The following is a 144,179-nucleotide window of genomic DNA, read 5'->3' as shown; positions in this document are numbered from 1 at the left end:
GTCGCGATGGACCATCGCGACCATCATCATGGACGCTCGCATAAGCTGTGGGTGGTCACCCACAGCTATGCGAGCGTCCAGGAGGACACTCCATTTTAATGGAGGCGGGCCCTGATTCAGAGCGAGCGCTCTGGTCAGAGCTTTCGGCTCTGAATCAGGCCCACACTTCACTAATGTGTTACAGCAGAATAGACTAGCAGGGAAGCTGGGAGCAAACCTCTTACCTCTTACCGTTACATGAAAGTGGTAAAAAAAACAAAAAAACAACAACCTTAAGAAGAAGTGGGAAAAAACAACTTAAATTATAATTAACATCGTCTCATGCTGAAGGTAGCAGCGTCACTTTTTATGATCTTGTTTCTTATAATTAGCTGAGTTCTATTTTTAAGTGCTCAATGGTGTAAAGCATTACCTGTAAGAATGAAAAAAAAACATATGCTCTACACATACTCGCCTACTCTTCCGCAATGGCAGGAAGGTTCCCGAAAATCGTGTGGTGCTCCCCACCGCCCGTTACAGTGGGCACATATCCCTGAGCTGGCCGTCACTCTTTTTTTCAGTGTTTTTTTTCCTAAGGGGCCATGGCAACGCCTCCCGCGATTAGGGCATGCCACCTGTCACCCGGGCCCGCTGTGTCTCTTGGCAGCCCTGCCTGTACCACCCCCTATGTAGTGCCACAAACCACACACCACCCCAGCACCGATCCCGCTGTGCCAACCTGGCTGCCCCCTCCCGAAACACATTATATTAAGAGACTAATGACTCAGGGCCTGATTCAGAGCCGCTCGCTCACGCTGTGCATTCGCAAGCGGCCGGATGTTCTGCATATGCGCACGCTTCGTTGTGTGCGAACCACACACTGCGATCACAACCCTCTCGATCGCCCAGCAAAGGCAGCCCAGGGTAATGAGTGACAGGAGAGGCCGTTTGTGGGTGGTAGCAGGGGCAGGACACTAATAACGGGGGGTTGGAGATGCGAACGCAGGCGTGCCGGAGTATTTCAGCGCCGTTTAGAGGCATGCATAATTAACAGGCAGCATCATAGTACATGTCACATGCCTTTTTTTTACACTGATTTCCTCGCAATGCTTGCGGTAGGGTAAAGCAACCACAAGCACTGCTTTAGCATCCGATTGTGCTCGATGTACCAATGTTTTAATACACCTCCTGGAGATGACGTGTGCTGGTGGGCGGCTCTGCCTGTGCGATTTGGCGTACGCTCAGACAAAGTGGCCGCTCGCTAAGACATGGTGGGCGTGCTTATGCTTTGGCGAGCGTTTGCTTCCTGTGACGTCACTTTGACAAATTTGCATACACATCCAGCGAGCGTACGCAGATAGTGAGCGGGTCTGAATCGGGCCCTCAATCCTTTTTAGCTTATACTGTCGGGTACAAATTGGTTGTCCACAAAGTGGACAAGTGGGACTCATCCTTAGTACTTTAGAGGTATATGTAGAGGATGTCCCACTAATCCTTAACGCTGAATGGGTTAAAGGCATGTACTCCAGAGCAATAGCAGCTTTTAGGACTTGATTCAGTATGGATCGCAATTGTGTTCGCAGCTGCAATTTTTACCGAAACGCAGCGGCGAAAATATGCTAATGCTTTCCACAGCTCAGCCGCGATAAAGACGCCCACTGCTGCTTTCTCACAACTGTCCAATGTCGCTCTTCTGTGTAAGCATTGGTACCATTGACGCACATCGCACAGGTACGCAGCATTTACGCCAGGTCGGACCAGCTATAGACACTGCACGTCTCCTCGCATGCAGTGGGCTCTCATGTTGCGTATGCAATCGCTGTGGCTAATTTTTGCATGCCCAAGCAACGGGGTTCACACGGACAGGCACGCCTGCGTTTTTCTGACCACTCTCCCGTCACCACCCCCAAGCGCTCACTGTCACTCACATTGTGATGGATTCCTCTGTGCGTATATAATCGCAGTGCGATCGCAGCCCACGTGCAGTGCGCTTATACGCATGCGTACGTAGCTGCATTTGTGATCGCTGCTGAATTAGGCCCTTAGACACCTAGGAAATCACTGACACCAGTTGGATAGGGAGAGGAACTACAATAAGGATTAGGAGGCATATTTATTAAAGTAACTTGGTGGGAAATTCCCAGAAAACGGCCAATTATGGTGAGATACCTGCAAAATAAAGTATTTATGTAGGGGTACCCTGCTGTGTTTCCCCCTTTCTGGTCGCAATAGCAGCCCCTATAGGTTTGCTATAGGGGCTGCTATAGTGTGAGATTTACCTATAGACTACACACCGCAAACGTTACTGGGGCCAGGATGTACTAAGCATCTCATCCGCAATGCAGTACTTACCGTGGTTACCGTAGTCAGACCCTGATGGGAATTGACGTTATTAGCTGATCCTTTAGCTGTATACACATATTCCACAACTGTAGTGCGTGTACATTAACAACTAGCCTCCTTTTATAGTCATTCACACAGGACACAACCTCTATTATCAATCCAGGGTGATCCACTTATTAGTCCATCAGGGCCAGTCTGGAAAACTGATCTAATCTACAATCATCTTAGAAATATTCGCACTGCATTGAACCGTATCCTCCCAGAGGTCTGTCTTCTCACCGACTCCCAGAGAATTACTACGAAGGTAGAACATATTACACAGTTGCTATGGGACACCGTGTTATGTGTCCAGCTCGGCCCCTTCCACTACACCATAGGACACATGAAGCTATCTCAGGTCCGTTTCACCGCAGTGATTGTAGCCCTTAGGGCACAGACTCAAATCACTGAACAAGGACGGTGATTAGTACATTTCCCATAGGACGACCATTATTTCCAATAATCCATTTGTTTTTCTCTGTCATTTAAAAGGGTCTAAAATACATTAGAAATGCAGTCATCAAAATGAAAAAGCAGTCACGTCCAATACAAGTCATCAATAGGCATCCTGAATACAACAAGAACATCAAATTACACACACGCACACACACACACCTTCACACCAGGGCCGGATTAAAGGGGGCTGCAGGGGCGTTTGCCCCGGGGCCCACACACACAGTGGGGCCCTCACAACAGGGTCAGTGTGAACCTGCCAAGAACAGGTGTCTAAACCCTACCCCGCTGCAAGCACTGCTATCACTGCAGGCTGAAATACAACCAAGTGCCGTGTACAATGACGCCTCCATGCTAATTATGGACGCCCATTAAACTCCATTTTGACGCCCAGACACGCCTGCGTTCTCAGCACCACTCCCCCGTTCACAAGCACCTTCCCCTGTTACCACCCACAAACGGCGCTATCTGTCACTCAAAGTAGCGCTCAGTCTGTGTACAACGAGCGCACGATTCCCGAACGCAGTGACTGGCTTGCGCACGTGCACTGTGATGCATGCGCAGATGGGCGACAATCGCCCATAGCGAGCGAACGCGGCTTAGCGTCCGGATCCGAATTGGCCCCTGAGTTCCTGCAGAAAAATAGCACTGATTATAAGTATTATAACCTGAGCCCTGCTTAATTGTGTACAATACATTGATCAAATAAAGTCTTCATGTAACAGAATTTTCATTTGGCCAAAAGACAAGCAGACCTGCAGCGGTTTAGGCTTTAATACATTTGGGGGGGGGGATGGAACCTTTGATGCTGTATTTCTGTACTGACTTGTAGTGGATTCCAGTTGCCTGGTAACCAAACCCCATTCATATTTTCAAAGATCACGCAAATGTCAGAAAACAGATTTAGCAGGCCTGGGAGCACGGAGCAAGAAAACAGGTGAATGACAATCAGCTGTCTGATATTTAAACTGTGACTAAGAGGCTTTAAATGCAGTTATATCTGCACATATGCAGAACTGCAATCAGCTATGATCGTGCTACTGTACCCTGCTGTCTGCAGCAGTGACTCAGGAAAAAGCTATTATAAGGTGAACCATTAATATATAAATAAAGAAGGTTAATACCACTGCCCATAAACCACAAGTCACATCATATAGAAAGTCTACTAATAGTATTCATGTATATATATATATACACATATATATATATATATACGTAATACCCCATGGGTAAGAGTGGAAAGTTGGCGTTATATTAGGCGTCTTTCAAGTCCACGTGCATACGGGACTTGAAAGAAAGTCATTTGTCTTGAAAAAGGCGCCAGTGCACTGCCAAAATGCATTGATTAAGTGATAGGGGCAGTATATCCTGAAATACGTACCTTCACACATACCCCATGCTGAACACCCGGGTTCCATTCTATATGTGGTAATGTGGAAAGGGTCCTAACATCTGGTATGGATATGCTTTCCCATATTTTATAAGTTTTTTATAATAAAGTATGATCATTTGGAATACACATTGCGAGTTTCTTTCTGCTTATACCTGCATGCTCAAATGTGAAAAGGAAAAAGTCACAAGGAAGATAAAGATACCTTTATGTGTCTCTACTGTGATAGAAGCACTGGTAAAGTAGTCAATGGCAGGTACATTTGTCCTAGGTTTTTGGCCTATGTGTTCTAAAACCCCCCAGGAGAAGTCTGTTTTGTAAGCAGACCAGAGTATCGGCTTTTGGAAAAGTCGGTTTGGGTCCTGGGGGTGTGGATGTGAGGAGAAGGAGGGCTCCATCCACAGGCCACTCAGCCTTGTAACAGACTCATTAGGGCTTGCAGCTGGAGATGGCTAATTTAAGCATGGTGTCTCACACCTAGGAAAGCAGGCAGACTAGCCTGTTCAGAGACACTTGGTGATAATCCTTGTAAGTACTGTGCACGTGTTTTGTTGATGGTGAGGGCAATAGGACCTACCATTATTATAGAGAGGGAATCTGCTGTGTAGCTAGTGCCCAGCCGGGCTAGGACTTATGTTTATGTTTTGTTTATGTTTATTCATTCATTTCAATAAAGACTGGCGCCAACCAGTTTGTACGAGAACCCCTGACTTGTATCCTGTTTCTACGGCTGCTGTGTGTGTAAAGTGGGAGTCCGTCTACTCCAGGAGAGGGACCCCTATCCCGACTGTGTTACACTACATAGTCTTTCTGATGTAAGCATACAAATAAGAAGACTGACATCTGCCTTCATACTTTTTACACTGAAGGGTGTTGCCTTTTTAAGGGATACACTGGTGTCTACAAGGGACTATTTCTATCATAGAAATTTCCGATTTTGGAACTTTTCTAAATCATGAAATAATTATATGATCATCGGTATTGAGTTGGGTACACTGTCTGTTTTATTTCACATATACGAATATTTGGAGTACAATGGGAGAAAAAGAGATCTGTTGAAGAAGTACCTATGAGGGACCACTCCTAAACGCAATTTCTGGCTCTCTCATTGTTTTATAATAATAAGAGGTGCTACCATGCTGAGACTTGTAGTACAATGCAGGAAAAAGAAAATACAGACGCACACCCTAATGCTAAGAATACTGATAGCCAGAGCCGTAACTAGATTTTTTGTCACCCTGTACCAGAGAGAGTATGGCGCCATTTTTTAAATAGGGACACAAGATAAGTGCACCTGAAAAAGGGCCATGGCCTCATGGGGAAGGGCCAGGGAAGAGATAGGGGAGGCCAGGAGATGCTGGGGATAAAAGAAGAGGAAGCTACAAGTGAGAATGATATTAAACAGGAAAATGGTCAGGCCCAAACCGCGCCCCTGCCATGTGGTGCCCTGTGCCATGGCATCGGTCGCACTACTCTAGTTACAGCCCTGCTGATAGCCATAATAATTTTGATAAACTCTACAATTAAGTGAGGTTCTTAGGCCCGTATTCAATATGGGGTGAAAAGTCAGAGGTCGGACTTTTCGCCCTCATCTTTGTTTTGCCCGCTTATCCCAGTATTCAATTAGGATCCGGCAAAAATGAGACCCAGCGAAGAGGTAAGTATTGCAAACTCCTGGGAATTTTTGGGAAATCATCCTGCCCCCCCCTAAAGATGGTCTGACATGGGGGATCACTATGGGTACCCCAGATTTTGCCTGCTGAAGGTAGGCAGGGTGCTGCGGCCGGTGCATAAATGCGGCTTTGCTAAAGTGGTGAAGAATAGCACGCAGGTTGTTTTTTTTGGAAAAAATAAGTATGCCCATCAAATTTGGGGTACATGAAAATGGGTGCAAGCTAATTTTTAAGTCCCTAAAGTAATTTTTTTTAATTCTTCAAAAATGCACCTGCCGCTACCACCCGCATTCTAGAAAACACCTCCGCATACAAGGGAACCCCCCTAGAATCAATTTTACTAGTTTAGAACTTTGTTCCCCTAAAAAAAATCATTTTACCCCCAAAATGAAAGTACATTTTTTGTCCTGAGCATTTGTTTTATTTTATTTTTTGACACAGATTACTATGTTTTTTTTTTTTTAAGCCTGCACCCCTAAACTCCAATTCTGCTCATTTTTCTTTTACATGGTGAAAACTTATCCCCGTTTTTTAACAAAGACTTTTCGCACCGGCGAAAAGTCTTTGAAATTGAATATGGGGATAATTGAAATAGGCAAAAATGACGTCATCGGCGATAAATTATCGCCGATAACGGACTTTTCGCCTCTAATTGAATATGGCCCTTAGTATATGTTTGGCCAAAAATAAGTGCCATCCACCACACCATGGTGAACCCCATCAGGTCTCAGGAACGACAGGTGCGACTGGAAGGGCCACGGATGGGGATGACATGGTAAAGACCTACAAGGGTATATTGAGGCAATGCTCAACAAATTTGGTACGGCGGATGACAAACCAGTCAGCACACCAACTGACAAAATGACAATAATAACAAAAGCGATGTATCCCATGTATACAAGTGTTGGCACACATCTAGTCATCACACATACAGTCAGTCGTGTTAGTCATACATCGCGTGGACTGACCTCCGTCACACACTGCTGGCACCTATATAAATACCTATAGGATCTGCCATATCAGTGTTATACAATAATAGGTTTGGTTCAATAGACAATAAGCACAATAAATCACTTAAATTACAATATGCTATTACCCTTTTTCTAAATTTAATACAACTCCTCAGACTCCTGCAGATATTTTAAGAATATACAAATTTCAACTAGATTACTTTAAACAGCGAGAATTGTGTATTTCTCATTCAAATTGGCTATTCCCTATACTAAATTAGTAATGTCCTTTAAATATTGCTAAAATGTCCCAATAACCTAATACAGACAACATATGGTCGATGACCCGGATTGTGGGTAGCTCTTTGTGCACGCGTCCGGGCCCTTCAAGTATATTCACAACTGAAGGTCAAATACTAGCAATGTTGCAGAGCTGATATATAAAGTATAGAAGCAATGTCTCTATATCACACATAGGGCTCTATTTAGTACAATCCGCATTGGTAATGCAGATTGTAGTGTGATATTACCGAGTGAATTCGCATTGCGAATTCAGGCAATATCACAGGGATTTACTACAAATCCCTTGCAGGGACAGAGCTTGCGATAAAGCTCTGTCCCTGCTAATCCCCTTCGGAGCCTTATCATGGTATTTTCACAAAAAATACCACGATTAAGTGCCCGCGCATGCGCCGACCGGTCGCCGCTGCTACCGCCTCTCCGGCGCTAAGCCCCGCTCCCGGCGCTAAGCCCCGCCCCTGCGATCGCGGACCCCCCCCGCAACCCTCCCTCTCCCTCCCGCGAGCCCCCTCTCCCTTACTTACACTTACCTGCATGCTGCAGGCCTCCGGTGATGTTCTCCATTCCTCTGGTCAGGTGATCTCCCATACTGCACTGGGGCCTGATCACCTGATGACCGGGCAGCAGTGCACTGTGGGAGATCAGCTGACCGGAGGGGAGTCATCACCGGAGGCCCGATCACCGGTCCCTGGAGTCAGGTAAGTAAATTTTTTTTTTACTATTTTTTTTTTTTTTTACAGTAATCAGCTTGCGGTCTGTTTAGACCACACAGCTGATTACTGGGACCGACTCCCGGCTCTGCTCTCCCCGTTAGAGCAGGGCAGGAGGCCGGTAACCGGGGGAGACCCTGGATAACGCCACCTCCAGGTGGCAGTATTATCACAGGGCTTTCCCCGGTATTTTTTTCACATTTATTTTTAGTAACTATGGTCAGATCACATTTCCCATTACAGTTATGGGAAATGCGATCTGCTTTACTAAAAATAAGTGATACTTAGGGCTTGGAGTAGAATTTTACGAATTCTACTCCAATTGCCCTGTAATAACTGTAGGTGATACTAAAATAATGTGAAAAGGGTGTGAAAACACACTTTTTCACATTATTTTAGTAAAAATAGAGCCCATAGAACTTGTGTGTCCTCTCACCAACAGGGAGATGTATCATAGGTTGGAGAGAGATCAGCTTCTAACTGTCATTTTTCAAACGCAGCCTGTAATATGGCAGTTATTAGCTGTCTGGTTGGTACTTTATCTCTCTCCACTTTAATTCTCTTCAAGGTTTGATACGTCTCCCTCCAAATCAGAGGACCTACTTGAAAAACAGGATGCGACTTCCCTCCAGAACTAAGCCGATGCAAAGACGCAGTCGCTGGATCCGACACGCCTATAAAACGGCAGCGGCATGCCCCCTGTTGCCACCCACAAAGCACCCTAACTATCAATCACTGCGTGTAAATCCTCGAGCGGCATCGCACGGGCGCTGGGACACATGCACATGTGTCTGTAGTAAAAACATCGGCATAGGCAAACGCATGGGGGGGTTTCCGTCTGCCTGGAAACCCCCCTCCCCTGCCTGGAAACCCCCCTCCTCCTATACCATTATCACAATAGCAATAGTAATATAATAGAATTTTAATAGTTAATGGAATGGAGCCCACATCTAAAATAAAAACATTCAGCTCAGGCAGGAGGGACCTACTGCCGCAACTAATGGATTATTGTGATCACTGGTCCTCTATATGCAGTAATTATGACACGCAATACACTTTGTATGACACATTTTAAAGCTGTTTAAGTGCTAATTCTACCCTCTTCATGGACTGGCCACACTGACTCTAAAATCAAGCATTTGGAAACCCCCCTCTAGAAATCCTGCGTTTGCCACTGATCGGCCACCTGTGGAAATATTGGTATAGTGTACAACTCTGAGGGGCAGATGTGGAGAGTGATAAACTGCCAACGAATCAGCTGCTAACTGTCATTTATCAAACACAACCACCAACATGACAGTTAGGAGCTGTGGCTGGTCGTTTATCACTCTCCAATTTATCACTTTCCAGAGCATAGTACATCTCCCCCTGAATCAGGCCCACAGTTCCCACTGACACCAATATCAGATAACATGCCGGCTTTACCACCACCCTGGGAGAGAGATGGGGAAAGAGAGAGCGAGAGACAGGATAAGAGAGTTGGAGAGAGTAAGAGAGAGAGAGAGATGATTTTTTTTTTTTTTTTTTTGGGGGGGGGAGTGATGACTTAAATAAATCAAGAAGGCAAGAATGATTTGTGCACTGCTGACCATAGCATGAGTGTGGGCAGGGAAAGCGCAATGAGTATGTGAGCACTGCTGGCATTGGATTGAGTGTGGGCAGGGAAGGGCACAATGAGTATGTGAACCCTGCTGACCATAGCATGAGTGTGGGCAGGGAAAGCGCAATGAGTATGTGAGCACTGCTGGCATTGGATTGAGTGTGGGCAGGGAAGGGCACAATGAGCAGGGCCGTAGCTAGGGTAGTGCGGCCGGTGCCATCGCACAGGGCACCACAGGTCAGGGGGCGCTGTTTGGGCCTGTCAAATTTCTGTTTATTATCATTCTTGCTTGTAGCTTCCTCTTATTTCATCCCCAGCATCTCCTGGCCTCCCCTATCTCTTCCCTGGCCCTTCCCCATGAGGAAATGGCCCTTTTTTGGGTGCATTATGTCCCTTTGAAAAATGAGGGGGGCACCAATGCTCTTTCTGGCACAGGGCACCAAAAAGTCTAGTTACAGCTCTGACAATGAGTATGTGAGCCCTGCTGTGCATAGCATGAGTGTGGGCAGGGAAAGCACAATGAGTATGTGAGCACTGCTGGCCATAGCATGAGTGTGGACAGGGAAGGGCACAATGAGTACGTGAACCCTGCTGGCCATAGCATGAGTGTGGGCAGGGAAGGGTACAATGAGTATGTGAGCCCTGCTGGCCATAGCATGAGTGTGGTCAAGGAAGGGCACAATGAGTATGTGAGCCCTGCTGGCCATAGTATGAGTGTGGGCAGGGAAGGGTACAATGAGTATGTGAGCCCTGCTGGCCATAGCATGAGTGTGGTCAAGGAAGGGCACAATGAGCATGTGAGCCCTGTTGGCCATAGCATGAGTGTGGGCAGGGAAGGGCACAATTAGTATGTGAGCACTGCTGGACATAGCATGAGTGTGGGCAGGGAAGGGCACAATGAGTACGTGAGCCCTGCTGGACATAGCATGAGTGTGGGCAGGGAAGGGCACAATGAGTACATGAGCCCTGATGGACATAGCATGAGTGTGGGCAGGGAAGGGCACAAAGAGTACGTGAGCCCTGCTGGCCATAGCATGAGTGTGGACAGGGAAGGGTACAATGAGTATGTGAGCCCTGCTGGACATAGTATGAGTGTGGGCAGGGAAGGGCACAATTAGTATGTGAGCCCTGCTGGACATAGCATAAGTGTGGGCAGGGAAGGGTACAATGAGTACGTGATCCCTGCTGGACAGAGCATGAGTGTGCGCAGGGAAGGGCACAATGAGTACGTGAGCCCTGTTGGACATAGCATGAGTGTGGGCAGGGAAGGGCACAATGAGTACGTGAGCCCTGCTGCTGGATATAGCATGAGTGTGGGCAGGGAAGGGCACAATGAGTATGTGAGCCATGTTGTGCATAGCATGAGTGTGGGCAGGGAAGGGAACGATGAGTATTTGAGCCCTGCTGGACATAGCATGAGTGTGGGCAGGGAAGGGCACAATGAGTATGTGAGCCCTGCTGGCCATAGCATGAGTGTGGTCAAGGAAGGGCACAATGAGTATGTGAGCCCTGTTGGCCATAGCCTGAGTGTGGGCAGGGAAGGGCACAATTTGTATGTGAGTACTGCTGGACATAGCATGAGTGTGGGCAGGGAAGGGCACAATGAGTACGTGAGCCCTGCTGGACATAGCATGAGTGTGGGCAGGGAAGGGCACAATGAGTACATGAGCCCTGATGGACATAGCATGAGTGTGGGCAGGGAAGGGCACAAAGAGTACGTGAGCCCTGCTGGCCATAGCATGAGTGTGGACAGGGAAGGGCACAATGAGTACGTGATCCCTGCTGGACAGAGCATGAGTGTGCGCAGGGAAGGGCACAATGAGTACGTGAGCCCTGCTGGCCATAGCATGAGTGTGGGCAGGGAAGGGCACAATGAGTATGTGAGCCCTGCTGGACATAGCATGAGTGTGGGCAGGGAAGGGCACAATGAGTATGTGAGCCCTGCTGTGCATAGCATGTGTGTGGGCAGGGAAGGGCACAATGAGTATGTGAGCCCTGCTAGACATAGCCTGAGTGTGGGCAGGGAAGGGCACAATGAGTATGTGAGCCCTGCTGGACATAGCCTGAGTGTGGGCAGGGAAGGTTACAATGAGTACGTGAGCCCTGCTGGACATAGTATGAGTGTGGGCAGGGAAGAAAACAATGAGCATGTGAGCCCTGCTGGACATAGTATGAGTGTGGGCAGGGAAGGGCACAATGAGTATGTGAGCACTGCTGGACATAGTATGAGTGTGGGCAGGGAAGGGCACAATGAGTATGTGAGCCCTGCTGGACATAGATTGAGAGTGTGGGCAGGGAAGGGCACAATGAGTACCTGAGCACAGCTGTGGCTACAATGTGTGACTGGGTTCCAGGTGCAGAGCTCAGCTTGCCATACAGTATATGCAGTATGAATGTACGTCCAGTTCAGCAAGGATAGTATGTGCACCTGGTGTAAGCCTGGAGGTGTGACTTAGTAACTGAAGTACACACAGGGCCGGCAACAGAAATCTTGGGGCCAGATATTTTCGGGGGCCCCATCCCGGTAGGTGTACAGAGTTAAAATAAACATGGTTTAAAATGGTTCTAGAGAGGTGGTGGGGAAAAGAATAGAATAGGAATGAACTGGAAACAGAAATGAGGGAAGCATAACAGGGGTGAAGTCCATGTACACACTCAGTATTGTGGAATGGAAATTTTAAGTGATGGTTGATGCCCAGGAAACTTTATGGACGTTTAAAAAAAAAAAAAACCTCCTGTCACCAAGGAACGCAGTTGCTTATACGCACGCAATCGGTCGATTGTTGCATACTGCGCATGTGAAAGCATAGCAGTGCGCGTGCACGAACCAGCCACTGCGTTCGGGACAGCGATCGCAGAGGATACGCAGACCTATGGCAGAGTGATTGACAGGAAGTGCCGTTTGTGGGTGGTGACCGAGGGGTGGTTGGGTGAACGCAGGCGTGCCAGTGCGTTTCAACACTGTTGCATGGGCGTGCATAAATTAGCCACTGCGATACCAGCTGCCACTTAAGGCCTCATAGCGTGCGCTGAAGTAAGCAATTCCTGAGTAAGGTCTGGGCTACATTAACTGTCTGATGTTACTCGATGTTACCGATTGTTTCTCTATGTTGGCCAAGTATACGGATGTGAGTAAGGGGAAGTGGGCCCCTTATGTCAGGCTGCGAACACAATGCGAATGCAAAGATTTACATATCACCGCTGATTTTAGCAACTGCGCTGCGTGCGTATAAGCAGAATAGCGAACCGTAGTGAATGAGGCCGTGAAATGTTAGACCCCGTAAAAAAATTTACTTTACGCCACATAGAGCCCCCAATTCACATCATATGCCACAGAGTGCCCTCGATTCACATTATATGCCACAGAGTGCCCTCAATTCACATCATATGTCACACTGCGCCATTCACATCATATGTCACAGAGTGCCCTCAATTCACATCATATGTCACAGAGTGCCCTCAATTCACATCATATGCCACAGAGTGCTCTCAATTCACATTATATGCCACAGAGTGCCCTCAATTCACATCATATGTCACACTGCGCCATTCACATTATATGTCACAGAGTGCCCTCAATTCACATCATATGTCACAGAGTGCCCTCAATTCACATCATATGTCACAGAGTGCTCTCAATTCACATTATATGCCACAGAGTGCCCTCAATTCACATCATATGTCACACTGCGCCATTCACATCATATGTCACAGAGTGCCCTCAATTCACATTATATGTCACAGAGTGCCCTCAATTCACATCATATGTCACAGAGTGCCCTCAATTCAGATTATATGTCACAGAGTGCCCTCAATTCACATCATATGTCACAGAGTGCCCTCAATTCACATCATATGTCACGGAGTGCCCTCAATTCACATTATATGTCACAGAGTGCCCTCAATTCACATCATATGTTACAGAGTGCCCTCAATTCACATCATATGTCACAGAGTGCCCTCAATTCACATCATATGTCACAGAGTGCCCTCAATTCACATCATATGTCACAGAGTGCCCTCAGTTCACATTATATGTCACACTGCGCCATTCACATCATATGTCACAGAGTGCCCTCATTTCACATTATATGTCACAGAGTGCCCTCAATTCACATCATATGTCACAGAGTGCCCTCAATTCACATCATATGTCACAGAGTGCCCTCAATTCACATTATATGTCACACTGCGCCATTCACATATGTCACAGAGTGCCCTCAATTCACAACATATGTCAGAGTGCCGTCAATTCACATCATATGTCACAGAGTGCCCTCAATTCACATTATATGTCACAGAGTGCCCTTAATTCACATTATATGTCACACTGCGCCATTCACATCATATGTCACAGAGTGCCCTCAATTCACATTATATGTCACAGAGTGCCCTCAATTCACATCATATGTCACACTGCGCCATTCACATCATATGTCACAGAGTGCCCTCAATTCACATTATATGTCACAGAGTGCCCTCAATTCACATCATATGTCACAGAGTGCCCTCAATTCAGATTATATGTCACAGAGTGCCCTCAATTCACATCATATGTCACAGAGTGCCCTCAATTCACATCATATGTCACGGAGTGCCCTCAATTCACATTATATGTCACAGAGTGCCCTCAATTCACATCATATGTTACAGAGTGCCCTCAATTCACATCATATGTCACAGAGTGCCCTCAATTCACATCATATGTCACAGAGTGCCCTCAATTCACATCATATGTCACAGAGTGCCCTCAGTTCACATTATATGTCACACTGCGCCACTCACATCATATGTCACAGAGTGCCCTCATTTCACATTATATGTCACAGAGTGCCCTCAATTCACATCATATGTCACAGAGTGCCCTCAATTCACATCATATGTCACAGAGTGCCCTCAATTCACATTATATGTCACACTGCGCCATTCACATATGTCACAGAGTGCCCTCAATTCACAACATATGTCAGAGTGCCGTCAATTCACATCATATGTCACAGAGTGCCCTCAATTCACATTATATGTCACAGAGTGCCCTTAATTCACATTATATGTCACACTGCGCCATTCACATCATATGTCACAGAGTGCCCTCAATTCACATTATATGTCACAGAGTGCCCTCAATTCACATCATATGTCACAGAGTGCCCTCAATTCACATCATATGTCACAGAGTGCCCTCAATTCACATCATATGTCACAGAGTGCCCTCAATTCACATTATATGTCACAGAGTGCCCTCAATTCACATTATATGTCACAGAGTGCCCTCAATTCACATCATATGTCACAGAGTGCCCTCAATTCACATCATATGTCACAGAGTGCCCTCAATTCACATTATATGTCACACTGCGCCATTCACATATGTCACAGAGTGCCCTCAATTCACATCATATGTCAGAGTGCCCTCAATTCACATCATATGTCACAGAGTGCCCTCAATTCACATTATATGTCACACTGCGCCATTCACATCATATGTCACAGAGTGCCCTCAATTCACATTATATGTCACAGAGTGCTCTCAATTCACATCATATGTCACAGAGTGCCCTCAATTCACATTATATGTCACAGAGTGCCCTCAATTCACATTATATGTCACAGAGTGCCCTCAATTCACATCATATGTCACAGAGTGCCCTCAATTCACATTATATGTCACAGAGTGCCCTCAATTCACATCATATGTCACAGAGTGCCCTCAATTCACATCATATGTCACAGAGTGCCCTCAATTCACATCATATGTCACACTGCGCCACTAATTCCAAACTTGCCTACCCTCCTGGGACCTGCGGGTGGCTCCTGATTTTTTTGGTAACCCCTGGGAAAGTAGACACTTCTCCCACATTCTACCCACTTCCGAGTGGGGAGAACTTTCTCGCGGATCGGCGAGTCTGTGAGTAGGGGGCGTGGCCTAATGGAGTGATTCTATGAGAATTGCATCATTTGGCCCCACCCTCTAGTCAAATATGCATAATTTTACCGTGAGGGGACAGGGCTTAATGATGCTGATCATCTGGCTCTGCCCCCACCGCCACCCACCAGCGTCTCCTCTCCGGGCAACTCCCGGAGAGTTAAATGCGAATATCTGCAAGTATGACTAATTCACATCATGTACCACCGTGTGCTACCAATATACAATATGTGCCACAGTGTAACCCCAAATTATAGTTGTACATGTAACCATGAGTCTTGTAGATCACATAACCAGGGGCACCGAGAGTGGGGGGGGAAGGGGGCGTGTACTAATTACCCGGGCCCAGGCTTGCTGGAGGGGCCCGGCAAGGTCCAGCACCGCTCCCCTGGGCTGCACTGGGAGACTGTCCGTGGTTGCTAAGAAGCAGCCACAGCAGTCTCATATGCCTGTGGGGGGAGCGATCAAGCTGATCGCACCCCCCACTGGTTATGTGCGACACCGCAAAACTTTTTTTTCTCTAGAAGGGGGCGTGGCCACTCTCCCGCGATTAGGCCACGCTCCCTTTTACCCGGGCCCGCCACGGCTCTTGGCGGGCCTGCACATAACACATGGCTAACCCTAGGGGGCAGAAGAGCTTGATAGTTCTATTTAGAATTGATTAAACAACTTGCAGCTGATAATTTTTTGGTTGATTCGGACAAAAACAAAAACAATGAAGGTTTGAATTTTACAGGGAGCAGCGCTAGTTACCTTTATATAAATCAATTTTAAAAAGTACCAGGTGATCCAGATAGCTGGCATATAATAAAAGCTATTTTATTATATCTGCAGATCAGATGTTAAGGGGTAAATTTACTAAAGTGAGAGTTTTTAGAAGTGAGGCCCTGATTCAGAGCCGGACGCTCTGACCAGAGCGCTCGCTCTGAATCAGGGCCCCATTGGACTTGCGAGGGAAACCCTGCGGTCGGGTTTCCCAGCCGCAAGGCCAGGAGTGATTTTGGCTCTATCAGAGCCAAAATCACTCCCACTGACATCACTAGTGATGTCAGTGGGGCCGGCTTCAGACGGTAGGCGTTCCCATGGGAACGCCTCCGTCTGGCAGGCACGCCCCCGGCACGCCCACCAAAGGGGGCGTGCTGTCAATCAACATCGACAGCACGCCCCCTTTGGTGCAAGACCCCGAGCGATTGAAAGCCCGTCGCTCGCCGGGTCTCGTGCATGCGCACGACGGAGCTCCCTCCGTCGTGCGCATGAGCAGTGGGGACCATCGGCCCACTTGCGAGCGTACTTCCGCTCGCGAGTGGGTCTGAATGACCCCCTGAGTTTTAAAAGTGATGTTGCCCATAGCAACCAATCAGATTCTACTTAACATTTAACTAGCACCTTCTAGAAGATAATAGTTAGAATCTGATTGGTTGCTATGGGCAACGTCACTTTTAAAACTCACTTCTAAAAACTCTCACTTTAGTAAATTTACCCCTAGGTCTGTGGTTTAGGAGATCTCTCCCAGTGCATGAGAACAAGTGATCTCCAGCTTGCTATAACCTCTGTTTCACTGTCTCAATAGTGCTCTGTGGGCCTGATTCAGGTTGGTTTGCAGCTGCGACTACGCATGCAGTATCACTGCGATGATATGCTAATCCACTGCGACTGCTGTGCCGTCGTGGCACAACATAAGGATGCCCATCTTACCTTACACACATCCGTAATACTTTGGTAGACTGGGAAACCATCGGTAACATCGAGTACAATCGGAGCCTCACTCACACTTACTCAAGGTCAGTACTTACTCAGAAATGTATAGCCTTCCGGTAAGCAGTGCGAGCTCAGGCTGCCATTGCAGTGGCCAATTTATGTACGCCTCTACAACAGCGTTCAAACGCACTGGTACGCCTGCGTTTCGCTGACCAACCCTCCCTCGTCACCTGCCACAAACAGTACTTCCGGTCAATCACTCTGCGTTGAGCCTGCGTAGCAACTGCGATTGCAGTGATTGGTTCGCACGTCCGCACTGCGATGCATAGGCATGCGCAGAACGCAACCACCGGCCGTCTGCGTATGCTGTTGCAGTTGCAATCCAACCTGAATCAGGCCCTGTACGTGGTTTGTGTTTGGCAAACCGTGGCGAGACCTGCCGAGGTAGTCGCATCCAGTGGCGGCTCCAGAGGTGGGGCTGCGGCATAGTTCAGAATTCAAATAGGGGAGCTACACCAACTGCCAGTGAGTCCTGGCCGGCGATGTTTGGCAGCATTTGGTGTGGCAGTTGGTGTGGCTCCCCTATTTGAATTTTGGACTGGGCTGCAGCCCCACCTCTGGAGCTGTCGCATCACAGTATGGGGTGTAGTGTCTTTATCAGCGGCATGATGACATTCTTGCTCCCCATCACTACCAGGGGCGGCCCCTGCGGAGGAGGAGTCGAGCTGCATTTGATATTTGGGCAGGAGGAGGAGTAGTAGGTGGTACAGGTCAGCCATTGACTGATCCTCTGTCTTGGCCGAGCTGAACATGGCCATGCTGTAAGGGGAGGAGCCTGCCACAAGGAAGTATAGCACTGCTGTATATGTATGTCGAGGCCAGCCATTTCAACACTGGAGCAGGTCCCGACAGCCATAAGCCCTGGCTGCATAATATACAGTAACAAACACTACAGTACATCAAGCAGTCCCTTGTGCCATCCGCCCCACTCAGGTCTTTCCTGTCACTGTGAAGGCAGACCTGCATACCTCCCAACATGACCCTCTCCAGAGGGACACAGGACCACATTCAGAGTCGGTTGTAAGCGGCCACTCGGTCGTACGCCTAACGATTGTGAAACTGAAAAAAAAAGCAATCGTACGGCCGGTCGGTCACAACCAAAGTGACGCCCATACATGAACAAAGCACCTCGTCTAGCTAACAACTGATAGCTGCTGGCGATCGAGTCAATCGGTGTCAGTCGTAGTCAGTCACTGTATGTTAATTTTCTTCTGATGGTTGCGGCCGCTTGTGTTGTGTGCAAATTACTCCAAAAATTACCAAAAAACCACATAAAGCCATCCCCCTAAAATATATTTATTCTTATTATTCGCTAATGCAAACGCAGCTGAATCAATTACAAGCCAATTAGCAGTGTTATTAGCTACAACAAACGATTATTAGTTGCTTGCATTATGTGGCTCAAAATAGAAACATCACTCTGCACATCAGTAACATTCGATAGTATCGATTGTACTCTGGGGCTTGAGAGAGCACATACCCAACCTCAAGCTGTACGATCAGCCCGGCCTCTAACCTGCTCACAGAGTGACGTTTTACTACTTCCGGCCTTCTATGTCGGTCGTAGCAGATAATTTATGTACACCCCTAAAACGCCCTGAAAACGGTGAGGCACGCCTGCGTTTTCAGACCACCACCCCCGTCAACACCCACAAACGGCTTTTCATGTCAATCAACTCTCGGAAGCCACTTCATGCTCGTAAGCCGTACGATCGACAGCATTTTGGATCGCAAGGTCTCGTACGCACATGCGCACAACTAACCGTACGCATGCGTGGTTTGGAAACATCGGATGCATACGACCGAGCGGCCGCTTACGACCGACTCTGAATGAGGTCCACAATGCTCTGGTCCTGGACTTCCCTGGTAAGAGGTGGGGCTGTAGCGCAGTTCAAAATTCAAATAGGGGAGTCACACCAACTGTCATGTCACACACTGCCAAACATCACTGGTAGTTGGTATGACTCCTCTATTTGAATTTTGGACTGTGCTGCATCCCCCACCTCTAGAGCCTCCACCAATCATAAATTACCAGGGAAGTCCAGGACCAGAGCATTGTGTCCCTCCTGGAGAGGGTCATGTTGGGAGGTATGGACCTGGGATTGTGCCGAAGCCCCTTGAAAGCTCGGGGCCCAGTACATTAGCCTTGCTAGTGCCTCCCTGTCACCGGGCCTGTGTACACACAATATGTTAATGACTACTACAGCCGCATTTACCATGTAAAAGGAAATTTGATGATGACAAATCAGTACACACACACCTGTCGGCGATCTCTTTACTAGATCAGATGGAAATCTTGCTTTATTGCCAGAGCCGAAACTAGGAGTGTGTGAGCGGTGCCACTGCAAAGAGCTCCGTGGGTGGCACCTCCGCTGCCCCCGCGGGCCCTGCATATGACTAGCAGGGTGCTTGGAACAGTACCCTGCAGCTGCTGAGTCGTCATGCACTCAAGGATCATGGCTGGCACAGGGCACAATAAAGCCCTGTGACGGCGCTGTTTACTGCCTCGGATAAATTTCTAACATTACTGTAACTAATAATATAAATAGACTGGAGCATCCACTTCACCATAGTATTTGAATGAGTGGGAGATGTTCACATGCATTCAGACAATTCTTGTGGTCAGCATGAGAAATGATTCGTATATGCGGAGGGCCCATGGCAAGTTTCCATGGATGGTCCAACAAGTTCACGCTGACAATAGTTTTATGGGGACCTGCGCTACGACACTGGAGCGTCTGCCACGTCCCTGCTTAACCAAGCCACCTTTCTGACCAATCAGTTGGCTTCACCATAATCCCAGCCCTGCTAAAGACAAAGGTGGTTGATTCTGGGAGCTAATACTTCTATACTATTTATACGACATAACACAAGTGTCACATTCATCAGGCTTACTTGGAATGCTTTGGATGGGATGGGGTGTAGTAGGTATTACTGCCGGCCACAGGGCCGGCATTTCAAATCCCGACAGCGGAAGCCCGGCAGGGTTGAAGAACCCGAACGTCAAAAGGTAAGTATTAACTAACCCTATTCTACCCCCTAACCCTCCTTTAGGGGTGCCTAACCCTAACCTCCCACTCAAGTGCCTAACCCTAATCCCCCTCTAAGTGCCTAAACCTAAACCCCCTCTAAGTGCCTAAACCTAACCCCCCCTTCCCCGCAGCCTAACCCTAAGTCCCCCCCGGGAACCTCTAACCAAACCCCCCCACCCGTGGCTGTCCGCGCCCAGCTTACCTTTGATCGGTAAGCCAGGTGTCGGGCTCCTGGCATTGGTCTGATAACATGCATTGGGATTTCGACGCCTGTCATTAGTACCTTGCCGGGATTAGAAAGTCAAGAAGCCAGTGGTCGGGATTTAGACCATCGGCTTCCTAACTACATCCCTTTTGGATGATATCAGACTATTGAGAATCAATGTACCTTTTTTTCTATTTAACTAAGGATAGCTTAGAGAATATTACATTTAAAGAGGCGTCGTTGCTAATGAGAATTTATTTTCACTTTTACTTGGAAATGATTGAGTTATATTAGAGGCTAGATAATGCATATACAGTGTACAAATTGCATTAATAATCCAAGGTGTTATTTGCTAGTGTTTGATTGAGCAGTTTTTTCTCTATTTTTGTCCATTTCCTGTACAGCAAGTAACATGCAGCTTAATTATCATCACTCGGTCCGTACTGCATGTTACTTCACGGTTGCCAGGGCAACCCTGGCCGGTCCAGCAGCTGACACGAATACCAGGCCTTTGTGTGTGGGTCATTAAACATCCACGCTGTTCTTCTGGAAGGGCGCTCCCTCTATGAATCCACCATTTGCATCATCAAGACCTGTCTACCTCAATAACACAGAGATTAGGTGATTTCTTATTCAGTTATGTACTGGAAAATTAGAATGGATAGTGTGTCTAATGTGACACAACTGCTACCCTCAATGTAGGTAAAAATAAAAACGCCAATTTATTATAGCGCCTCTACCTTGTAAACAATTGGGCCCAGTGAGTGCTCCCTATGAGAAAAGCCTGCTCTATTGGGAGTCTTAATTTGGGGAGAATAGGCAAAAATAGACTCATGGAAATTATTCAGCCCTACCGAAATCGATAGTTAAATATTTATATGTATAAAATAAATTATACGTATAAAAAATAAAATTAAAAGCACTGATATCTCGCATGAGCAGTGCGTTATGTAGCAAAGATGGCAATCGGTAGGTCAACTATCGATGGTGTCATAGGGGGTCAACCTTGATGGTATGAAACTATCATTAGGGAACCATCGATGGTTTTCCCCACCGATGGTCATCCCTGCTCTACTACTCACCAGACAGTGGGCCAATCAGACGTGGGGATGGGGCTGCGTGAGATGCATAGGGGAGTGGAGCTAGGCTTTATGTCCCTGAGCCAAATAGAAAGAAAATAAAAACCATTGTGGGGGCTCTGGGCCTGATTCAGACCCGCTCGCGAGTGTGTATGCGCTCGCAAGCGGGTCGATGGTGGCCCAGTGCGCATGCGCACGATGGAGCCGGCTCCTTCGTGCGCATGCGCGAGACCCGGATAGCGAGGGGCAAACTGTCGCTCCGGGTCTCGTACCAAAGGGGGCGTGCTGTTGATGTTGAGTGACAGCTTGCCCCCTTTGGTTGGCGGGCCAGGGGCGTGGCTGCCCAGACGAAGGGGTTCCCATGGGAACGCCTACCGTCTGGGGTCGGCCCCACTGACATCACAAATGATGTCAGTGGGAGAGCTTTCAGCTCTGTTTGAGCCGAAAGCTCTCTGGGGCTTGCGGCAACGAGACCCTACCACAAGAGTCTCGTCGCAAGCCCGATGGTAGCGATAGTCTTGACCATCGCGACCATCTTCCTGGCCGCTCGCTATAGCTGTGGGTGGTCACCCACAGCTATGCGAGCGGCCATGAGGCCGCTCTAAAAAAACAGAAGGCCAGCCCTGATTCAGAGCGAGCGCTCTGTCAGAGCGTCCGGCTCTGAATCAGGCCCTCTGTACCATAGATGGTGGAGGACCATTGGATATGCGCCATTGATGGCAAAACCATCTACCATCAGTTAACCATCGATGGTTAGTGGCTATCCGTATTATGTGGTAAAAGTGCACTAGTAAGGAGTACATGGGGGTTGTGTTTATCCAACGGGAGAGATGGATAAAGGACCCCTTTAATGGACCACAAGATTGTTAAATAAAAGTTGCATTATATTAAAGAGCTATAGTATCACACCAAACACTTCTTGTCTGTATGTCTGCTGGGGACTCTTGTGGGCAGTCCCTTATTAGGTGCCCTGTGTGCAGTCTCTGTGCGCCCTTCCTTCTCACCGGCGCAGTTGACAAACAGACTCTGGCATTGTGCCTAATTTACTGCACAGGTCTCCGGGATTGTGGCGCCCGGAATTCTCTATTGCACAAATCACCAGGAAAATGGCGGCAATTTTCCTGGTGATTTCAGCAGCGCCAATGCCGGACTTCGCAGAGGTAAGCATAATGTATGGGTGAAGGGTGGCTGGGTGTGCCACGGACCTGTGTGTGCACCGCACACTCTGCACACGTTATACATACGCCCAAGCAGTTTACAGCCTACAATGATATTATATGGCAAAATGCTTGATCTAAGCTATATAACAAAACTATGCACAATGGGCCTGATTCAGCAAGGACCGCAATTGCAAAGCTGCACGCAGGCTATAGATATATGATGTATGCACGCAGGCTATAGATATATGATGTATGCACTCAGGCTATAGATATATGATGTATACACTCAGGCTATAGATATATGATGTATGTACTCAGGCTATAGATATATGATGTATGCACTCAGGCTATAGATATATGATGTATGCACGCAGGCTATAGATATATGATGTATGCACTCAGGCTATAGATATATGATGTATGCATGCAGGCTATAGATATATGATGTATGCATGCAGGCTATAGATATATGATGTATGCACTCAGGCTATAGATATATGATGTATGCATGCAGGCTATAGATATATGATGTATGCATGCAGGCTATAGATATATGATGTATGCACGGAGGCTATAGATATATGATGTATGCCCTCAGGCTATAGATAAATGATGTATGCACGGAGCCTATAGATATATGATGTATGCACTCAGGCTATAGATATATGATGTATGCATGCAGGCTATAGATATATGATGTATGCACGCAGGCTATAGATATATGATGTATGCACTCAGGCTATTTATGTATGATGTATGCATGTAGGCTATAGATATATGATGTATGCATGCAGGCTATAGATATATGATGTATGCACGGAGGCTATAGATATATGATGTATGCACTCAGGCTATAAATATATGATGTATTAATGCAGGCTATAGATATATGATGTATGCACGGAGGCTATAGATATATGATGTATGCACGCAGGCTATAGATATATGATGTATACAGGCAGGCTATAGATATATGATGTATACATGCAGGCTATAGATATTTGATGTATACACGCAGGCTATAGATATATGATGTATGCACGCAGGCTGTAGATATATGATGTATGCACTCAGGCTATAGATATATGATGTATGCACGTAGGCTATAGATATATGATGTATGCACGGAGGCTATAGTTATATGATGTATGCACGCAGGCTATAGATATATGATGTATGCACGGAGGCTATAGATATATGAGGTATGCACGCAGGCTATAGTATATGATGTATACACGCAGGCTATAGATATATGATGTATGCACTCAGGCTATAGATATATGATGTATGCGCGCAGGCTATAGATATATGATGTATGCACGCAGGCTATAGATATATGATGTATGCACGCAGGCTATAGATATATGATGTATACACGCAGGCTATAGATATATGATGTATGCATGGAGGCTATAGATATATGATGTATGCGCGCAGGCTATAGATATATGATGTATGCACGCAGGCTATAGATATATGATGTATATACGCAGGCTATAGATATATGATGTATGCACGCAGGCTATAGATATATGATGTAGAAATAAATGTGGGGGCGCTCAAATAAAAAATAATAAATCATAAAATGTGTAATAATTGATAATAATAAGTGATACTTCTCATGTGAATAAATGAGTGGCTGCTAATTGCACAGTACAAACATGTGCTGGTGTACACATCAAAGAACGAAATAGACAACGTGGAGTGTAACATAAGCGCCTAACTGTATCAAATTAATTAGTGGTATGGTAACACGTGCAGTATTAGAGAAAAGATCGACACTACTTATCTGGTAGTGAAAGTGGTGACGGTCTGGTAAATTTAGCAAAACTGGACTCAAATCACCTTGTGTGGGGATCAAAAGGATTGTTCAGAAAGAGGCAAAACGTCATCTTGCATGGACAAACATCATCATTCCTGGACTTGTGTTTGTCCATGCAAATTGACGTTTTGCCTCTTTCTGAGTCCCGTTTTTTGGAGAGAAAAATCCAAACTCGGCGTGCAAAATCGAACCTATCCGAGCCTGCACATCCTAATGCAGGCAATAGATATATGATGTATGCATGCAGGCTATAGATATGATGTATGCATGCAGGCTATAGATATGATGTATGCAGGCAGGCTATAGATATGATGTATGCAGGCAGCTTTGCAATTGCGATCCTTGCAATAATGCAAATGCAGCAGGAGGTGTATGACACCCCTGCTCCATTTGCGATCCCAGCACTGCGACGGAGGTTTCAGGCTGGGATCACCATCGCGATCATTTGTGGTCAATGGTCGTGATGGTGGATGGCGCCACACACTGGGCGATATTACTGAGCGACTGCACGATTACGACATCGTAATCGTGCAATCGCTCAGTAATCGTGCACAAATCGTGCACATTTATGTTGGAAACGACCAGCGATGCGCACTCCCGCTGGTCATTTCCGACATTGTCCATCGCCTGAACATGCAGCACAATCTGACGACCTCGTCAGGTTGCTGCATGTTGGGGAATGGGGGAGAGAACCCGGCGCTGAACGATATCGTTAATGATATCGTTCAGCGGCTGTGCTCAATGTCATGAACGACATTGAGCACAGCTTGCCGGGGCCACACTACACGATATCGCTCAGGGAGCATATCGTGTAGTGTGTACGCACCTTAAGCCTCAGCTTACTCAGGCTGGCCTGCTTGCGAGCCCAACAGACTGGGTACATCTATGCAGCTGGCCACTACTGGAAAACCGGGCTGACATGCCCTGTTCCCGAGATTGCCTCTGCCTGTCAATCAGTGCGATAAAGCAAGACCCATTCTGCACACTTGCGGAATGGGTCCTGCGTACGTGCAGATTCCAGATAGCTGGGAATCTGCTTTATTCTACGATCAGTCATGTTATGGGAAACTTCATACAAATATGAATCAATCAAGCTGGTTGCGTACTGGAGGAACAAGTGGGCAGCATAGTAGCATAGTGGTTAGCATCATTGCCTCATAGCACTGAGGTTGTGAGCCCAATTCCCGGCCGGGGCCTTTTCTGTGTAGCGTTTGTACCTTCTCCCCATGTTTGCATGGTTTTCCACGGGTGTTTCCACGTGTGAGTGAGTGTGTGTCTTTGTGTGTCTCTGTGTGTGTGTGTGTGTGTGTGTGTGTGTCAGCCACGCAGCTTCTGAGTAAGGGCCTGATTCAGAGCCGGACGCTATTTGCGCTCGCTCGTTCATTAAAAAGGGGGTGGCTATTCAAATGAACTGTTCGCACTTTGCGGTCCATTCACGCCTCTATGTCTGAACGAGCGAACAAAACTTGCATTCGTAATTTTGAAAAAGACGCCCCCTGACTGCTTGCACCATACGTCATGTCCGCTATTTAATAGATTAATCGAGTACATCGAACAGCGTATGAACTGCTCGCTATTCTTGTGTTGGTTTTTCCTACCACAATCTTGCGAGCAGTTCTGACTATAAATCAACCAAGTGACGTGGTCAGTGAAGCTCCTGTATTAATTATGCACACCCATAAAACGCCCGTTTTGACCTTTAAGCACGCCTGCGTTCTGATCTCCACTCCCCGTTTTCAAGCACCTTCCCCTGTTACCACCCACATACGCCTCCTCCTGTCACTCAAAATAGCAGGTATTCGCTATTTAGCGTACAAACGATTTTCGGCCGCACTGACTGGTTCGTGCATGCGTATTAAAATCCGTACGCATGCGCAGTTGTGCGAACATCGGTCGGAACGAACGAGCGGCCGCTTACGAGCGGCTCTGAATCAGGCCCTAAGTCTGACCTGTCTCACACACTGCATCTCTCCTCACACACAGAGAACTCTCATGCTGCGATGGAGCTCGCAATAGCTAATTCAAGCACGACCATGAATCGGCATTTAAACGGTCAGACACATCTGCGCTTTTCTAACCACACCCCATTAACTCCCCCAAACGCTGACTACCTGTCACTCATGAATCCTCTGTGCGAGTATGATTGCAATACAATCGCTGCGAGTACGCAGTGTGGCATTAGCGCATGCGCAGTGGAAAACAATTGTTTGATCTGCGTAAATATCGGCATTACGTACATCTCGGAATCAGGCTCGTTGTAAGTATTACTATTGCCATTTTAAACTCAGCAATCAAAGGCACAGAGAATCAACTGTATAGTATATATGACAGTCTAAAAAATGATGTAAGTGAACAAGTATGTACAAACAGACATTCGGACAAGAATGAACCCTTAATGTACAATACTGCAGAGGAGCTTTGAAGTACGTTAATAAATGTACTTTGGACGCAGTGCCAATGAGAGAACATAGAAGGTTTTGGCTAATGCTGATTTCCAATGCACCTAATATTATGTAGCTGTATGCTTGACAAGGAAAACGAAAGCCTCTAATTTTGATTGTATAGCGCCCTCTGCTGTGAGCACACTGGGTATTGCACTCACAAATATCAGCTGTTTGTTACATGTATATTTAAAAAAATATTATTTGAACCATTATATACATTAAATAACACGTAACACATGGTAACATAATAAAACACAAATTAACAAATTATTTATCATTATTATTATTTTCTCGCTTATTAAAATTCAAACTGATTAGGGTATCTGATTGGTGGATGTATTTAGTTTGAATTGCTAGGCAATTGGTCACAGCAATCTATAATGATGTTACTATACCTGCAAATCGATTCAATTTAGGTGAGGCAGTGGCAATTATAATGGACCCAGAGGCACTGGTAAGGGGGGTGTGGGTACAAATTACCCGGGCTTCTTTGGGGGACTGGTAGTGCAGGGAAGTGTAACCTTGCCCTCAGTGATGACAAGACTACGCCCCTCATTGCTGCACATACAAATGTACATTATAATGGGATGTAGCTGAACCCTCTGCAGTGGGCACACCTCCCAGTACCCAGGCCAGCACAAAGTCTTGGTGGCCCTGAAAGGACAGCCATTCATAGGTGCACACGGGCACATATTTGGGAAGGGGAGAAGGTGATCTAGTGCTTCAGAAGTGATTGGCTCACCCCCAGGGCACATGCACAAAGTGATATGACCGTGCCCCCTTATGGAAGAGGGCATTGTCAGGTTTTGATTCAAAAACATTGAGGGAGGGATGCATGACGCTTCGCATTTGGAGTGCGGTGCATCTTGCCGCTGTTCATATGCCTAATGGCGTTCATTACGCTAGTACGCATGAAAGAATGCGCAAAGGACAGTTCTCTCGGTAAGATCAGTCCTTTGTGAATGAGGGACTTTCGGGTCTATGACCCAGCACTCTGCAGAAAGAAGCCCATAGGCTTCTATAGAGTAATACCCACCGCATTTCTACCTTTGCTGCATCGCCCACAACGTTGGGAGGTATGATGTTACTGTAGCAGCTACAGCAAATTGGAGACATAAAATAGCTGGCATCACACCCTCAAACAATCTTACCAAGGAACGCCTGGTCTGCCCGGATGCTGCCATCAGAAGATGCAAAACCCTGCGCCCTCTGCCAGCCACCATTTTTATGTGTAACATCTATGGGGCAGCACAGATGGTGTAATGGTTAGCATTACTGCCTCACAGCACTGATGTCATGGGTTCGATTCCCACTATGGCCCTAACTGTGTGGAGTTTGTATATTCTCCCTGTGATTGCGTGGGTTTCCTTCGGGTGCTCCGGTTTCCTCCCACACTCCAAAAATATTGTGGTAGGTTAGTTGGCTCCCAACAAAAAAATTAACCCTAGTGTGTATGTGTGTGAGTATGTTATAGGGAATATAGGGCCTGATTCAGACCCACTCGCGAGCGGCTGTCCGCTCGCAAGTGGGTCGATGGTCTGCACTGAGCATGCGCACGACGGAGGGAGCTCCGTCGTGCGCATGCGCCAGACACGACGAGCGAAGGACTTTCCTTCGCTCGTTGTGTCCGATCAAAGGGGGCGTGCTGTCAATGTTGATTGACAGCACGCCCCCTTTGGTGGGCGTGCCTCCCTGACGGGGGCGTTCCCACGGGAACGCCTCCCGTCAGAAGCCGGCCCACTGACATCACTAGTGATGTCAGTGGGAGTGATTTTGGCTCTGATAGAGCCAAAATCACTCCGGAGCTTGCGGTTGAAAACCTCAACCGCAGGCTCCGGCTCGCAATTTCGATGGTCGCGATGGTCACGACCATCGCGGCCATCAAAATGCACGCTCGTATAGCCTGTGGGTGGTGACCCACAGCTATACGAGCGTCCAGGAGGACGCTCCATGAAAATGGAGCCCGGCCCTCATTCAGAGCGTGCGCTCTGCTCAGAGCGTACGGCTCTGAATGAGGGCCATAGAGTGTAAGCTCCACTGGGGCAGGGACTGATGTGAATGGCCAAATATTATCTGTAAAGTGATGCGGAATATATGTGCGCTATACAAATAACTGGTAATAAATACTGTTACATAAAGTCAGTAGCATAATTTACCCAAAAACAAGCTCTAATGGCATTTGTAGAACATAAGGCACAGCTTTACCTGTTTATAAATGAACTGTATTGTGAGTAAGTTTTGTGATACCTATGCACGGTGTCAAATATACTATTGACCTCACCAGATCTATGTGTTCCTGAACTAACAAGCCCTGATTCCAATACTGAGAATCAGCTTATGTTTTGTCTACATCGGTTTGAGACTATAACTAGACTTTATATGTGTCATAAGCTGAAACATTATTGCTGAATTATTGCCACATGAGCACTCGAAAGGATAGAACTGATTCTCTACATGTTTTTAGTGAACGCTGCTACATATGACTTTTTTCATTGTCCTCTACTAACCTACTGGTGACTCCGTTTTTTATATATATATTTTTTTTATTGTTTTCCTATATTCCTTTTATTTGAATATTCATTTAATTCTATTATATTGTATTTTATTTGATGTTGTGATTTTTGGGATTCCCTATATACAGTATATGAGAAAATTGTTATTCTGTGTTTATACGGAACTTCTTATATATAGATTTTTATATATATTGATTAATTTCAATTAAAACATGTATTTTTTTTATAAATCTGTTAGACTTGCTGGCTCTAAATATCTTTTGAGTGCGCAGTCTGTAATCTTTCCTTTCTTCCTAAATAGTCATGAAAAAAACATTCCTTATTGCTGCAATATGTGGCAATGCACAGTGATAATCTTCGGTACTATAACAGGAATTTTTATAAATAGGCCCCTGTGTGTAGAGTACTGACCTCTGGATGGGTTGGGTACTTGATGCCAGTGCTTGGAATGCTGACAGTCAGAATCCTGATGGTGGCATCCCAACAGGGATAGGATACCGACACCTGTCGGTAATTATACTAACCCTACACCTAACCCTCTCCCCAATGCCTAAACCTACCCCCTTCGTAAACCTAACCCTCCCCACAGTGCCTGACCCTAACTCTCCCCCTAGTGTCTAACCCTAACCCTTCCACTAGTGCCTAACATAACCCTCCCCCTAGTGCCTAACAATAACCCTCCCCCTAGTGTCTAACCCTCCCCTTAGTGCCTAACCCTAACCCGCCCCCTAGTGTCTAACCATAACCCTCCCCATAGTGCCTAACCCTAACCTTCCCCCTAGTGCCAAACCCTAACCCTCCCCCCAGTGTCTAACCCTCCCCCTAGTGTCTAACCCTAACCCTCCCCTAGTGACTAACCCTAACCCTCCCCCTAGTGCCTAACCCTAACCCTCCCCCTAGTGCCTAACCCTAACCCTCCCTCTAGTGCCTAACTCTAACCCTCCCCCTAGTGCCTAACCCTAACCCTCCCCCTAGTGCCTAACCCTAACCCTCCCTCTAGTGCCTAACCCTAACACTCCCCCTAGTGTCTATCCCTAACCCTCCCCCTAGTGACTAACCATAATCCTCCCCCTAGTGCTAACCCTCCCCCTAGTGCCTAACCCTAACCCTCCCCCCTAGTGCCCAACCCTCCCCCTAGTGCCTAACCCTAACCCTCCCCTTAGTGACTAACCCTAACCATCCCCCCTACTGTCTAACCCTCCACCTAGTGCCTAACCCTCCCCCTAGTGCCTAACCATCCCCCTAGTGCCAAACCCTAACCCTCCCCCTAGTGCCGAAGCCTAACCCTCCCCCTAGTGTCTAACCATAACCCTCTCCCCTAGTGCCTAACCCTAACACTTCCCCTAGTTCCTAACACTCCCCCTAGTGCCTAACTCTAACCCCCTCCCCTATATTGCCTAACCCTTCCCCTAACCCCACTCCTTACGGTTGCGATGCCAGAGGTCGGGATGCCGGTGGCAGGATTCTGACTGGTGTGGGGATTCCGGTGCCGGCATTCTGAGTGCCAGCATCCCGATTGCTGGATTAAAACTACATCCCTCCTGGACATTTCGGGAGAGTAGACTAGGAAGCCATTATTGTGCAGCGTACTCACCTATTCAACAACTTTCTGAATACGGCTCATTTTACACTTTTACACTTTACAAGAGAGAAAAAAAATCAACCAAATGAAAAAAACATCATACGCCATACGCCATGTGACTGTGATTGCCAAGGCAGCCACATGTGCAAACTCTGCAGCATTATCAGTCGTTAATAGCAGTCTGAAGTAATAAACCAATGGAAAAGGTACTTACCTAACGCCTTCTGTCACACACTTTGATTAGAACATGGTGCATTTCTCATTACAATGGTTTTTTTTTTTAACAATTTCTAACCCAGTTTTTCATGTCCTTTTTATAAAAGATAAGCGGGTCCATCCTGGGGCAGGGGCTGCTGTATCCATCCAGGGGCTGCTGAGTCCATCCAGGGGCAGCGGTTGCTGTGTCCATCCAGGGGCAGCGGTTGCTGTGTCCATCCAGGGGCTGCTGAGTCCATCCAGGGGCAGGGGCTGCTGTGTCCATCCAGGGGCTGCTGTGTCCATTTAGGGGCCGCTGTGTCCATCTACTGCAGCGGTTGCTGTGTCCATCCAGGGGCTGCTGTGTTCATCCAAGGGTTTCTGTGTCCATCCAGGGGCAGGGGTTTCTGTGTCCATCCAGGGGCAGGGGCTACTGTGTCCATCCAGGGGGTGTTGTGTCCATCCAGGGGCTGCTGGGTCCACTCAGGGGCTGCTGGGTCCATCCAGGGGCAGGGGCTGCTGTGTCCATCCAGGGGCTGCTGTGTCCTCCAGAGGTTGTTGTGTCCATCCAAGGGCTGCTGTGTCCATCCAGGGGCAGGAAGTGCTGTATCCATCCTGGGGCTGCTGTGTCCATCCAGAGGCAGGGGCTGCTGTGTCCACCCAGAGGCAGGGGCTGCTGTGTCCACCCAGAGGCAGGGGCTGCTGTGTCCATCCAGAGGCTGCTGTGTCCACCCAGAGGCTGCTGCTCCAGTGTAAAAAATAAAAAAAAGTTAAAAATATAAGTACTGTACCTCAGTATTGAGACGATGTAGGTCATACCGCAGTGTAATATTCATACAAGTATTGAGACGCTGCAGGCCATACCACAGTGTAATATTTATACAAGTATTATGACGCTGCAGGCCACACTCAAGTGTAATATTAATACTGTGACACTGCAGGCTGTATCCCAGTGTATCCCTATAAGCATTGTGATGCTGCAGGCCATACCCCAGTGTATGTTTTCGAAACCCCAGTCTATCCATATAATCACTGTGACACTGCAGGCCATACCCCAGTGTAACCATATAAGCACAGTGCGTTTGAGACGCTGCTCTGACGCTTACTTTTTTTTTGTTTCATACTGTATTTATTTCAACTAAAATCACAAATAGGCATACTTGCAAAATACTCTTATGCCGTTTTTCAAGCTTGATTTGTAGATACCAAGCTGGTGGGCTTGGCTTTCCTTGATCATAACAGCCATGTTTGGTCAGATGCAACTCAAGCACCAAATGGAGAAGCTATTTTGTGATGGTATCTGGAGATGTTCCCCCTCCTCCCCTCCCAGCCTTCCCATATATAATCCCAGAAGCACAATCATAACAGATGTTTAGTACCAGATTTTAAATCCCTCTGCCCCCTTCCTGTTCTGAGCTTCCGTTTTCTGTGCTGCCACATTAATAGTTCATCCACACGTTCAAGAATTGAAACAGGCAGGTGTGACACCGGCATTACTCTGTCGGTGGGAGGGCCAAGGACATTTAATCTTGCACCTCTTTTCTTTGCATTATGCACTGTTTGGGGCATTGCTGACTGTCTTTTTGTGTAGATGACAAACATTATTGTTATAGTTTATTAAACTGGCATCCTGTCTGCCACTGCAATGCCATTCTCTTTCCTAGATATGCCATGTTGGTTATTGAACTGCCAAAGCTGCTGAGATCTTCGACAAGCGATTGCTGAATGACAAAAATTTCCAGAAATTTTTATGGCCACAGACAGCATCTCCTGCATGCCCCTTTCATTTAAAAAAAATGCAGAACCACCAAAGAGATCAATTGGGGCAAGGACTGATGTGAATGATTAAAATATTGTTTGTAAATGCCTCCCCTCCTCCCTCATAAATTTGCTTCGGAATCCAAAGCTTAAATTACATTTACTATGAATCAACCTTTCCTTTCCCTGCCTTCAACTATATGCCTACTCCAACTCCCTCAGGCCTCTTGATTAATAAAAGCATTTGCTTCCTGATGTGCCACGTTGAAAGTTGAACTGCCACAGCCACTGAAATCTTCGACATGCGGTTGCTGAATGCTGAAAATGTCCAGGAATGTTTATGGAAACAGACAGCATGTCCTGCATGTCCCTTTAATTTTAAAAAATATTCTGAACCACCAAGTTGATTTTGTGTACAATACATGAGACATATTGTTCACTCAGGCTCTCCCCTTCTCCCTCATAAATTTACTTCGGAATAAAAAAATGTAATTACATTTACTACGAATCATCCCTTCTTTCCCCTGCCTTCAACTACATACAGTACATACTCCAACTCCCTCAGGCCTCGTGATTAATGTAAACATTTGTTTCCTGATGTGCCATGTTGGAAGTCACAAATTTTTTACATGCGGTCAAAAATTGTTATGGCCACAGACAGCATCTCCTGTATGCCCCTTTCATTTTTTTAAAAAAATTGTGAAACACCAAGTTGATTAAGTGATCAAAACATGGTAGGTTTTCAAATGTACCCAGTTTTTTTAATCCGCCCCCAACCGCAAACGGTTGCTCCAGGTCCATGGTGAATTGATAGGCTGTTATAAATAATGGTTCAGCTCAATAAATGCCTGCCTCCTTTGTATGTAGGTCACTCCAAGTGGAAGTACTGGATAATGTAGATGGTGGGTGTCATGTGAGAGACCAGAAATATGAGCAGCAGCACAGAGCATCTTCCTGCCAGGATGTGTGCAATAAAGTGCAAATACATTTAGTACAAAATGAGTTGTGTATATTGGTCACATTACATACATATTTACATGGTACATACCATTCGTAAAGCAGGCTGAGGTAACCTGAAGCACGCCACCTGTTGTTGACAATCAACTTCCAGCAGGCCCGGCAAACAGCATGGATGCTGAGAGTTGTAGTTGAGCCTGAGAGCTACAGGCTGATTTCCTCTGATGTAAACAGCAAGTATTGGTCTCATTATCACTAACAACCTCCCTGAGCACAAAGTAAATGTCTATTCACAGTGTGTACTATTTAGCAGCACCTCCACAAGCAAGGCCACCGCATTTCTATTAGATGTATAAAGAAAACCTCCACCAGCTCAAAGATGTCTTTCAGGAACTGAAGAACTTGATCCTACATTGATCCTCCCTCATAATTTTCCTTCAGGATCAAAACATTAAAATAAATTTACAAACTAATCAATCCTTCCGTCTTTCCCCTTTCTTTCATCCATAAACATATTCCAACTCCCTCAGGCCTCTGACCTACAGTAGTTCTTGATTAATTAAAACATTCTTGGTTTTTAAACTTCCTATTGGGTCATATAGTTTATTAAACTGCCATCCTGTCTACCACTGCAGTGCCACTCTGTGCCATGTTGGAAGCTGAACCGCCACGTTAGTGCCACCCACTGCTGTCGCTTAGCTTAGTCAGCCAGCTAGCTTGATGCAACCTTTTGGCCTAAAGTGGATGAAATCAATATTGTGAGCTGTGAGGTGGTCGCAAAGGGAGGTTTTGGCAAAACATAATCCAGATCCAAAACACAAAGGAGATACAGATCCAAAACCAAAACACGGGGGTCGCTACTTTTTATAAAATCACCTGTTGACTATCAAGAACCCCAATAATTTTTTTGCATGTTGTCCTGGTGCATTACTATTAGCTATATCAGGATATGAGGATGTGGCTCATAATCAATGTGTAATATTTATATCCAGCCACAGTAAATAGACATTTCCAGAAATAATTGCCTATTGGTGATGATTCCCACTCTTGTATAAAGCAATTATCAGCAATTACAATCAGGGGCATCCTGACAACTGTCAGGCCTAGTACTTTTAAAGGCTGTGGCCACGGTGTGGGTCTTGGCCATGGCCCCACAGCGATCAGTGCTTTGTTGCCAAAAAGCGGCGTCGAGCTGCTGGAAGGGGTGTAGCCACATCACCTTGGGGGCGGGGCTGCACCTCCTATGCACAACAGGGTGTATGGCGGTGGCGACCACAGGGATACAGAACATAAGGCGCCAGAGCTGCCAACAGAGCTGATTTTTTTGAAGGAAAGTTCCTGTTCCCAGCAGGATAATGGGGGTGTGATCTTGCTGTAAATGTGTGCCGTGGTTATACTATTAATATGGCTGCAAGAGAAACACTTACCAGGGTGTAGCCAAAAAAATCACTATTATAGGTTGAGTCTCCCATATCCAAATATTCCAAAATGCGGAATGTTTTTCGAAATATGGAATTTGAACTGAGATAGTGACACCTTTTGCTTTCTGATGTTTCAATATACAAAAACTTTATTCGATACACGAAATTATTAAATATATTGTATAAAATTACCTGCAGGCTGTGCGTATACGGGGACTGATTCATTACGGATCGCAACGGCGATTACGCACGCAGTCTCACTGCGAAGGTATGCTAATCTCTGCAATGGCAATGCAGTGTTAGGAAAACATAAGGACGCCCACCTTACCTTACACACATCCGTAATGTTTAGCAAGACTGCGAAACCATCGGTAATATGGAGTACCATCGCAGCCTCACGCACACTTGCACAAGCTCTGACCTTGCTCAGGAATTGCTAACCTCTTCGTACGCTATGAGTGCTCAGGCTGCGTAGGGCATCACAGTGCATAATTTATGCACGCCCATGCAACATTGTTCGAACGCACTGACACGCCTGCATTTCGCCGACCACCTTCCCGTTACCACTTACAAATGGCACTTACTGTCAATAACTCTGCGATGGGTCTGCGTAGTCACTGCGATCGCAGTCCCGATCGCAGTGGCTAGTGCACTGTGTTGCAACAATCGGCCGATTGCGTGCGTAATTGCAGTTGCGATCAGTAGTGAACCAGGCCCCGTACTTAATTTATATCAATGAATAAATATTCATTTAAGAACCATAGTAATTATGAGTGACAGATCTGTGATGTCATTGTCAGCAGAAAGCTAAGGAATGTGACTGGAGTCCTGCAGCCATTCAGACAAGAAAAGGATATTATTCTCTTTGAAGACGGGCAGAACACAGTTCTCTTTAAAGTAGAAGCTAATTAGACGTGTTGTGTTCGTTTCTAGAGGTCAGTGCAGACTCTGAGCTCCACCAAGGACAAGGAAAATCAAACCGTATAAATGCACGCATGTAATTCTCAGCCGCCGAGAGACCGGAATCAGCCGGACCTGGCAAGTGGCCCTGTCATCAGCTGGACTTTAAAATAAAGGAAGATTTTTTTGCTGTCACAATTTGCTGTCACATTTTGAACAAATAAACGTATTATTGGGAAGTTACCAGCGATTTATAGCTTATTTTGGCACATCGCTGTAGTGTTTCCATTACCGGCCTAGTCACACAGGTAATCGTACAGGACTCAGTAGCTGAGTATTTTGGGGGGGGCTCCTACGAGACTGGGGCTCATCTCTGCTGTATTAGGGTTTTGTAGTATAGTTGATACCTAATAGAGAATGCATTTGTTGCATAGAAGATAAATTATTTACAACATGGGTGCAATGCAGACAGAAATGCAATATTTTTGCGTGTGTGACTTATCAAACATAAATTACACTCATTTTGCAGCTGATACTGCACCAGTCCCAAAATATTACCCATACTTGCCTACTTTTTATTTTTCCTCCCCGGGAGAAGCCCAGGAAGGAGAAGCAGGTGGGTGGAGATGGGGGCGGGACCTGATGTTCCACATAATTAAGCCCCGCCCCTCACAGTAAACTGCAGCGAATAGCGCATATTTATATAGGGGGCGGGGCAAATGAATTGTATCATTAAGCACCGCCCCTGCTCGGGGACCCCTGATCTCCATTAAAATTCTCTCCATTCTGCCCACTTCACTAGGAAGAGGGCAGGAATGTGAGAGAAGTGCCTACTCTACCGTGGGTGCCGGGGGGTACCTGAAAAATCAGGAGTGTAGGCATGTACAGTATAATATTACCTGAACAGAACACAAAATGGCTTCTTGATCTTCACTTGCAGAAATGTATCACTTCACCAGCCACACTATGGAGATTACTTAGTAACCTGAGAGACAGGGCCAGATTAACAAGGGGGCGGATGGAGCTACAGCTCCAGGCCTTCACATAAAAGTAGGCTCATCATCATGACAGCATGATGTTGACTGTCCATCTGCTGTCCACAAGGTCAGCCATAAATCATAAGTAGTAAAAAAAAATTCTAGTTCCCTCACAAAATGAAGCTTTTTTTTTTTCTTTTACCTATTTAGGGAGACATTGGGGCTGATAGTGTAGGGTGTGTACACACCCACATGGCACTGGCCACACAGTAATGGTTACACCTCCTCGGCTTCTCATAATAGGCCCTTGATCATTTTAAGCTCCAAGCCCATGTGACCCTCAATCCGGCCCTGCTGAGACATGCATGTTCTGGCGAGATTCCAGTAAGCCTGTCCATATTTTTAAAGCGGCAGTCATTTAAAAGGCAAAACCAGGTTGGTGTTAACTATTAAATGGTTTCCGCTTTAAAAATATGAGCAGGCTATTACATAAACCCCAATGTCATATGTAAGTGCTATGTAACTAGTAAACTACTCCATATCATACTTGCCTACTCGGATGGCCAGTAGACTCCCAAAAATTGGGTGCCACTCCCGGCCACCCGCCAGAGTAGGCAAGTTTCCCGGAATGGCTGCCACAACCCCGTACCCCCCTTCACCCACTTAGCGGAGACTGTGTTCCACCACCACTGGGTAGTAACCATATACTGTAACTACCACTGTCACCACTGGTTAGACGGAATATCTGTTAACCCTGTATATACCCTATACGCTCCTGGCTACATCTTTATATGCCTGCCTTATACATCTGTTATATACCTGCATTAACCCTGTGTTATCCTGCAAACCTTATTTGCTCGTTAATAAACCCATAAGTCTGGTTAAGTTGTCTGCTGTCAGAGCCCGATTAAGGTCTGTGGGGGCCCCTATTAAATATGGACGTTATAGTAATGCCCCCAGTAGTAATGCCCCCTGTAGCAGTGCCCCCAGAAGTAGTGCCCCTGTAGTAGTGCCCCAATAGTAATTCCCCAGTAGTAGTGCCCCCAGCAGTAGTGCCCACAGTAGCAGTGCCCCAAGTAGCAATGCCCCCAGATGTAGTGCCCCCCGTAGCAATGGCCCCAGAAGTAATGCCCCCTGTAGCAATGCCCTCAGATGTAGTGACCCCTGTAGCAATGCCCCCAGTAGCAATGCCCCCAGATGTAGTGCCCGCAGTAGTAGTGGCCGCAGTAGCAATGCACCCAGAAGTAGTGCCCCCTGTAGCGATACCCCCAGATCTAATGACCCTTGTAGCAATGCCCCCAGTAGAAATGCCCCCTGTAGCAGTGCCCCCAGAAGTAGTGCCCCTGTAGTAGTGCCCCAAAAGTAATGCCCCAGTAGTAGTGCCACCAGCAGTAGTGCCCACAGTAGCATGCCCCAAGTAGCAATACCCCCAGATGTAGTGCCCCCCGTAGCAATGGCCCCAGAAGTAATGCCCCCTGTAGCAATGCCCTCAGATGTAGTGACCCCTGTAGCAATGGCCCCATTAGCAATGCCCCCATATGTAGTGGCCGTAGTAGCAATGCCCCCAGAGGTAGTGCCCCTAGTAGTGAAGCCGCTTACACCGAAAAAAAACAAGAAAAAAAACCACTTACCTTAAGCCCCGCTCCCATGTCTGCGTCCGTCTGGCTGGCCGCTCCACGGAACTATTGGAAAGACGTCATGATGTCTCTCCCATAGTGCACTGCGGGAGCTGGAGCTCAGCTGTTAACAAAATCTCAGTTGGCGTCCAGCTAATGGAGCCTCCCTGCAGCACTGGGGTTAGGTGGGCCGGAGGAGGTGGAACTGGTTCCATCTCTCATTCCGGCCCATTTTAACACCTGGTGGGTGTGGGGGTCCTTGATGTGTGGGGGCCCAGGGACGACCACCCCTGTCGCTCCCCCTTTTATCCGGCCCTGTCTGCTGTGTGGACTGACCTCCATCGCACACCGCTGACACCATAGGTTCTGCCAAAAGCTTATGGCCCAGGAGAATAACAACACAAGGAGAAAACAGCTGCAGCAACATGGAATAAACGGATCTGTGTGAGTAACAGACAATAGTCCTATATGCATATTAAGGGTGAAAATGTACAGTGCAAGGGCTAGTATGAGCTTCACCAAGTTAACAAGCTCAGAGAACTAAGTTACCTGAAAATGTGCCATGGAGATGCAGTTAAAGCGTAAACAGCTGAGGGAGGTTACCAGTGACCATGGGGAGCACACCAACCCAGATGAAGTAGATAGAGCAATGTGGACAATAGGTTTAGCTGTAGAGCAGCATGTGTATTCCATCATTTATGGTAAGGTGACAGCACATGATATGTGGGTGGCTTTGCAGACCTCTTATGAAGACAAAGGCTTAATGAGAAGAATCAACTTGAGGCACACTCGGCACCCGCACTGAGGGCCTGATTAATATAAGAAGTCGGTAGCAGTGAGAACTGCCTTTGGTGATGAGTGACTGGAACTGGAAACTAGCAACGTTGGAGTGAGACCAGAAAGAACTTGGAGGGACCGGACTGGGACCGGCAGGTAGGCTGACTGAGCTGGTCGGGGTACCAGTAGATGAGCTTGCAGATGGATGGTAGCACGGAAGCTACTTGGTGCAGCTAATGAGCAGTGAGGTGAGTGGACTTGGAGGAACCAGACTGGGACCGGCAGGAAGGCTAACTGAGCTAGTCGGGTTACTAGTAGATGGGCTTGCAGACGGATGGTAGCGTGGAAGCTACTTGTTGTGGCTTGGGAAGCCATGGGTGGACGTTGGTAGCTGGGTGGCTACGTGGAGCGGCTGGATAGCCGTGGGTAGACGCTGGTAGCTGGGTGGCTACGTGGAGCGGCTGGATAGCCGTGGGTAGATGCTGGTAGCTGGTAGCTACATGGAGCAGCTGGAAAGCCGTGGGTAGATGCTGGTAGCTGGGTGGCTACGTGGAGTGGCCGGATAGCCGTGGGTAGATGCTGGTAGCTGGGTAGCTACGTGGAGCGGCTGGATAGCCGTGGGTAGACGCTGGTAGCTGGGTGGCTATGTGGAGTGGCTGGATAGCCGTGGGTGGATGCTGGTATCTGGGTGGCTACGTGGAGCGGCCGGATAGCCGTGGGTAGACGCTGGTAGCTAGGTGGCTACGTGGAGCGGCTGGATAGCCGTGGGTAGACGCTGGTAGCTGGGTGGCTAGGTGGAGTGGCCGGATAGCCGTGGGTAGACGCTGGTAGCGTGGAAGCTACTTGGTGCAGCCTGGGAGCCGTGTAGAGAAGCTGGTAGCGTGGAAGCTACTTGGAGTGGCCTGGGAGCCGTAGGTGAGAGATGGTAGCGTGGAAACTACTTGGTGCGGCATGGGAGCCGTGTGGAGAAGCTGGTAGCGTGGAAGCTACTTGGAGTGGCCTGGGAGCCGTAGGTGAGAGATGGTAGTGTGGAAGCTACTTAGTGCGGCTTGGGAGCCGTGTGGAGAAGCTGGTAGCGTGGATGCTACTTGGAGCGGCCTGGGAGCCGTAGGTGAGAGATGGTAGTGTGGAAGCTACTTGGTGCGGCTTGGGAGCCATGTGGAGAAGCTGGTAGCGTGGAAGCTACTTGGAGCTGCCTGGGAGCTGTAGGTGAGAGATGGTAGCGTGGAAGCTACTTGGTGTGGCCTGGGAGCCGTGTGGAGAAGCTGGTAGCGTGGAAGCTACTTGGAGTGGCCTGGGAGCCGTAGGTGAGAGACTGGTAGCGTGGATAGCTGAACGCAGCAGGCTTACGGATAGCACTGGTCTAGGAACCAGCAGGAGCCTGGGACATACTGGTGCTCAGAGGTACAGCTATAGCATAAGTTGTACACCACGGAATGTAACAATATGTTCAAGCACTGAATGCTATTAGAGGAGGATCTATATACCTAGAGTCTGGCAGCGATTGGTGGATACAGACAGGGGGTCTGGCAGTGGCATTCTGAGTGGAGCAAGGCATAACATGCAGAGGGAGTAATCATCTCTGCAGCCCTTGAGAATCAGGACCACACCTGTGATTCCAATTAAGACTAGCAATGCTCAGACAGAGCAGGGTCCAGGTGTTTAATCAGTGTGGGGGAAGAGCAGTCTGCACACACAGAGATGTTACAGCCAGCATGATTCAGCCAGAGCAGATGTCCCAGGAGAATTACAAACACAGATCCATGGAGCAGCTGGCAGAGGTTAGTCACAAAAGGTAAAAACAAGCCAGGATTGTGACAGTACCCCCCTCTTCAAGGGTGGACTCCGTACACCCAAATAAATACATAGGAGAACATGAAAAAATGAGACACCGATGAAACTGAAAAACTTTCTTCCAAACATGACATTACAGGAGCTTCAAACATAGGGACACCATCACTCTAGAAACATCTCTTTAGACATCCTCTTAATTCTTACATTTATTGGGATACCAGGAGTGGAAATTCTTCAAAGGAGATGTTTCAAGACCTTCGTCGATTCTTCTTTCTGCTGCGAGAACGTTTTGTGCCAACCAATGGACATGGGATCTCTGGTAACTCCTGTGGAAATACGTGACTGGAAAGGACAGGGTCAAATGGCAGATGGTTTTCAGGGAATGGAGAATTATCATATGCAGGATCGAGTTCAGATTCCGAGTCAGTATCTAAAGGTAAAGTCAAAGGTTTAGTAGGACTTGAACATTGATAGGACTCCTGGGAGGAACTAAGCGAAATATAACCAATTTTGATGGTGTTTTGGGAGTTACCGCAGTATGAAGAGGACAAGGAGGTGGGCGCACATCTCATGTTCAGGGAAGTGGAGGACTCAGCATAGGATGATTCTTTAGTAGGACCGACAGACTGCTTGGACCGATTTTCAGAACTGAGAATTTCACTAGAATTTCGTTTGACAGGTTTGAGACCAAATTCTTTAATAACAGCTTCACTGAAAGTCTTTATTTTTAGAAGCACAGGATCTTTAGACTCGATGAGAGGATTGGCCCAGTCCAACGCCTTACCTCTAAAGGAAGAGAGAAGGTACTTAGTAAAGTTGGTAGGAGTGATACCACAAGCTGGATCTGCTTCCATGACTGCAGCATATTGCTCCAGTAATGCAAAGTATTGCGATAAGTCCCCATCAAAATATATGCATCCTGGAGTATGCGATGAAGTTTGTGTGTTCGAGGATTGTGGAGCACATTCAGGTGCAGGGCTGGAAGAGACTTGAGGATGCTCCGATTGATGAGGAGTCAAAACAACTGAAGTTGACAGCTGTTCGGTACTTGGACCAACTAAAGGAACTGGAAGGAGTCCTGAGGAGCCAGAGACAGCAGCTTCAACAATCGAGGCTGAGAACAGACTACAGAAACGGTCATCCTCTGGAACGATATTAGCAGGAGACGTTGAATAGGAACCATGATCAGATTTTGTAGTACAAGACAGTTCTCCCTGGTAACTGGAACTTGAAACCCCCTCCTGAGGCATGAGACTTGAGACCCCCTCCTGGGGTGCACGACTTGAGACCCCCTCCTGGGGTGCGAAACTTGAGACCCCCTCCTGGGGTGCGAGACTTGAGATCCCCTTCTGGAATGAGGCACTTGAATTCTCCTCCTGGGGAATAGCACTAGAAACCCCATCCTGGGGTATGAGACTTGAGACTCCCTCCTGGGGTGCAAGACTTGAGGCCCCTTCCTGGGGTGCAAGACTGGAGGCCCCTTCCTGGGGTGCAAGACTTGAGACCCCCTCCTGGGGCATAATTCTTGTAACCCTCTCCTGGGGTGAGAGACTTAAGGTCCCCTCCTGGAGTACAGAACTTGACACTCCCTGTTGGAGTATGGGACCCAAAATCCCCTTCTGGGGAAGCTAACTCGACTTTTCCTTTTGGGGTATGGAACATGAACACCCCTTTTGGGATGCGAGGGCAGAGACTTCCTCCTGGGGTGAGTTACTCAAAACCCCTTCTTGGGTTACGAGACTTGAGGACCCTCCTGGGGTTGAGACTCTGGAGACCCCTCCTGGGGTTGCCAACTGGAGTCCCCTACCAGAGCAGGCAGAATCCGGGCTGGGACCGGAACAGGCAGAATCCGGACTGGGACCGGAACAGGCAGAATCTGGGCTGGGACCGGAATAGGCAGAATCCGGGATGGGACCGGAACAGGCAGAATCCGGGCTGGGACCGGAACAGGCAGAAACCGGGCTGGGACCGGAACAGGCAGAATCCGGGCTGGGACCGGAACAGGCAGAATCCGGGCTGGGACCGGAACAGGCAGAATCTGAGTAGGGACCGGAACAGGCAGAATCCGGGACGGGACCGGAACAGGCAGAATCTGGGACGGGACCGGAACAGGCAGAATCCGGGCTGGGACCGGAACAGGCAGAATCTGGGACAGGACCGGGAACAGGCATTGAGACATTGACACATTGTTATACTGCTGGAATTGCAAAGGGGACAGCCTTTGATAAAGTGGTCAGAAGCTCCACAATAGCGACAGAGATGTAAATCTTTACGCCGCTGGCGTTTAGCCACAGAGAGCTTGGAGCACGGGTAACTTCGATGTCTCACTTTACTTGGCATGGAAGAATCTTTGGTTCTTAGAGATTCCAAGACAGAGTTTTTAGTTGAGACAGAGGTAGCTCTAAGAAATTCAGGAATGAGCTGAAAGATTTTGCTGAGTAGAGCCTGTAGCTGTTCCAGCAGTTGATGGAAAATAGTTAGGGGTTCAGGTAAGATTTGGGTATCATCTAGCCGGTTAGTCAGAATTTGCAGAAGCTGTAGTACTCAATGCTGTACCGCCTCCTGTGAATCCAAACGAGTGATTAGGTTACGGAAAGCACTTGATCCAGGATTAGGTGCGTGATCCGCCACCATCGTTAGGCTTGAACATACTGTCACAGTTGGTGCTAGTGAGTTACCTGTATCAGGTGATGAACTGGAATCACTGGAGGCCGGCTGGACTGGAACCATGGGTAACATGAATAGCTCTTTTAATATAAGAAGTGGGTAGCAGTGAGAACTGCCTTTGGTGATGAGTGACTGGAACTGGAAACTAGCAACGTTGGAGTGAGACCAGAAGGAACTTGGAGGGACCGGACTGGGACCGACAGGTAGGCTGACTGAGCTGGTCGGGGTACCAGTAGATGAGCTTGCAGATGGATGGTAGCATGGAAGCTACTTGGTGCAGCTAATGAGCAGTGAGGTGAGTGGACTTGGAGGAACCGGACTGGGACTGGCAGGAAGGCTAACTGAGCTGGTCGGGTTACTAGTAGATGGGCTTGCAGATGGATGGTAGGGTGGAAGCTACTTGTTGTGGCTTGGGAAGCTGTGGGTGGACGTTGGTAGCTGGGTGGCTACGTGGAGCGGCTGGATAGCCGTGGGTAGACGCTGGTAGCTGGGTGGCTATGTGGAGCGGCTGGATAGCCGTGGGTAGACGCTGGTAGCTGGGTAGCTACGTGGAGTGGCTGGATAGCCGTGGGTGGACGCTGGTAGCTGGGTGGCTACGTGGAGTGGCCGGTTAGCCGTGGGTAGACGCTGGTAGCTGGGTAGCTACGTGGAGCAGCCGGATAGCCGTGGGTAGATGCTGGTAGCTGGGTGGCTATGTGGAGCGGCCGGATAGCCGTGGGTAGGCACTGGTAGCTGGGTGGCTACGTGGAGTGGCCAGATAGCCGTGGGTAGACGCTGGTAGCTGGGTGGCTACGTGGAGCGGCTGGATAGCTGTGGGTAGACGCTGGTAGCTAGGTGGCTACGTGGAGCGGCCAGATAGCCGTGGGTAGATGCTGGTAGCGTGGAAGCTACTTGGTGCGGCCTGGGAGCCGTGTGGAGAAGCTGGTAGCGTGGAAGCTACTTGGAGTGGCCTGGGAGCCGTAGGTGAGAGATGGTAGCGTGGAAGCTACTTGGTGCGGCCTGGGAGCTGTGTGGAGAAGCTGGTAGCGTGGAAGCTACTTGGAGCAGCCTGGGAGCCATAGGTGAGAGGCTGGTAGCGTGGATAGCTGAACACAGCAGGCTTACGGATAGCACAGGAGCCTGGGACATACTGGTACTCAGAGGTACAGCTATAGCATAAGTTGTACACCACAGAATGTAACAAGATGTTCAAGCACTGAGTGCTATTAGAGGAGGATCTATATACCTTGAGTCTGGCAGCGATTGGTGGATACAGACAGGTGGTCTGGCAGTGGCATTCTGAGAGGAGCAAGGCACAACATGCAGAGGGAGTAATCATCTCTGCACCCTTGAGAATCAGGACCACACCTGTGATTCCAATTAAGACTAGCAATGCTCAGACAGAGCACGGTCCAGGTGTTTACTCAGTGTGGGGGAAGAGCAGTCTGCACACACAGAGATGTTACAGCCAGCATGATTCAGCCAGAGCAGATGTCCCAGGAGAATTACAAACACAGATCCATGGAGCAGCTGGCAGAGGTTAGTCACAAAAGGTAAAAACTAGCCAGGATTGTGACAAATATATAGATAGGATGCTGTCTATCTCTCAGCAATTGACATCTGTAGGCGTCCAAGTAGACTACGAGAAGGTTGCAATGGCAATGCTGCAAAATCTAACACCAGAGTATGATTTTCTAGTAGTAGTTTTGGAGTCTTGCGCTGCCAAGCCATCAATGGAGATTGTACATGCCAAGCTGCTGCCATTTCAATAACACTTTCCTATTGAGAGCAATGCTAAGAACTCTATCTTGCTATCAAATGGCTCTAATGTGCTCCTGTAAACTTCAGGGCAATAGGAATCTTAAATGCCACTTACAATTTCTGTGCACTTGAGGAGCAATGGCAAAACTATTGTTACAGACATTGAAGATGTGCATTTTGTGCCAGATCTAGGAACCAATCAGGTTGCCATTAGTGTACTGTAAAAGGAGCAATACAAGGTCCAATTTCCAGAGGGACAGTGTTATTGTGTATAATAAAAGAGAAAATGTAATTGCAATGGCAACAGGGTGCCAACAACTGTACACCCTTGAGACTGAGGAGTGTTGTGCGATGGTAACTTCAGATTCAAACCAGTCCATGGAACGATGGCATAGAATACTGGGGGCCTGATTCAGTATAGGTTGCAACTGCAATTGCAGCTGTGTAATCGCATACAATGAAGCTGCGAAAATATGCTAATGTCTGCAACCGGTCAGCCAGCATAGAGACACTCACTACTACATTCTCACATCTGTAACACCTCGCACTGGTGTATACATCGGTAACATCGAAGCACATCAGCCCGTCATGCACAATTACAGCAGGTCTGACCCGTTGCAGAAATTGCAAATCTTGATGCATGCAGTGAGTACTCAAGCAGATACTGGATCTGAGGTACTCGGATACACTGTGAGTTGGATACAGTGCGGGTCGGATAAGGTGCATTTTTCATGCAGTGTTGGATACAGGGCTTCATTCAGAGGCGGCCGTATGGTCTACGACAATGTTTGTCCAGTGCGCATGCGCACGAGGGAGCCGGCTCCTTCGTGCTCATGCGTGAGACCCGCTACGATCGACAGCGCCGGTCGTAGCGGGTCTCTTTCCAAAGGGGGCGAGCTGTTGATGTTGATTGACAGCTCGCCCCGTTTGGAAGGCGGGCCGGGGGGGTGGCAGCCCAAATGGAGGCGTTCCCATGGGAACGCTTGCCGTTTGGGGGAGGCCCCACTGACATCACTAGTGATGTCAGTGGAGAGCTTCTGGCTCTGACAGAGCCAGAAGCTCTCTGGGGCTTACGACAAGTGAGACCCAACCCTAGGGTCTCGTCGTAAGCCCAGATGGTCGTGATGGTCTATGACCATCTCGACCATCACCCTAGCGGTCGTTAGAGCTGTGGGTGTAAACCCACAGCCTAACGACCGAAACAGAGGCTTCCGGTCAGGATGCAAGCGGCCGCCCAGTTTTTGAGCGACCTCTTGCATCCTCCGACCGCCTCTGAATGAGGGCCACAGTGTGGGTTGGATAAAGTGCGGGTCGGATACAGTGTGGGTCGGTCAGATACAGTAAGGGTCGGATACAGCATGGGTCGGATACAGTGTTGGTCGGATACAGTATGGGTCGGACACACTGTGGGTTGGATACAGTGTGGGTTGGATACAGTGCAGGTTTCATGCAGTGCGGGATACAGTGTGGGTTGGATAAAGTGCGGGTCGTATACAGTGCAGGTTGGAATAAAGTGTGGGTCGGACGAATAAAGGGCCTCATTCAGACCCACTCGCAAGTGGGCCAATGGTGGGGCACTGCGCACGCACAGCTTAGCGAGCGGCATGGAGGCCGGCCCCCCAAAAAAACAGGCCACCCAGATTCAGAGCGAGCGCTCACAAAGAGCGTCCGGCACTGAATCGGCCACAGTGCGGGTCGGATACAGCATGGGTCAGATACAGCGTGGGTCGGATACAGCACGGTCGGATACAGCGTGGGTCAAATACAGTGTGGGTTGGATACAGTGCAAGTTGGATACACCAATGGTGCACTTACTGTGACAGATGGTGCCAAAATTGTGCCGGTGATGTTAGCAGTGTGGGGGTGGTGGCGGTGTCCTCAGTGCGGGAGTGCTGGTGGTGTTGGCAGTGCAGGAGTGCCGACAGTGTTCACAGTGTGGGGGTGCTATCAGTGTTGGCAGTGCAGGAGTGCCAGCAGTGTGGGGGTGCCGGTGGTGTCCTCAGTGCAGGGTTGCTGTCAGTGTCGGCAGTTCTGGGGTGGCGGCGGTGGCATCAGTGCGGGGGTGGTGGCAGTGTCCTCAGTGCAGGAGTGCTGGCGGTGTCGGCAGTGCACAATTGCCGGCAGTTTTCTCAGTGCAGGGGTGCCAGCAATGTTGGCAGTGCAGGAGTGCCAGCAATTTTCTGAGTGTGGAAGTGCCGGCAGTATCAACAGTGCAGGGACACCGGCGGTGTCCTCAGTGTGGGGTTCCTGGCAGTGTTGGCTAGTGCTGGGGTGTGGTGGTGTCGGCACTGCAGGGGATGCCGGCATTGTTGGCACTGCAGATGACCGTGTCTTCAGTCGCGTGGTGGCCACCATCTTGTGTTCCGTATGCCCCATTGAAGTCTATGGGGAAGTGCTGATTGGTTGACAGCCATGACAGATGGCTCTCTCACCCAATCAGCTGTCAGCCCATTGACTTGAGCTTTTGGCTTGGGTAGGGATCCGAGGCAGATAGAGAGATCCGAGCTGTGGCTCAGATCACCTCGGATCCCGGAAGTTCGGGTGTGTTCAGATTCCACAGAATCTGAACAGCTCATCTCTGCTAAAAAATTAAAGTGCTAAGGTCTGACAATGGTGAAGAATATGAGAACAGAGATCTAGCTATCTTTCTAAAGAAGAGTGGCATCCACAACCAATTAACGATTACCTGCACCTGAATGGAATGGCATGAGTGAAAGGTCAAACAGAATGATTGTTGAAAGAACACGGACTATGCCAAGTGATGCGGGTCTGGATAACAGATTCTAGGCAGAGGTAGGCCTACCTACAGCGTAACTCAAGAATCGAGCACCTACAGTGGCAGTCAAATGGGAAACACCACTGGAGTCATGGTCCAGTAAAAAGCCAATCCCAGTCATCTCTGTGACTTTGGGTATAAAACTTAAGCCCATATCCTTAAAGAAAAGAGTTGCAAGTGAGATCCCAAGTCCATCTCATGTATTAGGCTTGGATATTGCAAAGACAGCTAAGGATACAGATTGTGGGACATTAACAGCCAAAAGCTTATTGTTAGAACATGTGGGAAGGGCCACATTATTCAGGAAACTGCGGCCCAGAGACAGTCTTCATGTTTACATGCTATGCAGCCCTTTGGGCATTACATGTAATTTTGTGCAGCTGATTTTGTGAGTCATGGGAGTGAGCCAGATAAGTCAATCAAGCACCTTTATGGCCTGGTCTCACTGACTCCTCAGTGCTGATGATAGTCTAACCTTGTATGTAATACATCTGCAGTTCCAGGACGTTTGCTGTGTCCTAGTCTTTAGTCTGTTTTTGTACCTAGTCTGTCATTTGGATTACCTTGGCCTCAGATCACAGACTACTGCATGTTTACTGGATCTCCTGTCTGCTATCATTCATCTTAGCAAGTCACAACAGTTACTTTCATCTAAAACCACACAGACCATTGCATGTTTACCAGATATCCTGTCAGTTACCATTCATCTCTTCAAGTGAAAGCAAGTACTCTCATCTACTGTACAATCACAGACAATTGCATGCTTACCAGATCTCCTGTCTGCTAACATTCATCTTTGCAAGTGAAAACAGGTTCCTTAAGCTTCAGTCACAGACCTGAATACGTTTAATAGATATCATTGTCAGTTCCCACTTATCACAGCAAGGACTATAGTTTGCCTGGTTCTCTATTACAAATCTCTGCATATTAACTGTATTCCCTTGGACTGTCTCATCTCCCTGTCACTGACTCCTGGGGGTAAATTTACTAAGATTGATGTTGATCCGAGATTGCTATCTCAGGTGAAAAAAAATCACTTTTTTTCAGTTCGGGAATTTACTATCATTAAAGTCGGGTGATTTATTCATCTTTTGGGGTTGAAATCGGGTGATTTAATGCCACAAATTCTGCCATTTTTTTCAATAGAAATAAATTCACCATCGGCTCAAATCGGAAGTACTTTTCATTCATTTCTGCCTAAATCGGGAATTTTCCACTTTCGTTTTGCTATTATACTACCAAATCGGGGGGTCAATAAAAGTTTCAAATGCACCACCTCCTGATCTGCGAGTTGCCATCCAACATACACAAATCAGTGTGATTTGTGTATGTTTACGAATGATATGTGTGTTTTTAGGGTTAATTTTTCTGAAAAATTTACGGGGGTACCCCCCCAAAAGGCTAACCAGCCTTGGACTGGTCAGCCAGTCCTGGTTCCTAAAATTACGGGGAACAAAATGAGTAGGGTTCCACCGCAATTTAAGAACCAGCACCTGGCTGCAGGGCCAGTGTTGGTTTTAAATATAGGGGGAAAGAAATGCGTAGTGGTCCCCCTATATTTAAAACATGCTCTGGACTCAAACCGACTGGTGTGTAATACCACAGCCTGGACACCCTATTACCGTGTCTCCAGGGCCAAAGCATTCACACCCCAAGCTGTCCAGGCCAATCCGGCGATCTCAGGGGAGGTGGGGACCCCCCAAAAAGTGGTCCCCCCTCTCCCAAACCCCAGGCTTGGTCTGAACCCTGGGGCTCTTTCCCACACCCCTGGAGCGGTGGGTACGGGGTTAATAAAGTGTTAAAAAGTATTAAACTATTGAACTTTACAGTGGAACTAAAGGTGCCAGCATACCTGCCCTTTGGCACTTGTGGAACTACAGTGCCCCCACTGTTAAATAAAGACAGAACACACACCGTATACAGTACAAGTTTAATACAAACACTTATCCCATTCACACATATAGTCAGGTGCAGTGGTCGAAGTGGAAATTTTGAAGTGGGGGTATGGAAAAAAAACACATACAAACACACACACACAGGCCCCCACAGGAAAAACACACACACACACACAGGCCCCCATAGGAAAAACACACACACACACCCAGGCCCCCATAGGAAAAACACACACACACAGGCCCCCACAGGAAAAGCACGCACACACCCAGGCCTCCATAGGAAAAACACACACACACACAGGTCCCCATAGGAAAAACACACACAGGCCCCCATAGGAAAAACACACACACACACAGGTCCCCATAGGAAAAACACACACACACACACAGGCCCCCATAGGAAAAAAACACACACACACACAGGTCCCCATAGGAAAAACACACACACAGGTCCCCATAGGAAAAACACACACACACAGGCCCCCATAGGAAAAACACACACACACACACACACACACACACACACACACACACACAGGCCCCCATAGGAAAAACACACACACACACACACACACACACACACACACACACACACACACACACACACACAGGCCCCCATAGGAAAAACACACACACACACACACACACACAGGCCCCCATAGGAAAAAACACACATACACACACAGGCCCCCATAGGAAAAAACACACATACACACAGACCCCATAGGAAAAAAACACACACACACACACAGGCCCCCATACGAAAAAAACACACATACACAGGCCCCCATAGGAAAAAAAACACACACACACACAGGCCCCCATAGGAAAAAACGCACACACAGATAGGCACCCTGGATGGGCCTGCTTCCACTGAATTCTCTTCACCAGCAAACTTTAATGTCTCCCTGTTGCCAGCATAACCACCAATGCCTTTCCCCTCAACCAAATCACTTTATATTTTTACAATTTCTCTATCTTTCAAGTATCTTTCATCTGACCATTTCACCTACCCTTGCTTAAAATTCTTCCCTCTCGGTCTCTCCAACAGTAGTAGAACAGGTCTATACATAGTTTCTGCAAAAAACAGAAATAAGTTTAGTCCTCTGTCAAAATACCTTAAATATGTGCACAGTGCATTGAAGGATTTCTGCACTGGACTAAGGGCCTGATTCAGAGCCGGACGCTCTGACAAGAGTGCTCGCTCTGAATCAGGGCCGTCCTAGCTGAAATTGGAGCAGCCTTCTGGCCGCTCGCATAGCTGTGGGTGACCACCCACAGCTTATGCGAGCGTCCAAAAAGATGGTCGCGATGGTCAAGACCATCGCGACCATCGGGCTTGCGACGAGACCCTTGCGGTAGGGTCTCGTCTGCCGCAAGCCCGGAGTGCTTTTGGCTCTATCAGAGCCAAAAACACTCTTGATGTCAGTGGGGCCGGACCCAGACGGTAGGCGTTCCCATGGGAATGCCTCCGTCTGGACAGCCACGCCCCCAGCACGCCTACCAAAGGGGGCGTGCTGTCACTCACCATCGACAGCACGCCCGCTTTGGTGCAAGACCCATAGCGATGGCTTGGCTGTCGTTATTCGGGTCTCGCGCATGTGCACGACGGAGCTCCCTCCGTCGTGCACATGCGCACTTGGGCACCATCGACCCGCTTGCGAGCACTCAGCGCTCGCGAGCGGGTCTGAATTAGGCCCTAAGGGCCAGCTTGAGTGCGGGCTGACAGTACAGTCGCCCAGTGTGATGTAGCCTTGGCTAGCACAGCTTGTCACCTCTGTCCACCCATGGCATGCCTCTGTTGTATCCAGCTGATGCCCCTGGCCCTTCTCTATTACTGACCTTGCTGCCTGCCACTGATACGGTGCAGCAGCTGTCACCAATCTCCTTCTCAGGGGCATGGCAGCAGTCAGGTTAGTAGGAAGGGGGTGCACAGAGGGAGTGGAGAATAGATGAGGAATGGAGTGAGGAGCAGGGACCGGAGTTCACCCCATCAGTAACTCGCAACCCTATGAGAGCGAGAAAGGAGCAGGCCCGGGTATCGGGGCGTGGCCTAATCACGCCCCCTTCCCGAAGAAAAAAAAAGTTTGCGCGCTGGGGAGGTAGGGGGTGGCTCTCTGAGCCCCCTCAAAGCCAGGGGGGATGCGATCAGGGTGATCGCTCTCCCCCCCCCCAGGCATAGGAGACTGCTGGGCTGCTGTGAGGGAGGGGGCGGCGGCGTCGGACCCGGGTAATTTGTACCCGCTACCCCCCCCCTCCCGGTGCCCCTGGCCAGGAGCAGCATCACTCAGGTGAGGAGGACGGGAGGAGAGGCATAGAGGGAGTTGAGGGGGGAGGGGAGAGCAGGGACCGGAGCTCCATATAGCAGCAACGAAGGAGCAGTCAAGAGCCATCCAGCCTCTGACCCTGAGCAGCAGAACTTCAGATTGGACGCGGCATTATACTGCAGGCGGGCGGCACTGAAGAGCTTCAGAGTGTGTGGCTCTGCAAGTCACGCATGCAGCATTCGAGCCACTCCCACGCTGTACAGCCGCCGACTGTACAAGACACACAATTCAATCAGCAACTTCCGGTCTGTGTGTACAAAGCGAAGTGCCGGTATGTCATACCGCCACATACCGGCACACTTCGACCACTGGTCAGGTGCATATATATTGGGACAGAATTTTCATATTTTGGCCTCTATTCACCACCACAATGGCTTTGAAATGAAACAAACAAGATGTGCTTTAACTGCAGACTTTCAGATTTAATTTGAGGGTAATTACATCCAAATTAGGTGAACGGTGTAGGAATTACAACGGTTTCTTTCTATATGTGCCTCCCACTTTTTAAGGGCCAAAAGTAATGGGACAAACTAAACAATCCTAAATCTAACTTTCACTTTTTAATACTTTGTTGCAAATCCTTTGCAGGCAATTACAGCCTGAAGTCTGGAACGCATAGATATCACCAGACGCTGGGTTTCATCCCTGGTGATACTCTGCCAGGCCTCTACTGCAAATGTCTTCAGTTCCTGCTTGTTCTTGGGGCATTTTCCCTTCAGTTTTGTCTTCATCAAGTGAAATGCATGCTCAATCGGATTCAGGTCAGGGGACTGACTTGGCCATTGCATAACATTCCACTTTTTAGCTTTAAAAAACTCTTTGGTTGCTTTTGCAGCATGCTTCGGGTCATTGTCCATCTGCACTGTGAAGCGCCGTCCAATGACTTCTGAAGCATTTGACTGAATATGAGCATATAATATTGCCAGAAACACTTCAGAATTCATTCTGCTGCTTTTGTCAGCAGTCACATCATCAATAAATACAAGGGAACCAGTTCCATTGGCAGCCATACATGCCCACGCCATGACACTACCACCACCATGCTTCACTGATGAGGTGGTATGTTTTGGATCATGAGCAGTTCCTTTCCTTCTCCATACTCTTCTCTTCCCATCACTCTGGTACAAGTTGATCTTTGTCTCATCTGTCCATAGGATGTTGTTCCAGAACTGTAATGGCTTTTAGATGTTGTTTGGCAAACTCTAATCTGGTCTTCCTGTTTTTGAGGCTCCCCAATGGTTTACATCTTGTGGTGAACCCTCTATATTCACTCTTGTGAAGTCTTCTCTTAATCGTTGACTTTGACACATATACACCTACCTCCTGGAGAGTGTTCTTGATTTGGCCAACTGTTGTGAAGGGGTTTTTCTTCACCAGGGAAATAATTCTTCTGTCATCCACCACAGTTGTTTTCCGTGGTCTTCCAGGTCTTTTGGTGTTGCTGAGCTCTCCGGCGCGTTTTTTCTTTTTAAGAATGTTCCAAACAGTTGATTTGGCCACACCTAATGTTTTTGCTATCTCTCTGATGGGTTTGTTTTGATTTTTCAGCCTAATGATGGTTTGCTTCACTGATAGTGAGAACTCTTTGGATCTCATATTGAGAGTCGACAGCAACTGATTCCAAATGCAAATGTCACACCTAGAATCAACTCCAGACCTTTTACCTGCTTAATTGATAATGAAATAACGAGGGAATAGCCCACACCTGGCCATGAAATAGCTTTTGAGTTGATAGTCCCATTACTTTTGGCCCCTTAAAAAGTGGGAGGCACATATAGAAACCGTTGTAATTCCTACACCGTTCACCTGATTTGGATGTAATTACCCTCAAATTAAATCTGAAAGTCTGCAGGTAAAGCACATCTTGTTTGTTTCATTTCAAAGCCATTGTGGTGGTGAATAGAGGCCAAAATATGAATATTCTGTCAATGTCCCAATATTTATGCACCTGACTGTACTTACCTGCTGCCAGATGTTTCTGTCCCCTTGTCCCTGTAGAATCCAATGGGAGTACCTGCAACAAAGATCCTATACTCACCTCCATCCTTGCGCTGGTCTCTGTAGCATCCAGGGGGGTCTTTGCAAAACAATAACACAATTACCCGAAAACAAACAGACAAGTATTGTTATGTGTGTTGTCAGTCACACATACCAATACTACGCGTATTGCCAGCTGATGGGACGTTGCGGAGATTCCAACGTCCTGCCAGCCAATCAGGGGCCGATTCACATATAGTGGCTGCTCATTGGCTGACGGGACATTGGAATTTCTGTGACGTCCCGTCAGCTGGCATTCGCGTAGTATTGGTATGTGTGACAACACACATACCAATACTTGTCTGTTTGGTTTTGGGTAATCATGTTATTGTTTTGAAAGACCCCCCTGGTTGCTATGGAGACCAGCGCGAGGATCAGCTTTGTTGAATCTCTCCCTGCACTGCAAACTGGTGAGTTACTGTTTCCCTACATAATTTTTTTGCTGGTTAAGATATACTCACTTATACTCCTTTTCCACCAAAAAACAGACTCCAACCCAGGGCACTAAGCACAGAGCCTAGGCCAAAGCAGAGTTTTACTCCTTGTAAACCGGCACCTGGACCAGGGTTATTTCCGTTCAGACCGGGCCCTTCTTCCGTGGTTACAGTGGACGCTTGGAGATTATGCCAATACGCTGGCTTGAGGAATAACCTAGATAATGGTGACCCAGGTTGCACCGTTTACACTGCATGGTTACCTGGGTCTTTCACATGTTAAACCCTGGTAGCATCCAGGGTCCAATTTCCGAGTCACTCAACCTGGGTTGTTTTTCAAGGACCCTTGTACAAAGAGCCGTGACCCAGGTAGACCCGGCAATAACCCATTATATTTATTTGTGATGTGACATGCCACTCATCTGATCATGGTTTCCTGTGAGGACTGGAGAGAGATGGAAAGTTGTGTTGGGTGTTATCTTTGGAACTTCCTGTAAGTAACCCACAGATGTGACCTCCGACCCTGATTGCAATGCTCTACTGCGCATGTACAGTGTCTCTGTGCTTCTTCTCTCCTCCATCCTCCATTACAGAGGATGTGCCCCTTAGCAACTCCTATGAGGTGGACTGTATTATGCGTTGAGTCTCTGTCAGTGTATGCTAGATCACCACCGCTCTGTATATTCTATAAACTAGTTTCTCTCTGGACCTCTCTCATCTGAGCTTCCCTGATGTCTTCTAATGCCTTTCCACCGGCCGGAACTCTTCTCTCTTTTTAGGGCTTCACTGTTCCCTCTCTGTCCTGGAGTGGAATGCACTACCCTTCAAAATGGAGTCAAACCATCAAAAATGCTGTTTTCGATGGTTTGACCGCATTTCCCATTTTCTGCAGCTTGTTTCCAATAGTCAAAGACATCTATAGATGGCCTTGCTTAATAGATGCCTATGGGCTTCTTGCCAGAGACTTCCCTGAGAGGGATCCAACAGGATCCGGTTTGCGCATGCGCAGGCGGACGGCCGCACAAGCGCAGAAGGACCCCTGGGTCATAAACCTGGAAGTCCTTTTCGCAAGGGACAGCTCTTATTGAATGAGCTGTCCCTTACATAATTAGTCATGGATACGGCATTATAAAACACCATTGTGCATGCGTTCAGTGGTGGGATGCATTGCATTCAAAATGCGATGCTTCATGCATCCCGCCCCTGGCCTTATATTGGATAAGAATTAATGTTTTCAGGCAGCAAGCTTCTTCCTGGACCCCTTCAGCAGTGACTCCCTTCAGGTAAGGCTGTTCTTGGGGCTCTCCCTCTTCCTGGCCTATGTACAGTTCCTTTTCAGTGTTGGTCTTCCTTCCTCCAGTGCTGGAGCACTTCTCCGCTGGCACCGCTGGGCACATATACACATTAGCTAAGATGGAGCCTAAAACACTGACTGACTAACATCATTGTTGTTCTTGCGGTGATCCCACACTGAGCACCAACTGCTGACCTGCGAAGCTAATGTCTGCTGCGCCATCATGTCTGTGGCATACAGCATCACACAAAAGAAAATGTGCCCCCCATCTCATTCTAAACAAATAAAAATTGTGGTGAAGAACTTGAGGGGTGGCACTCACGGAGGGAGGTGGCACTTTTGCTCCCAAAGTACTTGTAGCATCACTGGTCATATTTTTTGCTCCCAGCTCTGAATGAACCCCACTTCTGTCTTCTCCCCCTAATACTGTTAGGATGAGACTGTCCTCTCCTGTGAGCACCTGTATCCAGCACACTTTTAAATAGAAGACAAATACCCCACCCTCTCAAGCAAATCCAATGTTTCAGTTTATAAAAGCTTTCATCAGGGATACAATAAACAACATAAGAAAATTTAGCTTATATACACCATAACGCCCAAGTGAAAGAGACGCTGTGTCTGCATGCTACCAATGGGGGATGAATGACGTAATGCGTCTGCGATGTGCATCAGTTTATGCCCCCTAACAGCCCTACGCGTTTCTTGGAACAAAGTGAAACCATAAACCTTCATGACTATATATAAATGTAGGATATAGAATGAAATAAACAAAGGGCTGAAAGACTAAACTCTTTCAGCTGCTTAGTACAGAAGTAAATGATTGTCAAACAAATATAATTACATTATAAACACGCTACTTAATAAGGGGTGGCAGAAAATCAAAATACTGTAGCTACAAGGGAAATGTGATCTATGCAACTGGCTAGATGCCATATGATCAGGGAACACCCAAAATTGAACACATATAACCCATAAACAAAATTAAGGCTCCATGGTGACAAGACCCTAAATAAAGCAACTAAGTGACAGTTTCTTATGTAAACCGTATGAAGCTATACAATTCAAACGGAGAATCCACCTTGCTTCTAGCTGTAATAAAGATCTATGGGGTCGATGTTTCAAACTGGATTTTGCTTAAAAAATGTGATTTAATCAATTATCGCATGATCATACTGTATGTACAATATTAAGCAGGAAATTGTAGTGTTTTTCCTGAAAGATAATTGCAGTAATTTTCTATTTCTTGAACAATGCGTAACCTCTGTCTCACAACTGAAAATAGTAGAAATGCGATATTTTTGAATGTATCGTTCAAATTTCGCAAATATTTGTTGGTTTGAAAGTAGGGGTGAGCGGGTTCGGTTTTACTCGGATTTACTCGGTTCTTATCGCTACTTTACCGCAAATTCGGATTTATTATATTGGCTATCCAAAACACATGATAGGCGATAGCCAATAAAATGCCGTTTAAAGATCCGAGTAAATCCGAGTAAAACCGTACCCGCTCACCCCTAGTTTGAAGACAGTATCTATAATGGGTGCAGGGTGTACGGTGCGCACGGGCGCACGGGCTCCTCGTTCCAAGGGGGCCCACACCGCACACCCTGCACCCATACTTTTTAATACTTACATCTCCGAAGTCCCACAACGCCTGGAGAGGCGCTACACAAAATGCATGGAAAATGGGCGCCCCGGCCATTTTCCCAGCATTCTGCGCATGTGCAGTAGACTTCGGGCACAGACTAGTGCCCAGAGTCTACTGAGGCTGTCAGCGTTGCGGCGGCTGCCAGCAAGAGAGGAGGGGGCCCTGGACGGGGAGTGAACACAGGCCCCCTCCTCTCTTAATATGCCCCTGATTGAAGATCTCTCATGTTTCCCAGCTCCTCCTTTTCCTTGGCCTACTTGTTACTAGTAGGCACAGGGCCGGCTCCAGGGGTCGGAGCACCCTGTGCCGGCCCCCTCCAGAGCACCCTATCTTCGCCATGCGTGCTCGAAAATGGGGGTGTGGCCTAATTAACATAGGCCACGCCCCCTACATGACGTTATTAGGAGGCGTGTCCGCCTCCAAATAACGTCAGGCTGGGGGGAGCCTCACTAGCTGGGCTTCCCCCAGCCCTCTCCCGTCACTGAATGGATGCTGCGCGCATGGGCAGAGCATCCATTCAGAGTCTCTGGGGTCCGGCACCGCCGCACAGCTGCGGCAGTGGGGGTGGTCCACAACCTCCTGATTTAACCACCCGCGGGCCACTTCGGACCACAGGTGGAACAGCAGGACAGTAATATCCCGCTGAAATCGGGATGTTGGGGAGGGGTGCGCCCTCTATGTGTGGCGCACCTGTGCGACCGCTCAGGTCGAACACCTCTAGAGCAAGCCCTGAGTGAGCTGGAGCCTTCATCACAGTCCACTTCAACTGAACCTTTAATTGCAATGACTTATTTGACACGTGTAAGTAAATGGATCCACAACATATGATATATTTTCATTGATTATTTGTAATCCTATATTACACCCTACTGGAACGAGCAACAGCTTCTCTTCCACCTCGTTGAGCGACGACACCAGGGAATTGTTTGTTTTTTTGATGAATGTGCTTCTTTCCTGGCACATGCGCAATGCTTCAGAATTGGTAAACAAATTTGAGACGAGTGTAAATATATAATATCACATCTTGAAACTAGTTTCGCAACCAACAGAAGTTTTCGCAATGCGATGTTGATCGTAAATCTTTTGTTACATTCCGTCGGTTAAAATTTTTTGTTTACGAATTGGAAAACTCTGTGATGATAGGAGGATTGTTTTCGCAAAAATAATGTGAAAATGATACATAGTCCCCCATGTCACGACCCTGTCTAGTTGTCACCTTTTTGCCTTGGGACTTACCCCTGTCAGCTCCCCCATGGATCTGTGTGTGTAATTTGCCCGGAGGATTTGCTCTGATTATTGCACCTGGTCTCTCCTCTGTCTGTGAGCACTGCTAGCCCTGATTGGAATCACAGGTGTGGTTCTGATTCTCAGAGCTGCAGAGATGAATACTCCCTCTGCATATTGTGCCTTCCACCACTCAGAATGCTACTACCAGACCACCTGTCCGTATCCACCAATTGCTGCCAGACCCATGGTATATATATCCCCTCCTGATAGCATTCTGGGCCTGAACATCTCGTCTTCCCATGGTGTATGGTTCATGCTGTTTCTGCATTTCAAGTGTATCCCTGAAACCTGTTACAGCTATACCTGGCATCCAGTCGTCCTGTTACGGCAATACCTGGCCTGTGCTCTGCTGCTAGTCCTACTCCTGGTTGGTCCCTGGCACTCTGTAAACCTGCACCGTGTCACCCTGCCTTGCTTCCTGCTGTGGATCAACTCCTGCTCCTTTTACCTACCTACTCCCTCCCTGAACCTAAAATTCCCAAACCTACCCATTCCTTCCTGAAACCTGTTATTCCCAATTATCCAATCCAGCCTGCACCTGAGTTCCAAATTTGTCATAGTAATTCCAGATTACCCTGTTTAGCCCTCGTCTCAGCATTACCTGACTTCCCTTCAGCCATTGTCACATTCCAGTCCTGAGTCAAGTTCCAAGCTCATCAGTTCAGTCCACGTTGTTCCAGTCCAGAGTCAAGTTCCAAGCTCATCAGTTCAGTCCACGTTGCTCCAGTCCAGCGTCAAGTTCTTAGTTCATCAGTTCAGTCCACGTTGTTCCAGTCCAGAGTCAAGTTCCAAGCTCATCAGTTCAGTCCACGTTGTTCCAGTCCAGAGTCAAGTTCTTAGTTCATCAGTTCAATTCAACAAGTCTTCCTGCCGGACCCAGTCCGGTCCCTCCAGTTCCTGTCATTTATCATCAAAGGCAGTTTTCACTGCTACCCAAGTCTTGTAAATAGAGCTATTTACATTATCTGTGATTCCAGTCATGCCGGCCTCCGTTGAAACCCGATCACCACCTGAGACAGGTAACTCGCAGACACCAATTGTGACAGAATGTTCAGGACCAACGATGGTGGCGGATCAAGCACCTATTAAGGGACTAGATGCTTTCCGTAACCTGGTCACCCGTTTGGATTCACAGGAGGCCGTACAGCATCAAGTGCTACAGCTTTTGCAAATCCTGAATAACCGGCTAGAAGTTACCCAAACCTTACCTGAACCCCTAACTACCTTCCATCGACTGCTGGAACAGCTTCAGGCTCTACTCAGCAAAATTTTTCAGATAATTCCTGAATTTCTTAGAGCTGCCTCTGTCTCGACTAAAACCTCTACCTTGGAATCCCTAAGAAACAAGGATTCTTCCGAACCAAGTAATGTCAGACATCATAGTTACCCACGCCCCAAGCTCTCTGTGGCCAAACGCCAGCGGCGCAAAGATTTACAGCTCTGCCTCTATTGTGGGAGTTCTGACCACTTCATTAAAGACTGTTTCCGTTGCAACTCCAGCAGTGGTTCCAAGTATCAACGTCTCAGTGCCCGTTCCGGTCCCAGCCCGGATTTTGCCCGTTCCGGTCCCAGCCCGGATTCTGCCCGTTCCGGTCCCAGCCCGGATTCTGCCCGTTCCGGTCCCAGCCCGGATTCTGCCCGTTCCGGTCCCAGCCCGGATTCTGCCCGTTCCGGTCCCAGCCCGGATTCTGCCCGTTCCGGTCCCAGCCCGGATTCTGCCCGTTCCGGTCCCAGCCTGGATTCTGCCCGTTCCGGTCCCAGCCTGGATTCTGCTTGTCCCAGAAGGGGACTCCAGTCAGCAGCCCCAAGAGGAGTCTCAAGTCTCATACCCCAGGAGGGGGTTTCAAGTCTCATACCCCAGGAGGGGGTTTCAAGTCTCGTACCCCAGGAGGGGGTTTCAAGTCTCGTACCCCAGAAGGGGATCTCAAGTCTGGCACCCCAGCAAGGGGTCTCAAGTCTCGTACCCCAGGAGGGGGTTTCAAGTCTCGTACCCCAGGAAGGGGTTTCAAGTCTCATACCCCAGGAGGGGGTTTCAAGACTTGCACCCCAGCAAGGGGTTTCAACTCCCATTCCCCAGAAGGGGATCTCAAGTCTGGTACCCCAGGAGGGGGTTTCAAGTCTCGTACCCCAGGAAGGGGTTTCAAATCTCGTACCCCAGGAAGGGGTTTCAAGTCTCGTGCCCCAGGAAGGGGTTTCAAGTCTCGTGCCCCAGGAGGGGGTTTCAAGCCTCGTGCCCCAGGAGGGGGTCTCAAGTCTCATGCCCCAGGAGGGGGTCTCAAGTCTCGCGCCCCAGGAGGGGGTCTCAAGTCTCGCGCCCCAGGAGGGGGTCTCAAGTCTCATGCCTCAGGAGGGGGTTTCAAGTTCCTGTTATCAGGGAGAAGTGTCTTGTACTACAAAATCTGATTATGGTTCCTGTTCACCGTCTCCTGCATATATTGTTCCAGAAGATGACAATCTCTGAAGTCTGTTCTCAGCTTTGATTGTTGATGCTACTGTCTCTAGCTCCCCAGGACTCCTTCCAGTTCCATCAATTGGTCCGCATTCCGAACATCGGTCAGCTTCAGTTATTTCGACTCCTCATCAATCGGAACATCCTCAAATTTCCTCCTGCCAGGCACCTGAAAGTGCTCCACAATCCTTGAACACACAGGATTCGTCAGATACTTCACCATGCATTTATTTTGATGGGGACTTATCTCAATACTATGCTTTATTGAAACAATTCTTCGGTATGATGAATTCTTCTCTGCCATGTGGAGTCAAGTCTACTAATATTGTAGAGTTTGTTATCTCATCTTTTCAAGGTAAAGCTTGGGACTGGGTTGCCCCTATTTACAACTCCAAAGATCCAATGCTTCAAAATATAAAGACTTTCAGTGAAGCTGTTGTCAAAGAATTTGGTTCTTACCCTGTAAACCAAAATTCTAGTGAAGTTCTCAGTTCCAAAATATTGTCCAAGCACTCTGTTTGTGCTACCAAGAATTCGTCCTCCACTCCTCTGAAATCCGAACAAGGTCAAGTTTTCAAGGGCCAGCGTGCCGAATTCCAGGCATCCCAAGAGAGCAGCACTTTTGAATCTGTAACCCAGAACATGACTTGTGCACACACCTCCTTGTCCCCTTTCTGCTACTGTTCCTCCCAAAATTCTGATCCTGTCCTTCCCAGCCACATATTTCCACAGGAGTTACCAAAGATTCCTGGTCCGTTGGTTGGCACAAAACGTTCTCGCAGCAAAAAGAAGAATAGGCGAAGGTCTTGAACTATCTCCTTTTGTAGACTTTCCACTCCAAGTATCCCAAGAAATTGAGAATTGGGAAGATGTCTGAAGAAAGTTTTTGTTTTGGTGTCCGGAGTCCACCCATAAAGAGGGGGTACTGTCACGACCCTGTCTAGTTGTCACCATTTTGCCTTGGGACTTACCCCTGTCAGCTCCCCCATGGATCTGTGTGTGTAATTTGCCCGGAGGATTTGCTCTGATTATTGCACCTGGTCTCTCCTCTGTCTGTGAGCACTGCTAGCCCTGAATACTCCCTCTGCATATTGTGCCTTCCACCACTCAGAATGCTACTACCAGACCACCTGTCCGTATCCACCAATTGCTGCCAGACCCATGGTATATATATCCTCTCCTGATAGCATTCTGGGCCTGAACATCTCGTCTTCCCATGGTGTATGGTTCATGCTGTTTCTGCATTTCAAGTGTATCCCTGAAACCTGTTACAGCTATACCTGGCATCCAGTCGTCCTGTTACGGCAATACCTGGCCTGTGCTCTGCTGCTAGTCCTACTCCTGGTTGGTCCCTGGCACTCTGTAAACCTGCACCGTGTCACCCTGCCTTGCTTCCTGCTGTGGATCAACTCCTGCTCCTTTTACCTACCTACTCCCTCCCTGAACCTAAAATTCCCAAACCTACCCATTCCTTCCTGAAACCTGTTATTCCCAATTATCCAATCCAGCCTGCACCTGAGTTCCAAATTTGTCATAGTAATTCCAGATTACCCTGTTTAGCCCTCGTCTCAGCATTACCTGACTTCCCTTCAGCCATTGTCACATTCCAGTCCTGAGTCAAGTTCCAAGCTCATCAGTTCAGTCCACGTTGTTCCAGTCCAGAGTCAAGTTCCAAGCTCATCAGTTCAGTCCACGTTGTTCCAGTCCAGAGTCAAGTTCCAAGCTCATCAGTTCAGTCCACGTTGTTCCAGTCCAGAGTCAAGTTCTTAGTTCATCAGTTCAATTCAACAAGTCTTCCTGCCGGTCCCAGTCCGGTCCCTCCAGTTCCTGTCATTTATCATCAAAGGCAGTTTTCACTGCTACCCAAGTCTTGTAAATAGAGCTATTTACATTATCTGTGATTCCAGTCATGCCGGCCTCCGTTGAAACCCGATCACCACCTGAGACAGGTAACTCGCAGACACCAATTGTGACACCCCAACTCTTTTATCACCCCTGATGGATGGCGGCAAACAGTCAATGATCCTATAACGTCATGTGGGCCAGTCCACGCTTATGCTGTTTAAAATTCTCAGCAGGGAGGAATCTCGTAGAAAAGAATCCACATGGATGCCACTGACCATCTTTGGCTTTCTGTGAGATAACTGCTCCTACTCCTATGGAGGATGCATCCACTTCTAGGAAGAACAGTGCTGCCAAATCAGGCTGATGTAGAATTGGAGCGGAGGCGAAGGCCTTTTTGAGGCTTTGGAGAGCTGAAATGGTCTCTTTAGACCATTTGCGAGGGTTAGCCCCTTTCTTTGTGACAGCAGTGAGAGGTGCGACAATGGTGCGACAATGGTGGAATAGTTCTGGATAAACTTTCTGTAACAGTTGGCAAACCCTAGGAAGCATTGCACCGACTTCAAAGTGTTTAGTTGAGGGCAATCAACAATTGCCTGGATTTTTGCAGAATCCCTGTGCAAGTCTGTACCGGAAATTATGTAGCCCAGGAATGGCATGGAAAAGTGCACTTTTTGAATTTTGTAGTGAGTCCCGGAGTGAGAGAATTTCTCTCTCGCTCTGGGGCTTGCGCACATGCAGTGCGGCTGCTGCGTGTGCGCAGGGCATAACATCGACCCACTTGCGAGCGCATAGGCGCTTGCACGCGGGTCTGAATGAGACCCTAGGTTATAAGCTCCCTGGAGGTTGAGTTTGGAAAAGATGGTAGCTCCTTTTACATGATCAAAAGAAGTGGGTTTTTGTTTGTGATCTCATTAAGGCCACAGTAATCAGTACACAGGTGTAAGCTTCCAAGTTTCAGGAACAGAGAGTGAGTACACTCTCCCACGAGGAGATGCTTTGGTTGGGAGCAAGTCAATGGGACAATCCCATTCATGGTGAGGTGATAACTTTTCAGCTGATTTTTTTTGAAAATATGTCTTGAAACTGTAAGGCAGAGGAAGAAGGTGACCTTCTTTGGAGGTAATGCAATGAGAGACCACAGATTGTAGATAAGTCTTGAAACACTGGGAACCCCAAGACAGGACTGTGAGTCTATATATGGATTATGACACTGTAGCCATGGAAAGCCTAGAGCAATTGGACTGGAAGCCTCCGCAATTATTAGAAAGTCTGTTGAATATGAATATAGCACCCCAACTTGGAGTGTGACTGGAACGCATTGATGGGTAATGGTACCCCCAGGAATTCTGCTGCCATCCACTACCATTAGGAAGACAGGTGAGGACATTGGCCCTCATTCAGACCCGCTCGCAAGCACTATGCGCTCGCCAGGGCCGTAGCTAGGGTTGTGCGGCCGGTGCCATCGCACAGGGAACCACAGGTCAGGGGGCGCTGTTTGGGCCTGCCAAATTTCTGTTTATTATCATTCTTGCTTGTAGCTTCCTCTTATTTTATCCCCAGCATCTCCTGGCCTCCCCTATCTCTTCCCTGGCCCTTCCCCATGAGGCCGTGGCCCTTTTTTGGGTGCATTATGTCCCCTTTGAAAAATTAGGGGGGCGCCAATGCTCTTTGTGGCACAGGGCACAAAAAAGTCTAGTTACGGCTCTGGTGCTCACAAATGGGTCGATGGTGGGGCACTGCACACGTGCCGCGTGCGTAAGCCCCGGTGCAAGAGAAAAATTTGCTCGCTCCGGGGCTCGCTAAAAACGGGGCGGCTGTCGATGTTGATCGACAGCTCGCCCTGTTTTGTAGGCGGGAGGGGTGGGTGGCTGGCCAAATGGAAGCGTTCCCGAAGGAACGCCTGCCATTTGGGGGCGGCCCTACTGACATCATGAGTGATGTCAGTAGTGAGCTTCCGGCTCTGTTAGAGCCGAAAGCTCACTGGGGCTTGCGGCAGACGAGACCCTGCCACAAGGGTCTCGTCGCAAGCCCGATGGTCGCAACCATCACCTGGCCACTCGCGTTGACTGGCTCAAAAAAAAAGCGGCTGCCCACATTCAGAGCGAGCGCTCGCTGTTTGCGAGCGGCTCTGAATGAGGGCCATTGGCTCTCATTCAGACCCACTCGAAAGCGCTATGCACTCGCAAGCAGGTCGATGTTGAGGCACTGCGCACGCGCGTGCCGCATGCGTGCGCAAGCCCTGGAGCGAGTGAGAAACTCAGCGAGTAAATTTCTCACTCGCTCCGGGGCTTGTGCACGTGCGGCGTTTGCGCAGTACCTCAACACCGACCCACTTGCGAGCCAATGGCCCTCATTCAGAGCCGCTCGCAAAAAGCGAGCACTCGCTCTGAATGTGGGCGGTTGCTTTTTTTTGGTCTGAATGAGGGCCACTGTCCTCAAGGCAGTGGCCAATTGACTGGCCAAATTAGTGGTCATCATGTTGCCAGCAGCTCCAAAGTCAATTAATACAGAGGCGTATACAGAGGCCTGTCCAAATTTCAGCTTCACAGTAAATATATAATCTTATTACATCCATTTGAGACAGGCAGATCCATAATAAAGTCCATTGATAAATGAGTCCATGGGTGCTTTGATATTGTTAGTGGTTGGAGAGGACCGATAGTCCACATACTGGGTGTATTTTGTACATGAGGCGATGAAATCCTGAACATCCCTTCTATGGAAGGCCACCAATAGGAGCATGAAAGAAATTCAATAGTTTTTCGGATACAATAAGGATGCATGAGCAAATGTTAACAATTTTTGGCGGAGCTCTGGAAGTACAAACATTTTACCGGTTAGTGATACAGGAGCTTATCTAGGTGTTGGCGAATGAAAGTGGATTGAGAATAGGATGATATTCCTGATGGACAGCATCCTCCTCAGTGGACCAGGCACATGATAGAGCATCAGCCTTACGATATACAACTCTAGGGCGGAAGGTAATTTTGTAGTCAAACCTTGAAAAGAATAAAGCCCAATGAGACTGCCGGGGGTTGAGACACTGGGCAGACTTTAAATAAAATACACTTTTATGATCCAAAAAAATAGTTGCTGGATGTTTAGCCCCTTCTAAAAAGGTATTGGCACTCCCCTAGTGCTAATTTGATGGCTAAAAGCTCTTGATCGCCAATTGAATAATTTTCAGGAGAAAAAGCCGCAAGGATGAAGCTTCCAATCTTCCATGTTCTGTGGTAACACAGCACCTACTGAAGAAGCATCGACTTCAAGGAAAAACGGTTTCTCCAAATCAAGCTGATGGAGGATTGGTGCTGAGGTAAAAGCTTGTTTCAAGGCATGAAAGGCAGAGATGGGATCAGGTGACTAGTGCGAGGGATCGGCTCCCTTCCTAGTTAGAACTGTTATCAGGGCTACTAAAGAAGACATTTATATGAGCTTCCGGTAATAGTTAGCGAATCCTAAGAATCGCTGGACCACTTTCAAGGTGGAGGGCTGCGGCCAGTCTTGAATGGCACATTACTTCTCTGGACCCATTTGAAGATTATTCACGGAAATTATGTAGCTTAAGAATGGAACTTCTGGTGCTCCAAAGATACATTTAGACAGTTTACCATAGAGATGATTGGCACAAAGACGCTGCAGGATTTATTTCACATGCTGGCGATGGGACTCCAGGTCTCGGGAGAATATTAGAATGTCATCTAAATAGACAACTACATACAGGTACAAGATTGCTCTGAAAATCTTGATTACAAAATGCTGGAGTACAGTGGGGGGCATTACAAGCCATGAAACCAAAGCTTGCAGAGTGTTGGTACCTTGATTCTCCTTTGGGTTCACTAGGCCTGAGCTTACTGTCAGGACTGGGGATGCTGGAGTTACTGGGACAGATCCAGATACCTGCTCACTGGTAGCTTGGGGGGCCTGGAACAGGGAAGGAGATAGGTAACCCTTCCTTAATAGATAGAGGGAGTAGCAAATACAGAGTACGGAGAGAGAGGTGATGGTAACCAGCAGGAGCCAATAGTATCAGCACTCGTGACTCAGTAGGATAACGCAGGCTATATAGATGCTTGTCAGTAGGACAGTAATGGGACAAGAGTTCAGAGATGCAAAGGAGATAGACACTGGAGTTGGAACCAGAGTTGTACCACAGACTGGATCGGACAGGAACTGGTAACACTTTAACTGGACCTGGCTGGAACCGGAATAATGCACTATAACGGGACTGGCCTGGAACCGGAATGTAGCACAAGCTGGGACCGTACTGGAACCGGAATGTAGCACAAGCTGGGACCGGAGTGGAACCGGAATGTAGCACAAGCTGGGACCGGAGTGGAACCGGAATGTAGCACAAGCTGGGACCGTACTGGAACCGGAATGTAGCACAAGCTGGGACCGGAGTGGAACCGGAATGTAGCACAAGCTGGGACCGGAGTGGAACCGGAATGTAGCACAAGCTGGACCGTACACGAACCGGAATGTAGCACAAGCTGGGAACCGGAATGGACCCGGAATGTAGCACAAGCTGAGACCTGACAGGAACCGGAATATAGCACTAACTGGGAACAGACTGGAACCGGAAAGTAGCACAAGCTGGGAGCCGGGCTGGAACCGGAATGTAGCACAAGCTGGGAACCGGGCTGGAACCGCAATGTAGCACAAGCTGGGACCGGTCTGGTACTTCTGCAGGAATCAGCAGGAGTACAGCTGACAGCTGACTGGAAGCTGGAGCCTTGGACGTTACCAGCGACGAAGCTCAGACACAGAGTGTTGTCTAAGAATGATATTTATACCCTGGATCATGCGGTGATTGTCCGATGCGGTCAGGTGGACACTAGCCTGGCTGCCATTGGCAAATGGTGGTCATCTGACCAGGACCAACATGGCGGTGCACGGTGTTGGTGGGAACGCCGCCAAGCCCCGGACCCCCGAACCCACAACCACGCCGGGACCCCGCCAACAGCGCACACTCCTGAGTGCCCGCAGATCGGGAAACCAACCGGGAGAGAGCAGCACGGCACCAGCACCATGGGTAAGGACGATGCCTGACAATATGTTGGCGTGGAGTACGGTGTTGCGGACAGTGGGCTTCTGATAGATATTAGGGCTTGATTCAGACCCGGTTACTAGGAAGCGTTCGCTCTTTGCTGGCGATGTTTGCAAAGGTGCGCATGCGTATGCATTGCAGTGCGCGTGCACGAACTAGTCCAAGCGATCGGGAAGCGCTCGCTCGCCCAGAAAAGACAGCCCAGTGGAATGAGTGACAGGAGAGGCTGTTTGTGGGTGGTAACAGGGGCAGGGCAGTAGTAACGGGGGAGTGGAGGTGCGAACGCAGGCGTGCCCGAGTGTTTCAACGCCGTTTCAGAGGCGTGCATAATTAACAGGCAGCGTCATAGTACACGTCACCTGGCTGGTTTGTACACTGAACTGCTCGCAGTGCTTGCGGTAGGGTACAGGCAACCACAAGCGCTGCAAATGCTCCCGATGGTACCTGATGTACCGATGGTTGCATACACTTCCTGGAGATGACGTGCGCAAGTGGGTGTCTTAAGACAGGCTGGTGGGCGTCTGCATACACAAAGTGATCGCACGCCAAGACATAGTGGGTGTGCTTATGCCTTGCCGTGCGATCGCCCGCCTTTCTTGGTGTGTGCTGGATTGCATACACTGGGAGTAAGCGTACGCATCTAGCGACCGGGTCTGAATCAGGCCCTTAGTGTGCAGAGTATCTCCAACAATTGATTATGTTCATAAAGGCAAATTCCTCTTGTGTGCCTGACCAAATCATCAATGGTCATCAATACAGCGTGTTAAAAAGAAGATGTTTTTAGATATATTAGGCTCAAAAAAATAACATAGCAAATGAGCCCATGGCAGAAACTGGATAAACCACTCCCCTTCAAAATGAAAAATAATGGCGGATGATGGTTAACGCCAGCAGTTAATCGGTAGTTAACTAACAATGTACTGGTTTGCCTCTAACCCACAGGTTCTCAAACTCAGTCCTCGGGACCCCAAACGGTGCATGTTTTGCAGGTCTCCTTACAGAATCACAATTGAAATTAGCTCCACCTGTGGATCTTTTAAAATGTGTCAGTGAGTAATGAACACACCTGTGCACCTGCTGGGTGACCTGGAAAACGTGACCTGTGTGGGGTCCTGAGGACCAAGTTTGAGAACCACTGCTCTAACCCATTGGCATGGGGTGAGTTTGTGTAGAGGCTGCCCGCGTCCAGCGTACAAAGCCAACATTCTGCGGGTAGAGCAAGTAAAGTCTCCAGTTTGTTTATAAATAAGGTAAGAGGTGGGGGCTTTAAAAGGTGTTTTGTGACTGGATCACCGGCTGAAGGAATGAGTCCAGAGATGTTGTAATATAGTAAGCCCCTGGCCGCAATAATGGGCCTCCTGGGCGGGCAAGTCGGGTGTTCAGGGCCGCCATCAGAAATTGTGGGTCCTGGGACTGACAAAATAGGCAGGGCCCCTCCCCCCAGCTATTAAATACAGTATGTGCACCCAGCCTTTTTTTTATCACCTCGGCCCCCCCCATTATTAAATACAGTCTGTGCGCCCAGACTTTTTTTTATCACCTCGGCCCCCCCATTATTAAATACAGTATGTGCGCCCAGACTTTTTTTTATCACCTCAGCCCCCCGTTATTACATAGTCTGTGTGCCCAGCCTTTTTTATCACCTCAGCACCCCTCACTATTAAATAGAGTCCATGCGCCCAGCCTTTTTTTTATCACCTCAGCTCAGCCCCCTCCGTCATTAAATACAGTATGTGTGCCCTGCCTTTTTTTTATCACCTTAGCCCCCCTCCGCTATTAAATACAGTATGTGCACCCAGCCTTTTTTTTTTTCACCTCAACCCCCCCCCCCTCGTTATTAATTAAAGTCTGTGGGCCCAGCCTTTTTTTTTTATCACCTCACTTACCTTATTTACGTTGAGAAGGATCCTGCTTCCTCCGTGGTCCCCCAGCACTGCAGACGCAGCTGCTCCTCTTCATCCCCGGCTCCGATGTTGACCTTGCCTTCCAGTGGCGCGTCGTGACGTCACGCGCGCACACTGTTTTGGAGTCTGACTGTCACTGTAATGCTGCCCATCCACTAGGCGATTAAACCTAGCGATGGAGCGATAATGACGGTCGTTATGGCTCCATCGCTCGATAATCGCCCGCAAATCGGGCAGTAAAAGGTTAAAAATGACCAGCGATGCGCGCGCCCGCTGGTCAATTTTAACATCAATCATCGCCCGAAAATGACGGTCAACCTGATGACCGCCGTCAGGTTGCCATGTTCGGGGATGATTGATCTGCATACACTGAATGTCTGAACGTTCAGTGTATGCAATTCACCCCGCGGGAGACGAGGGCGTTGTAATCGTGCCGTCATCCCACGCATCATTTATTGTATTGTATGGAGGAGCAGCAAGGCCGTTTCTAGGGGCAGGCGACCCGTACAATCGCACGGGGCGCGCTGCCTCCTACCCCTGCTGTAGAAACAGCATGTTAACTGCCGGGCGCCCGCTGAGATTCAGTTACCAGCGGGCGCCCGGCAGAGCAGAGCAGCCGGAGACGGAGGCTCCTGCTTCCGGCTTCCGGCTCCCACAATGTGCACTATGGGAGGACGTCATGAGTGCAGAGAGAGGAGCAGCCGAGCGGAGCAGACGCCAGAGCGGGGCTGAAGGTAAGTGTTACTGTTTTTGTTTTTTTTTGTGTGCAGGCAGCTGGACAATACTTGGGGGGAGCCACCACTACTGGGGGCACCTGGGCACAGCTACTAGGGACATTACTCTGGGGGCACTTCTACTGGGGGAGACACCACTACTGGGGGCACCCTGGCACTACTACTGGGGACATTACTCGGGGGGCACTTGTACTGGGGTTATTGCTTAGGAGGCACCACTACTGGGTGCATTACTCAGGGGCCAGGGGCACTTCTACTGGGGGCACTACTACTTGGGGCTTTTCTACTTGGGGCACTACTACAAAGGGAGCATTACTATTGGGGGCACTAATACAGGGGCATTAATACTGGGGAATTTATATTGGGGACACTACTACAGGGGGCATTACTATTGGGGGCAATACAACTGGGGACACTACTACTGGGGAACTACAACAGGGACCATTACTATTGGGGGCATTACTGATGGGGGGCATGACTACAGGGGGACACTACTAATAGGGGCTCTGCATAAGTTACACTACCACTGTGGGCACTGCATAAGGGGCATAAATACAGGGGACACTGCATATGGGGACAATTACAGGGGGCACTGCATAATGGGCACTTTTGCCTGAGAGCCAGTGGGGGGGGAGCCTAAGACCTGTCGGGATGGAATGGCAAGGGAGGGGGCTGGAATGAAGTGTGTATTATGTGAATCATGTTTTTTCAATGTGTTTTATGTGGTTCTGGATTTAATAATGTATTTGAGGTGGATGTGGTTTTAAAACGTAGTTTATGTGCCTCTGGCTTTTCCAATATATTTTATGTGGAAGTGGTTTGTTGCAGTGTATTTTATGTGGATCTGGCTGGGCTCGCTCCCAACGCGACTAAAACCGGGTGTGATGCAAGGTCATACTTCTGCAAATGTCACACCACAGGCATGCACACAGAAATGCGGCGTGGGCTTGTGACAGCTAGACGCGCGCATGCTGTCTATCTTTTGTTTAGCTACATATATTTTTCAGCGCTTTGCCTCTGACAGGTTAGACACCCCTGTACTCAGTAGTCACAGTGGCTGTCATTCTGTGGTCTTTCTAGATCACGCTCCCTTACTGTGATACCACACCCCCTCACGATGACGCCACGCCCACTCCACAATATTACTGCTTCGGGGGGGGGGGGCGCATTTTGACTGCTCGCACTGGGAGCCTCAGACCCTAGAAACTGCCCTGAGGAGCGGGCCCGAGCGGTCCCTGGCTGCCTCCTCCAGCTCCCTCCTATGATGATGTTCCATCCAGGTCGGAGGACAGTAGCAGAGGCAGCCGGGCCCCCGTCTCTTCAAGGGGGTAGTTCCAGCTCTGCAGTGGCGGTAGTAGCGGGCGTTCAGCCAGAGGCCGGGCCCGAGACCCCAGTCCTGGCAGTCCATCCCTGATGGCGGCCCTGCGAGTGTTTATGGATATTGGTATGGTATATAATATAGGTGATTTAAGAGATTCCTGGGAAAGGGCTTTACAGGTTATAGCTGAGGTATAATTTCTGTCTACAGCAGATTTGTGGAGATCTAATTCCTGCTTAGAGGAGTTGATAGAGTCTGAGAGAGAACCACTTGTAAACAGATGCATTGGACAATTGCTTGTAGAATTCTGATTTGTATTGTGTTAAATCTTGTCTGGTAATTCCATCCCCTTATCTGCGGGGTGGATAGCAACGTCCTGACACTTTCTCAGGTTGTTTACAGCCATTATTTCAGGAATGAAACATACGTGTATAACATTTAATGGATGAATTTTGGACATCCGGTCAAATGTAGAGGAAAAGGAAACAACAGGAGCCAATTCAGAAACAGGATTTTCTGACATACCAAAATGTTCTTTTAATGTAAGTTTACGATCAAAATGATAAAGGTCAAATTTCCACTGTAAGCAGACCCTCCTTCATGACCCGTTCCATTAGGTACACAATGCTCTGCTCCTGGACTTCCTTCTTAATCTATGATTGCAGCCACCTGTGATGAAAATACCCTTCTCATCAGTTAACCAGTTCAACACAGGTGGCTGCAATCATAAATTAGGTGGGAAGTCCAGGAGCAGAGCATTTTGTACCTGATGGAAACGGCCATGTTGGAGGGTAGGTGTAAGTTGTCCAACTAATGTGTAGGAACATATAGGAGAGCCCTTCATTGAAAGACCTGCAGTTCATCCATGATCAGTGTACGAGAAGACCAATTGAAAACTAGGTTATTTTCTTCCCTCTGGTGTTCGTTCTTATAGCATATCTTCCATTGCCTGTCCCTGCATGTAACACTCCCTTTGTGGACCTGCATAGAACATCGGTCTTGACCCCTAAAGGGGATTTCTTAAACTGACCAGAGGCTATGGGTTATATTTTCCCCCAGTGATTTCAACAGGAAAATTTTTTGTACATTTTCACTTTACCTTATTCTATTACCAGTGATTCCCAAACTTTCTGGAATCACGGCTCCCTAGAGCTGGGGTTCCCAATCACGATCCTCAAGGCACACTAACAGTCCAAGTTTTAAGGATGACCATACTTGAACACAGGTGTGTTAATTAGTACCTCAGTTATTTTGGTTTAACCATCTGTGCTCAACCATGGATATCACTAAAACTAAGACTGTTAGAGGGGTATTCAATATGAAACGTTAACTTCACTGTCGAAGTTAACGTTTCATATCGGAGTTTTTACCTGCGTTAAAGTATCGGGCGCTCTCCCGCTTATCCCCGTATTCAATATAAAATTAACGAAAACGGGAAACTCCGAAGTTGGATTTGCGTAAAGTTACGAATTTTTCCTTTAAAAATTGTAAGATCCCCCTAAAGTTGTAAAAACATGGGGGAACACTATGGGTACCCCCGTTTTAGCCTTTAAATGAAAGTCGGGGATTTAAATAGCCGCAGCAGGTGTTTTTTCCCGACATTGAAGAAGTGTTGCAGAAGAGCACTTAGGTTATTTTTTTCGTTTTTTAAAGTGGTCCCATCAAATTTGGGGTGCATGAAAATGGGTACTAGCATATTTTTAAGTCCCTAAAGTAAATTTTAAAAATGTATGCAATTGTGCACCTGCCGCTATAAATCTATTCTAGAAAACACCTGCCGCATCCTTGCAGAATAGCCCTGAACCTATTTCCCTATTGTTATACAATTTTTTCCCAATTTTTTTTTCACCCCAATTTTTAAATTAATTTTTTGTGGTGTCCCTATTTTTTTTAAACTTTTTTTGACACAGTTCTTTTTTAAATGTCATTCCCAGGGGTGCAGGCTATTTTTTTTAAGCCTGCACCCCTAAACCCCAATTCTGCACTTTTTTTCAACACCTATTCAATGGTGAAAAGTTATCCCCGTTTTTTATCAAAGACTTTTCAAAACTGCGATAAGTCTTTGAAATTGAATACGGTGTAAAAGTAAAACCTGCGATAATGACGTCATACCTCCGATATTAACGCAAAAACGATGTTTACGCTCCCATATTGAATACCCCTGTTAGTGTGCCTTGAGGACAGAGGGCCTGATTCAAAGCCGCTCGTAAGCGGCCACTCGTTCGCTCCGAGCGATGTTCACACATCTGCGCATGCGTATGGGTCGTAATGCACATGCGCCAACCAGTCAGTGCGGTCGGAAATCGAGCGCTCGCAAAATAGAGAGTGCCTGCTAATTTGAGTGACAGGATGAGGCGTTTGTGGGTGGTAACAGGGGAAGGTGCTTGAAAACGGGGAGTGGTGATCCGAACGCAGGCGTGCCAAATGGTCAAAACGGGAGTTTTAAGGGTGCGCATAATTAACAAAGCAGCGTCATCGACCACGTCACTTGGTTGTTTCTTAGCCTGAACTGTTCGCATGATTGCGGTAGGATAAACCTTCCACAAGCACTGCGAGCAGTTCATACGCCTTTTGATGTACTCGATTAATCAAATAAATAGCGGAGATGACGTAGGATGCGAGCGGCCAGGGGGCATCTTTACAAAATAGCGAGCGCATGTTTCGTTCGCTCGCTCAGACATAGAGGCGTCAACAGACCGCAAAGAGCGAGCGCTCAATTTAAATAGCCGGCCCCTTTTTCTGAACGAGCGAGCGCAAATAACGTCCGGCTCTGAATCAGGCCCAGAGGTTGGAAATCACTGCCCTAGAGTATCAGCATTTTTTATTACGACATCCCCTAGGCCAAGTGTTTCTTATTGACAATCCGCAAAAATGATTGAAGTTCCCCTGCCATCCTTAGGGTCAGTTATGTGCTGTTGGATGCTTGTGCTTCTGTTTGTTTACTTCTGATTGGCTCTGACACTGACCAGAAGAAAAGGGAAGAAAACCGTAAAGAGGGAGAACAAGATGGGGGAGAAGGTATGGCGCCCGTCCCCGTTAGACTGTAAGCTCTCATGAGCAGGGCCCTCTTCCCTCATATTCAGGGCCGGCTCTTGGGGTGTTCGACCAGTGCGGGCGCACCCCTCCCCAACATCTCGGTTTCAGTACTGTCCCGCTGTTCCACCTGCGGGCTAAAGTGACCCGCGGGAGGTCAAATCGGGAGGTTGGGGACCTCCACCACCGCAGCTGTGCAGCGGTGCCGGACCCTGAAGTAGCTGAATGGATGCAGCGCGCGTGCACGTGGCATCCATTCAGTGCTGGGAGAGGGCTGGGGGAAGCCCAGCTAGTGACGGAGTGTTGGGCTTACCCACAGCCTGACGTTATTTGGAGGCGTGCCATGCAAGCACACCTCCAAATAACGTCACTTAGGGGGCGTGGCCTATGGTGATTAGGCCACAAACCCATTTTCGGTCGCGCTATTAACAGAGCCGGCACAGGGTGCCGGCCCTGCTCATATGCTTTTCCTTCAATCACTTATAGGGATGGCCATTGGTGTGCCCTCCGTCAATGGTTACCATTGATGGAAAGACAGATGGAACCATCGATGGTATGAATCTATGCAATTGCATACCACCAATGGTTCCTGCCAGCTGTGACGCAGGGCTACTGGCTAACAGCCTAGTAGCTCTGTAGTGCAAGTGAGATAAAAACACAAAAAAACATTGGGCCCATGGCTACCATCAATGGCAGGAAACTAGCTGCATCTGAGCCATCGATGGTAAAACCATCTGCCATCGACAGGCAACCATTGATGGTTTCTAACCATCAGTGCCACTGGCCTTTCATACATTTACCAGCACATCAGCGTACTATCTTAGAGATAGGGGGCGCCGATATAAAATATTCGAATGCTTGAATAAGCTTGAGTAGATATAAGCACACTGTTTTTTATTTTGGTACAGTACTAGTTAGAGCTGGTTTTTGTTGATAGTTTGTAATTGGTTGAGGTCAGTTGCCAATCATTATTTTGGTTAGCCTATTAGCTGCCCCGTCGAGGCGGGGTTTAGCATTTGTATTTTAAGGCTGGAGGAGGAGTCAACTGCCTTTTGCCATTTTGAGATCAGAGTGATAAGTACCAGTCTAAGCATTTTATTCGTTTTACAGCTTTCACTATCTATATTTTCTTTCCCTTTCACACAGCTTTTGTCTCTTTCCTCCTATTCTTTTTCACCCTCTTTTTTCTTTTCTTCCCACCCCTTTTTTTTTTTCCTCATTACTGTCTACTCTAACCTACCCCCCCTTATTAACTGAAAATGCCCCGTCCCCACCGTAATGCCCCCCCCTCCCCGACGCCTTGCTGAAGCGGCCAGACCATTAACGGTCGCCGCAGCCTCTTCCCTTGCCCGGGGTGCGCACCTGACTTCAGTGCGCGCGGGCCCCTTCCTCCCTTCTGCCGCTTCTCTCCCACCCGCCCATTCGCCATCCGGCCTCCAGGCTTGGTTGGCGAGGAGTGCGGAGATTGCACCCAGCACCCCCCGCCAGATCGCTCCGCCGGGCATTGGCGGGACCGCCCGCCCGGCTTCCCCGGCAGCTCCACAGGCACAGCTATCCCTGGTGGCCATTTTGGACCGCGCGGGGCCCCGTCTCCCGCCGCTGCGGCTGCAGTGGCAGGCGAGTTTTACTTAATAAAACCGCTAGGCCCGGCGGTTACACCAGGGACCCCCCGATGTAATTTGTCCTAGGTGGCTGGAGGGGCTGTGCGCCGGGCCTCCCCGGCTGAGAGCCACGCCCCCTCGCCTCCGGTGGCCATTTTAGATGCTGAGGAGGTTTTAACCTCCTCAGATTCCCCCCTCTCTGTCTCAGGGACTGGAGGTTTGGGGTTTGCCACAGCGCCTAGGGCGCAGGGCTATCATAGGATCCAAGGTAGCGGGCCCGCAGATTTATTGCACCAACCCCCTTTCATCCACTTCCCTAGGCCGTTTGCGCAGCAGGATAGAGCTACCCCTTATGGGGGCTCTTGGCCCAGATTGCTGGCTCCAATGTCACCCCCCGATCCGCTGCGGCCTGCGCAAATGCGGGGCAGCAGTTCTTGAATTATGGGCCTGGCCCTGCCCCCACCCCTCCGTTTGGTTTTTCACCTTACTTTAGCCAAGGTTTATATCAGCAGTCAATCCCAAACCCGTTCATGGGTCCGAGCCGGCAATTTTATGCCACCTCATACGCGCAAGCGCCGGGGTTTTTTCCCCAGCAGTTCATCTCCGCCCCAGGCAATTTTGCACCCATGCACCAACAGGTTCATTTTAATCCTGGGCAGCATGCAAGCCAGCAGCTGGTGCGTCAATCCCCCCTTCCACAAGCCCCTCCCCCACCATCTACCCCAGCGGTGCGTCCACCTTCCCCTACTCTAGCCCCGCCCCTACCTCCTTCCCCAGCATTTCCTCCACCTGCGCAGCCCCCATTATCTCCCCCGCCACGGAGCGCACCCCCCCGCGCCTGTTGCTGTATGTCCAACATCGGCTCCCGTTGCTAATGCAAATGTCTCGAGCCCGCAGGTTACATTAATTCACCCATTGGCATCTGGGTCATCTTCAAGGGATGTCGTCACTGATGTAAGCGCGGTGGGCGCGCTGCACATCGAGAGTCAAGCCTCCTCCTCTAGGCATGCGCCCAAGGTCCCGTCGGCGTCTGGAACAGGTGAGATGAGTGTTGCAGTTCCTTCAATTGCGCAGCTATCACACTCTGATGAGTCTTCAGACTCCTCTAGTTCTGGGGAGAGGCCGCGCAAGCTCATGAAATACTTTGTGCAGCAGTTGAAGGGTAAGGGCAAGAGTCCCAAAAAAGCGGGTAGTATAGCGGCCAGCTCGGCTCCAGATGCTTCGGGGGATGCGGTCCATTGCTCAAACACGGCAATATTAAGGGGAGTTAGGTCCAAAATCAGAGAGCGAATTCGTAAAGGTCGTTATGTTGACATGTTCGCCATCACTCATGACGCTAAGAAGGCGTTAGACGCAGCAAAAAAGGGGGGAGTGGCAGCTGAGGAGGCCAGGAGGAGCTATCAGAATTGGCTGACTGGTATATATGCGTTTGCTGCCTGTTATATCGAGACACGCCCAGCTGAGTTTCTGAATGTGCTGAAGTACCTGCATTTAGTGCAGGGTATGCAGGTCGCAGCTAGGCATAATGTTTGGAGGCAGTATGATGAACTGTTTAGAAAAAAACAGGATGGCCAGAAAATTTTTAGTTTTGGGTTCAAGGACGTGGAGGTGTGGCTGGAGGTGACGCAGCAGGCCCGATCAGCTGTCGAGCCTAGGGTGGGACGTAAACATCCCTTTTCAGCCCGCCTCAGATATAATACCGGAGGCAAGGGAAAGTGCTACGCGTTTAATAACGCCCAGTGTAGCAGAGGGGCCAGTTGCCGCTAGCTGCACGTGTGCATGCTTTGTGGGGCAAGTCACACTGCAAAGGAATGCAATCGCTCAGGTGGTTCCACAGCAGGAAAAGGAGATCAGCGTACAGGTGCTAAATAAAGCTGTGTCTCCAATTAAGTTGGAGATATTAGAGCGTTGGTTGAGGCGTTATCCTCTTAAGGAGGAAGCAGCCTTCCTATTACAGGGTTTTAAAGAAGGTTTTAGGTTACCACTAGTTCGTCCAGTTTTAGTTGTAGCTAGAAGAAATCTTAAGTCAGCTAGGGATTTTCCAGAGGTTGTGGCGGAAAAAATAGAGGTGGAGCTGAGTTTGGGGCGCATGTGTGGCCCTTTTGCCTCACCGCCTGTGGAAAATCTTTGCATCTCCCCGCTGGGCGTGGTACCAAAAAGGGAACAGGGAAAGTTCAGGTTAATACAACACTTGTCTTATGCGGAAGGAGGGTCAGTTAATGACGCTTTAGATCCGGTCGATTGCAGTGTCACATACCAATCATTTGAGGATGCACTTGGTATCGTGCGGGATTATGGTAAAGGGGCTTTGTTAGCAAAGATCGATGTTGAATCGGCCTTCAGGTTGCTCCCTTTGCATCCCGAATCATTTAAGTACATGGGTTTTCGTATAGGCGATTCCATTTACATAGATAAGTGTCTACCTATGGGCTGTTCTATTTCTTGTTCCTTTTTTGAGTGTTTTAGCACCTTTTTGCAGTGGTGTCTACAAGCGGGCACTGGCCATTCGGGCGTCACTCATTATCTTGACGATTTCCTGTTAGTAGGGCCGGCCGATAGCGCAGTCTGTAGTGACCTGCTATTTTCGGTGAAGGCGCTTTTTGGTTCATTGGGGGTTCCCATTGCACACAAAAAAACCGAGGGCCCCGTTACTAGTTTATCTTACCTGGGTATTGAAATCGACACTGATTTGGGTTTATGCAGGCTCCCCTGTGAAAAGGTGCGAAAGATCAGCGAGTTGTTATTGCATTTTACATCAGTTAAGAGAATAACTTTGAAGCAGCTGCAGTCGCTACTAGGCTTGCTAAATTTTGCTTGTCGCGTCATTCCCATGGGTAGGGTTTTTTGCCGCTGGAGCGTGCCTCTGCAGGGGTCAAAAAAGCTTGCCACATGGTCCGCCTTTCGGCGGACATGAAGGAAGACTTTAAGGTATGGTTAAGATTCCTACGAGAGTTCAATGGGGTTCGCATTTGGCTCGCTTCGTCTGTAGCCAATCGCGAGCTTCAATTGTTCACAGACGCATCAGGGGCATTAGGTTTTGGAGCATTTTTTGGCGGGGAGTGGTGCGCTGCAGCTTGGCCCAAGTCGTGGCATTTGGAGGGTATGACACGTAATTTACTCCTGTTGGAGCTATTTCCAATTGTGGTGGCGGTGGAGCTCTGGGCTTCAAAGTTTAGCAATCGGAGAATAGTGTTTTGGTGCGATAACTTGGGGGTGGTCCAAGCCATTAAGAATCAGAGGTCGGTCTACCCCCAAGTGCTCAGGCTGCTTAGGCATTTAGTTTTTGTCTGTCTGTTGAGAAACATTGATTTAAAGGCCAGGCACGTTCCTGGTGTGAAGAATGAGATAGCGGATGCCTTGTCTCGGTTCCGGTGGGGGAGGTTTATGTCATTGGCACCGTTTGCCAGGATTCATGGTTTGCCTTGTCCTGATTTTGTCTGGCAGATCATGAATCCGGCATGGAAGGACTCGCTTTGAGGGCACTCGCGCCAGGTACGTTGAGGTCTTATTCCGCAGCTTATAATGAATGGCAGGTTTTTCTTGCAAATTCCGAGAAGGATAAGGAGCTGCATGTCAGTATGTCTGAATTTGTGTGGCAGGGGCATGAGAGTGGTCGTTCAAAAGCTTCTATGTCTGGCGCCTTAGCTGGCATTTCATACTTCTCGCGAATGTACGGTTTGAATGATCCTACGAAGTCAGTCATCATTACTAAAGCAATGAGAGGCTGGGCGAGGGAACATGCAACTCCGGCCGATTCCCGTAGGCCAATAGATCTGTGTATGTTGAGGGATTTAGTTTTGGCAGTCTCAGGAGTAGCTAAAGGTGAATTCGAGGCAAATTTGTTCAGTTTGGCTTTTGTGCTGGCATTTTTTGGCGCTTTACGGGTTGGGGAGTTAGTGGCAAAAAATAAAGCGTCAGTCAACTCAGGGTTGCTTCTGTGTAATGTTGTAGTCAAAGAAAGTGCCATACTGTTAAAAATACAGAAATCAAAAACGGATCAGATGGGCCGGGGGCGTTGGATTTCTGTTCCCTCGCACCCTGAGCTGAGCATCTGCCCGGTCACTCTAGCCAACAAATATAGGCCCTCATTCAGAGCCGTACGCTCTGAGCAGAGCGCACGCTCTGAATGAGGGCCGGGCTCCATTTTCATGGAGCGTCCTCCTGGACGCTCGTATAGCTGTGGGTCACCACCCACAGGCTATACGAGCGTGCATTTTGATGGCCGTGATGGTCGTGACCATCGCGACCATCGAAATTGCGAGCCGGAGCCTGCGGTTGAGGTTTTCAACCGCAAACTCCGGAGTGATTTTGGCTCTATCAGAGCCAAAATCACTCCCACTGACATCACTAGTGATGTCAGTGGGCCGGCTTCTGACGGGAGGCGTTCCCGTGGGAACGCCCCCGTCAGGGAGGCACGCCCCCGGCACGCCCATCAAAGGGGGCGTGCTGTCAATCAACATTGACAGCACGCCCCCTTTGATCGGACACAACGAGCGAAGGAAAGTCCTTCGCTCGTCGTGTCTGGCGCATGCGCACGACGGAGCTCCCTCCGTCGTGCGCATGCTCAGTGCAGACCATCGACCCACTTGCGAGCGGACAGCCGCTCGCGAGTGGGTCTGAATCAGGCCCATAATCAGCAGCGTCCAAAAGGGGGAGCTCAATGGATTATTCATGAAGATCTTTCCCCCCTATCTAAGTTCCAGTTTGCAAGCGTTTTCGATAGATGCTTGATAGCTTTGGATGTGCCGATTGAAGAGTTAGGCACCCATTCGTTTAGGATTGGGGTGGCAACTTGCGCTGCAGCATCAGGTTCTTCCGCGGAGGCAATCAAGCACTTGGGTAGATGGAAGTCTTCAGCTTGTAAGGGTTATATAAGGGGCGATAAGTTACAGAAGTAGTGGCGCCCCTGGCGAGTTTGTTATTTAGGAAACCTAGTGCTTATGCTACCTGCCGCTAGGGGGGATTGGAGTTCTTTTCACCTTTGCCCTCAAAGAAAGAGGTTTGGTGTTGTTCACCTCCATCTGGGTCACCTAAGCAACTCAGTTTTTCCCCTTCCATGTTTTTGTTCTGGTTTTAAGTTTTGTTTAATGGTTAATTCAAAATTATTAATGTTATGTTATACGGCTTTTTCCCATCACAGGTTTTTTGAAGAAAGATTGCCGGGTGTGGATTGTTGGGCATTCTTTTGTTTACTGGGCTAGCAGGCATAATGGGGCCAGTTTAGCCCCTTTTAAGGTCCGTTGGATAGGGTTGAGAGGTTTTAGGTGGAGCGGACTTTTGGACCTGCTATGGCAGTCAGAGAGCAAGTGGGGGACCCCTGACTGTCTGATCGTGCACTTGGGTGGTAATGACCTTGGCACGTGTAAAGGAGTTGAATTGATCATTGCCATTAAGCGAGATTTGAAATTGGTAGCAGAACGTTGGCCACTGGTTAAACTTTGCTGGTCTGAGATGATTCCAAGGAGGTTCTGGCGAGGTACACAAGGTGGGGCGGCCCTAGACAGAGTAAGAAGGAAGCTGAATGCTGCAGTCTCTCGGTTTGTGGTTGGCTTGGGCGGGCGTGCTATCTAGCACCCTCGTCTTCGATATGAGGAGGCACATTTATATAGGCCAGATGGAGTGCACCTCACTGAGGAAGGTTTAGGATTTTTTGTCTCTGACATTCTAGCCTCATTGGAATAGTTAGTAGGGGCTGTGTTTTTTCTTTGGTGGCGTTACATGGCCATTTCTTTTTGTCCACGTTGTTGGCGGAAAGCAGTGCTCCTCGGCGGCTCAATTTAGCGCAGCAGAGCTTGGCTAGCATTCCCCCTTTGAGAAAAGCGAGTCGGTTGCTACCTTAAGGGAGAACCAGGTCTTCATCCTGGGGAGGGGCCAGCACTATGCTAGTTAAGGGGGGGTGGTTCTACCCAGGATAGCTTGCGCAGGGGGTGGAGAAAACTCCACCCCATTTTGGTAAAGCGATCAATTAATTATGAGCGGTGGACCGAGGTAGCACTGCTTTTTCGCCACCAGGACTAATTAACAATTCTAATTTCACATAATAAATTTGGCTGTGACCTCTTTTACCAATTCTATACAGTTGTCTGTGTCTTATTTATTAGTTAAGTTATAGCTTAAGAGTGTTGTGTAAAATAATAAAACTATGGGTGACTTATTGCCTTCATTGTGCACACAAGAACACATTAATACATGGAGAGAAACAGTAACTGCAGCACATAACATGCACAGTTACCAGTTATCCCCATAATACAGGGGGGCCCATTTATTAAGGATCGCATTTTGCAATGCGATCAGGGCATGCAGTATCGCCCATGATCGCATTGCAAAATGCGATCATACCGGCCGAATGTATGAACCGGCACATGCACGGAGACGGGCTCTGAAAAGAGCCCGTCCCTGCGATGTGGCCGGAGCGCATTGCGGGCTGCTGCGCATGCGCAGTCCCGCGGACTGCACATGAGCGGCGCCCATTGCCGGCGGAGGGATCTGGAAGATCCCTCCGCCGGCTCAAATGCGGTAAGTGCCCATAGGACACAGCGGCTAACGCTATCTGCAGATGGCGTTAGCTGCTGGGGTCAATATCGGGAATGCGAAGCATTCCCGATATTGATACATTTGGCAGCATCGCATCCCCCATAGAAATCTATGGGGGAGGCGCCTGCCGGCGGCAATGGAGGGATCGCAGCAGGTATCGGAGATACCTGCTGCGTTCCCTCCTTCATACATTCGGGGGATACTAAGTATTTGAGGTAAACCCCCGAAAACAGGTGTTTTCGGGGAATTTACCTCAAATGATCTTTGATAAATGGGCCCCAGGGTCATACATCTACCCCTTTGTTCTTGCTTTGTTCATACGGTTTCTGTTTATGAACTTTATAAGGTGTTACGGACCCCTTTATATAAAGGATAATAATAATAATTTTAATAATAAATGTGTATAGATAGAAATAGATATCTAAATAGATCTCTCTCTATATATATATAGTAGATGTGGGTCCGTGTACTGCCAGCAGGGGGCATCCCGAGCCCTCCTTCTTTCCCCTCTGAGTCTGTAGAACTTTGTTACTTTAAGAAAGTTTGCAGAAGTTCTCTCCCCGGTCTCCTCCCCGCTATATACGTCTGTCCGGCCCCGGGCACTGCTTGTTGCTGTATGGTGGGGACAGGACTCTGTGACCAGAGCATGGTGGATCTGCAGCGCCCATAGGAGACATGTGCACACCGGACACCGAGCCCCTCTGAGCCTGGGACGCGGCACGATGCCGGGGGCTGTGCAGACCCTGCTGCCAGTGACCCTGGTCCTGGTCTTAGGGGCCGCCGGCTGCGCCTCCGCCACCATCTCCTTCCCGCTCCGGATCTCCCCTGCTCAGGTCAGCAAACCCCGGCCAGTCTCTCCAGCTGCTCCCAAGGACATTGTGGGGCTCTCGCTGGCCTCAGACCCCAGCGGCCGCGTCAACTTCATGGCGATGGTGGATAATCTGGAGGGGGACTCTGGAAGAGGGTACTACCTGGAGCTGGCCTTAGGGACCCCGGCACAGATGGTAAGTGTCCAGCGGTGGCCAGGACTGGCTGTGACCACAGTGTGGGGGGCTGCCTGACTACTAGAGTGGCTGGGGGCAAGGGCAGTCATCTGTATGTTAGTGTGTGGCTACTAACCCAAGGGATGAGTGGCCAGTTATATAGTGTACTAACTTCAAGGGATGAGTGGCCAGTTATATAGTGTACTAACTTCAAGGGATGAGGGGCCAGTTACATAGTGTACTAGCCCCAAGGGATGAGGGGCCAGTTATATGGTGTACTAACCCCAAGGGATGCGTGGCCAGTTATATGGTGTACTAACCCCAAGGGATGCGTGGCCAGTTATATAGTGTACTAACCCCAAGGGATGAGGGGCCAGTTACATAGTGTACTAACCCCAAGGGATTAGGGGCCAGTTACATAGTGTACTAACCCCAAGGGATGAGGGGCCAGTTACATAGTGTACTAACCCCAAGGGATGAGGGGCCAGTTACATAGTGTACTAACCCCAAGGGATGAGGGGCCAGTTACATAGTGTACTAACTTCAAGGGATGAGGGGCCAGTTACATAGTGTACTAACTTCAAGGGATGAGGGGCCAGTTATATAGTGTACTAACTTCAAGGGATGAGGGGCCAGTTATATAGTGTACTAACCCCAAGGGATGAGGGGCCAGTTATATAGTGTACTAACCCCAAGGGATGAGGGGCCAGTTATATAGTGTACTAACCCCAAGGGATGAGGGGCCAGTTATATAGTGTACTAACCCCAAGGGATGAGGGCCCAGTTATATAGTGTACTAACCCCAAGGGATGAGGGCCCAGTTATATAGTGTACTAACCCCAAGGGATGAGGGGGTCAGTTATATAGTGTACTAACCCCAAGGGATGAGGGGGTCAGTTATATAGTGTACTAACCCCAAGGGATGAGGGGGTCAGTTATATAGTGTACTAACCCCAAGGGATGAGGGGGTCAGTTATATAGAGGTTGTGACCACAGTGTGGGGGGAAGTCTGACTACTAGAGTGGCTGAGGGGCTAGGTATATAGTGTGGACACTAACCCCAGTAGGTCCCTATGTATGGCTACTATCCCCAGGGGATGAGGGGCCAGTAAAATATTTAGTGTGAGGGGAAGTAATATTTTCTAGTGTGGCTACTAACCCCAGCGGGTGAGTGGCGAGATATATATTTCTCCTAACCCCAGGGGACTAGTATTTAGGGTGGCTAGGAGCCATTGGTAGGTGCATTTATGTTGCACTTTGTAGTTGGCCACGCAATCTCCTGTGTGTGTGTGTGTGTTTGTTGGTGTAGATGTCAGACTGTAGCATGTAATAGTATCGTGAATAAGTTTATAAGACCTATATAACAGTTGGCTCAGTCCGTGCCTTCCACACATCGTGCTTATAGGAGACTCACAGATCCTCCTGTAACCGATGTTCTCCCTGGGTGAATGCAGCACAAAACTTTTTATCATAATTTTCTAATGCTACAAATATTTAGTAACCCTCCTGGGTACACACTATACGATCCATTGTATGATATATCGTTCTGATGCGGAAGAGAACAATAGATCGTACACAACGACCTATCTGCCGTCCTGCACTTAAGATGGGACGCTGCAATGAACAGCTTGCTGTAATTAGTCCAGAGTTTTGGACATTTTTATCCTTGGCTCATAAGCAGCAGTTGCTCATAGTTGAACACCTGCTGTAAGCTCTCCTGCGTGAGGTGATGGTGAACAAGTGGCTTGTGGGTAGTATTTATAAAAACTGCCTAAAGCTGAGCTATCACCTAGTAGAGGATGCAAGGGTGGTAGTGCTGGGTGGGTAGTCAGATCTCTGTAGCTAGACTGAGTCACCATTAGCGTTGCCAGATGAATTTACCCTCTGTCACGTGATGGCTCGCCATTTGATTGGGATCAGAAGTCTTTAACGGTCTTCACACGGCTCAGTGACATTTAATATTGAAGGGGTCACCAGTACCTTTAACAATCTGTACTCTTCAGTTAACCCATTTGTGTAACCATTTGCAGATTAAAAGTATTACTGTGTACCTGAGGCACCAAAAATGAATTAGTTTATGGTGATTGCAGCAATTTGGCTGACCTGGTTAAACAAAGTGCTCTACAGTGTATATGTATGATTAGGGTATCATTGACCAGCCACTGAGCTGGTCAGTTGGGCAGAACAGAAAATATGGGCAACTGCTGGCTCTCGGTGTGGCCTATGGTTGACCAAGAGCCCTATATTATGCAGCCAATAGAGCTTCCATTGTCTTCCGTAGCTCGTTCATGATCTCTAAAAATCTTTTAAAAGTGTCCATTATTTTAAGTGTAAATTCTGTAGCACAGGTGGACAGTCAACAGCTAATAAGCCTAACATTTTGGGTAATGAGAGGAAACCCATGCCAACACAGGGGGAACATAAAAACTCCACACCCAGGGTGTCCTGTTTGGAGTCGGACCCCTGACTGCAATGCTGTGAGGCGGCAGTGCAAACTTGTGTGCAATGGCATCACTCTGTATAGAGACGTAATGTTTGCCCTGCACAGCTTCTTCGTGAAAGAACAGTTGGGAGGGAGTAAATATTTTGTGGAAAAAGATACATATGATAGCAACCTACCCCCTTTTTATGTTTAATTTTTTTATTTAGTCCTTGTAGTCATTTTACGCAGGGGAATAAACCAACATTGCATTATAAGGGATGAGCATCTTTCTGTGCAAACAAACTCCCCGGTGTGGAAGGTAAATCGTTATAGATCCCAGCCGAGAGCTATGTCACTTATATCCCAAGCTGCACACTTTCTAAAGCTGGGCATACACTATCAGCCCGACATCCACGCTCCGCCCCCGGGGGAGGAGACATTTCCCTGTTGATTCCATGGGAAGGAACACAGGAAAGGTCTGTTGGCCGCAGCAGGGCATACACAGCCCGATGCGGCCGACAGTTTGCCCCATAAATATCGCATCGGACGGGCATGCTGAACAATCCGGCATGCCCGACCGAGCAATATTTAACCCTCGGTCACCCGCACACATGCTACAATTATCGGGGCGATCCGCGGATATCGTGCAGATCGCCCAGGTAATTTTGGCGTGTGTGGCCAGCTTAAGGAAGACGAGGAAGAGCACAGAAATTCTAGGCAGGTTTTGTATATTAGGATACTTGAACCTTTTCTGTAACATCCAGTGGCCGGTTTGGCGTGCTTGAGCTGCTCAAGGAATTATAATTATCACTGTATTATTTTCTGTTTCCAAAAGGGAAATTTTCTGTATATTTTCACATTTACCTTATTTTACAGCAGAGGTTCTCAAACTCGGTCCTCGGGACCCCAGACAGGTCACATTTTCCAGGTCACCCAGCAGCTGCACAGGTGTATTCATTACTCGCTGACAGAACCAAAGCGGGAGCTCATTGTTTCACTTGTGATTCTGAGGAGACCTGGAAAACATGCACTGTTTGGGGTCCTGTTTTACAGGTTCCCAAATTTGGTCCTTAGGACCACAAACAGTGCATGTTTTCCAGGTCCCCTCACAGAATCACAAGTGAAATAATTAGCTCCACCTATGGATCGTTTAAAATGTGTCAGTGAGTAATGAATACACCTGTGCACCTGCTGGGTGACCTGGAAAATGTGACCTGTGTGGTGGGGTCCTGAGGACAGAGTTTGAGAACCACTGCCTTATTCCATTACCAGAGGTTCTCAAATCCCTGCTCCCTGGAGTCTCAGGATTGTTTTTTACGGCACCCCCCCCTAGGCCAAGTGTTTATTATTGAGAATCCACAAAAATGATTAAAGTAAGAAAGTTATGCCATCCTAAGGGTCAGTTATGGGCTATTACATGCTTGTGCTTCGGTTTGTTTACTTCTGATTGGCTCTGACTTGTGGAGCAGGGAAGAAAACCGTAAAGAGGCCATCAAGATGGCGGAGAAGGTGTGGTTACAGTTGGGAGAGAAATGTGGGGAAACAGGAGGAATTGGGGGACAATGGGCAGCAGAAACTAACGTAAAGATGGTGACAGACACACAGAGGGCTGGGGAGACCATACTTATATTAAAGTCTGCTGGGACACTGTCTGTAGGAAGCTGTGTGGAGGGGGACGGGAGACGCACACTAAGCAGTGCATTCAGTGTAAATAGTCATGTGCAGCATCTCTTAGGCAACAGGCAACGTGCGGCCCAGTCTACAAAGGTGCCAGGCCAAATAAACTGGTTTGAGACTGAACCTCTACAAGTGCCCTGGTTCCATGGCACCCAGTCTGGGAACCACCGTTCTGTACCATGTGTTTCATTGAGCAAAATGATTAAATTTGGTAATGACTCAAGAAAGCCCTTAACACTGAATCAAGCACCAGACAATTATCCAATAGTCTGTACTTCACCTTTACCTTACCTCCAAACCCAACATTATATAGCTAAGCTTTCCAAAACACTAGCACCAAATGATTGTAATAATAGATTAGATGATCTTCTTATAACAGAGAACCCCCAAAACAAAGCAATATCATAACACTACTCATTCTTACATAATCCGTTAAACTATGACACTCAAACAGGTTTGGCACAATGGAAAGAACATTTTCCATCTATCTATAGATAATCTTTTACGTGCATTTGACCAATCAATCAAATTGGTGCCAGCAACATCTTGTACAGAACTCTTCCTAAAAGTGTTACACAGAACCTTTCTCACCCCTAAGCGTAGACATGTAATGGGATTGCTAGAAACCTCTAACTGTCTCCGTTGTGGAGAAAAAGATGCAGAATTGATGCTTTGTTTATGGAGTTGCCCGATAATATGGGGATTCTGGGTTATAGGTAGGAAACTATGGCCCTCATTCAGAGCCGCCCGTTAGCGGCAGTACGCTCGTTCCAAGCGATGTTCGCACATCTGCGCATGCGTACGGTTTTTAGTACGTATGCGCGAACCAGTCAGTGCGGCCGAAAATCGTTTGTACGCTATATAGCGAGTGCCTGCTATTTTGAGTGACAGAATGAGGCGTATGTGGGTGGTAACAGGGGAAGGTGCTTGAAAACGGGGGAGTGGAATTCGAACGCAGGCGTGCTTAAAGGTCAAAACGGGCGTTTTAAGGGTGTGCATAATTAATCCAGCAGCGTCATTGACCACGTCACTTGGTTTTTTTAAACTCAGAACTGCTCGCAAAATAGCGGTTGAAAAAACCAACCACAAGAATAGCGAGCAGTTCATACGCTGTACGATGTACTCGATTAATCAAATAAATAGCGAACATGACGTAAGGTGCGAGCGGCCAGGGGGCGTTTTTATCAAATAAACGAGCGTATGTTTTGCTCGCTCGTTCAGACTTAGAGGTGTGAACAGACTGCAATTTGCGAACGGATCATTTGAATAGCCACCCCTTGTTTTTGAACGAACGACCGCAAATAGCGAACGGCTCTGAATGAGGGCCTATGTCAGTAGGCACTTGGTAAATTGCCTACCATTAACGCCTGAGTGAGTGGGCAATATTTGGTATTAGACCAAAAGAAACCAAAGTACCAAGAGGCGTAAAAAAATTATATATATATCAGCAGTAGCAAAAAAAATGCATTCTGCAAGTGTGGCTACAGCACCTACATTAACACTGTTTCAGGGAAAACTTTTCCATATTTTCAGAATGGAGTGGCTGGAAGCCTCGCTGCAAAAAGAAAAGTTTACAGATAACTTTTTTTGCCACTTGGGAAAGTTACATTGAAACTCTGGGCCTGATTCAGAGCCGAACACTCTGACAGAGCGCTCACTCTGAATCAGGGCCGGCCTTCTGTTTTTTTTTTTTGTTGTTTTTTTTTAGAGCGGCCTCCTGGCCGCTGGTATAGCTGTGGGTGACCACCCACAGCTATAGCGAGTGGCCAGGAAGGTGGTAGCGATGGTCAAGACCATCGCGACCATCGGGCTTGCGACGAGACCCTTGTGGTAGGGTCTCGTTACCGCAAGCCCTAGAGTGCTTTCGGCTCTAACAGAGCCGAAAGCCCTCCCACTGGGCAGCCATGCCCCGGCCCGCCCACTAAAGGGGTCGTGCTGTCACTCACCATCCACAGCATGGCCCCTTTGCTACGAGACCCGGAGCGACGGTTTGCCCGTTGCTATCCGGGTCTCGCGCATGCGCATGACGGAGCCGGCTCCGTCGTGCGCATGTGCACTGGGCCACCATCGACCCGCTTGCGAGCGCATAGCGCTCGCGAGCGGGTCTGAATCAGGCCCTCTGTCCCAATCAGTAAAGGAACAAATAGGGAAATGTTTTAGAAACACACTCTGGTACAAGACACGTATATGTGGTTTTGCTTTAACACATCTGGTCAATTAATAGAGAAATATGGAAGGAGGTTGAGGACTCCGGCCCACAGAATGTTTATATGCTTGCATTACCTATATTGATCTTGTTTTGTGCATAACCTTGCAGTGATATGTTGATGTTAAAATGTGTGGACTATTAATGCTATAGTTATGCCACTGTTATTGTATAAACTAATGGTATATGTGCATTCTTTGTATTGTTGTAGCGATGTTTACAATTATTGTGCTTCAATAAAGAAACAATAAAAAAAAAAAAACCTGGTAATGAGTTGGTCTAATCCAGGGGAGAGACTGGGGAAGTTTCTGGACGTGAAGTTATTTCAGAATTCCGTATAGTTTGCGGTAATTAGAGAAAGTCAGGCAAGGGTTACCAATGGCGTGGGTGGGGACACGTTAATATACTCCTATACTCATCATCCTGGATCAGTTCATGGAGGCAAGCATTGCTTGGGGAAGTGGTGCTTCTCTCTCTTGCAGCAGAGCTTGTGTGAGTGGCTCGTCTGTCTCGAAAGATTTGCACGGGAGCAATTTCATGTCGCCACAACCCTCTGCATCTCATACCCTACAGTATGCCATGTCACCACAATCCCCTGCATCTCACAATAGCCTCCTACTTCTTACGCTTGCCCCCTGCATCTCACCAAAGCTCCTGCATCTCACTCCTGCCCCCTGCATTTCACCACAGGCCCCTGCTTCTAACTCCTGGGTTCGTTGGAGACCGTCTCTCACTCTGTCTGCAGATGTGACCCTGCTCAGTCCCATCTAAGCAACTAAGACACATTGCTAGCTCTTATTGGCTATCAGACAGTGAGAGCCAATCAGAGCACAGCCCTCGTCCCTACAGCAGTCAGTCACTCACACAGCACAGCTGTTTTTTCTGTGACCGCTTTGCCCTTTTTTGTCAAACACCTAAACCTTCCTCGACTAGTGCTGCATAGAATAGTGAAAACTCCATCAAAACCGTCCAGTGATTCAAGAGATTAGCCCGAACCAACAGACCGGCCCCTAAACCAGGGAATACATACATACATACATACATACATACATACAGTACCAGTCAAAAGTTTGGACACACCTTCTCATTCAATGGTTTTGTTTATTTAAATTATTTTCAACATAGCAAATTAATATTGAAGACATCAAGACTAATGCTGCCATACACGCTACAATTATCGGGATGATCCGCCCGATATCGGCGGATCGCCACGATAATTGTAGCGTGTGGGGGGGCGACCGAGGGTTAAATATTGCTCGGTCGGGCATGCTGGATTGTCCAGCATGCCCGTCCGATGCGATATTTAGTGGGTAAACTGTCGGCCGCATCGGGCAGTGTATGCCCAGCGCAGCCGACGGACAGACATTTCCTGTGTTCCTTCCTACGGAAGGAACAGGGAAATGTCTCCGCCCCCGGGGGCGGAGCGCGGATGTCGGGCTATACACGGTGTATGCCGGCGACTTCTGCGGCTGGCAGGCTGCCAGATAAAATGTCTGTCGGTCTGACAGGCATTTTATCTGGTAGTGTATGCCCAGCATATGAAAGAACACATGTTGTAAACAAAACAAATCAAAATATGTTTTATATTTTACACTCCTCAAAATAGCCTCCTTTTGCTTGGATGACAGCTTTGCACATTCTTGGCAATCTCTCAATCAGCTTCATGAGGTAGTCTCCTGGAATGGTTTTAAAGTAACAGGTGTGCCTTGTCAAGAGTAAAGCTGTGGAATTACTTGCCTTCTTAATGTGTTTGAGACCATCAGTTGTGTTGTGCAGAGGTAGGGTTAGTATACAATGGACACCACTATTTGACTACTGTTGTAATCCATATTATGGCACCAACCACTCAACTCAGTAAAGAGAAACGACAGTCCATCATTACTTTAAGACATGAAGGTTAGTCGATACGGAAAATTCAAGAACTTTGAATGTATCCTCAAGTGCAGTTGCAGAAACCATCATATGTGTATTCCAATGAGTGCACAATTCTGTGAATTAGCAGCTCCACCATTATGTGAGTGACAGCAATCTTATTCTGCGAGAGTGCTGAATCTGCAGTTAACGATAGGGTGTGATGGCATACCATATCTGTATTGCGCAAGGAACACGTCCGTTAAGGCGCTCGCAAGCGGGTCGATTGCATTTTTTTTCCTTTTTTATACGTTTTTTATTGTGTGTGTGTATAGAATTTATAGTGTGTGTATAAAATGTATTATCTAATCTAGTCCTACACTGGGCAGTGCCCTGCATTTCTTGGCATTTGATGCCCCATTGTCCTGTGTTATGCTCTGAATACAAAGTGGATAAAGATCTACTGTGTAAATAGCCTAAATTATGATAATCATATCCTAGAAGTGAATTATACCGTGTAGGTGCTAATTATTTGTCACTAGAGAGCCGCTAAACACTCTCTCGCTAATTCTCTGTAGTATAGTGTGTCAGTGCGGCTTCCTCTTATATGTGTGTGATAAATTGCTTACAGCATGTCGCACATCATTTAAAAACTGTAAGATACAAAAACAGCTGAATTTAAAAGATGTAAATATTGTCTCAGGCTTGCCTGGTCCTAATATTTCGTGGTCGCATTACAAAGTGCGTCCTGGTCACAAGATCAGCATCACTTTCCTTTAGCATGTAAGCATGAAAAGAGAATATTTACAGTATGGTGAGATGAATTTGGGGTTGGGGGTAGATTTACTCCATGTGTCTGCAATATATCCATTGCTTCGGTCAATCTTGCAGATTATAGTCTGACAAGGTGGTTATATGTGGATGTGGAAGCTATACCTGAAGACAGAAAGCTCTTAGGTTTTATCAGAATGTTACATGTTGGTTACACTGTTTTTCTTTTTTTTTTTTTTTTATATAGAAAGTGTATCAAACTGTGTCACTATGTAGGTGGCTTATATTTGCCAAAGGGACCACCGGATCCTATTACATTTAATTATAAAGAATTAAAACAACCTCAACAGTGAAGGTTATTTTTTTTTTTTTTAAATCCACATTGCCGGCATTCTGGGTGAAACGAGTCCAGATACTTAGTTATGCAAATATTTACCCTCTCTGCCTCAGTAGCTCGTAAATAGTTTGAGAACAGTTTTCATGTTCATGCAGGTTACAGCTGTAACACTACAGCCAGAGACTTTCCCAAATTGTCATCGCTGTGCCGCGCTAAAGAGATCTTCCAAATTTGTGTCTGTCGCTAAAGTGTCTCAAACCTTGTCATTTTTATTTTTATCACTCTTGAAAATGTGTGTGTGTGTGTGGATATACAGTGCCTTGCAAAAGTATTTACCCCCCCCCCTTTGCATGTTTTGTTGCCTCACAACCTGGAATAAAAATGGATTGTGTGAAGGTGTGCATCATTTAATTCACAGAACATGCCTACAACTGTGAGTTGTGTGGGCTTTTTTTTTTTTATATTGTGAATCAAACAACATTTAGGACAACATAACCGAAAACTTCAGCGTGCATAACTATTCACTCCCCTAAAGTCAGTACTTTGTCGAGCCACCTTTTGCAGTAATTACAGCTGCAAGTCGCTTTGGATAAGTCTCTATGAGCTTGCCACATCTTGCCCCTGGGATTTTTGCCCATTCCTCAAGGGAAAACTGCTCCAGCTCCTTCATGTTGGATGGTTTCCGCTTGTGAAGAGCAATCTTCAAGTCTGACCACAGATTCTCAATTGGATTGAGATCTGGGCTTTGACTAGGCCATTCCAACGCATCTAAATGTTTCCCGTTAAACCACGAGTGTTGCTTTAGCAGTATGCTTCGGGTCATTGTCCTGCTGGAAGGTGAACCTCCGTCCCAGTCTCAAATAACAGGCAGACTGAAACCATTTTTGCTCGAGAATATCCTTGTATTTAGCACCATCCATCTTTCCCTCGACTTGAATCAGTTTCCCAGTCCCTGCTGCTGAAAAACCTCCCCACAGCATGATGCTGCCACCACCATGTTTCACTGTGGGGATGGTGTTCTTGGGGTGATGGGATGTTGGGTTTGCGCCAGACATAGCGTTTTCCTTGGTGGATGAAAAGTAAAATTTTAGTCTCATCTGACCAGAGCACCTTCCTCCATACATTTGGGGAGTCGCCCACATGCCTTTTGGCAAACTCAAAACGTGTCTTCTTATTTTTATCACTAAGTAATGGCTTTTTTCTGGCCACTCTTCCATAAAGCCCAGCTCTATGGAGTGTACGGCTTATTGTGGTCACATTCACAGATACACCAGTCTCTGCTGTGGAACTCTGCAGCTCCTTCAGGGTTACCTTTTGGTTTCTGTGCTGCCTCTCTGATTAATGCCCTCGTTGCCCGGTCTGTGAGTTTTGGTGGGCGGCCCTCTTGGCAGGTTTGTTGTGTGTACCATGTTCTTTCCATTTGATGATGATGGATTTGATGGTGCTCCGGGGGATCATCAAAGATTAGTATATTTTTTTATTTTTTTATTTTTATTTAGAACCCAACCGAGAATTTTATTTCTCAACAACTTTGTCCCTGACTTGTTGGAGAGCTCCTTGGTCTTCATGGTGTGATGCCTCTTGCATATGCTGGCCATACACGCTGCAATTATCGGGACGATCCGCCCGATATCGGCGGATCGCCGCGATAATTGTAGCGTGGGGGGGAGCGCACGAGGGTTAAATATTGCTCGGTCGGGCATGCTGGATTGTCCAGCATGCCCGTCCGATGCGATATTTCCCGGGAAACTGTCGGCCGCATCGGGCAGTGTATGCCCAGCGCAGCCGACAGACAGACATTTCCTGTGTTCCTTCAGGGAAATGTCTCCTCCGCCGGGGGCGGAGCGCGGATGTCGGGCTATACACTGTGAGATTTCTCTCAGTGTATGCCGCGGACATCTGCGGCTGGCAGCCGGCCAGATAAAATGTCTGTCAGACCGACAGACATTTTATCTGGCAGTGTATGCCCAGCATTAGTGGTGGTGCAACCTCCTGGGGCCTTTCAGAAAAGGTGTGTTTATACTGACAGATCATGTGACACTTAGACTTCATACAGGTGGACTTCATTTCACTAATGTGACTTCTGAAGGTAATTGGTTGCACCAGAACTTTTGAGGAGCTTCATAGCAAAGGGGGTGATTACATATACAAATGCCAATTTTCTGATTTTTACTTATAAAGATTATTTTTTTATGTTTTTCTCATTTCACTTCACCAAATTATACTATTTTATGCAGATCATCACATAAAATTCAGATAAAAAAAAAATAAATTAAAGGAGATGTCTGTGTATATGTATGTTTCTTTCTTGAAATATTTATTGGGAATGTGTAAATGGCACCTGGTACCTAATATGATAAATTCCATTAGCAGGAGTCTTTCTAAAAGGTCTTCCTCTCTAAACAGGGTGACATGTAGTGGAATATATCCTTATGCACATAGAATATACCCGACGAATAAGGAGAAATCGGGTGCCCGCCCTTTAGAAAGCCAACCTGCGCCACCTTACACAGAGCTGGGGCATGGGCTGTGATATAAACAGGGTGACCTATAGTGTAATATATCCCTCTGTATATTGAATATACCCGGCAGTTAGGGAGAGCAGGTTCTCTCGCTATACGCTGGGTATATTCTTTGTACATAGGGATATAGTCCACTTCATGTCACCCGTTTTATATCACAGCCCTTGCCCCAGCTCTGTGTAAGGTGGCGTTATTAAGGGTGGGCACCGTACCTGTGAAATAGTGAATCTTTTGCTAGAAGACTCTTTCTCTCTGTGACACGCTTCTGTGGAAGTTAGTAAATTGTGAAGTCATGCAGGGGGCGTGTGATTGATCTGGGAACGTTGGGAATCTCTCAGCTGACGAGTGTGCACACAAAGGTCCTTATTCTAGTCCCAAGACTAGCCCGGCGGGTCACGCAGTGATTGTGTAAGGATCTTATTTAATGGTGTCACCTGACCAACCTGGGACCCATCATATGATGTCTGACATGGAGGCCTGGTCTGGTGGTTGTGGAAATGATTTTCTCCTATGCAGTGTGACTTGTTATGGTGACTGTTTGTTTCAGTGTGTGTGAAAGCTGGCACACAGAGCTCAACTGTGTGGTGCGGTTTGTGCCTCCTCGCTGACCGTGTACACTGTGATGGGGGAATGCTGCTGTGCAGCGTAGTTAAAATTGCGCGCTAGCGTGAGCTGGAAGTGGTCACTTTTATTTGCTTATAAGAAAAAATATATTTCAAGTTACCTTCTTCCAACATTTTTAAACATAGCAGCCTATGTGCTAATATTTCATGAGCAACAATGCAATTGTATATAAAATATTGCGTCCGTTCATACAAAGTAATGAAATGTTACAGGAGGAGAAGCGTCTGAGGTAAAGATTGTCGCTCAGTGTATGTATATGAATGATGATCGTTTAACGCTGAAAATGACAGACCGTTTTATTTGATGATCAAACCTTTTCGATTCTACCGATTTCATGCAGTGAAATGTACATCGTGCTCGTACATCGTATGGAGGTACGGCTATTATCGGACCATCGCACAGGGCCTCGTCCGTTTTGTCGGCTCGTGTGTTTCGCCGTGTAGTGTATGGCCAACACTACAGAATCTGAGTCAAAAGTTATGTTGGAGTTGTCCTTTGGGGTCTATGTACTAAGCAGTGTTAGGAGACAGAGTGAAAAGTAATAAGGTGTCAGCCAATCAGCTCCCAACTGTCATTTTTCAAACACAGCCTGTGAGATGACAGTTGGGAGCTGATTGGCTGGCACACTTATCACTTTTCACTCTGTCACTTATCACTGCTTAGTACATAGACCCCTATATAGTAATATATCTAAATGATGGGTGTTTATTTTTTTTTAGAAAAAAAAAAAAAAATCCGTTAATCAGAAACTAAATATATACTGAAAGTAGAATGGTGAATGTGCCTATCGCAGTGTGGTCGCACTGATGGGGATAACATTGATTGGCTGGTTGAATGGGGCACTGTTTCGCAGAGGCAGACGATTATTATTATTATTATTATTATTATGCTACAAGTGTTCCGCAGCACCTTACGAAGTATATAAACAAATAGGCGACCAGCGACTTAAATTGCATACACACTGTCAGATATGTCAGATGAACAATTGGATGATTGAACGATTTCAGCCTGTATTAAAATGAATGGAAATCGTACAAAACTGACGGCAAACACATCAGATGTCCGATATCGTTATCTGACAAACGGGAACGCGCATCGTTCATTGCTGCACACATGTCAGATTTTTCTTTCAGATATGAACAATTTTTAAAATTATCGTTCAGATCTGAAGAAAAATCTGACTGTGTGTGTGCCCCATTACAACACAATGCAATAACAATGCAGGACAAGGACATGGCTAATGTACATTGCTACATTAGAAGTAGATGAAAGTAAAGTAAGGAGAAGCACAAAAGGGTAGAGGGCCCTGCTCATAAGAGCTTACATTCCTTGGTGATGTCACTGGGTCCTATTAGACACCATCCTGAGCATTAGGAGACTTACTATGGTTACGTCCAGGAATTCATAGCCAAATAACAGGTCGGCTTCTATCTTCTACAAAAGCATCAGCCAGGACACTTCAGAACACAGGTAGACGAGGTATATTTGTGTTTAACTTTAATTTAATTTTATGAAGTCCCAGTTTTGCTGCTACAGTACTAAGGAAGGCTGCTTGTCCAGCAGCCCCTTTCAGGTCAGCGTAGTTTAGTTAACTCTCGCTGGGGGAGATGTACTAAGCTCTGGAAAGGGATAAATTAGAAAGTGATAAACTACCAGCCACTCAGCTCCTAACTGTCATGTTACAGGCTGTTTGATAAATGAGTTAGGAGCTGATTGGTTGGTAGTTTATCACTTTCCAATTTATCACTTTTCAGAGCTTAGTACATCTGCCCCTTGGTCTCTCTCTTCCTCTACTCCAGGAATCCTGGAAGCCCTGACATTGCTCCTCTTCAGTAAATCCAGGGTTCCTGGCCTGCAGAGGAATATGGCACCATGACACACAATTTAATTTTCTTCCCCTTTAATAATTCCCGAATAAATACATTTAAACTAGCTATATATGTTGTCCGTCTCTGCATGTTTTTCCACCCCTGGGTAGGAGGCAGAAATGGCGTGCAAGTGATTTTTACCTCTGTGTTGGCCTTTGGGAATGGCGGTATTAGGGACAGAACTCTGGTTTGGTGGCTGAAATGTCCGTATCAGTTATCCAAGATGCCTTGTTGCATGTTTATCGCTGACTTTCTGCTGTTGCTGTCGGGTATTGTGTAACATAGTGATGGCAGCATGCCTTGTGCCAAGTATAAATCTGCCCTGCCAATTACTATATTACCCTTAGTGATCTTATCCCACCCTCCCTGCTGGGTCTCAACAAACCGTGTTCAGGTTTGTGTTTTAGAGTAATTGCCGTTTCAGTAAAGTTCTTACTTGGTTTGTTGCGGCACGTTCAGATTTGTTCCTTATAGCATATACAAGTGTTCATCCTAGCACCCTGCACCTGTCACAACCTGTGCAGTTCCTCTTTCCTCCAGGGGTTGTTGCTATCTGCTCTGGTGCTTCTAGCACACTCTGCTCTGTATCTCAGCCATTTGTTGCATCATCTGAGTGTGCTAGAAGCACCAGAGCCGAGAGCGACACCCCAGGCAGTAAAGAGGAACTGCGCGGGGTGTGACAGGTGCAGCGTGCTAGAATGAACACTACTACTATTTATTTGTGGTATAAGTAACTCTCTCCGTATCTGCTTCGTGAGGTTAGGGCTATATGAGCACTCTGTTACTTAAGGTGCGTACACACTAGACGATTTGCTCCATGAGCGATATCGTCTACTGTGTCCCCAGCAGGGGAGTGTTCAATGTCGTTAATGACACTGAGCGCAAACACTGAACGATAACATGGACGATATCATTCAGTGCCGGGCTCCCTCCCTCATCCCCGAACTTGCAACAACCTGACAATATCGTCAGGTTGGCCTGCATGTTCGGGCGATGAACAACAGTGACCAGCGAGAGCGCGCATCGTTGGTCTTTCGTCGTTATCGTTCATCATTTTAGCATACACACTGGCCAATATAGTTAACGATATCGCTTAAAATATCGGCAAGTGTGTACGCACCTTTTACACGCAAATTGTCAGTCATGCCTTGTACTCTATACCAGTCGGGATGTATAATGTCAAAGCAATTTAACATTAAAAAACATAACCAATTTAAAAATGAACGCTGATTAGATAACTAACATGAGTGTCTTGCACATTGCATATTTGCTGTGTATGGAGTGTAAGTAAATAAGTACTTTATGTACTCTGTGGTAACTGCCCCAGGTGATTCCGCATCAGATTATGACAAGCGGGTACATGCCATCACTTGCTGCTGATAATCATCTGCAAATTGGGCCAAGGGTTGTAACCATGACCCGATGCTGGATAGAATCCGTCTCCCCGGGCACTTGAGATATTCTTGAGAACTTTGGGAAGTAAATATGCAATGATCTAAAGACCCCTCTGGGTGTTGTTATAGAATAGATTTATTAATGGTATTACACCTTGGGGAATTGCTTGGGTCTGCTAGTACATAATAGGATGCTGTAGGCCACTGTCATAACTTCATCCATGTTCTCTACACTGTCCTGGCTAACTGTTACTTTCCTTATCCACCTTAGAGATTACAATAGGCCTCTATATTATTTACATTTTATATTTTTACAGTTTCAGGCAGCTCGAAGATTTCTCCTATTTTCATACTTATAGAGGGGCAGTTATACAGTAGAGGGGCAGTTAATTCCTGGATTTCTGAGGTCTTACATGTACTAAATCCTGGTTCTAGGGTAACTTACAAACCTCTTTATTTGTCTGACTTTCCTAACCCTGTAAGATTATTAATTTTTCTTTTACTACTATTTTTTATCTCCTGTATATGTAAGGTGTGTATGTACTGTGTGTTTTCTCACATGCATAGTGTGTTTAGAACTGTTGAATGACCGGTTATATAAAGGTTTGTCGTATACTTATCTCAGTGGTTCTCAAACTCTGTCCTCAGGACCCGACACAGGTCACGTTTTCCAGGCCACCCAGCAGGCACACAGGTGTATTCATTACTCACGGACACATTTTAAAAGATCCACAGATGGAGCAAATTATTTAACGTGGGATTGTGAGGAGACCTAGAAAACATGCACTGTTTGGGGACAGAGTTTGAGAACCTGTGCCTTATCTAATCAGTGGAAACCACACGTATAATATATGTACTGTGATGTAAAGGTAAAACCAGTAGTGTGTTCCCTGCGGAGGGACATGTAAGGTCTGTTACACAGCGGGCTGCCTGTCTGGTGTTTATAAGTGAAACATAAACCAGATCAGGTCCCGTTCCAGGCCGCAGCAGGAGAGTGTTGTACAACAAGTCTAACAAGTGTCATTATTACCTGTGTGTGTGACCCCCTGCAGGGAAATTGCCACACTGGAGGACCATGTAATCCTCTTTGTTAAACAATTATAATGATTAGGAGCTGTCATGTAGCTTGCTTGGCTAAAGTAAAAAGTTATAAAGATACAATTAAAATCAAGCTGTCTGTAGTGTCCAAATATTCCTGGGAAGTGATGATGCCCAGTAAAATCCAATTCCTTTCTAAAAACTGTGCGTACCAGTAAGGCCACAGGTCCTAGTAGGGTCTCTAGCATTTTCCATGTGCACATGCGAGCGACGTGATTTTGCACGTGTGCCGTACTGCGCAAGGAGGGTCTGGATGTTTTGGGGACTTAAGTACACACAACGCTGTCCTGAGATTTGATGTTTTCTTTGCAAACTGCAAAAAGCTTAGATTGTCGTAAATTGATAAATTGCAGAGCTGGCTATAGGGACTGCGGTAAAATCCAAAATAAGAGCGACAACAGAAGAGATGTACTAAGCTCTGGAAAGTGATCAACTACCAACCAAACAGCACCTGTCATGTTACAGGCGATGGGTCATATTCAATTAGTTTCGCACCTGCGGAAAAGTTTCGCCTGCCGGACTTTTCGCCGACATAGCTTCTTTTGGACTCCGAAACTTATCGTGCGCGTCCCCGCTATACGCCTATTCCATTGCAAAACACGCGAAAGCTGTGAATTCAGAAGAGGCATAAAATGCTGTCAGAATTGTGTAAACAAGCCTGAACCCCCCAAAAAAGATGCATTAGCATTGGGGATCAATGTAGATGTGCCCGAATAGTCCTAATAAAACTGTTTGGGGTACTTAAGTTGTTTTCAATAGCGTCTTTGCACAAGTGGTGAAAAATGGCATTAAGCAGTATTTTTTGGTGAAAATAAATAGACCTGTAAAATTTGGGGTACATGAAAATGGGTGCTAGCATCTTTTAAAGTCTCTAAAGTGAAGTTTAAAAAAAAAAAGTAAAAAACGCACACCTGCAATCATAAAAACACCTGCCCCATCCTGGCAGACCCCAAAGAAGTCTTTCGCTAGTTTTTATACTTGTGTCCCCAAAATGAAAGTACTTTTTTGGGGGTGTTTTTTCCCTGGGATTTTTTTGACAGTTGTCCTTTGGGGGGTCATTCCCAAGGATTCTGAGTGGTTTCGACCTTTGCACCCCAAAATAACAATGTTGCACCACTTTTCACCTGCTAATCAGAGGCGAATCTTTCTCCGCATAGGCGAAAACCATCTGGAATTGAATACGGAGAGAAGTTCCGACCTGGCGAAAAGAGGCAATCGGTGTTACTTTTTCGCGGAAAATGGATTTTCGCATCTAATTGAATACGGCCCAATGTTTGAAAAAATGACGAAGAGCTGATTGGTTGGTAGTTTATCACTTTCCAATTTTATCACTTTCAGGAGCTTAGTACATCTGTCCCAAAATCACTGATTTCTCCATGGTATCTCTTTATGGCGGGATGCACTAACATAGTGCGGTACTTCCGCCAGACACCGTATTCGTACTGATCGCATATGCACTAACACGCGATCAGTAGCACAGAAGACAGCTCTTCCGATAAGAGCTGTCTTTAGCGATCAGCGCTGCGCTCTGTGGACTTCCATGTTTATGACCCGGGAGTCCATCTGCGCATGCGCAGAATGACGCGGCAGCCGTGGGGCATGCTGGGAGGGATTCCTCATACCTGCGCGATGCGGTAGAAGCCCATGGGCCACAGTGTCGGCCACACAATAGTGCATATGGAAAATACCATTTAAACCCCGGAAACGGGGGTTTTATCGCATTTTCCATTTAGTGCCTCTCTTCCCTATGGAGAGAGTTATCAAATGAGATAATGTACCAACCAATTAGCTCCTGACTGTCATTAATCTAGCACAGCTTGTAAAATGACACTTAGTAGCTGATTGGTACTTTATCTCTCCAAGATTTGCTACCCCCCCCTCCCTCCCTAAAGAGACAAGTGGAAAAGTCCCCATAGCAACCAATCAGTTTCCAGTTATCGTTTATCAGCACATTCTATAAAATGATAGGTAGAGGCTCTTTGGTTGCTATGGGTAACTTCTCCACCTGTCTTATTTTTGGAAAGTTTGATACATCTCCCCCTAAATAGGTAGAAGCAGCACCAGTGATAAAAATGGCAGAAACAAGGGATTCAGACATTTCTGTGCTGCTATTCTTGGTACTCGGAGGTGGTTTGTGGATCCTATCGCTACACACTTCACTGTTAGACCCTAAGGGGTCTATTTACTAAGCAGTGTTAGGAGACAGAGTGAAAAGTGATAAGGTGTCAGCCAATCAGCTCCCAACTGTCATTTTTCAAACACAGCCTGTGAGATTGCAGTTGGGAGCTGATTGGTTGGCACCTTATCACTTTTCACTCTGTCTGTTAACACTGCTTAGTAAATGGACCCTTAGAAACTAAAGTACATCTACCTGCAGCAGTGAGGTGGAGTGGTGCAGATAGAGGTATTGGGCAGCGATTTTTAACTCCCATGGGGGAGATTTGTCATGGAGAGAAGTACCAACCAATCAGCTTCTACCTGTCACTTTACAGGCCGTGGGCCGAATTCAGTTAGCCGCGGTAAGTGCCGTCTGGCGAAAAGCGGAATGAATTTGCCTCATCCGCCTGTTTTGACGCAATGTTTTCTCCATGCGCGTCCCCGCTTTTTTTGCCCTATTCAATTGTAAAACAGGTGAAAACGCGGTTAGGCGAAAGTTTTACAAAGCGAAACTAGTGAAAAGGATATCTTTTTTTGGGGGGGGGGAAATCAGTCTGTACCCCATAAAAAGCTTCCGTGACCATGGGAATCAAATGATGGTAGTAGTGGCCCCAATGCTCGAGGTTGGGGGTATGGAACGTTGAATCTCCCAACTCCTCTCATGTGTCGGTAGTGAGTGGCATGCAGAGCACTCACCCTGCCTTGTACTGTCCCTGAAGCCTTAGTCACGCTGGGGGATTGAAGATCAGACTCGCCTATGTGAGCTGTACGCGGACGCCGTCTAAGGAGCAGCACTGAACTGAGTGGGGAGAGCCGTTTTCGCAGACGGGGCGGCCTTTCAAAGCCGGCGCCGGCCGCTAGCCAATGAGAAGCTGGCACTTGGCAGCTTTTCATTGGCTGGCGGGCCGTGAGCCATGATTGGCTTGTGGCCAGCGCCAGGTTCAAAAAGCCGCCTCTTTTAATTGTCAGCCTGTCCGCGAGCCAGGATTGGCTGACGGCTAGTGCTACCTGATGTCAGACAGTGTAGCTCCTGTCTCCACCCAGCGTGGCCGTCGAGCTGTGTCCCCAGCAGGACGCATCTCCGCGCAATGCCGCTGCTGCTCCAGCGCTGGGATCCCATATACGATCCCAATGCTGGTACATTTTCTAATGTGGCAAAAACGATGTGGTGGCAGGAAGTGTCGGTTTGTCATACTGCCGTATACCGCCCCACTTCCAGCACTAAGTGGCCCTAATAAGTATTTAGTGACCTGATTTTGGTGCAAAGGGCTGTTATATACATATTTGCATATGTGAGGAAAAATTATAAAATACAATGTTTATTCTGAAAAATAAGTACCGTAGTTAAATGTGGGGTACATGAAAATGGGTACTAGTAATTCTGATGCCTCTAAAATGAAGATTTTAAAAATATCAAAAATACACCTGCAGCAGCCTCGCGCATTCCCAAAAACACCTCTCCTAGCCACTCTCTTCCATCACATTTTAATTTACTCCCCAAAAATGACGTCTTTTTTTGGGGTGAATTAAAATAATTTAACACTATATATTTTTTTTTTTTGCCCTATTAGTCATTAGGGGGTGTCCAAAGGGTTCTGAACCAAGTCCCACATTTGTACCCAAAAATATGGATTTTGCGCTTTTCTCCTGCCTTTTCCTGGAAAAACTTTCGCCTGTTTTTGCCTAGGCGAAAACTCCAGGGAATTGAATATATGGAGATACTTTAAAAAACAGGCAAAGTGCAAATTGGAGATAAACTTATTTTTCTCCAAACGGCACTTTTTGTGGCTAATTGAATACGGCCCTGTGTTTGAATTAGGAGCTGATTGGTTCGTACTTTCTCTTGCTACTTTATCGCTTTAAGGCTTGGTACATCACCCCATTTATCTCTCTTCACTTTCTCCCCCAGGGCGGGATGCTCTAAAGCAAGAAATGCGGTCATATCCCCGAAAATGGCGTTTTCGGGTGTTTGACCACATTTCTCGTATGCACCAAGCCCCGGAATGCATTTCTTGGATGTGGTGGGTAACACCATCTGAAGAGTTTGACTGGGGCGGTACACCTGTCAGACCGTAACGCAGGTGCCCTAAGGCGAGCCCAGGGACGACAAACCTCCCGTGGAGCAGAAGGGCAAAAGCTTATAGAAGCCTACGGGTTTCTCTTCTGTGAGAGGGATCCATCCGCCAGAGGGACGTCTGAGTCATAGACCTGGAAGTTCTTTACCCACAACGGGCAGCTCTTACTGAGAGAGCGCAATCCTTTGTGTTTTTGTTCATGCATACCGGTGTAATTAACGCCAACATGCATGCAAAGAGTGGCAGAGTGTATCACATCCCGAATGCAGTGCGTCATGCATCCTGCCCCCAAGGTTTGATAAATCTCCCCTAGTCTTTACTGAAAAGACAATAAGAACAATTGTTGTGGTGCTTCAGTGGGCTGTTCAATTGTAGTATATATCCGGCATGGCTACAGAATGTACGAAGAGCCTTTAAAAATAAAAAAAAAGGTCAGCGTGGGTGTGCATTTAAGACAGTGGTAATCCAGTCCTCAAATACTCCCAACACGTCATGATTTTTTTATTTTTATCTCCTTAATCATGCACAGGTGTGTTAATCTATTTTGCTGGGTCAGTAATTATTACACCTGTGTCCACAGGTAGAAATCCTGAAAACATGACCTGTTTGGGATACTTGAGGACTGGAGTTGAGAATCGCTGGTTTAAGACATTGTTGGCATTATTTGACCACCAATCACGGTGAATGATCAAATTAAATTCTTTAAACTATGCTTAGAATACGCATGTCAGTCTCTATAACAAATGCAGGGAGCAGGGTCACACAGAACGGAATCGCAGAGTAGCGAGCAGTTGCTTTTAGAAATTGACGTTTTACGGAGCCGCTCGGCAGTTTTTTTTGCAAAACATTTTATAGTTTACCAGTGACTGCATAAAGGGCTGTAGCTGGCTGCCGGCGTGGTGCTAGTAAATCCTGCTGTGTAGCGTTGTCGTTATAGCGAGGACGGCGCATACCTCCAACAGATGGCCGTATCTCTGGCGGAGGCGCCGTGCATGACACCATTACCAGCCAGCTCCTTTCACAAAACATATGCTTAAACAGATGAGATGCTTTGCTAGTTATGAAGTGCCAAAAGAACATGATTAGCAAAATGAGCGCCAATAATAACATGTAATAATTGCATACAAACCCAGCAGAGCCGGGCCAGAAAGCGATTTATTTTGCCGTGGTTGCAAGCAGCTTGTAGCAGATGGGCTTGTAATGTAATTAGGAATCTTTGTGTTAAATGAGGCATTATTTAAATTGGCTGCTAATTTTCACATCTATTAACCCGCTGAAAAATTCTGAAGAGCCGCAAGTTCTTCTAAAGTGATTTCTGGCTGCTGAGCAATAAATAAATGTTTAACTCCATATCCAGCTGGGAGGAGATGATGGTCGATAAGGATCAGGCTGTCAGGAATCTGTGGTTAACCCTGTAGTTACCCGGCGACGCATTAAACCCCTTACACGACACCCCATTACTGATTAGTACCGCATCATGCAGCTCACTAGGGATCTGTGACCGTGTAGGCGCGTCAGCGAGTGCCATCAATCATCCAAAATGCAGCCGGAGCACAGTTTTTCCAGGAAATAATACATTTGGCCATGTTAAATAATTGGCAGTTAGTAAGGGGGAGATTTATCAAATCTTGGAGAGAAATAAAGTGGCAACCAATGAGCTTCTAAAGCTGGGTGCAAACTATAGGATTCATCATATGATACATCGTTCAGTCGCAGGTCTACACGTTATATCGTACAGTGTGTGCGCCCGATCTGTCGTTTTGCGGTGCACAGGCGATGCAATGAGCGACGCCATGCTGCTACATGCGTCGTGTAACGATGCATCGTGCCGTCGCATTTCAGATCTTGTAGTGTTAATTGCACGCGCGATGTTTCTTTACATCACGCCGTTCCGGTGTTGGATACCAGTGACGTGACGTGACGTGCGGTGAGGTCAAAGGCTGTGGAGGCACACATGGAAATGGGTCTGAGTGCTGGGAGCCTGTCTCACCCCCTACTCACTGTAACTCTCCCCTCACTACACTAAGCTTCAGTGTCCGTTGATTCTCCTACCTGCATCGCTGTCTTCTCTTGCTGCTGCTGACTGAGCTCCGATTTCTAAACATTGCATCACTTCCTGGTCACATGACACAACCAAGGTGTCCATCAGTGCCCAAGGCACCCCTTTCCTTTCAATACTCATGGGCACTGTGTACCCAACTTAAGTCATTTTATAGGCTGTGTGACAAAAATGACAGTTGGAAGATGGTTTCTATGAGCAACTCCACCACTTTATCTCTCCACAATATTTGATAAATCTCCCCATGGTAGGTCATCGGCAGCTAGAGGCTAAAATTTTACCTCCCAACAGCACCCCCCCCTCACCAAAAAAAAAGACTATGGGTCTGATTCAGCAAGGATCACATCTGCAATTACGCACGCCATTGGCCGATTGTTGCATGCATCGCAGTGCACGAACCACCCACTGCGACCGCAGTGACTACGTATTCCCATCGCAAAATGATTGACAGGAAGTACCGTACCGTTTGGGGGAGGGGGGAGGTTGGTCGGTGAAACGCAGACGTGCCAGTGCGTTTGAACGCCGTTGCAGGGGTGTGCGTAAATTGGACACTGCGATGCCATACGCAGCTTGGTCTTACACTGCGTGCGATGAGATTGGCAATTCCTGAGTAAGGTCAGAGCTTGTGTAAGTGTGCGTGAGGCTGCGATGGTACTCGCTGTTACCGATGGTTTCGCTGTCTTGCTAAACATTACGGATGTGTGTAAGGTAAGTTGGGCGCCCTTATGTAGTGCTGCAATGGTTTAGCATATCATCGCAGTGAGACTGCGTGTGTAATGTCATCTAAACCATTATATTCCGTGCCCATAACACTGTTTATATTCCTATCACCATTAAAAACTAGTACAATCATGATGATTTTTTTTTATTTTTTTTTACGGTTAACCAGCCTAATGCTGGAACATTATAGTTATGTATGAACACTTAGGTTATATGATTTAGCTCAGCACTACTGTACATAAATGTTTCTATAAAATGTGCAATGAAACCTCATTCCCCATCAATGTTCTCCAGTGGGCTGTTGATTTTACATGTCCATACATTTACACAATGCATGGAACAGTCGCGGTCTGTCGCCCCATTAGGCCGTACACAATGGGCCAGTGTGTGCAGGTCTGTCCCGCGGCACTGTGCTGGTGAAGGCTGACCCGGCCGCGGTGCGGAGGATGGGGTCCCTCACATTCCTCAGCTACACAGAACAGCACGTTTTCTCCCCAACATGGAATTTCACTTCTCAGATCAATGTACCCACTCAGCGCTACAGAAGGTGCCTCATAAATCAGCATATTAACATATTTCTCTCCTAAAATCCCCTTGATCAGCGCTGCATGAATCTCTCCTGCTGACAGAACTGGGACCTATTAAAATATTGGCGCGGTGTCGGCCTTCCGCTACCACGTTATCTCTGAAACGCTCTCATACAATTTATATCCGCTGCTGAACCGAAGGTCCTATAGAGACAAATATTATATATGTGGTGAAACCTGGGAGGTGCTTTAATGTATTTGATAACGTGACTTTGCAGCTTTACACCGTTAGCATTTTATGTGTATTTTATTGTGATTTGAATTTATTTTTGGAAATAAAACCTACACCTATCCTTATTGCACCATATGGCGCGATTCCCTTACTGTGTACTTTTTTTTTTTGCCTCGATTTTGTAGTTTACTTTGCTACATAGAGGGGTATTCAATATGGGACTTTTCGCTCCACATCGGAGATTTTCCTGGGATAAAGTATCGGGCGCGCGCCCGCTTTATCCCAGTATTCAAAATAAAAGCTACGAAAACTGCAAACTGCGAAGTGGGATCTGCATAAAAAAACAAATTTTTCCTGGAATAAATTGTAGGACCCCCCTAAAGCTGTAAAAACATGGGGGAACACTATGGGTACCCCGTTTTAGCCTGCAAATGAAAGTCGGAGATTTAAATAGCCGCAGCAGGTGGTTTTTCCCGACATTGAAGAAGTGATGCAAAAGAGCACTTAGGTTATTTTTTTTCGTTTTTAAGTGGTCCCATCAAATTTTTTGGTACATGAAAATGGGTACTAGCATACTTTTATGTCCCTAAAGTAAGTTTTAAAAAATTCTGCAACTATACACCTGCCACTAATAGCCTATTTTAGAATACACCTGCCGCATACTTGCAGAATAGCCCTGAACCTATTTCCCTATTTTTAAACACTTTTTTCCCATATTTTTTTTCACCCCAATTTTTTTATTAATTTTTTGGGGTGTCCCTATTTTTATTTTTTAAACTTTTTTTGACAGTTATTTTTACAATGTCATTCCCAGGGGTGCAGGCTATTTTTTTTTTTTTTTTTTTTTTTTAAGCCTGCACCCCTAAACCCCAATTCTGCACTTTTTTTCGCCACCTATTCAGTGGTGAAAAGTTATCCCCGTTTTTTTTTTTTCAAAGACTTTTCAAACCTGCGAAAAGTCTTTGAAATTGAATACGGTGTAAAACCAAAACAAGCGAAAATTACGTCAAAAACGACTTTTCGCTCCATGTTGAATACCCCCTATAAGTGTACTCGGCACGAGGTTAGGATTAGTATGTTATAAATTTATAATTGGTATGAAGTCACAGATTAAGCACAACGATGCCTGGCACAGGTCCCTTGATTGTGTACTTACACTCAACTGCTATTTTTTCCTCCATTGTGGGACTTGTTCCTCAATTTTGAATCTTAAGCTGGGTACACACTGTGCGATATATTGTTCTGAGACCGATCGGTACAATAGATCATACACCTCGTATAGTGTGTACACCCGATCAATCGTTCCCGACAGTCGTTCATTGCCTTGTCCCATCTGCTGTGCTGCATGGCAGATTATTATTATCCTTTATTTATATGGCACCACAAGTGTTCCACAGCGCCTTACATAGTACATAAAACTAATAAGTGAACAAAAAAAAAGGAACTTACAGTACCATGAAGGACACATATATATTGCTGCAATAGTAATTAAAACACTCACGATAAGCAGCAGGGAGTTGGCAGAGACGTGTTAGGTGCCCTTATGGGGAGTAAGGAATAGACGAAAGTGTAAGGAGAAGCACATGAGGGAAGAGGTCCCTGCTCGTGAGAGCTTACATTCTAAAGATGGGTCGATGCAACGAATGACGCGGTATAGCTACATGCAGCATGGGACGATACATCACGCCGTCATACCCCGTTTGTGCAGTGTATGTCGCGCGTGATGTATAGTTAGATCGGTCGCATCATTACTGGTTAGCGCCATCGTGTAGTGTGTACCCAGCTTTAGGTCCTCTATATTGTGTTTTAATGTGGCGATATGAGGGTGGGTGTTTGTGTACTCGTGTGTTTATTTCTTTTCTCTATAGATTTGATAATTGTCCTCCATTTGTATATACAGTGCTTATTCAGTGTATAAGAAAATTATATAATGTGTATTCAGTGAAAGTGACTATTTTAATTTGCCATGAACTAAACCATGGCCACGATTTACTATTAAAAACAAATGTCATTATGTTTCAGCCATTTGTTGTTTTACTAGGGTGTGGATTAAAAGATCTACAGTAATTAGTCATTCAAAAGATCGACACCAACTGGTATACAGGCAATAGGTTGACAGGTACAAAAGGTTGACATTGGAATGGTTGACACAAAAATGGCTGATACTTTTACCCTAACGTCCCTCCTAGTGCCGAACCCTAAATGTGCCGAGCCTTAACTGTCCCTCCTAAGCCTAACTGTCCCTCCTAACACCCTCCCCAGTAAGGGCCGAAGTCTAACTGTCCCTCCTAACCTCGCCCCAGTTAGGGCCTGACTGTCCCTCCTAACCCACCCCAGTAAGGGCCTAACTGTCCCTCCTAACCCTCCCCAGTAAGACCATAACCCTAACTGTCCCTCCTAACCCTCCCCCAGTAAATGCCTAACCCTGACTGTCCCTCCTAACCCCCCCCCCAGTAAGTGCCTAACCCTAACTGTCCCTCCTACAAGTAAGTGCCTAACCCTAACTGTCCCTTCTAGATCCTAGCCCTCCAGTGAATGCCTAACCCTAAAAAGCAAACCTGTGCCGATCATTCCAATGTCGACCTTTTGACCATGTTGACCTTCTGTACTGGTCGATCTACATCCATGTTGACCTTTTTGTGCGTCAACCTTTTATACCTGTCGACCTATTGCCTGTCTACCAGTTGATCTCTACCTAGTCACGGTCAACCCTTTTTTATTGTAGATCTATTGATTTGAACCGGTTTTGCTTGAGTGTATCTCAAAAAGGCTTCTAGGCTGTGTGTGTGTGACCTACCTGATATGCTGCAGACCAGCCATTATATGTCTCCTTGGAATTCTTATTTGTAGGAGATTATAGAAAAATGCTAACCATTTGGTATTGCAGCTGTAACTGTAACTTTGGCTGTCGGAGCTGCTCGGGGAGAGTAGTATTTATTGCAGCAAATTAAAAATCTGTTACCGTGTCCTGTCTTATTACCCAGGCGTGCATCATTGGTGCAGTACAGTCTACTCCACCAGTGTCGTGCTTCCTGCCATTGTGGGTGCATTGTTTCGTTAAGTGTAGGTTTCTGTAATAACTGTATTAGTGCAGCGTTTGCAAGGAGCAGATCCTAGACCGAATAGTTATTGCTCTGGCAGGGCACTTTGTGTTCTCTTTAGCGTGAGGCAAAAAGGAAATATATAGCGATTTATTACAAGCTTGTATCTGCAAAGTAGGATTATATGATATGATTATATGGTTGTGCGTCAGTGTGCGTTGTATTGCTCACTAAGTGCCTGATTCATTATGGATCGCAACTGCGTACACAGATCGGTCGACTGTGCGTACTGCGCATACGTATGCATTGCAGTGCGCGTGTCAGCATTGCCATCGCATAGCGATCACCCACGCAAAAAGAAAGCCATCGCAGTGAGTTGCAGGAGGTCAGTGTTTGGGGGTGGTGACATGGGAGTGGTCGGAGAAATACAGGCGTGCCTGACCGTTGCACCGGCGTGCATAAATTAGACACTGCGACGCACCCAGCGCCATCCCGTGCTTCCTCTTCCGCCCGCTCCTCTGTGTCCTCCCCCTGACCATAAAATTATACATACAGCAGGTGGGAGGAGGGCGTTTTTTTTTTTTCCGACGGACCAGGCGCCCCTGGGCGGCCGCACTGACAGAACATGTCAGTAGCCGAGCCTGCTGCGCCGGAATACGCAGCTTGTGGTCTCACTGTAGATGACCAGGTTAGCAATTTAAAAGTAAGGTCAGGCCTGCTGTAATTGTGCGAGAGGGGCCGATGTTACTCGATGTTCCAAATGTATACGCAGGACTGCAAGGTATTACGGCTGTATTGCGATTGCATTCATTAGCATATTTTCGCAGCAGACCTGCGTGCGTAATCGCAGCTGCAATAGCGATCTGTAATTAATCAGGCCCCAAGTCCATCTAGATCACACCTCACAATAGGGTTTAGAGCAGACCTAGGACCACACAGCGAGCACCGGACAGCGGTTCAAAAGTGACGACCTACATCGCAGAGTGGACGCAATAGGTGAGGAAACCCCTGCGTAATGCACTGATGTTCATGATTCTCTCAGTATAATGGCCATGTACTGTGTACGTGCGCTAATACAAGCCTGCCTTTAAATTGGGACCCACATTTTTATTTATTTAATTTTTTTTCCGCCCATTATCTCTTTCCCTTTCCTGTTTTTTGTTCTCCCTTTGTATTTGCAACTATTATGTTTAAAGACCTGTAACCATACTAAATTCTTGGCTGGAGCTGGGTTTTTATTGGCTTTACGGCAGTTTGAGCTGATAAAACTTATGCGGTCATGGTTTACTGGCTGGAATTGGTTCAGGGGTTTAGACCGTTTGCAGAAGAATGACCTCCCACTGACACTACTGATAAAGGGGTCCGGCCCTTCTGCTTCATGGTAACCTGTCGGAATCGTGTATGAAATGTGCTGTGTGTGCTACATATGTAAGCGATAGGGACTTCATTGAAAATACAGCCTTATTGGGCCTGAACCAGAATGTGATTTTAAAAATGCTTATAATGGAATAGGAAGTCTCAGTCTGCAATGATGGAGAAGGGGGTGGGGGGGGGGGTCATTTGGGTGTATATAAAACGCTGCTGCATCTATTCTTCAAGTAATCTTACAAAATGTTGCTAGGAGCCATACCCAGCAGCTCTGGTGTCCATTAAAATACAAGCTGGGTATTGCACGGGGGAAGCGGTATGAAATCCCGGTGGCCGCATGGCCAGGTTTTCCAATCCCGGCAGCGACAGGCAGACAAAAGCAGAGATCCCGGCAGCGGAAGCCTGACGGCGCTGGAAATCCTGATCGTCCTTAGGTAAGTATCTACTAACCTAACTCCCCTAACCCTCCTTAGGGGTGCCTAACCCTAACCTCCCCCCCAAGTGCCTAACTCTAAGTCCCCCCGGGAGTGCCTAGTGCCTAACCTCCCCCCCCAGCGGTTGTCTGCTCGCGGTGCCCGGCGTTGAAAAAATGACAGGCGTCTAGATTTAGACGCCTGTCATTTAACCCTCGTCGGGATAAAGCAGTCGGGAAGCCGGCTGTCGGGCTTACGTCCCTTGCACGGGGACTATTTTCCATCTACATGCAGCTTTCTCGTACTATAGTTTATTGGTTTTACGTATGTCCTCCAGTCATGTTCCTGTAATACAATACTTGTTATAGTTTTTTCTTGCTTCGTGATGTAAGGAAGATCATTTAATTTATTCAGTAAAACTGTAGGGTTGGCAAATTCGGGCTAATGGATGAGAATTATGTGAAGATGGAAACCCCACCTCATTACTGACGGGGACTATCATGGACTGACGGGGACTATCATGGACTGACGGGGACTATCATGCACTGGGAGAGACAGTAACAGGATGTATTTTTTTGTTTTGTTTTTCAGCTGAATATCCTGGTAGACACCGGGAGCAGTAACTTTGCCGTTGCCGGAGCCGCAGATCCTGATATAACAACATATTACCGATCTGACCAGTGAGTACTGTGACCATTCGAGTGTGTGAAATGTTCTGGGTTTGTATTTGTTACTGCTTGTTGAAGTAGTGGTACTTATCCTGCTGCTTGCCCCAGGCTGGCAAATAGACGGCGGCAACTTCTAGTCGTGTCATGCTGGCTTCCTGCACTGTGTATATGATATCCTGCTCCCTCTGTAAGGGGTTGGGTATGATATGTTGAGCTATAGGGCCTGATTCAGAGCCGTTCGCTAGCGGCCGTACGCTCGTTCCGAACGATGTTCGCACATCTGCGCATGCGTATGGTTTTTAGTACGCATGCGCGAACCAGTCAGTGCGGCCGAAAATCGTTTGTACGCTATATAGCGAGTGCCTGCTATTTTGAGTGACAGAATGAGGCGTATGTGGGTGGTAACAGGGGAAGGTGCTTGAAAACGGGGGAGTGGAATTCGAACGCAGGCGTGCTTAAAGGTCAAAACGGGCGTTTTAAGGGAGTGCATAATTAATACAGCAGCGTCATTGACCACGTCACTTGGTTTTTTTTAACTCAGAACTGCTCGCAAAATAGCGGTTGAAAAAACCAACCACAAGAATAGCGAGCAGTTCATACACTGTACGATGTACTCGATTAATCTAATAAATAGCGGACATGACGTATGGTGCGAGCGGCCAGGGGGCGTTTTTATCAAATAAACGAGCGTATGTTTTGCTCGCTCGTTCAGACTTAGAGGTGTGAACAGACTGCAATTTGCGAACGGATCATTTGAATAGCCACCCCTTGTTTTTGAACGAACGACCGCAAATAGCGAACGGCTCTGAATCAGGCCCATAGTCCCTAGTGGCCCAGCGGCGACTTTCTCCAGCTGCGTCTTCCGGAATTTGGTGCTGATCATGTGACTGACTTCCAGGTCAGCCCTCCAATCCCCTGGCATTCTGGTGAATATTTCTCCTCTAATACTAATCCCTGTATTTTACTCTAACCTTACCACGCGTGCCTATCCCTAGCCTAACTATAGCCCTGCCCAGTTGTTAACCTTTTTGACTGCATCCCCCTGAAAGTTCCCTCGGTGAATACATTTTTTTTTTTTTTTTAAGCAGAGTTTGCGGCGGTAAGTGAATTTACTGATTGTAATGTATATGTACTCCCTATTGTAAAATATAAGGATATTAAAAGTCACGGAGGAAATATGAGGCATCTTGTAATATCCATTGTAACTTAGGCCGGGTGCACATCTATACAAAGGGCGATCTTCCCTTTGCCCTGGACCATCCGAGATTGCCCATATACAATATGCTATCTAATGAATGACTGAACAATACCTCATCCCGTCTTTCATTAATCTGCACGGCCAACCAGGTGGTCTCGTATGCGGCCCGCGGGAGCACGCGATTGTGGGTGAATTATCCTTCTGTATTATATGTAGCACAGAAGAATTGCAGGAATACCACGTTTCTTACAATCCCGGAGCTTTCTCCTTGTAAATATTTCTTCTAGCTTATTTTGGATAAAGTAGAATGGTCTCTGTAAAATAAAAGCTAGGTGACCGGCCTTATGTTGTAAAAATGTACAAAAATAAAACCCCCAAAAGATCTCTGAGGTTTATAGTGAAGTTACAATAACTGCTGCAGTAACTATATTATACCTGAGGAATATGCGCGAGATCAACGCTTCTATCCATTCACCAGGAACTAGTGACGACATAGAGGCGCGTGAGGGCTAGTAACTGTGCTACGTTTATTACAAGTTGATGGTAGAACGCTATAGACCGTATCGCATTTGGTCAGGACAGGTGGATGGGGACGAGAGAGAGAGAGAGAGAGAGAGAGAGAGAGAGTCAGGTTTCTGACGTGTGTGTTAAGCTGTGAAGTTGATAAGAATTATCTGTAAAGCCGAGATGTGTCCGCGCCCATCTTCCATCACATTCCTGCAATCCTCCTGCTCAGCGTGAATAGGAGCAGGATTACACAACAGGAAGGATAGTGCAGGACAGGGACACATTGCTATCTGTGTCTATCAGCACATACAGGAGCACTTCTGTTACCCTGCACACACTGGCTGTGGTTATTATAGGAAGAGCGACTGAATGCACAAACATCTATCCCCCTTCTTGGTCACTGGCCATCGTTACTGGGAGAGACTGGAGGAAATGGGGTTTCCTCTTGATAAAGCAGAATCGCACAGCTGACGCTCTAGTCTACACAGTCGATGCAGAGTCTGTTGCAAACTTAACTTTTTTTTTTTCTTTTGCCTTTGAACATTCTTTTATTGTATATTAAGTTCCTTATTAATAAGGAGGATACAGAACGACTGTATAACATCCTGGAAAGCCGGCCTCGCCGGGAGGTGTCGGGGACTGACGTCAAGACAACTTTGTTTAATAAAACCAGTTGTGAGAAAGTCTAAAGACCTCTGCTGCAAATGCTTTACATCTCCGACGCCTGTGATGGCGGCTATCCTAAGGCAGATAATGACGGTGTACTGGGGACTGACACCTGGACATACGATAACTTGTTACATAAGAGAGACTGGCGTGATTGTAGATCCGATCCGTGTGTTGATTGTACAAAGAGGTTAAAGTGAATGAAATATTTCTGTATGTATCAATACATGCATATAAACATAGGCAACAGCCATTACAGTGCACTTAATAGTCTAGCAAGACAGAGGAGGGTGTCCAGAGAGCACTGTGCCGACTGATTCGCCGACACATCGGCCGATCGGGTAAGCTATACAGACTTGTCGATCACCCGCTCAATATGTGTCCCCTGGCAGTCCCTGCAGCGTGTACGTGAGGTCGGCTGACTGCCTAAACGCACAACGAGATGCGCATATATATCGGAGGATAGATCTGCCATCGGCTATGCCACAGAACAGATGCGATATGTCTGTTGTGAGCGACGTCGTTCAGACATAACGGGAGTACACACCTGCTGACGCGCTCGAGATCCAGCAGCCGTTCCTATTGAATGGTGGATATATCGCCCAGTATGTACCCAGCTTTAGTGTTTGTGTATTGTAACATAAGCTGCCCAACGTGTGATGTCTGTGCTATAAATATAGAATAATAACAACGTCTTCTCCCCGGGCAGCAATGTGCAGTAACCAGACACTACAATCTGGTGGTAATACCAGTTCTGTCTGCGACAGTGGTGCTGCCAGTCTCTGGACACATGCAGCTTATATGGACACTGTATGGGGAGGGTGCGAGAGTTCAGTTGCAGCTACTAACTGGGTTATTCATGAAAGCTTGGAGAGCGCTACAATTGTGAAAGTACCAACCAATCAGCTCCTAGTTGTCATATATCAAACACAGCCAGTAAAATGACTAATGGTGGGTACACACTGGGCGATTAAAGTGGACGACTGAACGATAACGTTCCCGCGGGTCGTTTGTCATCTTTCATCGGGCTGACATGCAGGCCAACCTGACGATGTTGTCAGGTTGCTGCATGTTGGGGAATGGGGGGAGAGAGAGCCCGGCGCTGAACGATATCGTTAATGATATCGTTCAGCGGGTGTGCTCAATGTCATGAACGACATTGAGCACAGCCTGCTGGGGACACACTACACGATATCGCTCAGGGAGCATATCGTCTAGTGTGTACGCACCATTAGGGCGCGATTTATGAAAGCGGAGAGAGAGAAAGTACCAACCAACCTGCTCCTAAGTGCGGGATGTATCGAACCTAAAAATGTGGAAAACTCCCCCGATGTGCCCCTATGCCGCACGCCCAGGAAAATTTACGGAGCTTGAGCCTGATTCTGGGGTGGTTATAAAGCAAGAAAAAGCAAGTTCACATGTCTTCCTACATCTATCCTCAATACGCCACGCAGCGTTATACGCCTGACGTGAGTGAGCCGCAATGTCCCGTGCGATTCTGCTATAATCGGGCGTCTCTTTTTTGGCGAAATTGCCTCTAAGTCCCGTTGCGACTGGGGCGCACCAGGGGACTGTGCTGATTAATTTGATATGTGACACTCTTATATCTGTTTGCGACTGAGACTGTAAACGGAAATTGGCGTGGAAAAAGGCTGCGGCCGCTGCATCGTAGCACTTTGCACTCTGATTGAGAGACTCAAGGTGGGTACACACCTGACAGATAGATCTGCAGATCCCTCCATCTGCAGATCTATCTTTAGATGATGGTCGTTCACACACACTGAACGGCCATCATCTATCCGGTCGGGGCCTCCCCTCTTCCCCGCGGCTGCCGCTGTGTGTGTACGGGCTGTCTGCGGACATATCTGTCCATCGGCTGTGCAGCACAACTAATGTGATATGTCTGTGAACGATGCGGTTCACAGACATATCGCCTGTACACACTGGCCGACAGGCAGCAGATATATTGTCCGTGTACCCCGCATTAGTCGCACACAGATATACAAGCGTCACATATCACATTAGTCAGCACAGTCTGCTGGAGCGTCATGTTGCCACTTAGACTCTCTTTCGGCAATTAAAGACCTGAAAAAAATGCCCAGCGTTAGCAGAGTCTCGCTGAGGGGGGCTGTTTGGTGCGACAGCGATTACACATCTGTAACTGTGTACCTGGGGAAACCATGTTGTGATGCAAGGTGTGCAAATACATACATCATTTTGCATATGGGGTGAATACCGGCTGTTGCATGTAGAACACAAATGCTGGACACTTTTTTCTTAAATCTAAATCTCCCTGCACATAATAAATCTGCCCCCCACCTGCAGTGCAGCATGGAGTTACCACAATACACAGGTACTTCTCTGTCTTACACTATTCACAACTAAGAATCGTCCCTTTGTGTCTGTGGACTCCTGGGTCATAAACCTGGAAGTAACGGCATCATCTGGGGGTCAGACCTATATCGGAAGAGTGCCGGTATGCAGGCGAATAGGATGGTGATGTATTGCAATTTATCGGCGATGATTGATGCTTTTTTCTCTTTGCACAGTTCATTAAATTACAGCAATGCGGAAGTGAGCGGGCAGCACAGACAGTGTAATGGTTAGCATTACTGCCTCACAGCACTGAGGTCGTGGGTTCGATTCCCACTACTGTGGCCTAACTGTGTGGAGTTTGTATATTCTCCCTGTGATTGCGTGGGTTTCCTCTGAGTGCTCCTGTTTCCTCCCACACTCCAAAAATATACTGGTAGGTTAATCGATTCCCACCAAAAATTAACCCCAGTGTGTATGTGTGTGTTAGTATGTGGTATGGAACATAGGGCCTGATTTAGAGCCGGACGCTCATTCAGAGCGCTCGCTATGAATCAGTGCCCTCCCTCTCTTTTTTTTTTTTTTTTTTTAGAGCGGCCTCCTGGCCACTCGCACAGCTGTGGCTGTAACAGAATTCCCACAGCTATAGCGAGCGGCCAAAAAGATGGTCGCGATGGTCAAGACCATCGCGACCATCGGGCTTGCGACAAGACCCTTGTGGTAGGGTCTCGTCTGCTGCAAGCCCTGGAGTGCTTTTGGCTCTATCAGAGCCAAAATCACTCCCACTGACATGACTTGTGATGTCAGTGGGGCCGGCCCCAGACGGTAGGCATTCCCATGTGAATGCCTCCGTCTAGCCAGCCACGCCCCCGGCACGCCCACCAAAGGGGGCGTGCTGTCACTCACCATCGACAGCACGCCCCCTTTGTAGCGAGACCCATAGCGACCGCTTGCCCATCGCTATCTGGGTCTTGCGCATGCGCACGACAGAGCCGGGTCCGTCGTGCGCATGCGCACTGGCCCAACATCAACCCGCTTGCGAGCGCTCGCGAGCAGGTCTGAATCAGGCCCATAGATTGTAAGCTCCACTGGGGCCGAGACTGATGTGAATGGCCAAATATTCTCTCTGTAATGCGCTGCGGAATTTGTGGGCGCTATATAAATAACTGGCAATAAATAAGTGCTAATCTGTGTTCTCTGACAAATGCCCTTTTGCTATTCTTGCAGACGACCTCACCTAATTCCTTTTTCTGCAGTAATGTTGCCGCCCCGTACAATACGCCTATCTGTGTTACAGAGGGGCTGTGGCATTTCAGCTGTTTATTTTTCCCCAGCCACAAATCCTTCCACACTTGTGGTTTTACATACATGTTACCTGTGGTTGTAATAGTACCGAACCGCAACCGTTGTTACTAGTGTTACGGTACCCACTAGTGTTCTTACTAGCGTTACATTCTGGTTTTCCTAAGTATCTTCTATTTATTTATTTTGCCTTACTGTTAGATGCTTACCGTAAGCTTAAGATGCTAGTTACAGATGCAGGTCATACACCTGTGTATGAAATGTTTTTTTTTTTTTTTTTTTTAAACTGGGTGAAAAAATAAACAAACCCCATTTAGGGCTGTATTCAATAAGAGGCAAAAAGCTGTGATCTGTGATGAGCGCCATGTTTTCACCTGTTTTGAGGCAAAGTTTTCGTCTACTTGCACAATGCGTGCTCCTGCTTTTCGCACCATTCAATTTCAAAACGGGTGATAACGCAGGTGTGCGAATGGCGAAACTAGCGAAAAGGACTTTTTTTGGGGGAAATCAGTTTGTATCCCCTAAAAAGCCTAACTGACTGAATCAATATAGAAGTGTATTAATAGCCCTAATAAAAGTAATTAGGGATCATAAGGGTTCTGAACAGAGGGCCTGATTCAGAGCCAGACGCTCTGAACGAGCGCCCGCTCTGAATTAGGGCGTTTTTTTTGTTTTTTTTAATAGTGCGGCCACCCACAGCTTATGCGAACGTCCATGATGGTCGCGACCATCGGGCTTGCAACGAGACCCTTGCAGTAGGGTCTCGTTGCCGCAAGCCCTGGAGTGCTTTTGGCTCTATCAAAGCCAAAAGCACTCCCACTGACATCACTAGTGATGTCAGTGGGGCCGCCTCCGTCTGGGCAGCCACGCCCCCGCAACGCCCACCAAAGGGGGCGTGCTGTCACTCACCATCGACAGCATGCCCCCTGTGGTGCGAGACCCATGCATGCGCACTTGGCCAACATCGACCCGCTTGAGCGCTCGCGAGCGGGTCTGAATTGGGCCGAGAGTCCCCACTTTTTTAGCCCACAATAGGGATTTAGCACATCTTTTTCTCCTGCCTCTGGGTGGAGAAACTTTTTTTTCGCCTGTTCATGCCTATGGAGTTTTCGCCTAGGCGAAAACATCCTGGAATTGAATTAGGTGATACTTTGATACCCTTTTTTTTTTTTTTTTAGGGTTTAGAAAGTTTTGGTCCTCATGTAGACATGTGCCATGTCAGCATTTTTTGGCATTGGCCATGTTGACACTGATGAAATGCCGACATGCTGAATGGGTCCTAAGTCAGTGCGGCAAACACTTGCCGCCTGTCAGCTCAGGGGCGGGATGCACAAAACGGAAAATGCCGTAAAACCCCTATTTACCACATTTTCCGTATGCAGCAATCTCCTGGCCGCCGGGCTGCGATGCGGAGGGTAACGCCAGCTTTAGCTGACATTACCCTATAGAAGCCTATGGGCTTCTACCGCATCGCGCTGCTATGAGGGATCCGATCGGATACCTCCCAGCATGCACTGCGGCCGCTGCGTCACTCTGCACATGCGCAGATGGACTCCCGGGTCATAAACTCAGAAGTCCGCGGCGCAGGGCAGATCGCAAAGGACAACTCTTATCGGAAGAGCTGTCCTTTGTGCTGCTGATCGCATATGTTAGTGCATATGCGATCAGTACATATGTGGTGACTGGCAGTAACTATTAGTGCATCCCGCCCCAGGTGGTGCAGTGGTGTCTTTTTAAGGGGTCTATTTACTAAGCTGTGTTAGGAGATAAAGTGAATGGAGGTAAGGTACCAGCCAATCTGCTCCTAACTGTCATTTTTCAAACACAGCCTGTGACATGGCAGTTAAGAGCTGATTGGCTGGCACCTTACCTCCGTTCACTTTTTCTCCATCCAAGGCTTAGTAAATAGACCCCTAGGTCCAGCGGTGTCAGGTGATGCGGAGTTCCAGTCCACTTACTGCTTTCCTGCGGCCTAAACCTAATATCGCACAGTATGTCGGCCATTGTGAACATGTTGATCTTCTGCAGCTGTCGACATGTCCCATGTTCAAATTTCAGCAATGTCGACACCGGTTTTTATTCTGTCCCCATGTTCACCTTTTTCCATGTCTACATTCTTTTGTTTTACTCACAAGCCCCCTGCGTTCATGTTCCGGTGAGCGGCAGAATAGTATCTGAATAATGTGACTGGAATGTCGCTCTGCTGGTTGTTCAACCATCACACGGATATCTGGTTGCCATGGACAACGCCTTCTTTTTATAGTGTTAACTGGAAAACCATCAACGCCCCCTACTGTGTTTCATTTTCTCTTATTATGGATATATAAAGGCCCCCACACACTCTACGTTTTTTTTTTTTGTTTGTTTGTTTTTTTTAAAACTATTTGGCCATTTTCAACCGACAAATGGAATGACAAATCGATTAAAAAACGTCGCGTGTGGCCATAACTATGCCGATGCGCGCTCCCGCGGTCGCTGATCGATTGAACCTGCAGAAAGATATAGACCCATCGTTCACTATTTTGGCACGCGTGGTTCCGTGTGTATGCATAATGAACGATGCGATGGACGATATGTTGTCACTTTTCCTGGTCACTCCCCTCCACTATTTTGTGCCAACATCGTGAGGTTGTTTGCTGCAAACGATATATCGTTAATGACCCATCTATCGTTACAGCGTTTGTACAATCGTTCCATGTGTAGGCACATTGTGTACAGGAATTCAAGGGAAATCGCAAACGAGATTGGATTGTTTACAAATCGTACCGCGTGTAGGCCACTTAACTGTGCGTCTGTGCTATTAATGCCGCGCGGGTGGGAAAGGACCGTGTGAATTGGTCATAGACTAGGACTTCCATGTTTTCAGTAGAGATTGGAGGTAATGTACAAAGCGCACTGTTTGCGCAGCGCTGGAGGCCTTGTGTTTGCACTAGCACATCTGGCGCACATACACAGTGCTAGGCGCTCCCGTATGCGGTATGTATCCGGCGTGACTTTGCACAGAGCATGCTCAGAAACTGGTTCAGCTAGAACATGTTAGCCACATTTGCGCTATCGGTGGGGGATGTAAGCAAGGAATACTCCTGTTTGGAGAAACGTACGTAGGGCCTTATTTAGCACGGATTGCGCGGCTGCGTTCGCACGCACCCACTAGCTGCAAAAATATGCTAATGAGTGCAATCGCACAGCAACCGCAGCGCTATACCAAGACGCCCATCACTGTATAAAGCCGCCCACTTCCCATGACACATCCGCAAGTCAGCAAAAACATTAGTAACATCGGAACCATGCGCACAGATGTGGGTGACCTGACCCTGCCGCACAAGCTGCTAAACTTCCTGTCACCATCTAGACCTCTGCAATCACAGGGGCTTAATTATGCACGCCCCTTGTAACGGCGTTCAACGCACAGGCACCCCTGCGTTCCGATGACACCCCCAAATGGTCACTTCCTGTCAATCATTATGAAGTGGGAATGCGGCCTGTTCGCACGCACTGTGATGCATGCGCATAGCACAAAAATTGACCGACTTCGTGCGAACGCAGCCTTGCGAACCAACCTGAATCAGGACGGGTGCAAGTTGCACATTGAAGATGAACTGTGAACATGCAGACAGGGTCACAGCTAGAGATGTGCACAGCATATGGCCGACTATACGCATTTGTTCCTTGTCATCTTTTGAGCACTATGTACCCGATATCCTGCCAACTCTGTATCTGGCCCCTAGTCTCCGCCTTCAGGAGACCTTTCTGCAAATTGCGCCTGGGAGTCGGGGGGGGGGGGGGGGGTGGAGGCTTCAGAGCTGATGCTAAGGTCGGTCTGTGGAAAGGAGATCACACGGCCAGGTATGCTCCTCCCCATTTTTTTCTCCTCTTTGAATAAACTTGCAGCATAAATGAATATCGGGTGTTGGCTGCAAAACTAGACACAGCCATTCCGCGCTCAACATTTTCCTGTTATTGACCTTGGAGAGAGAATGGGGGAGATGTACTAAGCCGTGATAAAGTGGAGAGAGAAAGTACCAACCAATCAGCTCCTAACAGTCACTTTACAGGCGGTGTTGGAAAAATGACAGGTACTTTATCTCTCTCTCCAAGGCTTGGTACATCTCCCCCATAAACCGATGGCGAAGTATACGATTTTTCCCTTTGTTCTTTCCTGGATTCCTCCTGTGTGCTTTTCAGCAGCATCTTTCCATCATCCAGACAACCTGTTCTCTATATTATATACAGTTGTATCAACAGACTAACTGCGTGGTATCCAATGGCAACTCCACCTGACTGGCGTAATGGCTGCAGTAGCGCACTGACAGACAGAATCCAGACCATGCAATGTGTTTAATTATACTGTCGGTGACTTACACCCTGATTTTCCTGAGTATTTTAGAAAAGGTCACAAGAGGAAGAGGAGTGTACAAAATAAAATTGCTGTGTATACCGTCTGCTATTGGCTCCGTGGTAATAAGTTAGTTATAGTATTCTTCTGTCGCAGGTCCAGTACATATCAGTCTCTTGGCGTTGATGTGACGGTCCGGTACACTCAGGGGAGTTGGTCCGGGACTCTGGGGAAAGATGTCGCTCGTGTACCAAAGGGAGTGAATGCTTCGTTTGTAATCAACATCGCCTCGATTCTGGAGTCTGAAAGCTTCTTTATGCCCAAAATCAACTGGCAAGGGATTCTGGGACTGGCGTACAGCGCTTTGGCCAAAGTAAGGTTCATACTCTATAACTGAACGTAATCATATGCTTTACTGCACAGGATGTATTATATGGTAAGGTCCTTTCTACTCTCCTTAGAACAAGGATGAGGGGGAATTTTTGGGGTATCGTTCAAGCTGAATCCTTACTACAAAACTATTAATCTTCCAATATTAAATGGTTTTATTGGAGTTCTTCACAATGTACTGAGCTGACTTGTACATGACCTCCTACATCTTTTAGTACATTGCTCTTTTATGGTCTTTAACAGCTTCTATGTTTTAAAGAAACTTTTGTTGTACTTTGCCATAAATATGACGGTGCTTATAACTCAGTTTAATTAGATCCAATATAGGGACCCAAGCAGATCCGTCTTGTACCAGGAGCAACAAAGATGAACAACTCTGCTTGGTTGATGCAAAGAATTGCTAAAACAAGTATCAAGGATCAAGTACAAATTTCTGTAGTGTAAATTAGTCTATAGATGCTGTCTTTAAGGTTGGCAGCCTTTTCTGAGTACGGTGCATTATGTGCAGGTAAATACAAGGAATCTGTATGAAATACCGCCGGCCGGATTCCCGGCATCGGCAGGCCGACAGAAGCAGAGTTCCCGGCAGCGGAAGCCCGACAGCGCTGGAAATTCCGATCGTCGCTAAGTAAGTATAAACTAACCCAACCTAACCCTCCTTAGGGGTGCCTAACCTCCCCCCCGCCCAAGTGCCTAACCTTAACCCCACCCTCCCTTCCCCGCTGCCTAACCCTAAACCCCCGCCCCCTGGGGTGCCTAACCCTCCCTCCCAGGGGGTTGCCTAATCCCAAGGCCCCCCCGGGAGTCCCAACCCCCCCCCCCCCCCCACCGCGCGGCTGTCCGCTTGCGGCGCCCGGCATCCCTTCGATCGGGATGCTGGGCACCTATCTCCTGGCGTCGGGAAAATTTCAGGCGTCTACATCTAGACGCCCGGCATTTCACCCTCGCCGGGATATGACAGTCGGGAAGCGGGCTGTCTGTATTAAGGCAGCAGGTTTCCCGATTGCATCCCGAATACAATGTATACTGGGGGTTATAATGCTTATAATGGAATTTGTAGATCTTAGTCTAAAGGTGTGTATCCACTAACAGACAGAGGAACGAAAGTGCGATTACAACATTGTAATCGTACAGTAGTTTCTCGTAATGTGCAGTGCCAACACTGAACGATATGTCACCCATCCCTGAACATGCTCAATCTGTCGTTATCGGCAAATTGTCCAGCACTTGTGCTTCTCCTTACTTTATTTTCATCTACTTCTTACTCACCACTAGGGCACCTAATACTTGGTGCTTATGCTCTGTTACTTATGTGGGTGTTATGGCCACCAATGTATCAATGTATATTATCCATGTCCTTGTCCTTCATCGTATTGTATCTTACTGTAAGGCGCTGCGGAACACTTGTGGCGCCATATAAATAAATAATAATAATAATGTTCAGGCGATGTTCAATGCATTTTCGGCATTAGAACATTTCATTGGCCAGAACTGCTGTTGGGTTGTGTAATGCAAGTTTGCCCTCTTCTGGCAAAAAGTGGCAGTGCATGCTCTTACATTTACATACGCCTATGTACACAGGACGTGTTTCTATGTGCAGCTTTCTTATCTCTGTGCCAATCCCTCAGTATACTGTACCTCGGACATACTGGCACCACACCCACAAATGCCTTCTGTCACCACTTTCCTAGATAGTAGCAGGAAACGAAACTTTTACCATGGAAACTTTCGTGTTGGGGCCTACCCCTCATTAAACCTAATTGGCTACAGATGTGTCCTCGTACACCTATCGGAGCCATATGGAGTGAGACGCCTGGCGCGATTACCATGCTGTGCACTTTTTTTACCCGATCTGGAATCTGTGCCGACCCATGACCCATTCTCTGAGGCTTAAACCGGCTGAAGACTGTCAGTGATTGAGTCTGTTGCTGTTTGGGGGCCTGGGAGGGGGCGGCAGCAGCCTCCGTTACCCGAAAAGGAGGTGTGTCGCCACCCCACAATTTTTGTAACTTCTAGCTTCAAATTGTCAGCCACAAATTCAACTTTGGGGTATGATGACTATTGTACAGCAAATAATTACAAACCAGTGAAATTCTCTATTAGGTCCTTGAACTGCTTAATCATTTTGGATCAGCTCTACAGTAAAGGCTTAAGCTGGCCACACACTAGACCAACTTACATCCAACCAGCCAACTTGTTGATTGGTTGGAATGAAAATCTGGTAACGTATGGGAGTAACTGATGATCAGCAATTTACTCCTAAATGTCAGAAAATAGATGAAAATGGTCGTTCAGACAAGTTTGTTAAATGTTTGATCTAAACTATTTGTTCAAACAACAGTTTTGGTCCATTTTCCAGCGTTTGGGAGCAAATTGCTGATTGGTTGGAATGAAAATCTGGTAAGGAATACAATCGACTAGTTGGCTGGTTGGACAGATAATCTTTAGATGTGTGGCCAGCTTTAGTCTCACCACCCTACAATCACCCTTACAGCACAATATGTATATTACAATTAGTGTGTGTGTGTTATTTTTGTCCATTCACGTAGGTGCTAGTGACTTAGATGTGCCTCAGGCATGGAACTTGTTCCTAGTGAACCGAGCAGCGTGTGACTGAGGTGGGAGGTTTAGTTGTTGCATTTGATTTTTTTTACATACAAATGTGTCCTCGTACACCTCAATACGCCATGCGGCACAAAACACCTGGCGAGAGTGAGCCTCCAAGTCCCGTGCGACTCTGCTGTTTGCGTCTTGCATCTTTTATTTGCCCGGTAATGCATCTTCGTCGCAATCTGTTGCGACAAACCTTCAGGAGCCTGCACTGATTAATTTTATATGCGACACTTGTATATCTGTGTGCAACTTTGTTTGTATAATACCCCTTTTACACCAGAGCAAAAACCTGGGTTTTTGCTGGGTATACCCAGGTCGCAGCTCAGTGTAAAAGGGTCCCTGAAAAATAACCCAGGTCAAGTGACCCAGCAATCCAACCCAGGTAGCTACCAGGGTTGGACCCAGGATGGACCAGGGTAATGGCGCAGTGTAAACGGTGCAACCCGGGTTATCTGACCTGGGTCATGCCTAAAATGAGCTGATTGGTGGTTGTGGGGCATTCACCTCCCACTTTTTATGATCTCACAGGTTTAGCAGGGCAGACCTGTGTTCAGTGTGAACAGGGCTGACCTGGGAGTAACCCAGATCGAAGGTGCAGTGTAAATGGGTTTAACCTGGGTCTGACCAGGGTTGGAACCATGTCCAAAAACCCAGGTGGGACCTGGGTTTTAGGTGGAAAAGAGGTATTACAAACACAACGGAAGGTGAAAATAAAGCTGCGGCCGCTGCTTTGTAGCAAATTGTATGAGATTCAGACTCCATTGCGCTTTTGGCCAAAAGACGTGAGAGAGGCGCTCAGTGCACGCACGGGACCTGGTGTGCGGAGGAGGACTGGTTAGCGAAACTCCAACAATAGTGGATGAGGACAACGCTGTATAGATAAAGTTGTGATCTTACACCAAGCACTATGTAATAATACTCCATTATTCCATGTTCCTACTGTCATACTATAAAGGTCCAGTATTAAAAAAAAAAAAAATGATCACAAACATTTACTAATAAAGAAAAATAAAGGTATTCTATATGGCAGAGGTCCCAAGCCTCCACCATTACTGTCCAAATTTTAATAATATCCATGCTTGAGTTCAGACAGTTAAATCAAGTACTAATTACATCACCTGTGCTCAAGGATGGATAGCCTTAAAACGTGGACTGTAATGGCGTTTGGGAACTTCTGGTCTATGGTATTTTTAAAATAACAAAATCTTTTTTTTTTTTTTCTTCTGTCCTCACAGCCTTCAAGCTCTGTAGAAACTTTCTTTGATTCCCTGGTAGAACAAGAGCGTATTCCGAATATCTTCTCCATGCAGATGTGTGGGGCTGGTCTTCCTACCACCGGCGCCGGCATTAACGGAGGCAGCCTTGTAAGTGCGTCCTGCGTTCTGTCTTCATCAGAGCTTGGTCACCGCCACGTATGTTTTGGGAAACCTAATGCTATTTGCAGAATAATTCCTAGAAGAACTTCTGCGTGTATATATGTGTGTGTGTGTATGTATGTATGTATGTGTGTGTGTATATATATATATATATATATATATATATATATATATATATATATATATATATATATATATATATATATATATATATATATATATATTTGTAAATGGTCTCATAGGGTTTTTCCGCCGTTCGGCAAGTGTTCATGGCTTTGTAAATCTCCTCCTGTGACTTTTACTAAATATATTACTCTACTTTTATCTCTATGGCTTAGTTGTGGGCGTTCTCACCAAGGCCTTTCCGTGTCCTCTTTGGCAGGATGCTGCTGACCTCTGGTCTGAGTATTAAATACACAAAAAGGATCATTTTTAGGAATAACTTATTTTCATATATATTTTCTAGAAATAGAGAGAAGGTAGATCTGTATGTATGAGTGCTGTATTGACAGAGTCATGGTAAATTTATGAAACTATTTTAACAATGAGTGCACCATTACTGTAACTAGCAAATTAACTGGGAAAAAAAAGACTCTATCTATCTATCTCTATCCCAATCTCCTTCCCCGTATAGGAAATAAATATCCTGCGTGCCCTTGTATAAAATCAGGTAGAATGTCATGGAAATGCCCAGTCCAGCAAATCGCACACTGCACTGCAGTTTGCTAAATAAATACTTTACTTCAACGTTTCGAGGCTTGCACACCTCGTCCTCAGGAAGAAAAAAGACATACAAACACTGACACCTCACCTTATAGCCCCACCGAGAGAGTGAACAGGTACACAGCAGCTGCGCCCGGGTGCACGAGAGATGTGGCGCGTCCCTATGACTTCATGATTTTATTTCCAGGCGGTTGTTATGGTAATCTAGCGCGTTTCCCTGACTGTGTGAGATAAAAGGAAAAGAAAGATAAGTATAGGATAAAACATGAATAAATACAGGTAAAGATCGTTACAATTGAAACTACATATAAAAAGCGGTATGGAATAAATAATGCTCAATTATAGAAAACTTAGATCATTACCAAAATTAGTATATAGGGCTTGACTTCAATTAACTTAGAGCTCCATGCAATGCACTCATTTAACCCTCGTGGGGATACCGTATCTAGTCTGAAGATCCAAGAAGGTTCCAATTTGGTCAGTGCTTTAAAAAAAAAACTCCTCAAAAAGCTCGGAGTGTGTTATAAAACTTCTGTGTCTTATCCGTTCTGTGGAATGTAGTGTAATCCTGCTGGAGGTACTAGTAGGTGTTACGGGTATCTTACACTCCCTTAGTAATGACCGCTCTCCAGTAGGGGATAATTAAACGTCCTGTTTGTACTTCCTAACCTAAGGAGTTGATTGATTTACTCGCAACTGTGAATAAGTTGCTGCCGGACTCGCAGATTTTTATTCTGAACCACATAGATCTGCTTACAAAGATTCTCAATGTCCTGGGGCAAGATGGGGTCGCAAGGGGGGCGAGTTGCAGAGCCGTTGGCGGTGGCCCTACGCCATTACAAAAGCAACTCTCACCCTCCTTGAATCTAATTGAATTGACCCCTAACGGTAACCTGTATGATTATATTGCTCAGAGGTAATATTCGGTAACTGCAGAGCCCCAGCACTCTCTTCACTTCAGGCCGTTTACATAAGGCATAAATCTGCTGGTCCCTGATGCGGTCATGCACGTCTGCTCGAAGAGTGGTATATTAATATGGCGCCACAAATCCACAGATAACTGGTGTGCCTGCACTTAATCCAGGATCAGAGTTCTAATGTTGTTTTTCCAACAAGGGCGCTTGTGCCAATAGACACAATGTAATACTGTCACTTCTTCTCATTTCTTAGTGTTACATATATATTCTTTGTCTCCAGCGTATCATTAATATCTATTTGGTATGTAATGTATAGTGTCACCTGCAGTAAGTTCTCTTGTATAACATAAGTGCTGCTGCGTTCCAAACACATGCAATTGTTGGAAATGATGTGTGCGCAGGTGTTGGTACTGCAGAGTTATGTAGGCACACACCAGCGGGTGACTCAAACAAATGAGCAGCCCAGTTACTTAACCAGTGGTGTTTGTTGAGAGATAGCAGGTACTGCCGTACTCACTGTTACATGCACACTGGTGCTGGAGCAGAGCTTGAGTGGAGTTCTGTATAGCTCACCAGCCGATGAGTGTATGCTGCAAATGGGTAGTGGTGCAGGGATGCTGGAACAGCTTTATAGCAGGTAATAACCAGGTCTCTCATAGGAGGTAAGTAGGAGATTTCTGTCTCCCACCATGTCACTCTACACACTAAAGACAAGATGGCCCTTGCACATGGTAAGTATTGAGCTTGGCAGCCATCTTGGGACAGGCCATGAAGCCTCCCTGAAGGGACAGGAAGACTGTAGCCTGCACGGTAGCTCACTCCTTTCAACAATCGTCAGTACAGTAAAAAGTACTTTGATGTGTGTTAATGATTGTTACAAATCAAGTCTTGTATACGTTTCTTTTATTGGGTTCCTGAATGGACAGGTTCACTTACATGTTGCCATATTGTAACAGGAAGTTAAGGGAGCAAACTGAATTGATATGTTTAGTGTAGTTTTAACCAAAATCTTTCCATTACCTGATGAAAGAGGCAATATAACCTTATATTAAAAAGAATATATAAACCTTACTACGCATTTCGCCTTGTTGGACTTCATCAGGGGTATGGTCTTGAATCAAGCACTGGGTTTTTATAGGCTCAAAACATATGAACTCTCAGTCCATGAGACTGCGTTGTGTATGTAACAATTTGCTAACTAATCTTCAGTAATTGACATACAGGATAGCCAATGAAATCGGTTTATCACTCTAACGAATCTGCTTTTAACCAATTACTAATATTTCTGGTTCTTAGTTAAGTACACTATAACTATTGGTACAGCCCACAAAATGGTAGCCTCCATGCTAGGCAACAGATACACTTTCCAAGTATTCAGTATTGTAGTAGGCCCCTGTCCAGTGGAATTTCCCTTTCCTTTACAGGAGACGGCTGACGCGTTTCGCCTAGTTACCAAACTAATAAAATGAGTAAATGAGATTTGTGTACAGATGAGTTTTGATGTATTTTTGCCTTTCTCTTCCAGGTCATGGGTGGCATTGAGCCGAGTTTATACACGGGTGATATCTGGTACACCCCTATCACAGAGGAGTGGTATTATCAAGTGGAAGTCCTCAAGATTGAAGTTGGCGATGTAACCTTAAGCCTGGACTGCAAAGAGGTAATTGCAATATTTCCTGGCCCGTGGAGAGGAGGCGGCCTTTTTAAAAAAAAAAAAAAAAAAAAAATGAACTAAAAATAATTCCTACTGGAGGCTCTGTCCCAGGGCTGTAAGTAGAGATGTGTACGTGGCGTGCGGAGCCCCATGGGCGGCACCGCAGCTTACTCTTGTACCCTGCAGAGTGTATCCAATTATATCTGTTTTCCAGTTCAACGCAGATAAAGCCATTGTGGACAGCGGTACCACCCTCCTGCGCCTTCCGGACAAGGTCTTCAGCGCTTTGGTGGAAGCCATTGTTCAGACGTCTTTGGTGAGTCACTTACAGCTGGGGGTACTCCTGTGTACATGATGGGCATAGGTAGTGGCAGCTGCGCCTTCGTGCGTGCACTCCGTAGAACGTGTGCGCTGTAAGAGGTATTAGGGATTTTCGCTCACGCACTGTAAGAAGAAATTCGCTTCACTTTGTGAACCTCTGTATTGTGTGCGACTTGCAGTCAGGCCCGTAGGGTGATTTTTGGTCACTTACTGTATTGAAATGAAGAAAATTTTTATTGGACTCAACTAGAGAAAGTGATCGCCAAAAATAATATATATATATTTTTTTTGTGCATCTTGATTTCTTTCCATGTTTTTGCTTTTCTTTATTTTTACACAAATAAAATGACACTTCCAGGCATGGCCATAACACATATAAACTTTACTTAACGCAGTTTTATTTTGTTAACAGCCATAGTTTTCCCTGAGGTAATTTTTGGAAATGGCTGCAATGGCAAGGTCGGGCCTGGGGAGCTCCCTGTAACCATTGCCTCATTGTTTGCTGTTCTGGACAGAGAAATCCCAGGACAAAGGGCTGTGTATGTTCTCTCCTTTGTCAAACAGAAATGTAAAATGCAGAATGTGATAATCTGGAGCCGATTTCTCCACCCGGCTCAGGGCTGCGCGGAGATTACATTTTATTTTTAGATTTCTTCCCGCCCACTGATAAGTTTATTTTTATTGAAAAAAAATATATACGTGTATATATATAATATTTTATTATACACAGATCCAGTAAGCGGCACTCAGGGGTTTAGGAAACATGACAGACAACAGCCTTTGTGTCTGTTTATGAAACATTTTTCTTTTTTTTGTTACTGCTGTGTGGTGGTTATGGATACTAGGGGGTATATTTACTAAGTTGCGGGTTTTTAGAAGTGGTTTTGTTGCCCATAGCAACCAATCAGATTCTAGCTATTACCTTCTAGAAGGTGCTAGATGAATGTTAAGTAGAATCTGATTGGTTGCTATGGGCAACAAAACCACTTCTAAAAACCCGCACCTTAGTAAATATACCCCTAGGTATCCATGTAAACTTTTCTACCTCTTTGAAGCATTTACTCCTTTTCAGAAAATTGCAGAGTAATAAAATCTTTCTCCATGTCAGACCCACAGACTTGAGCTGGTAGCCAGGAAGCATTGTTTCAGCAGACTAAAGGCCCTGACATTACTGCACAATATTTTTAACGATTTGGCCGATTCCGACACATCGGAACGACAAATCGTTAAAAATGTGTAGTGTAATATCAGGTGATGTGCCTGACTATCCCATGCAGGGCTATGTGGGGGGAGGGCCTGCTAATTGGGCGGTCGGGCACCGGATTGCCCCGTGTGGGATATGTCGGCCTGTCAGCGTTGGAATCGTCTGCAACATAGCTGGGTACACAATCGTTTAGTGCAGAGGTTCCCAAACGAGGTCCTCAAGGCTCCCCAACAGTTCACCTTTTAGAGATATCCCTGGACCGCGCTTGGGAACCTCTGGCTTAGTGTGTATCCAGCTTTAAAGGTCCTCATACGTCATCAATCCGAAAACCACAATTTCACGATTTGTTGCCTGATTTAACTATTTAGTATTGGCTGATTGTTACCATACACTAGCAATCTATAGCCCTAATTGATCTGTGAAATCCAACATGTTGGACAACCTGATTTGGGGATTGCGATAACTTTTTGATCGCAATTGTCAATTGGGGAAGCGCATACGTTGGCGATTTATTGGGACAATCGTCACCAAATTGCCCCATTCCATGGCATATGTATGGGGACCTTTAGCTACAGCTTGGAATGAATGAATAACTTGCAGATGAGTCCTTATACATCTAGTCTAAATACGCCATGTAGCACGAGATGCCCGATGCGAGGGAGCCGCCAGGTTTTCATGGGATCGAGTATGTATACGAAGCACAACAAAACTTGACTGCATCGTGGCACTTTGTGTACGACAGGCTCTAAATCTATATACAGATATATACAAGTCTCACATATCAAAGTAATCAGCGCAGTCTCCTGGTGGGTCCTAGCTGCATTGTATTATGAATAAATAGCATTTTCATCAGGAAAAGACTCAAAAAAGATGCCCGGCTTTGCCGTACTTGGCGCACCGAGCGGGGCTGTTGGGTGCGCTTGCAGCAGTGATGTATGAGGACATATCTGCAACCTGTCTCCTACACTGGAGGCATTTTATCAGCTGAGCCAACATTCAATAAAATGCAGCTTATCCGTGACCCCACTGTGGCATGTGAAAATATACATACACTAGACCAGTGGACTTTATGGACTTTAATCTGCTAATAAATAAATGCCTGAGGGGTCTATTTACTAAGCCGTGTTAGGAGACAGAATGAAAAGTGATAAGGTGCCAGCCAATCAGCTCCTAACTGTCATCTAACAGGCTGTGTTTGAAAAATGACAGTTGGGAGCTGATTGGCTGGCACCTTATCACTTTTCACTCTGTCTCCTAACACTGCTTAGTAAATGGACCCGATTCTTTCTTGGTTACAGTCCTATAACTAGTGAGTATTTTTGTCCTACAATCTCTTTTTAAGATGAGGAGACCTTGCCAAAGACTCGGTCAGGTGCAGGAGTACAGGTGTAGACATTAGTGTCTGATCACCTGTAATACTGATCTCTTGCCGCTGAGACACAGGGGAACCTGCATAAAGCATGGCCAGCACATGGAGGTTGCGTAAGGCTAATAATGACCGTCTCGCCATTCGCAGATTGTCCTCGGACTCCTCAAGGTCTCCTTTGGTTGATAATGAATACTGTACAGTCCGGTCTGGTTTTGTTGTACTTTCTGTAGCAAATCTTTCATAAATAGGGACTCCGGTTTTTACGTTTTAATCAGAAGCCATATAAATCTCAAAGAGGACTTTTTCCTGGTGTTTTATGGTTAATTCAGGCAAAGTCCAAAATTGCCAGATATGGTCCCACTGCAGCGTCCGGGATTTTCCTCGCTCTCCACAACTTACCTGATCGTCATCAGCGTCCTACCTCCGTGGCTCCATTATCCATAGGAACCAGACGTTCCCTAAGGCCTTCCTTGCATCCGTCCCACATGCTTCTCATATCATCCTCTATATGGCGGCACAAAGGGGTCCACGGCGCCTTACAAAGTACAGAGACAGTATGAACAAAACAAGATGAAAGTCACTTGCAGTACAGAACACTGTAGGACACGGATTATAAACCTTGCAGCAGCGATAATACCCGAGGGAAAGGTGCGGCTGTAGGTAGTGGGGAGGAGATGATGGTATAAGTGAGGGAAGGAGAAGCACATGATGGAAGAGGGCCCCTCAGGTCTACGGTACCACTGCAGTCAGCGGTGGTGATATCACACAAAGCAAATGTGCAGGTTCTAGATCAATGACGCAAGTCCCGTAATTGTGGGGTAGCTGTACGGAGATGGGGATTGGGGGAGAACAGCACTGTGATGCCAGCAAAGCACACGAAGGTTCCCCTAATTATACAGTGTATATATAATGTCCGTGAAATGAAGAGATCTAGCTCATTGCATTTAAGTAATATACTAAAAAAGTAAAACGCGTCATTCTTGTTTTTCTCCAACACTAACATTTAAACTTTTTTTTTTTTTTTTTGCGAATCTTCACAATGGTTTCAGTCATTGAAGAACAACATTTTAAATATCTCCAATAAGATGTTTTTGTATAACTCCGCGAACACAGGGCGCATGCAGCCAAGCGTCAAAGTCATTGATCCCAACGCACATTGGCTGTATACTCTGGCGTTTTTCAACCACGTCTGACTTTTCCTTTCCCATAGATCCAGAATTTCAATAATGAATTCTGGACCGGATCGCAGCTGGCGTGTTGGGAGAAGACTGAAGAGCCGTGGGTCTACTTCCCCGACCTGTCAATCTACCTGCGAGACGTGAACTCCAGCATGTCCTTCCGCCTGACCGTGAAGCCGCAGGTAGGTGCTCCTGTCTCTGCCGCTGCAATAGCCATAAGGCTGTTCCTTACTAATCCTCTTCCACGTTACCTGTGGTCTCATTGGGTGTCGCACGCACAGGGGCTTGGCTGCTGTTCCTTGCACCCAGTGATCCCTCTTCTAATCCCTGTGGATCTGCGGTTGCAGCACATCAGATAAAATGTAGAATGTTATCGGCTCATCTAGACTACGAAGGCTTCAGGAAGTCTTCCTGGGTGCATGTAAAGCCGGGCGGGGGGGGGCCTGTACTGTACTGTACTGTGCTCAGTGTGTGATTACACCGCGTACCTCTGCAGGCTGTGTTACAGTTGTGTATCCGTGGCTTTGTATCCGTGGAAACCGTGTACACAAAAACAATGTGACCCTTTCTCCAAGAACAACCTTTGTACTGTGACATGTGATGAAAATAGTGGGTTTTTTTTTTTTTTCTTTCCTTTTACAAATTAACCCTTCTGTGAAAAAGTAATAACAAATGTGTGTGTGTGTGTGTACAGTATATATGTGTGTACAGTATATATGTGTGTATATATGTGGCGTGTAGTATGAAATATTGACAAAGACATGTCAATATTTTGACTGTCAACAGTATGCATATCCATACCTCCCAACTTTTGTTGAGGATTCGGGACTACCGCGCGCCATAAGCGCGTGCACCCAAAAAGGGGCGTGGCCTGATGGCACGCCCCCATTCACATCACTAAGGGGCGTGCCCAGCATCTCCTCTGAGATACTGGGCTGCCCCCAGGCTTCCCCCTGTCCTGTGAATAGATGCTATGTGCACAGCATCTATTCTCGCTCTGCATACCCGCTGCTCTGCTATGCAGAGCAGTGGAGTATGCTTCCCCCAACCCCCCCCCCCACCGCAGGACACTGCGGCCCGCGGGTGGGACAGCGGGACAGTCCCAGAAAAACAGGACTGTCCCGCTGAATGCGGGACAGTGGGGAGGTAAGCATATCGGCAGCGTTTTCGAGTGCTTCATGCCTAACCCTAACATGGACTGTCGACAATGTGGATGGCGACCCCTTCACTGTCAACATCCAGACCAAGTTGACATAATGACTACATACGTGTGTGAGTGTGTGTGTAAAATAAAATATTTGTAGATCTATTTATACTTAGTGTGTATATCCCCCACACTTGCCTTGTTTGCTCCCTATAGTTGTACATCCAGTCCGTGCTGACGTTCCGCGAGGACTTGAATTGTTATCGCTTCGGCATCTCGTCCTCTCCCAACGCTCTGGTGATTGGAGCCACAGTCATGGAAGGGTTCTACGTCATCTTCGACAGAGCTGAGCGCAGGATCGGGTTTGCTGCCAGCAGCTGCGCAGGTGAGAGGCCGAGGAAGACTTTATTGAATCATTTATAAAGTGTATACGATGGTCCCGCTTTGTATAAGGCTGGTCTACTCTTCTATTCTTAGTGTCTGTTATTAGAGCTTTCATATTTCAGTGGCGTCACTACTTGGGCGCAGCCGTCTGTGCCTGGCTCCGTATAAACTAGGCTTCTGCTTCTGGGCCTCTTTAATCAACGAGTTTTATCATTCGCAACGAGTGCGTATGATAACTGTGCTGCAGCCAATCCGCTCCCAACTGTCATCTGTTTGAAAGATGAGAGTTGGGAGCTGATTGGCTGGAGCACCATTTATCATACACAGCGAGTTTGATCACTCGTTGTAAATGATAACTCTTTGATAAATGAGACCCTCAATCGGCTGCAAGTGGGCATCTTGGTCCTTGCCACAGGTTTATGCCAGGGAAGAGCTTTGTAGCAGCATTCGCATAAGGACGCGGCCACATTAATTATGCAAATAAGACTCGCATTTTGAGCAAAAAGAGGTGCTCGGTATGACTTGGGCCACAGTGTAATTGGACACCTCATTAGCTGGGTATAATTTGAGCAGGGTGCTGTATTGTATTTTAGAAACATGTTGCCCATAAATAACTGGTAAAGCCCAGAGCACAGGTATGTGGTGAGGATGCATCTGACATACAGCAAAGGAGGAATTCTTAGGTGCAGCTGGTGAGAAAATGGGGACTGTTCCTGGTACAGATCTGTGAAAGGTGGGGACTGTTCCTGGTACAGATCTGTGAAAGGTGGGGACTGTTCCTGGTACAGATCTGTGAAAGGTGGGGACTGTTCCTGGTACAGATCTGTGAAAGGTGGGGACTGTTCCTGGTACAGATCTGTGAAAGGTGGGGACTGTTCCTGGTACAGATCTGTGAAAGGTGGGCACTGTTCCTGGTACAGATCTGTGAAAGGTGGGCACTGTTCCTGGTACAGATCTGTGAAAGGTGGGGACTGTTCCTGGTACAGCTCTGTGAAAGGTGGGGACTGTTCCTTGTACAGATCTGTGAAAGGTGGGGACTGTTCTTGGTACAGATCTGTGAAAGGGGGACTGTTCTTAGTACAGGTCTGTGAAAGGTGGGGACTGTTCCTGGTACAGGTTTGTGAAAGGTGGGGACTGTTCTTAGTACAGGTCTGTGAAAGGTGGGGACTGTTCTTAGTACAGGTCTGTGAAAGGTGGGGACTGTTCTTAGTACAGGTCTGTGAAAGGTGGGGACTGTTCCTGGTACAGGTCTGTGAAAGGTGGGGACTGTTCCTGGTACAGGTCTGTGAAAGGTGGGGACTGTTCCTGGTACAGGTCTGTGAAAGGTGGGGACTGTTCCTGGTACAGGTCTGTGAAAGGTGGGGACTGTTTCTGGTACAGGTCTGTGAAAGGTGGGGACTGTTTCTGGTACAGGTCTGTGAAAGGTGGGGACTGTTTCTGGTACAGGTCTGTGGAAGGTGGGGACTGTTTCTGGTACAGATCTGTGAAAGGTGGGGACTGTTTCTGGTACAGATCTGTGAAAGGTGGGGACTGTTCTTAGTACAGGTCTGTGAAAGGTGGGGACTGTTCTTAGTACAGGTCTGTGAAAGGTGGGGACTGTTCCTGGTACAGGTCTGTGAAAGGTGGGGACTGTTCCTGGTACAGGTCTGTGAAAGGTGGGGACTGTTCCTGGTACAGGTCTGTGAAAGGTGGGGACTGTTTCTGGTACAGGTCTGTGAAAGGTGGGGACTGTTTCTGGTACAGGTCTGTGAAAGGTGGGGACTGTTTCTGGTACAGGTCTGTGAAAGGTGGGGACTGTTCCTGGAAATTAGAGACTGTTGGCGGCTGCGGTCTTGAGATCTTTCCGCCAGGAACTAGGTAACGGACTTGCTTGACTGCCATCATCTTTACAACAGCAACTTTATTACTTGTTAATGTTTAACGACACTTATTTGGCATAGAGCCTGTGAGTGTGTCGCTCTGGCTCGGAATCCCGCATAGGGGTGTCACTCCTCTGTGTGTGACCGAAATGTTTGTGAAGTGACAGGAACAGTCAATAATAATGATGCATTGTTGACTTTGACTAAGTGACTTCAGTGCGTCCGTTATGTCAGAACGTACAAAGCTCCGCATAGTGTGCTGGGTACTGAGGCTCTCTCCATTCTGCTCGGCTGGGTGAGGTAACACGTCCTTGTAACCTCTGCAGATCCTGTAGGAATGTTTCCCAGCACTGTAAATGGGCCTGGAAGACTCGTGATTTATATTTGTCATTGTGTTACTTATCGGTTCAGTAGTTAATTAGGATTAGAGAGCGATTTAGTGGTGATAGTAAAAGTTGCAGGACGGTTTCTGCAAACCAATACAAATTGCTTTGTTCTTCATTTGCCTTTTATTTTTAAGCCATATACTTGTATCTGAGCTGTTGAAGCTCGGAAGGGAAACCATTGTAATTAGTAAAACTTTCACAAGGGGAAATTAAATTAGTTATCGGAAGGCGAAGTGCTCCCAACTCCTAAGAGTTTGTTTAGTATAGCCATTATGAAGCTGCCCCTTACAGAATGACTAGGTTATAGTGCACAATTTAATTTATTTTTTTCCCCAAGGACCCCCTCCTCGTGTATGTTGTGATGAATTGTGTCTAACACCTAACGCTACACAGGACCTCATTCGCTCAGATCACCTCGGTTTCCCAATTTCGGGATGCCTCTTCCTCATGCCCCAGACTGCATAATAATGCTCTGCAGTCACATGATCTGTTCCTGTTAAAATACTCATTTAAATGAACCCCCTTCACAATGGGATGCACCTGTCCCCTTCCCCACTGTTGAGGACAGACTATTATTGGACCTAGCGTCTGCCGGCTCTCGCAGCAGGTTATAATTACTTGATTGAAAAGATTTGGGAGAGACGGTCTAGAACTTCCCAGCACCCTGAAAAGAAACCTCAAGTAAAGGAATTCTCCTCTCTATATATAGGTTTACTGTGATGATCTGGAAAAGCTGTAGCTGGCCAGCAAGTGGTTAATGGTAATAAATTGCTAGCAAATTCTTTCACCTTGTGATGTGGTGACATCTAGTGGATAGCTTAAGTATTGCACAACTTACTTGATAAATAGGCCTCTTGGTAAAATAAAAAGGCCCAATAAATAATTCTGTTCATAAAATATACGGAAAGTGCTGTTTCCTCAGGTTTAAGGGCAGATTAGGTATCCCTTAAATGTACTAAGATAGAAAGCAGGAGATATTTGTAATTTTTTTTATATGCAATGTTCATTTAAAATTGATTACTTTTTGTTGAAAAATATTCTCCTTGGAAGATTGAGAACCATAGAACACATTTGTAAGGTTGAGTTTGTTGTGTCTCGAGGCTGCAGATCGTGAAGAGGGCCATTTTGTCGGTGAAGCGGCTAGCCTTGAGAGTGCCTCAGGTGGTTCATCTTGCAAAATGGCCGCCTCTGCTGGTTCACTGTAGCATGTAGTGGCCATCATTTAAAATGTGTTCAGTTTATATTTTTTGACCGTTTGCTTATGGCAGCAGACACATTGAAACTGCAGCAGTCTTGGCAATCATTTTGTACATGGTTTTTAATATGCCTTTCCGTAATTCTTTCTCCAGAAGTAAATGGCGTGAGTGTCTCTGAGATCTCCGGCCCCTTCGGTACTTCGGATGTCGCCAGCAACTGCATAACCACCAACCCCCTCAGAGAACCGATCATGTGGATTATATCTTACACGCTCATGTCCTTCTGTGGCATCGTCCTGCTGGTGCTCGTGGTTTTGCTGCTTCTTCCCAACAGACCTCACCGCGATGACCCTGAGCATGTCAATGATGAGTCCTCTTTGGTTCGCCATCGTTGGAAATGATCTTCCGGGCCTCCCCATAGCCGGTGCGAGCTCCAGACCAGCATGACGGGACCAAACTTGGTGTTATTTCACACGCAGGCTCGTTCTTTACCGTATTTTATTGAACTGAATGGAACACAGTCACAACTTAAAGGCCAATTGCGCAAGTGTGGAATTCTCTTTATAACTTATTGCCTCTCCGTTCCATTCCAAAATACACTAATGCGGCAGTGTCTTAATATACTACTGTACTGACGATCTTCCTCCAGCAGGATGCCCTGTATGTATTGCTGTTAAAATGTTGGCTTCTTATATTCACTTTATTTTTTTTTTTGTTTCTTGAAGGCCATAGGCAAAGACCACTCAGCTGACCTGGTTACATCGGAGCCGTGGGAGCTCCGGATTGTTACATTTATATGCACTTATGCTGTGAAACTCAGGCTGCGGTGTCTCCTCTTTTCATTCCGGATAGACTGCATTTCTTTTTTTTTTTTTTGTATCTGTAATATGTGACACAGAATTATCTATTAATCTAATATCACTCCCTGATAAACTCGTGTTATAAATGCAATTAATGCTAAAGAAAGTGATCTCCTGTAACATTTTGTATGTTCTTTTAATATTCTATCTTGGGGTTATAAATTTTTTAGATTACCACCAACTAGACTTGCTGATATTGGTAGTCAAGTTATTTAATCCTCTGTCTTTCAGTTTTGCTGCTTGACATACAGATTACTAAATGATGTCCAAGAGTTTACATCTATCTAAGTTTTTGCATCATGGTGCAAACTTGCTGTGTTCTGCAGATAATCTTATTGCATTATTTTGGGGATAAATATCAGGACATAAGTGTTGTACAATATCAAACAAATGGATGTGTTTAAACAAATGTGCCGTTATATTGTATCTTCCATTTTTAAAATTCCTGCATTAATTATAGGGAATTAGGCATCAGCTCTCATGAATGCGATGTTATGTGGTCTCAGCGCAGGACGGCTGACGCTGCCCTCTGGTTGTGCTACCGGTCAGCTCCCGTCTAGGCTGTGGTCAAAGTTGTAGTCCAATAACTTTTTGCAGTTTAGGTACGAAACAGATTAGGTGTAACGCTTTTCTCGCTGCTCAGGTGCCCCATTCGGACAGTGATATATGAATTTCCTTATTTACCAAGGTGGCACACTGGAGACATTTGAGATGCCAATAACCACTTGGTTCCAAAATCTTTTTAATGTTATGTTCTGGGGTTTTTCTTTTGTACTTGTAGTTCTGTTTCCACAGCGATCTCTCCTGGATAATGTCTACTTTTCATTGTTGTAATTCTAAAACTTTAAACTGAATCTGAACACACAATTAAACCAAGATTTGTACCTGTGTTTCCAGCCTCATTATTTTTAGTATTTCCAAAGACCCACGGCTGTGATTCGTCGTGTGACTTTGTAAACCGTAGATATGGCGGCCGTGACTCTTTTGATAGTTTTATTTGATGTCTCTGTGTTCCTATTAAAGATGCACTGTCACCTAAAGCTGTGAAGGTTTGTTCACCACTTTTGAAGTAAGGGCTCGTGAGCAGGGGGGACCAATTGGAAAGCCGCAGTGTCCTGTGATTGCGGCTTCTCCCGCTCACAACCAAATTGACCCTTTAGTGTAAAAAAAAAAAATTTTACTTCTCAAAAAGAGACGCTGTATGGGCTTCAAATTTCCATTACACACTGCACTATTGATAAAGTTCTCCCCGACGAAACGCATTAATTTTCTAGCACTGCAGAGCAGCAAGGAGGAGAACCCACTGATGGCATATATACGGTAGCCCCTTCACCATGGACCCCGATCC

At 47.0% G+C, this 144,179-nt stretch overlaps 1 protein-coding gene across 1 annotated transcript; it reads left to right on the top strand.

Annotated features, from left to right (window-relative positions):
• Positions 1 to 84,478: 84,478 nt before the first annotated feature.
• On the top strand, positions 84,479 to 143,721 carry BACE2 (beta-secretase 2). The gene is made up of 9 exons (XM_088456441.1): positions 84,479 to 84,927; positions 114,859 to 114,947; positions 125,414 to 125,630; positions 129,496 to 129,624; positions 132,802 to 132,936; positions 133,145 to 133,246; positions 137,035 to 137,184; positions 138,363 to 138,531; positions 142,125 to 143,721. Exons 1-9 carry the CDS (start codon positions 84,646 to 84,648, stop codon positions 142,370 to 142,372), a joined length of 1,521 nt encoding a protein of 506 aa, XP_088312567.1. The 5' UTR covers positions 84,479 to 84,645; the 3' UTR covers positions 142,373 to 143,721.
• Positions 143,722 to 144,179: the final 458 nt, after the last annotated feature.

This window comes from Taudactylus pleione, unplaced genomic scaffold (assembly GCF_031769625.1).
Source record: "Taudactylus pleione unplaced genomic scaffold, aTauple2 ptg000704l, whole genome shotgun sequence".
In the NCBI taxonomy this organism is placed as follows: domain Eukaryota; kingdom Metazoa; phylum Chordata; class Amphibia; order Anura; family Myobatrachidae; genus Taudactylus; species Taudactylus pleione.
This window is presented reverse-complemented; position numbering and strand designations above follow the sequence as displayed.

Coding starts and splice junctions, on each gene's coding strand:
- BACE2 (XM_088456441.1), top strand. CDS start 84,646: ATGCCGGGGGCTGTGCAGACCCTGCTGCCAGTGACCCTGGTCCTGGTC. Junction 125,631..129,495: donor CGTACAGCGCTTTGGCCAAA/GTAAGGTTCATA, acceptor CTGTCCTCACAG/CCTTCAAGCTCTGTAGAAAC. Junction 133,247..137,034: donor CCATTGTTCAGACGTCTTTG/GTGAGTCACTTA, acceptor CCTTTCCCATAG/ATCCAGAATTTCAATAATGA.